The 144,179-nt window shown below is 40.0% G+C and overlaps 1 protein-coding gene and 1 pseudogene across 4 annotated transcripts; both read left to right on the top strand.

Moving 5' to 3' along the window:
- Positions 1-5,491: 5,491 nt before the first annotated feature.
- Positions 5,492-6,592, top strand: LOC123852347 (protein SGT1 homolog; annotated as a pseudogene). The gene has a single exon (XR_010412874.1). The product of XR_010412874.1 is annotated as a protein SGT1 homolog (transcript).
- A 54,927-nt stretch (positions 6,593-61,519) lies between these two features.
- Positions 61,520-125,657, top strand: CEP120 (centrosomal protein 120). 3 transcript variants are annotated; one of them, XM_045891713.3, is made up of 21 exons: positions 61,520-61,669; positions 61,933-62,010; positions 65,535-65,691; positions 67,036-67,150; positions 69,518-69,659; positions 73,705-73,853; positions 78,391-78,588; positions 81,021-81,248; positions 82,466-82,682; positions 83,986-84,163; positions 86,748-86,897; positions 87,625-87,807; positions 89,797-89,893; positions 89,993-90,145; positions 90,672-90,761; positions 98,931-99,023; positions 100,322-100,483; positions 102,517-102,639; positions 108,599-108,697; positions 121,481-121,626; positions 124,188-125,657. In XM_045891713.3, exons 2-21 carry the CDS (start codon positions 61,962-61,964, stop codon positions 124,420-124,422), a joined length of 2,964 nt encoding a protein of 987 aa, XP_045747669.1. In that variant the 5' UTR covers positions 61,520-61,669; positions 61,933-61,961; the 3' UTR covers positions 124,423-125,657. The 3 variants fall into 3 exon arrangements, with proteins under 3 accessions (XP_045747669.1, XP_045747661.1, XP_045747679.1); XM_045891705.3 differs by lacking the exon at positions 61,520-61,669 and having other exon boundaries at positions 61,688-62,010; XM_045891723.3 differs by lacking the exon at positions 61,520-61,669 and having other exon boundaries at positions 61,689-62,010; positions 73,708-73,853.
- The last annotated feature ends 18,522 nt before the right edge of the window (positions 125,658-144,179 follow it).

Raw genomic sequence — 144,179 nt, 5'->3', positions numbered from 1 at the left:
AGACACTCACTGAGCACTCAGATAAAAGAACATTTCTGTCTATGAGTGCTAACTATGCTGTCATCCACTTTAAATGAAGGAGGCTTAAATTAAGGCTCAGAGAAGTGCAGTAACCTAAGATCACACTGGCAATATTAGAGCTGAGGGTCTCACACAGTTTCTGTGACCTCAGAGGTGGGGTGGGCCCGTTCTAACCAGTCAGGCACAGAGTTACTTTAAGAGAGAATGACATTTTTGTTGATCGTTTCCTTCACTGTGCAGAGGGTCTTTATTCTGATGTCATCCCAATGGTTTATTTGTGCTTTTGTTTCCCTTGCCTGAGGAGACACCTAGAAAGAAGTCGCTATGGCCGATGTCAAAGAGGTTACTGCCTGTGTTCTTTTCCAGGATTTGTATGATTTCAGGTCTCACATTTAGGCCTTTAATCCATTTTGAATTTATTTTTGTGTATGACGTAAGAAAGTAGTCCATTTTCATTCTTTGGCATGTTGCTGTCCAGTTATTCCAACACCATTTGTTGGGGAGACATTCTTTTTCCCATTGGATATTCTTCCCTGCTTTGATGAATGGACAAAGAAGATGTGGTACACATACATGCGATGGAATATTACTCAGCTGTAAAAAAAAAAAAGTATGAAATCTTGCCATTTGGAATGACATGGATGGAGCTAGAGAGTATAATGCTATGCAAAATAACTCAGTCAGAGAAAGACAAATACCATATGATTTCACTCATATGTGGAATTTAAGGAACAAAGTGAATGAGCAAAGGGGAAAAAAGAGAGAGAGAAGGAAACAAACAAAGATACTCTTAACCATAGAGAACAAACTGATGGGGAGGTGGGTGGGGGATGGGGGAAATAGGTCATGGGGATTAAGAAGCACACTTGTTGTGATGAGCCCCAGGTGTTAGAAGTGCAGAATCACTATATTGTACACCTGAACCTAATCTTACACTGTATGTTTACTAACTGGAATTTAAATAAAAACTTAAAAAAAATATATTTATTTAAAAATAATAAATAAAACACCAATATCTAATGAGGAAAAAAGAGAGAAGAACATTGCTGGGTGGCAGGTACATTGGAGGTCATTATTTGATATTTCTTTAAACTTCACATACATTATCCTTAGGATTTTATATCTATTCAATATTTACTAACGCGGATTTAAAAGGTAGAATTAAGTGGGAACACTGGATGAGCCAGAACTGTATAAAGAGGTGTTTCTGTATTTTTTTAAAAAAAGAGAGAAAATTTGTCAGACAGTTGGCATCAGCAGGATCCCACCAGGAATATCAGAAGTGTTCTGATGGAAGAAGCACCAGAAGCATGGTGCTGGAAAATCTAGAAGGAATCAGACAGAGAGCTCCAGGGAGTTTTCTGGTAGAGAACAGGGCACTAGGCAGAAGGAAAGCACCCAAGCCTAGCAAAAGGCACATCACGGTTTTATTCCTACTCAGAGCCAAGAAATAAGATAAGGTCGTAGTCGCTAGAACTGGAATCTCAGAAACAAGATGACAGGAGCTCAGGAGCGAGGCAGAGCCCATGCTAGACTAAACGACCAGGCGTAGCCTGACCAAAGTAAGAACTCAATGCACAGTCCTCTCAGAGCTGGAGTAGAGTTTTAAAATCCTTTCTGTGGGTGAGCCTGTAGTGGACAGGGTGGGGAAGAGTTGGGGTCAGTGTCAAGAGTATAAGGCTATGAGATATAGGGACAGACAAAAGATTATGACAAGTCCTAAAATGTGAGGGGGAGAAAAATACTGCCCATAGGGATCTGTTGTTTTTTTCCTGCCCTTCTGGTAATAGTTTCCTGTTTCCTTTTGAGACCCCTCCCCCGTTCCCCATGAATAAAGTCACAGCAGTACGTCCATCAGAGATCCTTGCCCACCCTAGGTCCAGCTAGGCAAATTGTCCTCTCTCTGTCTCTCTCTCTTAGCATTTGAATCTCAAGGGCAAGACAGAAGGGATGACAAATAAGTTGACACTGTTTCAGGCCTGCGTCTGGACTTCAGTGGACACCCAGATCACCAACAGTGTTCTGATTCCAGGCCTTACTGAGGTCTGTGTCTTCAGCATTTCCTGGATTTTGGAAATATCTATATCTCTCTAGTGAATTGCTTCTCATTTACATTAGCTAAGGTCATTTCTGTTGCCTGCAACCGAAGTAGTGTAAGTGATTCAGCATTGAAGATGACAGCAAGATTCCGGTTCTTTTCCAAATCAGCTTTCCCAAAGGTAAGTCCAGATCAATGTCCCTGCAGCTTAAAGAGCCCCCAAAAGCCGCCCTCTATCTGCAGAATGATATTTCTCTAGGAGCCTACCAAGGCCGGCAGATTCCTCCATCCCCGCCTCCCTCCCCAATTTCTGCCAGTTAAAGATTACATTCTCCTAAGTCCAAAAATGCTTAAGGCTTGACCTAGTTCTCTAAGATTTCTTTAAAATTTAAAACATTTCTAAGTTCATAGGTTTGCTAAACATTATTTTCTCATGCTCAAAGTTTGGAAGGAATGCTAGATCTAAAATAAATGCATTATCATGCAATACATTTTTTCTAGTACTAAAATGGAGTGAAAATTATTGTGAACAGATAAATATTTTTACCTTAATTTAGATCAGGCTAAACATGGCCATTTTATTATAAATGTGACCAGGAAAATGACACTTCTCTTATGAAAAAACTGAAGAGAAAAATAATTCTTTTTATATCCATAATGAAAGATTGTTTTTTTTTTAAAGCACACCATTTAAGAATTTATAGACTTGTACAGACAAAATAATTTTCTTCCACGTCTTTGATTCAATCACAACATTTTCATTATGAAAACTCGGAGAGCCATAAATGGGGAAGATAGAACAATGAACCTAAAACTACAAAGAGGAAACTGAAGTTATTCATAATCATTCTCACAGGCAATCAATATGGTATTGATTTTCTATTCTTGCTACTCTTGCAGTAATGTCCTTGGCTTGAAACTCAACCTAAGCTAGGAAATATCAGCAAATAAAGCAACTCTAACCTAAGGAAATGGAAAGAGAAAACAAGACAGCAAAAGCCTGGATCTACTTCAAAGACGAAAATAACTGTCTGCTGTCAGTTAATTCTACTGGTCAGAAAACAGTGCCAAGGTGACCCAGGCTAAGAGTAAGACCAGTGTGAACTTCCAGGTTTCGCTCTGATCTACAGCTAAAGACTACACCAGTACCCTAACGGGAACACGTTTAGTCCCAAGAAGAAGTGACTAAGAGTGCCCAGGTCTGGATGGATTCTCGTCACCACTGCTACAAAATCTACTCCAAGTGCATGCCCCCTGACTGTGAGTCAATAGTGTTATCTGAGGACAGGAAGAAAAGCAGAATCTCATTCAAATTTAAAAGGAATTGATCAAATTTGAAAAAATTTACACTATCATGCATTAAAGCACAAACCATTTAAGAAGCCCTGGGGAAATTCATTCCAGAAGTAGAGCACAGAAACTTCTTACAAAATGGAACATGTTGAGGCCTACGTTGAGCAAGTCACAGATAAAGATCAAAGCCCACATTTTCAATGGGAAACCTGGATTCAAAATAAAAGAACATCAAATCATAGAGTTTCGCTTGGTAAGTGTAAGTTCAGCAGGTTTTGAGCCATTCAATAAGAATGACTTTCCAAGGGCAAATCTATGTTTGTTTTCTTATAATACTGTTTTTCATCATCGTTAATCAAATCCAAGAGTTCACACACACACACACACACACACACACACACACAGCCAACATGGTAGAAGATGAACTGTGTCTGCCCCTAAATCACCAAAGCAGTTGTAAGACATCTGCTTTTAAATACTTCTTTTCTTTAGTTTCTTTTGTAAAACATCGTTTCTGGGAAACATGTACTGTGTATCAAGGCTTCCATCCAAAAGAGGCCACAATTATTTGACTTCAAAGGTACTAAGATGGGCCATTTAAATCATTGTCAAAGAACTTTTCAAAATAGAAACATGAAAAGATCATTCGATTTTCTGGAGTGCAACATTTGGAACATGAGTCATGGTTCATTTTCCCAAAGCAAAGTTTCTTAGAACCACATAGGAAATGTATATCTTGTGGCAAATGGTAAAATCCCATCCTAGGAAAGACTTGAGATCCAAGTTGGCATGGAAAGGGTGTGATCCATGTCAAAAAGGAAAAAGCCAAAAGCACCACACCCAAACTGAAATCTGTAGTGTCCATATGGGTGGTTCCCTCTATTCTAGCATGCTCACCCTCTTGTCAAGCACCTCTTTTCAGAACCTTCCAGACTGGTGACAGAGTGATTTCCTGAACTACGCCTACATCGACTTCCTTCTGCCAAAGCACGGAATAAGCCTGACAGCTCTTCTCCCTCCAGCCCACCTCTCCTGCATGCATGAAAAACAAAAACAAAAAACACCCTACGCTTTGTAGGCACATACATTTTAATTAATTATAATAATTCTCCTTTTCTGACATTGAATGATAGCTAGTTATTCATTCATTTTCCATGCTGGAGTTTTATAAATTCATAGAATTAATGGAGCTGGAAGTTACTTAATAATTCACCGAATCCAATTCTCCACTTATTGATGAGGAAATCCTGTCCTAGAGCCAGAGGAATGGTTTCGATTCCCTTGTCCTCCAAAGCATGAAAATAATTCCTTTTTGCCCCATTTGTGATTCCATTGACATTGTTCTTCATTCTCTTATTGTACACATTGGAGTCACTCTTTTTTTCTCTAGGTAATGAAAACAAAAAACAAAAAAACAAAAGCTTTAGCTCTAAACCATACAATTGAGCCTGCAAATTACACAGATATATTGCCTTGGCCAAAACGCATTTATAAGACTTAGGAGTATGCCCTCTTTAATGTACAAAGCAAATGCTTTGTGTAAGTTTTTTGAATTAGGCTATGTTCCATTAAAACACGGCGCCTGGGGGGGCGCCTGGGTGGCTCAGTTGGTTAAGCGACTGCCTTCGGCTCAGGTCATGATCCTGGAGTCCCGGGATCGAGTCCCGCATCGGGCTCCCTGCTCGGCAGGGAGCCTGCTTCTCCCTCTGACCCTCCTCCCTCTCATGTGCTCTCTCTCATTCTCTCTCTCAAATAAATAAATAAAATCTTTGAAAAAAAAACACATGATAGTAATTAGATGTCAAAAATACAACTGAATGAGAGCTGTTCTGCCATTTTTGTGGTAGATCTGATGTTGGTATCAGATGCCACCAAAGTAGATGACCCTACCTCACATCTTCTAGGCACTCCAGAATATACCATCCTTTGAAGTTAAAGAGTTCCTTAATGGGATTCCAGGCAGTCCAACACCCTCTGTTAGGTATCATTTGATACTAATACTGTAACTGATAAGAAATTGGTAAGATGAGTGAATATAGGGAAATGTCTAGCAATAGATCCTGATGGGAGTAAAGGGGATCTAGGACTGATTATCTGGTATGCTTGGACTTAAAATAAAAGTAAGCAAGTATATTCCCCGTTGGGCGGCGGCGGTGTAGCTCATAACCTCGGAGGAAGCTGCTCTAACAGCAACAGCGATTTGTAGGGATGGCGGCAGCTGCAGCGGAACCTGCAAGAGCCCAGAAGTTTTTCCGGAGCTTCTCAGATGCTCTGATCCAGGAGGACCCCCAGGCGGCGTGAGAGGAGCTGATTAAGGCTTTGGAACAGAAACCAGATGATGCTCAATATTATTGTCAAAGAGCTTGTTGTCACATTCTTCTTGGGAATTACTGCGATGCTGTTGCTGATGCAAAGAAATCTCTTGGACTTAATCCAAATAATTCCACTGCTATGGTGAGAAAAGGGATATGTGAATACCATGAAAAAAACTATGCTCCTGCTTTAGAAACTTTTATAGGAGGACAGAAATTAGATAGTACAGATCCTGATTTCACTGTCTGGATTAAAAGGTGTCAAGAGGCCCAGAATGGATCACAATCTGAGGTGTGTGCATCCCAGAGGACTCATCAGTCAAAAATCAAGTATGACTGGTATCAAACACAATCTCAAGTAATCATTACACTTATGATCAAGAATGTTCAGAAGAATAATGTAAATGTGGAATTTTCAGAAAAAGAGTTGTCTGCTTTGGTGAAACTTCCTTCTGGAGAGGATTACAATTTGCAACTGAGACTTCTTCATCCTATAATCCCAGAACAGAGCACATTTAAAGTACTTTCAACCAAGATTGAAATTAAAATGAAAAAGACAGAGGCTGTGAGATGGGAAAAGCTAGAGGGGCAAGGAGATGTGCCTAAACCAAAAAAGTTCATAGCAGATGTAAAGAAGTTATATCCATCATCATCTCATTATACAAGAAATTGGGATAAATTGGTTGGTGAGATCAAAGAAGAAGAAAAAAAGAAGTTGGAGGGAGATGCAGCTTTAAACAAATTATTTCAGCAGATCTATTCAGATGGTTTTGATGAAGTGAAACGTGCTATGAACAAATCATTTATGGAGTCTGGTGGTACAGTTTTGAGTACCAACTGGTCTGATGTAGGTAAAAGGAAAGTTGAAATCAATCCTCCTGATGATATGGAATGGAAAAAGTACTAAATAAATAAATTTGCTATCACAAAAAAATATAAAAGTAAGCAAGTATTAAGGCATGCTGCTCTGGCAACCTTTTCATTCAGATTGAATCAAATTATCATCTGGAATGAAATATCCACTGAAGATAAGACTTTGGGCAACCACATGGCTAACGCCACAAGACAATACACAGGGCATGAGTTGAAGGGTTACATGTCCAGTATCTCCTGGATATTTTATGCTTCTTATCCCGGCATAATTTTCTTTAGCATACCCATTTTACTCTCCAAAGTGTCCCGGTGTAGACAATGGATCTCAGGCTCAACCTAGGATTAGGAGATTGAGGAAAATTGGATGAAAGAGTTGTTTCAGTTGGTTCCCAAAAGCTTGAAGTTAGTGAATGACAAGAAACTCCTATAGCAGCGCTTACCAAAAAAAAGGGGGGGGGCAAATAAACACACAAAACCTTTTATCTTTTTAAGTTGCTGGGCAAAATAAAATACAGAATTTGATCCAGTGGGTTGTTGAGTAATATCACCTGAATCCACAGCTCTTCTCAGTCTCTTGTGTGAAAATTGGAGTAGTGATTGAAAAAGACTGGATCTGTAAGGATAGGAATAAAGAAATTGGGAAGGAACAGAATGTCTCAAAGGGTTGTCTCTTTCCTCTTTGGAGAAGTCTGCAGTTGCCTTGCTTTCAGCGCCTGTAAGAGCCTCACCTGAGGAAGTTATCAAGCCAGGGAAATCTGAGTCTGTGTGCTGACCTCCACCAACCCTGATAGTCTCCAGGCCTATAATTAGAGTCCCTGGAGAAGAGCCCATGGAGGTTCTATTTGATTTCTATAACAACAGCAACACCCCTCTGGGCTTGGACAGGCCTGTTTTCAGCTCCCACAATGATCACAGCTTTTCACCTAACTCTCGGACCTGAGACTGTACACATGCATCCCTAGCACAATGGGATGAGGCAGGATGTACCTAGGAAAGCACCCTGTAATATGCTAGTGTGTTCTGTGATTTTCTTTCCAGCTTTCCACAAGGGAAAGCATTCATTTACCAGATTGACAGTGCAGTGGGGAAAGGCAAATACCCAGACTTCTCAGGGATTGTTGAACATTGGCTCTGAGCTTAACACTGATTTCTGGGAATGCAGAGAGACCATCGGTGTGGTTCACTGGTTAGGGTGGAGGCTGAAAGAGAGTCATGAACCCAGTCCAGCTTGTGGAGGCTCAGTGGGTTCCTGATCATATCTGATGATGACTTTCCTGGTTCCTGAGTGCATTACCAGTACAGATAACCTCAGCAAATACCAAATCCCCACACTGGATTCTTGACCCCATAAAGCACCAGCTTGTATCTGTCTTTCCAGCATAATTATTAACAGTCCTTTTTCACTATCAAAAATGTACTGGTTTTAGGGGCACCTGGGTGGCAGAGTCGGTTAAGCATCTGCCTCTGGCTCAGGTCATGATCTCAGGGTCTTGGGATTGAGTCCCGAGTCAGGCTCCCTGCACAGCAGAGAGTCTGTTTTTCCCTCTCCCTCTGACCCTCAGCACTGCTTGAGCTCTCTCTTTCTCGCTCTACTCTCTCTCAAACAAATAAATAAAATCTTTTTTTAAAAAAATGTACTGGTTTTAATGATAAATTATATGGTTATCCTAGCTATTATGGTAAGAAGGACCAAGGAAAACTCTTATAACTCCCTCTCCCCATCAGAAAGTAAATCAAAAGCCATATCACATTCTCAGGAGGAGGCTGGGAAAGGTGAGGTGGAAATACAAAGTTAAATATTACCTCCCAAGACCTAGAAGATGCAGAGGTAGCTGGTTTGACCCATGCAGAAATCACCAGAGTCTCCCAAACGTTTCATAAACATCCTTATCCAGTTGATGATCATTAGCTGAATCCGTTTTCCAAATTCTAGTCGCCAATCCAGATATAATTACTGGAGCAAATAAGAACAGTTTTCAGTTTACATCTGTTGACCTCACAAATGCTAAATAATCTCAGAAGGTTCTTTTCACTTGGCATTAGCACAGGTTTACTTATCTGGTCTCAGGAATACAGCAGCTCTTGAACTGTGTGCCACAATTTGGCCAAAGGGTACCTGACAGTCTCATCATTTCATGGGGCATCATGCTAATCTAATCCATTATTGTTTCCTGCTGAAAATACCCAATTATAGAAAGTGGAGATGACTTTAGAGGGGCCTCGCACCTGTCTGAAGTCCATGGGGATATCCTTGTCAATATGAAGGACAAGTTAACATACCTTGCATCTGACAGCAATAGAGAAAAAGGCATAGTGCTCGATCAGCCTCACTGAATTTTGGAAGTAACATATACTATAGGTGTGCTTCTTTGATTCACTCACAGGGTGGCCCGGATGGCTGCAAACTTTGAGTGAGACCCGGGATCCGAGAAGGCTGGGAAATGTAAGCTTCAAGGCAGGCAGCTCTACTCTTTGACCTTTATGACCTAGTGAATCCAACAGGACTCAAAAGTCCCACAGCAGATTGGAACACTATCTAAACCCAATGAAAATGCCAATAAACGGGGGGCACCTGGGTGGCTCAGTCGGTAAATGTCTGCCTTCCTTTCAGGTCATGATCTCATGGTCCTGGGACGGAGCCCCACATCAGGTTCCCTGCTTGATGGGAAGTTTGCTTCTCCCTCTCCCTCTGCCCCTCCCCACCCCTCAGCTTGTGCTCTCTCTCTGTTAGTCTCTCTCTCTCAAATAAATAAATTCTTGAAAGAAAGAAAGAAAACAGAAAGGAAGGAAGGAAGGAACGAAGGAACGAAGGAAGGAAGAAAGAAAGTTCCAATAAATGAATCACAGTAGAGGCCCATAGGATGTTTGAGCATAAGCACATCCTCTTTGACAAGTAATATTTCTCCTTTTGAGAAACAGCTTTGGGCTTGTGATCAGTTCCTGGTAGGGGTTGAACACCGGTCCTGAGAACTCCATTCATGAACCTCCCATCGTAAATGAGATGTTTTTAATAAAACTGGACATTCCTTGAGATACTCTCTGGCTGCGATGAGCTCATAAACCAAGTGGTGACCCTGAGACTAAATAGAAACTATGTATGGGCTCAGCTATTCAGACTTCCCCCTCACCAAGGCGGGCCTGCCTGCCGTCACTGCTGAATGTCCAACTTGACATTTGCAGGAAGCAGACAGGAGCCTCCAGCGTGGGACCCAACTCTCGTGAGACCAGAAAGGTGCTTGGCATCAAACTGATCACATTTCTTCCTGGAATAGGCACTTATTTGGGATTTGGATTTGCTTTTCCTGACAGCCATACACCAGCAAGCAGCATGGTCAATAGATGTACGGAACACGACTCATTCACAACTCTTTCAAAACATTGTTTTTAACATTTTACTTTTTTAGTGAGATAAGGCAATATACTGATGCCTGTGGGATCAAAGCAGTTTGCCTTAGAGACTAGCAGAATGTCTATTGAATGTTCAGTTATGTAGCTCAGGGAACAACATCGTGCCAATCTGGGGAGGTAATGTGTAGATGCGGTATGTGCTCTGAACCAGGGAGAAATAGTAATACAATATATGGGCCTGAGAACAAATGTGTGGAACCTCTCACTCTTAAACCCAATGGTACGTCTCACTATTAAACCTAATGATCCACTTATCCTTCCTTCATGGGGTTCTGCTGATTTTGAATTCTTAGTACTCCAAGATTTCTTCTGCCAGGAAGATAATTACAGTTCCACTAAACTGGAAGCAATTACCTCCACTTAGCTGCTTGGGACTCCTCATGCCATCAGGAGGCAAACGCAAAAGGCGGTTATAGTCATGTCTGCCACACGGAAGGTATGCTCTTTTCATTACGGAATCATATACGTGTTATGGTCAAATATTTTGGGGCTTAAGGTAGTCAAGTGTCTTGTTCTAATAAAATCAGTATATTTAACAATTTTCTGACAGATGTCCATAAAACATCTTGAAGAAGGATCATCTTTTCCTAATTTACACATAGACTAGGCAGCCCTGCTTACCATGATGGTTAGGGGAATCGAATCTAGCAAAAGTACGTGTAGTTGCCACCAGGCAAGAGGGTAAAGAGGTGTCAAGATGCAATAACACAGAAGATAGCAGGGATGTGTTCCAGTCACTCGGATCTTTTGTTGTGTTGGACTTTTCCTGATAATCCCCCCAAAGCATGGTGAAACGGGATTCTTTTTACGAGTCTGAAGAAATTGGTATTGATGAGGATGGAGCATGAGGACAACTGCCTTTCTCGTTTAAGATAAATTCCTCAGGGCGCCGGGGTGCTGCAGTCAATTAGCGTCCAACTCTTGGTTTTGGCTCAGATCCTGATCTCAGAGTCATGAGATCAAGCCCCATGTTGGGCTCTGTGCTCAGCGGAGGTTCTGCTTGAGATTCTTTCTCTCTCCTCTGCCCTTCCCACCTCAAATAAATAAATAAATAAATATTTAAAAATATATAAGATAAATTCCTCAGATAAATCACAATGAATGATTTTCAGATGACCCCCATTTCTCAAGAGAATTTCCAAAGAGAGTCTTGGTCTCTTGCCTGGATGGAAACCTCCAGGAAGAGGAAGATGGTTTACTTGACTAATGTGACTTCTGTACCAGAGGGGATTGCACAGTGGGGGATTCTGTCCAAATAATAAGGGGACTGAGGTGCTGGAAACCCTTCTTTAAGCCCACAAAAAGGCAATAAAAAATCAACTATCTAACATGTGTATAAAAAAGTTAAATCAACCTATAAGTAAAATAGACAGAAAAGTTGTTTTAAACAAATCTATGGTGCTGGGAAAGCAATTTATATTTAAAACAACTTTGTTTCAAGACAACACAATTCCTGCAGTGCAAAAGAATTTTGACAACTTCTTATAATTGACTGAAATGAGATTTAACTTCTGGGGGGTCAGAATATCATGGAATGCTAACAAATGCAGTGACAAGTTGACTGTCATATTTCCTTATGATCCTGGAGGTGACCAATTATGTGAATTGTTCTTGAATATAGATAGTCTCTGGAAATCTCCTGTTTATTTCTCTAGATTCCATTGGGGGACTCAGGGTACACGGCAAGGTCTTGCCTGCAGAAGCCTGAGAAGACGAGGAGGCTGAGCAAGGCAAGGTAAGGTGCTTCCCTTAAGCTGCCAGAAGCAGCATAATCAAGGGGATGGCTAAAAATCATGATGGAGGAGAGATGCCAAAAACAAGGAAAAGGTTATGAATGAGGTCAGCTGTTGGGAAAGTGGAAATAAATCTGAAAGCAAGTTTAGGGGGAAAGCTTTCTGCCTGGAGTTCATACAAGATGCCAACATTGCTGTGTGATATGGGAACAGCCCAGAAAATGTTGAGGCCATGCAGGACCAGGCACTAGTCAGAAATCTTCTGGGCCAGAGCAGGGAGGCTGAATTTCAGGCTGAAGCTTAGCATGGTAAAGCCTCTTGATCTCAGCCTGGGCATCGGTAATTAACAAACCAAATGGACTGGAGAGTCAGGTACACTTTCACCTGCTCCGGGGCCCATAGCGTAGTCGCTGGGAGGCAGAGTTCTGCCACTGGGGGATGCCTCCCATATCCCTTTCTGGGTCACTGGGCTACCTGCCCCTGTGAAGAAGAAAGGTGACCCCCCGCCCCCCACCCCCCGCCGCCGCCTCAAGTAACACGAGAACTCTCAGCACTCCTTCCACTTTTATTTGGAGAAAGAGCTGGGCTGCTTACACGTAAAGGGTTTCCCTCCACACCAAGCAATTTGTCTTCCTCTTACATATTTGACAGATTAGAAATTGGTCTATGACATAGGACACTGTTGGCTTCACATGGTTGAAATAGTTTCAAAATTCACAAGAGAAAGGACAGTAATTCTGATGGGCAATGCTACTTACAGTGTATCTATGCAAAATTCCAACAATTCACAGAAGAATAAGGATCCCACATTCAGACCAGGTAGGCAAAATATGTAGTAACTTGAAACAAATGAGTGCTATTTTTTGGAAGGTTCCAAACAAAAGCATTTATTTATTATTATTTTTTTAAAAAATTATTTAATTTGAGAGAGAGTGAGTGGAGGGGAGAGGCAGAGAGAATGGGAGAGAGAAAATCTCAAGCAGACTCTTCGTTGAGCATGGAGCCCTATGGGGGGCTTGATCTCACAACCCTGAGATCATGACCTGAGCTGAAATCAAGAGTCAGTTGTTTAACTCACTGAGCCACCCAGATGCTCCTACAAAACTGTTTAAACAAAATTCAAGAATAGGGGCGCCTGGCTGGCTCAGTCGGTAGAGCATGCAACTCTTGATCTCAAGGTTGTGGGTTCAAGCCCCATGTTGGGTGTAGAGATTACTTAAAAATAAAATTTAAAAAAATTCAGGAATAGCTTTATACAAGTGATATCATACCTTAAAGCCGATGTTATTTTCTGTAAAGTGATTTCTGAATTCTAAAACAGCTTATATTTTTCTAGTTTGCCATAGATTCATAAAGACCTTTTTTAAGAAGATTTTATTTATTTATTTGACAGAACGGGAGAGAGACAGAGAGAGAACAAGCAGGAGGTGCAGAGGGAAAAGGAGAGAGAATCTCAAGCAGACTCTGCACTGAGCTCGGAATCTGACACCAGGGCTCGATCTCACAACCCTGATATCATGACCTGAGCCGAAACCAAGAGTCACTTAACCAAATGAGCCACCCAGGCACTCCAATTCATAAAGACCTTTAAGTCCCAACCATTTAATGTTTGGTAAACTCAAAAGCATTATGTTTAATTCTATATTTCCGTGGTGTGGTTTTATATTTTGTTAACATGTTCTCATTAAATAGTTACCTGCACTTGAAGGTAACAAGTAGGCCAAATTAAAAATAAAGGAACCCTTTATTGAAATTTCATTACATGAAAAAGGAAAGACATTACCAATTTCTAAACATAATGTAAATGGCAAGAGACAAAAACATTTTTTTCAACATAACAATAATTGATACCTTATATAGTCAGTCAATCCATATGTACTGTCAATGAACAAAAGAGACTACAATTCTTGCCCTCATGGAACTTATATTATGGTTACCTCTGATTTCTTCCTTCCCTGCATTCCTAATATTTACAAGCTCTCAAACTGTGTCATACTGATTACTGCATGATTTCTCAAATTTCTTATTTTTTTTCTCTTCCCCTAACCACTGGATTGATTTAGACTTTCATAACTGCTTTTAATGTTTATTTATCTATGGCCAGGTAACCCATACACATTCATTATTTTAAAATATTATTAAAAACTGGGGGGCCTGGGCTCAGTCATTAAGCGTTTGCCTTCAGCTCAGGTCATGATCCAGGGTCCTGGAATTGAGATGCGCATCGGGCTCCCTGCCCAGCAGGAAGCCTGTTTCTCCCTCTCCCTTTCCCCTGCTTGTGTTCCCTCTCTAGCTGTTTCTTTCTCTGTGTCAAATAAATAAATAAAATCTTTTTAAAAATATATTATTAAATACCAAATGTTATAAAGTATCAAGCAGCAAAAAATGTCTCTCCCACACCCTGTCTGTCCTCCCTTCCTTTTCCCAGAGGAAACCTCTCTTACCAGTTTTTTTGTATATCTGGACAGATCTTCAATACATATGTTAGTGTTTAGTTGTATTTTATACAAACAGTAACAATATAAACTCAATTCTATATGTTGGTTTTTAAAGTTAATATATTTGGAGGATCTTTCTATATTAACCATTCTACCCTCCTTTTTTTTATTGCATGGTTTTTGTTTTTTGTGTTTTTTTTTAAGATTTTATTTATTTATTTGTCAGAGAGAGAGACAGAACACAAGCAGGGGGAGAGGCAGGCAGAGGGAGAAGCAGGCTCCCCGCTGAGCAAGGAGCCCGATGCGGGACTCAATCCCAGGACCCTGGGATCATGCCCTGAGCCGAAGGCAGCCGCCCAACCAACTGAGCCACCCAGGTGTCCCTATTGCATGGTTAATGGACAGATAGCCACTCACAATTTGCTTAAATGGTCCACTATTGTATTAGTCAGGATAGACTAGGTTGTATTACAGAAACAAGCAAGCCCACAAATCTCAGTGGTCTATTTCTTGTTTACAAAATGTCTGTTGAGTTTCTGGGCGACTGTCCAGGGCAAATGCCTTTCCATATGGCTACTCAGTGATCGTTTGTTAGCAGTTCCACCGTCCTATAGCTGTACCATCTGCAGCAAGTGGCCTCCTTAGTTGATGCAGCAGGCAGAAGAGAGAGTTTGGGCCCAGAAGTAAACCTACATTGCTTCGGCCTGAAAGAGATGCACGCACTCTTCATGCAACCGATTCTCCAGAATTTATCTCATGGCCTCTCATCACTGCGATGACAGCAGGGAAGTAAAAATGTCCCCTGTGTCTGGAAGGAAAGGAGAGCTGTCCATGCAATTAACTACAGGTCCTTTGAAAAACTATATTTGACGACGATGTTATTGGTCTGAACCCTTTTAAGGAAGTACCTCACGTACCCTTCATGTTTAATAAATAAATTTTAGCTAACCAGCTTTTTTATTTTTTTATTTTTTAAAGATTTTTATTTATTTATTTGACAGACAGAGACAGCGAGAAAGGGAACACAAGCAGGAGGAGTGGGGGAGGGAGAAGCAGGCTTCCCGCGGAGCCAGAGAGCCCGATGCAGGGCTCGATCCCAGGACCCCGGGATCATGACCTGAGCCGAAGGCAGTCGCCCAATGACTGAGCCACCCAGGCACCCCTAGCTAGCCAGCTTTAATAGAGAACTCATATCCATTGATAGCAGAGCCAATCAATGAACAGCATTTTGCAAGTACAGAATGGCTTAGTCAAATGGCACCATCACAATCATCACTACATTATCACTACATTTTCAGAAAAGGCAAAGGGAGAAGATAAATGGCAAATGTTTGAGGAATTATTTTAATACTGGTTTGGTTCATAAATGAGTAAATTACAAAGCCTTTCAGAGATTGACAGCAATAAGAAAGATACATGAGTATACCCGTATTTATAATAGTTTCATTCACACTAGGCAAAGGGTGGAAGCAACCTAAGTGTCCACCAACAAATGAATGGGTAAACAAGGCATGGTCTATCCATACAATAGGGTATTATTCAGCCTTAAAAAGGCAGGAAATTCTGACACGTGCTACAACATGGATGAACCTCTCATGAACTCATGGGTGACCGTGGATGAGGACATTACGCTAAGTGAAATAAGCCAGTCCCCAAAAGGCAACTACTGTATGACATATGAAGTGCCTAGAATAGTCAAATTCAAAGAGACAGGGAGTAGACAGGTGGCTGCCAGGGGCTGGGGTTAGGTAGAGGGAACTGAGACTTAGGATTTAATAGGTACAGAGGTTCAGTTTTGTAAGATGAAAAGAGTTCTGGAGGTGGATGGTTGCACAACAGTGAGAATGTACCTAAATGCCACCAAAATGTATGCTGTAAAATGATCATGATGGTAACTTTTATGTTGTGCTATTTTATCCCAGTGTAAAAAAAAAAAGAAAGAAAGCTAATGAGAAAATATCTTTAGAAAATGGCCACAAAAATTTGGGAGAAAACTCTGAATGGCTCTGATTCCTTAAAGGAACTTAGGAAGCAGTTGACATGACAGCAGTGAGCTAGCAAGCTAGAAAGCAGTTGTGGTCGGAGAACAAGAAATAGGAGTTAATGATTTGGAATATAAAAGAGTTTCAGGTGGTGGTGAGGTGGTCTGGAATCTGGCCTTGGGAGCAAGCAGGTGGATGAGGCGGAGTGAGGGAAAAACTAATGGGAACATTTGCATGTCAAAGAACCAAGAAGCCAGATGTTGGAAGGGCCAGCCATCTGGGTTTTTAAACCACCCATGAGGATGGCAGAGTGTGAAACAAAGAGGAAGACGGTGAGCAAGGGGTCAAAATCTATGAGTGAGCAAATAGTTAAGAGATGTTATCTTACTTGATCGGCATTCCTAGACCATGTTTAATCTCTAGATATCCAGCATACACCAAGTGAGCTCATAGAAGGGGGCTTGTATAAATGAGAATGACAGTTAGCTAGCTGAGAGGAGAAATGTGGGCATGCCATGGACTTGGCAAGTCTGCAAAAGCAGCACATTCCTTCCCTGTGCAAAATCTGTACAGGAAAGTACATTACAATCAGAAGCTATTTAGTGAACATGGAATGAGAGACAGAGAGCCATGGTGGTTGAGAGGGGAGGAGAGACAATTGTAATGTCTAAATGCTTAATGACATCACCCTATAATAACCTGATTTTTCAGCCTCTGTGCTGTGGTCCCTTGCCACGGGGGATTGGGAAGAGTAGTTGTAGGGCTAGATTATCTCCCTGTCCACTGGACATGCTGAATGGGTTGTGCCAAGTTTTTTCTCTGACGTCTCCTTTTTTCTAGGCACTCATGCTGACTCCCCAACTTTCGTTGACTCCTTTCTTCCTGTAGAAAAACCATAGCACTGATTGATGGATAAGTGGCAACAATAGGATGCCTCTGGAAATTAAGTTGGCTTACTTCATAGCAGCATAATTATAATTTTGTCACTTTCAAAAGCTTCTTAAAATTTCTGATGCTCAGGCTGGCCTGTTGGCCAGTAATTACTTATCTAATTATTCTTTCATTAATTCATTCATTTCAGTGAGCCATCCAGGTGAAAGGGACTTTCATAGTTACTTTATGCGTTAAGATCCCAAGAATCTTAAACTAAGCTGTGTCCATCATGGAGAGACCTGAATTCCTAAAAGAATGTTCTCTGATCTGGAGCAGGGACCACTCTAAGGAAAATGGGTTTTTAGTCTCAGCTCTGGAGGAGTTGGATTTTACTCAGGCATTTGTCCAATTTTGAAAGGCCATTTTTATTTACTGCATCTTACTTTTTGTTGAATACTTAGAGAGGTGATGTAACACTTTCAAGTCTCTAGAGACTCATTCAGGATAATATCACATTAAGCAGAAAATAGTCTGTGGTATCCTAAGTATGAAAAGGCTTTTCACTTATTTATCTTAGCTCCAAAATTTCAATTCATTTTCCCTTTCATAGTGGATAGCCCATTAAGCATGTAGATGGATAAGAATGTTGGTATGTATGTATCATGCCAAATTATTTAGATTTGGATTTTTAAGCTTAAAAACCACATTTTCCTTATAAGAACAATCTGTATCAATCACTGAATCATTAGAAAATACAAGAGATCAAAGTGAAGAAATTCAACGAAGCGCAGGTAAATGGCGGCAGTAACTATGACTCTCTTAAGGTAGCCAAATGCCTCATCATCTAATTGGCGACCCGCATGAATGGATGAACGAAACCACAGCCAAAGGAACGGGCTTAGAGGAATAGGAGGGAAAGCGGACCCTGTTGAGCTTGACTCTAGTTTGGCACAGTGAGGAGACATGAGAGGTGTAGAATAAGTGGGGGGCCCAGACACCCCTCCATCCCCGCGAAGGAGCAGGGAGGGGTCTGCTGGCCTTGTGGGTCGCAGGTGAAATACCACTACTCTTATCGTTTAAATAAAAATAAAAAATTGAAAAAAAATAAACAAGAAAATACAAGAGAATATTAACAAACAAAAATAAACCAGGTAGCAGCCATAATTCCATTCTCATGCACGTTTAACATTTGGTTACATGTCTTTCCAAAGTGATTTTTTTCTCTGTTTGTGTCTCTTTTCAGACATTTATTATGGGTCAGTAAATAGTTTTCTTCATAGAGGCAAACATACATACCATATTTGGTCACTTGTTATTTTTTTCTGGATTGTGAAACACTTTCTATGTTGATACATATAGATCCATATCTCTGGGTAACAACTTCATGGTATTTCCTTGAACACATATACAATACTTTAATTATTACTCAAAAAATGGACATGTTGGGTTTTTTTCCCAAATTTTTCACTCTTTTTGAATAACTCTGCCGTGAACATCCTCATACCTATACTTTTTGCAATTCATTCTTTGAACTAAATATCTAGACATGGAATTTTCCCCTCAAGGATATAGTTTCTCTACTTATTGCTAGACTGTACAGAGTTTGTTCTGTTTCAGTCTCTGACTCCAAGTACATAAGAGCGCGTATTTTCCCGTAGCCTCATCAATGTGAGGCATTATAACTCTCTTTTTTTTTCCTGCCAACTGACAGACAAAAATGGATAATAATGTTGAACTTATGCTTGGATGTGTGTGGATTTGCCGTTCTGGGAGACTCGGAGAGAAAATAAGCCACAAAATAGAGACTGAGTTTAGTATTTTCTGGATATTGGTCAATTTCTCCAATTATTCCTTACCCTACATTTCCCTATTTTTGTTCTGTGCTTCATTAGGGGAAGAAAAAAAAAATTCATATCTGAGACCAAAAGAGAGAAGCAGCCCTTTTATTTCCCAAATTAGTACCACCGGCTCACACACATCTTGGTTTGAAACCTTGGACTTTCCCTCAGTCCTACCATCTATACTGACATAATCAAAAAGTAAAATAGACTCTTGAAATGTCTCGTGAATCTAAACTTCCATCATCATAGTTGCTGACATCTTTATTTTACCCAGTTTCCAAGGCTCAGTTCATATACCACATCCTTCCTAACTATCCCCACCATCTTTTCCTCATGCTAAACTATATAACTTATTGTATGCGCCATATTGTGACATGTGTTCTTCCTGGTATAAGGAAGGACCTTTTCAAGTGCAAGTATACCTAGTTATAGTGTCAGCTCCCTGAAAGAAATCTGATTTCTTAGGTTTCTCCGAATCTTTGCAAGTACAACATCCTTCTTAGCTTCACTGTTGCCCTCTCTACAACAACAGTACTCAAATGTGTTCCATGTGAAAGCAAACCACCCTATAATTTCATAGCCCCCTGCAGTGACCATCTTTTTCTTTGTAACCAAATTAGAAAGTGGAATAGGCTCTTCCTGATCCATGTCCTGTTCTCACTCACTCCTCAGTACAATCAAATCAGGCTTCTGTTCTACCTACCTCCACGCAATTTTGAACAATCTCTTTTAAATGCCAGAATTAGGTGTTTTTCAAAACAAAACAAGAAGAAATTCCAATTTATACTCCCCAGCTCAAAATGTCCCTCTGTTGTTAGAAAAATGGCCAAAATCTTTAGCATGATTAACCAGGACCTATCTGTCTTCAATCTCACCTTATATTTCTCTGTATTCCTGATACATCAACCGTTTCTTATTTCCTTGAACATGACATTTCTTATCCATTCTCTTGATTGAAACTCCTACATATATGTACCTTCGCCTGAACAACGCCTACTTACCTTTAAGTCTTACTTTAAATATAGGTCAGGTCCTCCTGCTATATGATCTTACAGCATCCCGTTTTCATAACAAGACCTATCGCCAATGAAAAGAATTCATTATTAGGATAGTTATTTAATAGATCTCTTCTCCACCAAACTGTAAGGTCCAGGAGGTAAGAGATTATGTCTATCTTAATCTTCTTTATATTTCCAGCACCTAGCACAGGGACTGGCCCAAAGAAGACCTTCAATAAATGTCTGTTAAATGGATTATAGTAAGATGGAAGGAAGGAAGAGTGAATGCAGATGTAAGTAAGTCTGTAGGTCTTCAAATGACAAGTTGAGGAGATTGCTTTTGTGATTATGCTCTTCTCCGTGAAGTAGAAACTGAGAAAATCTGTGGGTGACTAAGCATTTGAAAGTGGAAGAGAGAGTATCAGAATTTTGAGGATAATGGGAAATATACTGGAATAATATATGAAGAATTAGAGAGTTGGCTAAGTAACATAAATATCTTTATAGGCCTTGTGAGAATTAAGGTTAACAGTCACGACTATATGGCAACATTAACCTGTCTAGTGTAAGAACCCTGGAGTGTAGGAGTGCACCATAGTGTTGCAGCCTGAATGGGCTTGGTGAGGAGGCAAGACAGAAGAACTATCGAGTGAAGGCAGTTTAGGATATTGGGAAGAGAATGTTGGAAGTGTTGGATTATAGTAACTAAGCTGTATAGGAAAAGAAGTAAAGGCAAAGGGTTGATTGTCAGGGAAGGATAAAAGCTCAAAAGACTAGAGATCTAATGAGGCTTTAGAAAAATTGTGGTGAGAATATAGTTCAAGAAGAAACTGGAAAAAGAGGAAGCTTTGGTCACAGCACAGAATATTTAAATTAGTCATTCTGATGGCGGAGTGTTTTCAGTTCATTAAAAGTTGCAAGGAATGACCACAGGAGTGTTTGGCTAAGGTGGTGTGGGTAGGTCTTGGAAGATGTGGGAGGCAGGTAATGGGCCATCCGGAATACTGAACCACCTCCGATGGAAACCTAGCTTGCCATGGAGAGGAAGAGTGAGAGCAGTGCCCAAAATTTAAGAGAATGGAGGGGAAATTACCAGGCTGTTGGAAATAGGGTTCTGGAGGGTCCTATAGTTGAATCTATGAAAATATAGGAAATTGCCTGAGGAGAGTTCAGAGGACAAGAAAATGAAAAGTCAATATTTACAGAGCAAGGAAAGGAAGCCCGGTGGTACATTAACAGGATGGGAAATCATGGCCAGATAGGGAAGAGGAAAACCAATACAAAATATTGAAGGTAAAGAAAGTGACAGCAATCAGGATGTGCCTTGCACAGATTAAAAATGAAGAAAGAAAAAGAGGTCAATGAAATCAGAGGGGTAGACGAACCATGAGAGACGATGGACTCTGAAAAACAAACAGGGTTCTAGAGGGGAGGGGGCTGGGAGGATGGGTTAGCCTGGTGGTGGGTATTGAGGAGGGCACATTCTGCATGGAGCACTGGGTGTTATGCACAAACAATGAATCATGGAACACTTCATCTAAAACTAATGATGTAATGTATGGGGATTAACATAAGAATAAAATTTAAAAAAAAAAAAGAAAAAAAAGAAAAGAGATAATGATCATATTTGGTGATTAATGAGTTCTTGGTACCCATGGGGGGTTGTACAGTGAGTATCAGCAACAAATCCAATTTTTTAATTTTAGATCTTGTTTCAGGTCTTCTGAGAAATATAGTTTTGAGGCATCAGATGAGAGGTTCTATCATTTTTTTTTTCCACATTGAAGCACCTGTCGCCATTGTAATTATACACTGGTTTTAAAATTTCTTGGAAAGCTCCATCTCCTTTGCATAGGCTAGTGATTTGTTCTGTCCCAGTCCCCCACCTACCTTTTTGTCAAAGCTTAGGCTATTCTCACGAGAGCTCTGAAGTGCAACAGCTTTCCTATTGAGAAATTGTCACAAATTAAAAAGACGTGGTACTATAAATTTGGAAAAGCCATTATAGCATTATTCATATTTAGATAAATGTCTTTTGCTGGGTATCTATGCTTGGCTCTACTGATTTTTTTGCTGTGTGAGTATGATCTGGCTTGGAACAGGTACTATGCTGTGAAGTATTTACTCGAAGATTTATTACGTATATATATTTTTCATACTAGAAGTAGAGTAAGGCATCAACCATGGTATCGCCTGAGATAATCTTTTAAATTGTGTATTAAAAGGCTTTTTACTTGAAAACGCATGCTATCTGGGGCGCCTGGGTGGCTCATTCGGTTCAGAGTCTGCCTTCATCTCAGATCACGATCTGAGGGTCCTGGGATCCAGCCAGCGTTGGGCTCCCTGCTCAGCGGGGAGTCTGCTTGTCCCATCTCCCTCTGCCTCTCCCCCCACTCATTCTCTCTCTCAAATAAATTTTAAAAATCTTAAAAAGAAAAAAAGAAACACGCTACCTGGACTATATAGTACTAATTTTTGGAAGCAAAAATTATATGTATAGGGGCGCCTGGGTGGCTCAGTCAGTTAAGCGTCTGCCTTCGGCTCGGGTCATGATTCCAGGGTCCTGGGATCGAGCTCTGCATTGGGCTCCCTGCTCGGCGGAGAGCCTGCTTCTCCTTCTCCCACTCCCCCTGCTTGTGTTCCCTCTCTCGCTGTGTCTCTTTCTGTCAAATAAATAAAATATTTTTAAAAAATTATATGTATAAAAATGCATAGAGAACAGTCCTCTTTCCACAGCCGATACCTGTTGAGTGCCTGTTACGAGACATGCACCACACTAGGCACTCTGGATATGACAGGGCCTAGGGCAGAAATAATTCTGCTTCCAGAAAATTGCAGCCTTTAGGGAAAAGCAAACATTAAACTAATATAAGCATGATGACTATTATAAAAGGGGCAATAGCTGGTGCTCTGGGGATGTGTCACAGGGGATGGACACAAGCCACCATGTAATAGAGGTTCTTTCTGGAAATCAAGAAAGATTACACATGATTTTCTATTTGTTCCCATTTTTTTTTTCAAACTTTGAATTTAGAACAAGACTTGTGTTACCAGAAAAGACACAAAGTTCATTGAGTGAAAAAAATTCAAACAAAGCATTTTGGGTCTGCTTCATCTCTTTTAATCAACAACTTCAGAAATTTAAAGCTCATTTTAAAACACATTAAAATTTAAACTAGGACACATCGCATGTTTTTTTCCTGGATTAGTCAATGACAGATGCTGATTTTTTTTTTCTAATCCTGAATATTCTAAGAGCACTTGGATTAAAGAAAGGATTCATGGCTGGCCTACCAAAATAAGCATGAATTAAGAAACCTGAAGATTTGGGGCGCCTGGGTGGCTCAGTCGTTGGGCGTCTGCCTTCGGCTCAGGTCATGATCTCAGGGTCCTGGGATCGAGCCCCGCATCGGGCTCCCTGCTCAGCGGGAAGCCTGCTTCTCCCTCTCCCACTCCCCCTGCTTGTGTTCCCTCTCTCGCTGTGTCTCTCTCTGTCAAATAAATAAAATATTAAAAAAAAAAGAAAGAAAGAAAGAAAGAAACCCGAAGATTCAAGGCCAAGTTTCATGCTCTGCTTATATAGAATTCTGAACACTTTGTACCTCGGTTTCTCCAAAGGAAGAAAGCAGAGACTGGGATGGACCACAGAACCATATACAGGTAGGTTAGGAATCTGTTTAAAATTATTGCAAGCAATGCTCACATTTATTGCCATTAAACCACACAGTTAAAGGAGAGTTGGTAGAAAATTCAATGTCAGACTCTTGGTGATAACTGCAGAGAGATAACTTTCATAACTCTGTATTATAACTTTTCCTTTCTGAATTCTGAAATGACCCACTTAATATTCACATACAGAGGGCGCCTGGGTGGCTCAGATGGTTAAGCGTCTGCCTTCGGCTCAGGTCATGATCCCAGGGTCATGGGATCGAGTCCCACATTGGGCTCCCGGCTCGGCGGGGAGCCTGCTTCTCCCTCTGACCCTTTCCCCTCTCATGCTGTTTCTCTCTCGCTCGCTCTCTAAAAAATAAATAAAATCTTTAAAAAAAAAAATTCACATACAGAAAAAAAAGCATGTAGATGAGAACCAAAAAAAAAAAATACCTGGAGTGTTTAACAACAATTTTGTGCACACAAGGGCACTCTATTAAGGAAAAGAGACTAATGAGAGTTAGCAGTTAAAAATATACACCCGCTTAGGTTACCATACAACCCCTGCATTACATTTCAAAAGGGATTAAAGATTAAACGCACTCAACACTAAAAATACACCAAACATAATTGAATGTTCCTGACTCATAGGCTTTTCAAGTTCATCAGGATGAGCATCATTTACTGTAGACATGTTAAATTGTCAGATGATAGAAAGCTGGGTAGATATGCTTTTGTGATACATATAAATCAGGGTGATTCCTCATTTTTCAAAAGAGGCTGAGTTATCACTTCGGTCTAGTGACTGGTATACTATGTGAATTAGTTGGTTTTTAAAGCTGTAAAGGGAATACTTAAAGATACTTGCATGATAATATGCCAAGTTGTATTTGAGCTTCCTTTAAGCCAACTTTCAAAATTAAAATATGCTTAATCAAAGCATTACTAAAAATAAAGCTGAGTAGACAGCATTCTATTTGTTTGTTAGAAAGGAATCAGTGATGAATGAAGTTTGGGCAAAACAGCAAGTGTTTCAGTGGAAAACAGCGCAACAGGGATTATGGCAGGGTTAAGACCTTGGCATCTCGCTAATGTCAACGATGCGCTTAAGGAACACTGTGCAAGAAGGCTAATAAATCACAGCCGGCCATCCTTAATAATCCAGGACAGAAGGGGAAAGGGAAAGAAAAGAAAGAGAAGGAAAGGTAGGAGTGAGCGCTCAGTAACAAGATATTCAGCAAAGCATGAAGTGTGCTATAATTAGAATTATTTACATTACCAGAGGACTCAGGAAAGGCTTTCTAGTGACGAGTTCAACAAATAACTAGGGGAATTGATAAGCATATTGTCAGTTTGTGAGTTTTTCATTTATTCCATTCCATTTTAAGTGTATGTGCACATGTGTGCCATTTAAAGGCATGTGGTACTATACTGGGCATGTACAATGTGGTCAAGTTCTGATCTCCTTTAGGTTCCTAAAGATATTATTAATAATTCCAAACAAAAGGCAGCTAATATATTGCCATCTGGTCTGTATTTATCCACAGACCATTTGTCCCTGGTGATATATGATAATAACTGTTACTTTCAGGTCACCCATATACAAAGAGCTGAAAACTCTTCCAATATACCTTTGATTTCCAGTCAATGTTATTATCCTTATCAATGATGCAAGAATTCATAGTGAGAAGCATACCATCCTAATTTTTAAGCACTGAACGGGTTTTTCAACTGACTGTCACAACATGGTGTGCTAAGTGGAACGATAGGGAAAGTAGATGGTGGTATTGTCAAGGTGATGATTTTGGAGGTCAAGGAGAGCTTCCTGCAGGAAGCAACATGTAATATGAGACCTAAAGGATAAGAGGTAGACAGGCCAAGATAGAGGAGGAATGGAGTAGAGAATATGATTCAAGGAGAGGGAATGTCATGTGCACACCCTTAAAGTAAGAGGTAGCTCAGTAATCTGGAAAATGGAAAGCAATTTGAGAGTACATATTGAGGTATGAAGAGATGCTAGATAAGCCTGGAGACCCAATTAATCATAGACGTATGAGGTCCAAGGAGAGGCAGGAGCTTTAGCAGGGGAACAGCATGACCAAGTCCGTAGTAATTGTAGTGACCCAAGTGAGAGTTGATGAAGATGCTCAGCAGTGGTTGTACCTGCATTAGATGATGGTTGAATCAAGGTCTTGAAGGGGATGCAAAGCTATAAGAGGTAAAATTAACAATATTTACTGTTGATTTTCTCTATTGAATTACAAGTTCCTGAAGGAATTTCTGATTATCACTTTATCCCATATTATGCAGCACACAGTAAATATGCAATAAAAATTTGTTAAATAGATGAATGAATGAAACAAATTCGAATTTATTTTCCTTTGCAACCTAACTGGGGAGAGGAATTCTTATCTCTATTTTATTTTAACCATTGCCCCTGCCTGGAATGTTGGATCCATTAAGCTATCCCAACTTGTGAAAGAGAAATTATTATTCCTCAATTTTTAATGTGAAAATTTTCAAAAATGTGGAAAAGTAAAAAAAGAATGGTACAATGAATAATCAAATACCACCTTGTTAATAATTTCATTATTTAGTGTGTGTGTGTGCGCGCGCACACGCGCGTGCATGGGTGTTGTATTTGAAAGTTGCAGACATCATACTTCACACCTAAATATTTCAGTTGTAACTTCTAAAAGTAAGGGTATTTTCATGTAAAACTATAGTAGCATATTGTGCTTAAGAAAATTAACAGTAATTCCCTAATATAATCATATTCAAATTTCTCCACTTACCCTACAGATATCTTTTATACATTTTTTTCAAATCAGGATCCAATCCAAGTTCACAGATGTACTTGGTTGTCAGGTGTCTGGAAATGAGAGCTTTCTGATTAAAGAATAAAAGTGATTGAGTTATTTAACTTGAGGCAAAAGTGCTGAGGATAATTTAATATTCAGTAGAAAACATTGGGCAACCAGGTTGGTTTCGTAACTTGAAATACTTTCTTTTTCTGTAACCAGCAAGTTCACTTGGCAAGCGCATTGTAATTATGAGTCCCAGGTCAAGGGCTCACTATATGGCTCTCCTCTCACTCCATGGAGAATGATCTCTGTATGTGATCGATCATATGTTGTACTGCATGCCCAAGGTAATCACTTGATAAAAGACTGGACTTTGCCACCAGCAGGAGCTGAGTGAGTGTATACAGATGGTTAGGTGAAAATCTATTACTCCTTTAGGGGAAAAAGAAACCACTCAATAAATAAGAAATTATTCATTTGGAGGGACAGCTTCATAGACAAAATAGCCCATTGGTTTAAGGTGCTTCCATCGTGGAGCACTTTGCATGGTGCTTCCAGCTGACTCTGGGTCTGGGTACAGAGGATAAGATGAGATAAATGCCAGACAACGTTGGATATTAGTCTCTACCACTGCACCTGCCAAATCATTAGTAGAATATATTAAGCGCAAATATGTGAGCCGACTTTCAAGGGCTAAGATTTTTTTTTTCCCTTTCACATCCCTTTTCCTCTCCCCTTCTTCCCTCTTTAATGGAAATACCAATAGAAATTTGATGGTGATGGACAGTCTAGTGGCGCCATAACAAAATTTGCAGGTCTGGTGCGGTGTCTCTGTCTCTAACTGCCCAAGATTGGAAGAGATGATCATTTGTATCCACTTGCACATATTCAGATGCACTATGGTGTCCAAGGGTGGTGGCCGCCTCTTCTAAAATTGTGAAACTTTAAACTGTTAGCTCAGTCATCTGGAAGCGTCTAAGTGAATGTTGGCTTATGTGCTGTAGTTCCTAGCCACAGAAAGACCGCCAGAAGTTTCCAGTCGTCCCCGGGAGCTGAATTAGAGAGGATGGAGAACCAAAAGAGGAACGTTAGTGATCTCTGAATGACTGGGGTAGTTCCTTATGGGCTTTCTTCTTCCTTTTACAGCTTATACAGAATATATCCTTTACTATATCATAAAATCTCATTTTATGTTAAATCAAGCATCCTGCTTTTTCTGTGCACAGCTGTTCGCCATAGTACTGGAAGTCCTAGCCTCAGCAATCAGACAACAAAAAGAAATAAAAGGCATCCCGAATCGGCAAAGAAGAAGTCAAACTCTGCAGGTCGTTTATAAACTAGAAATGTTTGCAAAGTCGTGTTAGTGCCTCAGTGATGGGGCAGTCCTCGTGGTTTTGAAAAGCTTGCGTGGGAATGATAGTCCTTTTCATTTGTACATGTCGATTTTTGGTGTCAGGCTTGCAGTGCTTGCTTTTACAGCCTGGCCTTGATGGTAAGCAGGTGTCGCTCATCTTAATATCTTGCCCTAGCCTTCATTTCCCGCAAGCTTCCTTGTTTCCAATTGCTCAATGCCAGGCTAACCCCTTATCTGACAATACACTTGAATGGCACAAAGTTAGAGGCTTAGGGAACCTCTATGTGGATATTAGGGAAACACTATACAAAGCATTCTTTCAACACCCCCAGATCACTGGAGTTAAAGGGGGAAATGTACATTATTGAAATACGGCAGTAAATAGAGTTCCGGACCTGGGTTATTAGGAATGCTTCGGGACATTGCCATTTTCTATTACAGCTGATTCGGAGATAAAACTCACAAAACTGGAAACACCACCAGATGGGACAGCAACTGAAGGTTAGCTATTCTTCGGGATATATGAGCAACTGCAACCATAAATTGTATGGCAGTATGTTCATGGTGAAAGGATTAATGGTGGGAGCCGGAATTCCTAATCACCAGTGTGTGGCAGATTAGTGGGGGGTGGGGTGAAGAGAGGGGCTTACAGCTTAGCCTCCCGAGTACCACGTACAGCCTGCAGCCAAGTGTACCTCTGCTAAGCTTGTAGAAACAGTGGGTCTATATATTTGTGCATATAAACATTATCTGTCAGGAAAAAAGAAAGAAACAGTTTACTACTCCCCACTACCATGAAAGCCTTCATATTTTTCCCAGAGCTTTATGCATGTTAAATTCCCTTTCTTTTTTTTAATTTAAATTCAATTAGCCAACATATAGAACTTCATCAGTTTCAGATGTAGATTTCAGTAATTCATCAATTGCATATAAATTGCCTTTCTGTTTGCCATTTTGAATCTCAAAGAAAAAGGCTTCCAGGTAACATTAAATCAGTTGATTGCCTCAACTGATAAAACATTGAACTGAAAACATTGTTACTAGTTGATATTATGCAGACATTTAGTACTTTTGATGGAAAGTTGTTTAAGGAAGTAGACACATATGGGACTTTCTTACCAGCAATGCACACATTTCAGACTTTTACTGTCCTCATTCAGCAGCATGCTAAAATCACAAAAGCATATGGAAAACTTCTCTTTGTTTAGAAAATGTAGTTACTGAAAATAGTGCAGGAATTGCAGAAAAGGGAGCATTAAAAGGAAATTCTCTCTACTGGTTGCTCAAAGAGGGTGTCAGGATTTCATGAGCATCTTTGTGTAATCATGTAGGGGGGAATTCAGAGTCCTGGATGGAGCCTGAGGGAAGATTTGAGCCCACCAAGCTCATGTGAGGAACTGCTGGATGGCACTTCCGTGCTTCCATTTGCAGGAGAGTTTCTCATGGAAGACGAAGGAGGATGTAGGAACACAAGGGAATTTGGGTCTCAGTTATCACTATCCCCACCCCCCCAGCCAGGGCCCCAGGTGTGAAGCTTATGGAGAAAGAGGCAGAAGGCATGAGGCATAAAAGCAAATTCCCTGAAGCATACCCTCCAGAGGGCAGAACATGACATTAGGAGGCCGGAGAGGTATTCCTTTCCAGGTGGAACAGACCACAGCTTTGGTGCAGTGAGAATCCGAGATTGGATGTGTCTAGAGATGGCACCCTTGGTAAGGCTAATCAGGCTACCGCAGGGCCAAAAGCACACGAGTCAAATGATGCCCTTGGTTGGCTTAGGCCAAAGTGGAAGAATATGAGTTTTTTGTGAGCTCATGAGAACCGTTATTGGAAAGTTCCAGAAATAAACTAGTGAGACTTTAAGTGATGCCAGAATTCCTGCAACCACAGGCAGGGGAATAAGCCAGTGTATTCACGTGAATATTAGCTCATGTGCAGTCATGACCAAAGACAACATTTCATCAATCTTAAGAGATAGATATTATTGTTATCCATGATTTCTTTTAGATAAGCAAACTGAGGCACAGAGAAGGTGAATGACTTGCCTAAGATCACACAGTGAATAAGTGGGAGAGTCCCAGATCAGACCCACCGAGGCCGTTAGACCCCAAATCCCACTCTTAAACCCTTTATCCCACAGTCTTACCATATTAGCCCACAGTCCAAGAACATTCAGGTTACATATGTGATTTTCTATTTTATTTTAGAAACATCCCCAAAGCCCTTATAAATCTAAGTAAAAGTTTTAATTTTTAAAAATTAAAAAAATTCTCTCATTTTTAGAGACTGCTTCTATTACTATAAATTACTTAGGGTTGAGGGCGCCTGGGTGGCTCAGTTGGTTAAGCGACTGCCTTCGGCTCAGGTCATGAATCCTGGAGTCCCCGGATTGAGTCCCGCATCGGGCTCCCTGCTCAGCAGGGAGTCTGCTTCTCCCTCTGACCCTCCCCACTCTCATGCTCTATCTCATTCTCTCTCTCAAATAAATAAATAAAATCTTTTAAAAAAATTACTTAGGGTTGAAAGATTTCTAAATATAGTTTGATTTGAAAGATAATTGATTCTTTAACTCGGGTGGCTAATCAGTATATGAAAACACTGGTCTTACTTATTCCTTAATTTGAGCAGTTTATCTAAATACTCACGAACAACCCTCAAATCACTGAAGCAAAATTTAAAATATAAAGAGGTTCAGTGAGGAAGCTTGTTGTATGGAATGAACCTGAAGTGAGACAAAACAAGTCCCATATTGATTCTTTGGCCACACTTTTTACCATTTCCACTTGAATTTCCTCTCTCAGAGGTCCTAGTAGACGATAAGAAAGGAAAGAAGTCAAAAAAAAAAAAATCACCAGAAACACATAAGCAGTGTTGATAGTAGTAAGCTAGGACATGATGGAGAGAACGTAGAATAAGGCCAAACTCTGGGGACTAGGAAGGCCAACCTTCTTCCCTTTGAATCATTCTGCCTTCGGAAAGAAGGATTACAACTTGAAGATGGGATGTGCATCTGATGAGAGAAAATTCTGCCTGATTATCAGGAATGCTGGAGAGGTCTTTTAGACATAGTTTTTGTTGTTGTGCTTTGTTTTTTGTTTTTGCTTTTGTTTTTGTGAGTTCTGGTCTTTGAGAATTTAGCCTGTTGCGTGAAGACCATCATCTTCAACCTTCTCATTGAGGCTACATTTTGTGTGTGTGTGTGTGTGTGTGTGTGTGTTAAGGACACAACATGAGATCAATTCCCTTCACAAACCTTGAAGTCCCCAATACCATATTGCCAGTTATCGGTGCTGTGTTGCATGGCAGATCGCTGGAACTTACTCATTTAGTGTAACGGAAACTTTGTATCCTTTGAATATCAGCTCCTCATTTCCCCTACCCTCCAGCCTCTCACAACCACTACTGTACTTTTTGCTTCTCTGAGTTTGACTATTTTAGATACCTCCTGTACGTGGAATCAGGCCTTATTTCAGCTAACAGAATGTCCTCCAGGTTCGTCTGCATTGTCACAAATTGCAGGATTTCCTCCTTTTTTTTTTTTTAAGGCTGGATAATATTCCACTGTATGTATATGTCACATTTCTTTGTCCATTCAACTGTCAAAAACAGTGTGGTACTGGCATAAAAACTGTCCGGTGGAACAGAGAGAGAGCCCAGAAATAAGCCCACACATACACAGTCAACTGATCTTCGGCAAGGGTGCCAAGAACATACAATGGGCTACTTTCTGTTTAAGTTTGACCGCAGGCTTAAATGACAGAGGCCAAAGTGAGTTTACGTTGCTTTCTGGATTCCCGTGATAGGCAAAGGATTCAGGGGCCGAAAACCTGGTCTGGGACTAAAATCTGCATTAAGTTTGAGCCTCCGCTCAGAGGACCTTGAACAGGGGCAGAGATCAGAAGGGAGATAAGTACCAGTAAGTTCACAGTGTATTAATCCATTGCAATATGCTCGGTGCCAGATTTCTGAGTTCTCAGTGCCTCACCTACAAAATGATGACAGCATTATATATCCTACTTCCCAGAGTTGTTTTGAAGATTAAACGAGACGATGTACATGTAAGTTCTAAGAAAACCATAAAAACCTTTTGTTTTTAAAAGCAGTTATTGAAATACATGACTTTATTATTAATTAATAATCTTGATTTTCTTTTTTAAAAAGATTTTATTTATTTATTTGAGAGAGAGAGAGCATGAGCAGGGGGCAGGGCAGAGGGAGAGGGAGAAGCAGACTCCCCGCTGAGCAGGGAGCCCGATGCGGGGCTCGATCCCAAGACTCTGGGATCATGACGTGAGCCAAAGGCAGACACTTAAAGGACTGAGCCACCCAAGCCCCTCCCAATCTTGGATTATCTTAATATAATAAGATTCTACATTAGTAGCAAGAGCAGGGATTTTCAAATATATTTTAGAAAGTAAAGTTCTTAAAACATTACAGCTCTCTGCACTCCTAGTCAAGCCAGGTGACTTTTTACTTATGGATTTTTTATTCTTTCCGAGATTTTGAGAGTCTTGAGTTCAGGGAGTATCGGATTTATCTTTATTCTCAAGTCGTGTCACTCAGTAGAAGTATGTGACACAGACGAATGACGATGCAGTCAATCAGTGATTCATTAATAGACACCAAAGTGAGTATGAGACGCAAATATGATAGAATTTTCATCAAATGTTCTTAAATAGTTTACAAGAGGACAGAAGTTTTGGATTATTTGTCAAAGTACTAAAGTAAATTAAATTATTCAATTCTGGTTTAATATACTTTGAGGAACATAAATTCTTTCAAGCTACTAGGACGCCTTTAGTTAAACTAAAACTCTAATTTGCTAATGGCACCCTAATGACCTTTAAGCATTAATGAAAACGGCCTTATTTATGCCTGAGGCTAACTCACTCGTCAGATGATTCTGCCCAGACTACAGGCATGAAGGGAAGAGTCGATCGATCACTGAAGGAGCAACTGAGCATCTGCCCAGTGCCCCAGGAGGGAATACACTGACAAACACCTCTGAGAGGGAAGAGAAGTGGGTCACAGACCTGACTCCGCCACCAGCCAGCTGTATGACCTTGGCCCATCGAGGCTTATTCCCTAATCTTGAAACTAACAGTGGCTCTCAGCCAAGAAAAACAAAGACATAGTAGAGGGGGCGAGCCTGCGTCTTCTGAACACATTCTAAGACCTTATCATACTGACAGAAAGTACAAAACCTGCCCCAAGAAAATTTTGTGTTTTGCTTTTGTTTCTGTCGTTCTTGTTACGGTGGAGCCCTGGAGCTTGTGAATTTATTCCATGTAAAATGTTGAGAACGACCGGAACTCCCTAATGCATCTTCCACATTACAGTTCTGGGATCCAAGTCAACGGCTACATGTTTGTGTGGAAGGAGACAAAGCTGACCATGAGCCAGAATTGGTTCTAGTTATCAAGCCAAAGCCTGCCTCTCAAAATAATGAGCTTCTGAAGAGGCTAAAACTGTTTTTATTCTTACAGTGAGCAGCCTGCTTAGAATGAAAGAATAATTGGCTTCAAGGGACGAGTCTAAGCTAATATCCACATCAGATGAATCTGCCGTAGACAATTACAGTTGCAAAAATTAGAAATGATTGTCACAATTTTTCCCTTAGAGTTTAACCGTTTGTGACAGGGTATTTCTTCAAGGTTACCCACTGTATTTGAAAGGATTACACTTACTCTGTATAAAATGCTAAATGCTTTTTTTTTTTTTGGAAAAGAAATTAAACAAGATAAAATTCTCCTTTTCTGCATCTCATTGAGAAAAAGAGAACAAGAACATATGTTCCAATTAACATAAAGAGACAATAGAGATTTTCTTTTCAGCTGCCCTCTCAGATCTCTGATAGGAGACATTATGTCTGGAACAAGTTATCAAGGGAGCATCAGAAGTATTTTGTAGCAGGACATAAACAAAAGCTCAGCAAGCAGAAGGGAGAAGAAAACTGTAACCACAACAGTGATAATGAAACAACGTAACATTTTACTAACCTTTCAAAATGTCCAAGATTCAGGAGTGGCCCTAAGCTAGTGAGTCATTTTGCTGGGTAAAATCAGAATCAGAATATTTCCTAACAATCCTAAAGGCAAGAAAAACAGAAATTATAAAAACTTGCAATGATAGAAATATTAGAAATATCGAGGGGAAAAGAGCTGGTATTTGAAAGGGCACGACCTGAAAATATACATATAGCTTCTGCCATTTTATATTACATATTATAACAAATCTGCCTTTATCTTGAAGTAGACTAGCCTGGGTAACAAGTTTTACCTAGCTCTAATTTATATGAACAGCATTTTGGAAGGACAAGATTTCTAGCAAAAAAACCATTTATCTATGAGCTAATGTTTTCAGGACGGGAAATTTTGTTATACATACTTGTTGGGAGACAATCCTCTGTGGGTCTTTCACATTTCTGCATGTATCATAAGCGAGGTACTGACTGTCTTTTGTTCTGGTCAATATCAAAGATATTTGTAGAGAGAACACACTTGGAAGATAGAGGAAGTGTTGCCCTTTCGAGCAAAGGGCGGGTTTCCTTATAGCCCAGAAGAGAGGGATCGTATCAGCTGCTGGAGAAATGGACAGGCTTGCGTCATATCCAGTATAACGAAGATAACCCCTCCCTCTAGAGCGAAGGCCAGGCATGCTTACTGCCCATTATAAAAGACCCTCTAGGCGCAGGGTCTTTCTCCTGCAGTGCAGTCACCTGCGCGTTACCATTGTCACCTGGCCCTCTTCATGTTGTCCTGTAGGAGGTGGGGCTCGGAGAACTCGCCCAGAAACGCTTATACCCTAGCTATTGCTATTGCTGTCCTTAAGCTCTGATCTGGGACTCTAGTCTTTTCCACCAGCATCCATGACAGTGCGGCGGCTATCTTGTGAGCTAGCAAGTAGAGTACAAATCTCAGAACCTTCACGATTCTTGACAGTACTCACCTCGGCAGTTACCTTGGAAACATAGTGGTCTCTTCTCTGGAGTTTTGGTAGGTAATGAAAGATTTCATGTGTTTAAAACGGATGGTTTTTCAGGATGTGTAGTATAAAGACTAGATACAGTTGTCTGTATAAAATCGGACTGACCAAGCCAATAGGCTCTTGCAGATTCAGAAATTCTATGCTATCTGGGTCTGTAGAGTCGATGCAGCTTAGGGACTAAGAAAACTCCTTTGAGTCTGAGATATAGTCCAGAAGGCTGATGTGTTCATTTATATAAAAAATATTTCCAAGCAGATCAAAAGTTTGCTGGAAAAGAAAAGCGCCATGTCCCTTCTATATGCACAGCAGGTGTAATAATTGCAGAGATAATGAAGTGTTCTCAAGGGTCAGTGTGGTCAAGTCTGATACATGCATGAGCACTTTAGGTTTGATTCCAGGTGACCATTAATAAGCATTAGTCAAGGTCACTCTTTTCCGGATAATGCTGAATCATTACAAATGTTACTCTGAAGGATTGTCTTTTTCCAGAATCTATCCAGACCGCTTCTTCTCTGTGGATGACTGTTTTTTTCTTCAGATGCATTGCAATTCAGCTAATCAGGTTTCAACTTTCTATGTCACTATCACTTTCTAGTAATTCCATTTCATTGAAAAGAACAACCTTTGCACATTGGCCAGACTTGGTTGTCTCCCGATCTTCTCTGTCACACATTGACAGATAATAAAACAACCAGTTTCACCGGTTGTGTTTTCTCTCTCAGAGAGCTCAGGGTTGCTCCACTTACTTTCTAAACATGTGGGATTAGCTGTAGTCTCCATGGTTTTCATCCTTCGGTTCTCAGAGAGAGGTTCCTGGGACGCCATCACCACCATCCGGCATCTGCTGGAAATTTATTACAACTGCAACTTCTAGGAGTCTGACCCAAACCTAGTGAATTCAAAATTTTAGAGAAGCCCAATAATCTCTGTTTAAACGTGTTCTCCAGGTGATTCTGGTGCACGTTATAGAGGCACCCCATTAGCCAAATCCCATTGGGTAGTTAGACTGAATTCCAGTGGGTTGTTAAAATTATTGAAAAATATCCATTTTGCTTCATGAAAAATAAATTGGCCATTGCACTAGAGCTTGAAATTATTTTATTGTGTATAAAAGTTGATGTTAAACTTGATTATTGGAGGAAGCTGAATGTAGTATGGTATCTCTCTGTGCTACTTTTTTTACAACTTGCTTTGAGTCTATAATTAATTCAAAATAGAGTTTTTAAAAAAAAAATTGGAAATGTATGTCTTTTAAAATGAAGAGAATCTTGCCTTTATATGAAAAGAGTAATAGGGAGCCTGGGAGGCTCAGTTGTTGAGCATCTGCTTTCGGCTCAGGTCATGATCCTGGGGTCCTGGGATCGAGTCCCGCAGCATTGTGCTCCCTGCTCAGCGGAGAGTCTACTTCTCCCTCTCCCTCTGCAGCTCCCCCTGCTTGTGCTCTCTCTCCTTCTGTCAAATAAATAAATAAAACCTTTAAAAGAAAAGAGTAAGATGGCACGTAAGTAAGAAAGCAATGATGCTCACTAAGCAAACTGAGTTATATTAAAATCTCTCTTTTCCTCTTGTTCTTCATACCCATGAGAGAAAGAGAGAAATACATGAGTTCCCAAGACACAATGTCTACTTGGGAACTGTGTGACAAACCATATACAATTAAATTGATAGTCCTCTGATTTAAAAATTACATGGAATATGTGATTTTACTCACAGTTTTGTAATTTCTGGATAGCAGAGTTTAATTCATAAATGTGGACACGCAAGCTTTAGAGATTTTCACTGACGTATTATGCTTCAAAAGATAAAAATGACCATGTGTTAGAGACTGGCCTTTGTATTCGTTCAGGTCCTCTGAGAAGCAGATGCCAAGATGGGATGAGACACGCAAGAAATGTATTCATGCAGGATAAAGGGGAGGAAGAAGGAGTAAGGCGAGGGAGATAGCAGACGGCAATGTAGGTCTAACCCCTGTGAAAGGTGAAGGCAAGGAAAGAGGATTGAGAAGAAGTCTCAGGCGGAAGGGGTCTAAGTGAGTTTTGGCCATCCCAAGGGTGAGTCCTGCAGTGAAGTTGCCTTCTGGATGAGTCCCGTGTCTGGCAGCAGTATGTGTGCTCTACCAAGCCCTCTGTGCTTAGTCACTGGCTGGGGACAGCCCAGGGCACGCGTGTCCTCAGCTCATACACTGAGGTGCTTCCAGAATGCTGGGCTGTCCATCAACTATGCACCCAGCAGCAGGACATCTGACTGGTGCATTTCCATGGCTACCGGAGTTTTCAGCCAAGTTGTCTTGAAAGCACAAATTGCGTAACTACAAAACCAGTATATTCTCTCCCTTTTCAAACTTCGTAGGTATCTAGACATAGTGGCGTCACACCACAGATCTTCAAAGTCATCTTTTTCATCCTTGCAAATCTCTGAGATGAATACAAAAAATGGTACCTATGATATTTTTAAAGTAATTCAGGGCTGAAGTTTTTGAAAATAGGGGTCGAGACCAGAATATTGTAATATATCACGAGAAACAATGGGCGTAAGAGCTTGCACATACACAGTGCACGATGCACCCATGGTAATTCTCATTCTACCATTCAGACGGTATACTGTACGCTATAGGACACAAAGGACAGGCCAGGACAGGCAGTGCCTTTCAGAGCAAAGCTACAGATATTTTGCAGAGCTCTATGATGGATCCAGAAGTTCACATGAAAGTCGTTAATGACTTTTTAATTTTTATTTATTTTTTTAAGATTTTATTTATTTATTTGACATAGAGACACAGAGAGAGAGGGAACACAAGCAGGGGGAGTGGGAGAGGGAGAAGCAGGCTTCCCGCCAAGCAGCGAGACAGATGCGGGGCTCCATCCCAGGACCCTGGGATCATGACCCGAACTGAAGGCAGACGCTTAACCACTGAGCCACCCAGGTGCCCCTGTTAATGACTTAAAAAAAAAAAAATTAATAGACTTTATGTTTTAGAGAAGTTACTGGTTTGTGGGAAATTTGAGTGGAAAGTACAGAGAATTCACAAATACCACTTCTCCTTGTTTCCCACCCCCGTGGTTTCTCCCATTATTAGTATCTGGCGTTAGTGTGGTACAGATGATGAGCCAGTCCTGACACATTATTATTATTAACTAAAGTCCATAGTTCACATTTGGGCTCACTTCTCTGTGTTGTGCGTTCTATGAGTTTTGACAAATGTTTAATGACATGTATCCACCATCATAGTAACATACGGAAGAGCTTCACTGCTATGAAATTCCCCTGTGCTCCATCCACTTCTTCGTCCCTTCTTCTGTTCTTTCCCAACAAACCCCCAGCAACCACTAACTTTTTTTCGATCTCCATTATTTTCATTTTTCCGGAAAATTCTCATGTAGTGGGAATTATATAGTGGGTAGTCTTTTCACATTGGCTTCTTCCACTTAGCAATGTGCATTTAAGATTCTTCATATCATGAAAGCTCATTTATTTTTGTCATTGTGTGGACGTACCACAGTCTCTATATCCATTCATATAAATACCAAGGAGTATGTTTGCAGGGTCACATGGCAAAAGTATGTTTAGTTTTGTATGAAATTGCCCATCTGTCTTCCAAAATGGTTGTACACATTAATGACTTTTTTTTCCCAAATAAGAGAGCTATTGTCTGACCCCTTTAAAGAACAAAAATAATCCCTCTGTGAATTACCTGCTGTGATTTTCTCCTGTGGCAGTGGAAGGAAATGATAAAGCAGGGAGGACAAAAAGAGATTTTCTCTGCTCAACTCAAGAGACCCCCAAACCTTTCTAGTACAAAACAAACCTTTAATCACAAGTGGGACTTTCTGGAAAGAACTTAGTCATTTGTGGCTGTTTTCACCTTACCCTACGCTATTAATTAACATCTTTTTGGCAAGTAAACTTTGACACTCTGGCCTGAATCAAAGCCTGCATTTGCAAAACTTCACGAACAGCATTGTTGGTTGTTTCTAAATACACGTTCCCTGAAAAAAGCAACAGAAGGTAATGCTGGATTGTAGGAAAGGTATTAATTTTCTTTCTCTAGCTTTTCAGTCAATGAGGATATATTTTAAATCCTTTTCCATCTCTGAAAAAAAATCTCTAAGAGGAGAAACAGATGGTCTACCCCACCTAGCACACCTGTTTTACTGGTTACTCTTAGTCAGACAAAGCTTCAAACATAAAAGACTCACACTGATTTACTAAGAATAACTCCATAATTATAAAATGCATGTACCTCTACAGAGTGTGAAGGAACTGAGGTGTTTTCCATTTTTTTAAAAGTACCATTGTCATTAATAAAAAAATTTTTCCTGAAAGTGAGGAAAGATCGTCTGCTTTTTTGTTTAAACTCTAAAAGTAAAGCATGTTCAGTGTCATAATTTTAAGAATGCAGAAAAAGGGCGCCTGGGTGGCTCAGTTGGTTAAGCGACTGCCTTCGGCTCAGGTCATGATCCTGGAGTCCCCAGATCGAGTCCCGCATCGGGCTCCCCGCTTGGCAGGGAGTCTGCTTCTCCCTCTGACCCTCCTCCCTCTCATGCTCTCTGTCTCTCATTCTCTCTCGCAAATAAATAAATAAAATCTTTAAAAAAAAAAGAATGCAGGAAAAAATATTAAGAATATGACAAAAACCATGCCAGGTTTCAGCACCTAGAGATAATCGCTATTTGTATTTTGAATAGCATACTTCCAAGGGTCTCTCGATATAGAGGATTATAGAATTAGGATAATATTGTATAGGTTGTACTGTAATCTGTTTTTTAAAATCTGCGTTGTGTTTTGTACATCTTTCCATGTTAAATACACATATAGTTAATCATCATTTTTTTGTTATGCCTGTATGGCATTCTGATGTGTGACTATAACCTAATTTATTTATAAACCTCTTATTGATGAACCATTAGACTATTCTAAGAATTTAGTGTGATATTCCTATAAAATATTCTTGAGGATTTATTTTATTATCTTCCCGAGATGTATTACTAGTAATGTAATTATCAAGTTAAAGTTTATGTAGTTTTTCGAGGTTGTTGTGTTTTGCCAGACTGCCTTCCGAGAGGTTTGTACCTATCTAAATCCTATCAACATTACAAAAGAGTTGGCATTTTCTCTCCAGCTCGCCAACCATGGGCATTTGAAAGATATTTAAAAAGTTCTTGTAGGTGAAAAACTATATGTCAGTGTTGTATCTACTTACATTTTTTTAAGTTTGAACTAAAGGCTATTTTCATTTGCCTGCTGGCCATTTGTATTAATTTTATCCTTTACCCATATTTCTATTAGAGAATATTTTTCTTACTGACTAAGGATCTCACTATATATTAGATTAAGCAAAATGAATTTATTGAATTTCTAAAGGAGCTGCTTTTTCTACATTTACGTTTGGAAGCTTCAGATGTAAAATGTTATCCTTACATGTACAGGCAAACCACTAGAATTCTGCTAAGAGTAAAAAAAAAAAGAAAAGAAAAGAACATTGCTAGGACAAAATGCTTTAAAAGGCTTTATTTTCTCCATTCAGGAGAGAGTTCAAACGACAGTTGTAAAAAATAATTTCTAATAGTCGTTATGTAAGGAACTCGGTTAGTCAGGAGCAGTGAAAATCAAGGCAAGCCAAAGAACGTAAAACCAATCTAGGTCTGCATCCGCATGCTTTTAGGCTACGGTCCCCATGAATTCTTGTCTAGCTCTCTAAAATGGTAGGATGCAGTATCTACTCTCTGTCTCACTTACACAAAAGAACCTGAAACTCAAGAAGTAAATGAGGGCAACGGGATGCTGCCTTTGTGAAAATCATGTAGCCACCTGTGTCCCCACTTAGGCTTTAATTAGGGGGATCACATCACATCATGTTGGGAGAGCAAGCCACCCTAAATGAATGCTTCTCCACTATTCCTGAGGAACACGGTGAATTCAGACATCTGCTTAGCTAAGTCTCACTTGAGGTTCTGCGTTTTGCCAGGGGCTCTAAAGAAGGCGATGTAGAGGCAGACAAAAGGTTTTCTTACTCTCTCCGAGCCTTAGAAACCACCCTTCCAAGCTTTCAGATGAGAGTCAAAAAAATAGAAGAATAAGATATGTAGGATGTAATACAATGTATGCAGATTTCTTACGTAGAAACAGTGAGTAGAGACTTAGGTTTAAATTCTAGGTCATCGAGAAACAGATCTACAAGAAAATTTCTTAGACCATATCTCGAGGACAGAGGAAGCATCTTACTTAATTTGACTCTGTTTTCACCCCTTTCAGTGGAAAGAATGAGCTCTTTACTCAATGATATGGTTTTGACACAAAACACGTTCAAAGAAGGATCCTTGAAAGGCATGGGATCATTCACGTGGTCAAGCCACAAGTAAGGCAAGATGAAAAATGAGAGTGCGATTTTCTTCTTCCTTGAACTCTGTCTTTTAGAGAAAAGTTGGGGAGGGGGACCAAACATTTGTATAAAATCAGAATAAGGGCGCCTGGGTGGCTCAGATGGTTAAGCGTCTGCCTTCGGCTCAGGTCATGATCTCAGGGTCCTGGGATCGAGTCCCTCATCCGGCTCCCTGCTCCTTGGGAGCCTGCTTCTCCCTCTGCCTCTCTCTCTCTGTCTCTAATGAATAAATAAATAAAATCTTTTAAAAAAATAAATAAAATCAGAATAAAATGCAAAATATGTGTGTGTACAAAATCCTGTCTTGTTCACAAGGTCACTGCTGGTTTTATAAGGATATCTTATTTCCTAACTAGATTGACAACTCCTTTTAGGTGGGGATTTATCTCACAATTTTCTCGTATTCCCACACAACATATAAAACAAGTATTTATTAATAGATTGCTTTGCAAGGCTTTGGGCAAATGAGCTAAAAGCATCTACAGTTGTGTGACACAGTTTGCTTATAATTATGCCTTGAAGAATATATTATAAACTCCATCAAAGAATTCTGCAAGACAGAGTTGATTTCAAAAGAATTGAATAAAGCCACATTTAATAATTTTCAGAGAGTATAGTGAATCTCCTAAAAACAGGCCATTATGTATTTTGTATGTATCGTGTGTGTGTGTGTGTGTGTGCACGCGCACGTCTGTCTGCTTTCCCTACCACGGTGGAAAAGCAATTTTGGTCTGAGACATGATAAATAATCAACAATATAAACACAGCATTTTGTAACACTTTGATTCCCAGGTAAGAACACATGATGAAGAACCTTTATGTTTTCTGCAAAAACAACAATCAAAATGGCCAGTTGACCGTCAGCAATTTGTTCTTGCATGAAAGGCTGTCATTAGACATATCTCTAAAGCTAAACTGGAACTTCTAGTTTTGTTAGCCTCCCTTTATAAGTACAACCCTTTATATTCAGAGGACCCAAGAGTGTCTTATGTTCCTGAAATATACACCCACACGCCCACACTTGCTTCTAGATAACAGGCGATTACAAGACAGTTACTGCATGCATTTCTTTTTGTTACAGAAGGTTTCGTTTAGACACTTATATAAATCAGTTATAATCTGAAGTTATTGTGATGATTTGCTTTAACATCATTATCCTTTATGGACATTTCATAATGGATAAAGAAGTGGAATGCTCCATTAAATACAAAATAATCTTTAAAATTTTGAAATACATTGTAGGCTATAATAGAATGTCTTCAACAAATGCGTGCAATAGTCTATATGTTGAATTATGCAGTAACTATAAACAAAATATGTTGACTAGATTTGAACAGCAAAATTCTAAAATAAAAAAAAAATAGGTTGATTCTTATAACTACTACAGTATAATATTGTGAGAATTTCCAAACATGTTTGGCTGTCAGGATTTCAGGATTTTTTAAAAAGATTTTTATGATTTATTTGAGAAAGAGAGAGAGAAAGTGATCATGAGTAGGGAGGAAAGGCAGAGGAAGAGGGAGAAGCAGACTTCCCGCTGAGCAGGGAGCCAGATTTGGGGCTCCATCCCAGGTCCTGGAGGTTGTGACCTGAGCCGAAGGCAGATGCTTAACCAACTGAGCCACCCAGGAGCCCCAGGAATTCAGGATTTTTTAAAATAAAAATCTACAGGGCACACATAAAAAAAAAAGTAGTGAAACCAATGAGTAGTATGATCTACTTTTGCCCAAACACTCCATTCTCTGTCAATTAAACAGATTCGGTTTTTATGTTATCTCACAATAATTATAATGATATTAATATTTATTAGGCATTTATGTGCCAGGTGCTGTGCTATACTGATTCCTTAAATTAGCACTGTGAAGTAAGTATTACCCCAGCTATTTTACAGATAAAAAACTGTGGCTGAAGAAGAGTCAGTAACTTGCCCAGAGTCACGGAGCGACTCGAAGGACCTGGCTGAGATTTCCATCTCGCTTGGCAGTCTATGCCTTTGGCTCTTATCATTGCTTCAAAAAAGTACTAATTGAGCATAAACTATGTGTCATGCACCCTGCTAGATGCTGAAGATAAAGTAGTCAACTAAAAAATTCTCGATCTCAATGGGGATTGGCAGGAGGGACAAAAACAGCAAGTGAAAAAAACAAATGGCGAAAGTAATCCCCTCTGTATGAAGTGCTGTAGCCCAGGCATGTATACGTCCTGGGGAGGTGGCATTGCTGAGTCCGATGTTTCTCCCTAGTAACACCAGGTGATTGAAATCAGCATCTCATTGATATTCTACTATCCCTCACCCTTGCAGGTTGAAGTAACAGAATACAGAAAAATCTTTGATTTCTATTATTGGCCAGTCTATCATCTGGCTCGTCCCTTCCACCGTAAAGGAAGCTAGAGGGAAACATGCCTGGAGGGAGGATCCACACCCCATAGCAGAGGCTTGCTCCCTGCCTCAGGAGTTAAGCTTCCCCTCAAAGTGGCCGGACTGGGTCTCTGATCCACCTGGTGGACACTCAGAGTTTCAAAATTTGTACACTGGAACAGATGGTTATCAGTTGATAGAGACAGTGCCTATCTCATTTATGGATTATTTTATGATTTTATGGTGGCCATATTTTGGAATAAGTTCCAATGACCTCTTGTGGCAAGGGCCACACCTCTGAGAACACTATCAGTCAGACTCATGGCTCCATTTTAACCTAAGACTGTTTCCTCCCTTCAAGTACATGCCTCATGACATCAACAATATTCAGGATTGCTTTTTTTTTTTTTTAAGATTTTATTTATTTGAGAGAGAGTGCGCACATAAGCAGGGAGGAGGGGCAGAGGGAGAGGGAGAAGCAGACTCCCCGCTGAGCAGGGAGCCCAACGCGGGGCTCGATCCTAGGACTCCAGGATCATGACCTGAGCCGAAGGCAGCCGCTTAACCAACTGAGCCACCCAGGCGCCCCAGAATTGCTTTTAATCACTTGACTTGAACAGGTACCCTGTACATGCATCCCTGGATGGCCCCCAATACATAATTCGCATTAGTAGCCTTCAAAATACCCATTACCACCCGGAGAACCGAACCCAAATGGTCTCCACATGTGCTCTAGACATCACTACCTTCATTAATATTCCAGGAAACAAGCCACAGCGGTTGTACGAAGTCTCTTTTAAACTTCGTCCCACTTGGAAGACGCCTTAGCGTGCTAGGGCTCCCGTAACAAACACAGACTAGGTGGCTTGAACAGCTGAAGTTTATTTTCTCATGATCCTGGAGGCTAGAAGTCCAAGATCAAGGTGTCGACATGGTTGGTTTCTTCTGAAGCCTCTTTCCTGGCTGGTAAGTGCCTATTGTCTCTCTGTGTGTCCGGCTCTGTGTGGGTCCTAATTCTGTCTTCTTGTAAGGACACCACTTATATTGGAGTAGGGCCCACCGTAATGACCTCATATTAACTTAATTACCTCTTTATAAGCCCTATCTCCAAATACTGAAACACATTCTGAAATACTGAGGGTTAGGGCTTCCAGCATATGAGTTTGGGGGTGGCTGGGGTGAGGGCAAATGACAGGGAATAACAGGAACATTTACAAGATACGAGAGCATTCCCTAGCCAATCTATCTTTCAGTTACAGAGTATATAGGATTTTACGGTGAGTCCTCAACTCCTAATAGCTCCTAAGGTGGGCCTCCAGGTGGCATGGGGATATACTCCCCACCCCTCTACAGAGGAGGGCGGCTTCCTCCAGCACAGTGTTTGCTAGAGAGGTGTCTACGCCACTGGACAGGAAGCTGGGGGGTATAAATAACGTTGAATCACATAGTGAAAGTGACTGAATTCCCTTACAGTTCTGAGGAAGTCATCTGGCAGTCTGAGTTTGTTGGTAATGTTTTTAACACTTGCTAATTCCTCCCTACCCATTGCTCCTCCCCGCCCTCCCCCCTTTTCCTAAACAAACAGAAATCAGACCTCAAGCTCAAGAGCCTAACTGAATAGCCATCCCTAACTAAATACTATTTTTGTTACATGTTAGTTTTCATTGAATTCATGAGGTCACCCACCATTCCATTTGTGGCGATTCTGTTTTCCTGTTAAATTCATGATTTTTTTTTTTTACATAACATGAAGTCTTTAAGTTAAAAGAAAAAAGTGACTCAGTTGAAAGAAATTTTTTTTTTTTAAAGATTTTATTTATTTATTTGAGACAGAGAGAATGAGAGAGAGAGAGCACATGAGACGGGGGAGGGTCAAAGGCAGAAGCAAGCTCCCTGCTTAGCAGGGAGCCCGATGCGGGACTCGATCCAGGGACTCCAGGATCATGACCTGAGCCGAAGGCAGCCGCTCAACCGACTGAGCCACCCAGGCACCCGAAAGAAAAATATTAATGATCGTGCTCGCGATAGGTGCAAATGGAAAGATCTGGAAGGCAGTTTACAAAGGATCGAAAGTCTTAATGCTCTCCCATGTAAGATGAGCAGAAATAGTGGTCTTCCGGTGTTTGAGTTGTCCACGAGGGGACACTCCCTTAGAGCAAAGGCACTTCTGGATCCAACCTGAGCGATCGCTGTCAGTATCATGGTCAACGCTGGTTTCCAGGGTTCTGCTCCCCTCCCCAGAGTGATGGAGACAGTAGGGGCATAGCTGTCTTCCCCAGCTGTTCTCCTGAAAACTCCCATACCCAGGATCTAAACGAATAGCTACCTGCAGGGCAGGGGCTCTGCCTCTGGATCCTCTCCCTTTTGCTTCAGTTTCCAGCGTTGACATCAGCAAGGCCCTCGCCTTGGTAAAGGAGCAGCTGGTAACAGAAGCTGAGTGCAGACGCGTGTAGACAAAGCAAGATTTCTGACTTGGATCTGAAAACTTCCAGGAAATCCCAGCCTGTATTCGATTCATCGTTCTTTTCCAAGCTTGTTCTGTCTCTTTGCCACACTTTCGTTTTACAGTTTGTGGTTTTTGTTCCTTGCTTTCCTACCGGATTTCCGATTTAACACTAATTTTAGGACTCAGGTAGCTCAAAAAGGAGCTTGGTATATGTTGTGTTTGAGACCTGGCTTTGTAAACGGTTTTATCTGCAAGAGTAAGATATTTTCTTATTTGGTTAAATAGTCTTGTTTATATGATGGTTTTAGAAGAATTATTAATCCTTGGGGGAAATGTATTTTAAACAAAGAGAACAGTTTACAAAATAGCATTTCCGGTGAAGTACTACTTTTTAAAAAGCACTCTATGTATACACATATTATATATAACAATTAATTCATATGTAATTGGAAAACTACGCGATAATGTTATTAATGGTTCTTTAGCTGAAGAGATTCTAAGGGTTTTTAATCTTATTCTTTATACCTTTCTACATGTTCTCAATTTTCTACGTTTCATTTTTATTTTGTTTAAAATTATCAAAATATTATTAAATTTAAAACAGACCTCATGTGGGGAAATAAACAAACAAACTGGTCTATTCAAATGTTTCCAGGATGAAGCTTCTAAGGGTGACTAGCCACTGCTGTCCAGGCCCTTTGAGAAATTTCTTTTGCCCTCTGCTGAGAAAGGGATGGAAATGCTATAGCTAGTCCTGAACCATTTTCTACCAAGAGACACGGTCTTCGGTGAGATACAGGGTCCAGGCCCTTTGAGAAATTTCTTTTGCCCTCTGCTGAGAAAGGGATGGAAATGCTATAGCTAGTCCTGAACCATTTTCTACCAAGAGACACGGTCTTCGGTGAGATACAGGGTCAACAAAACAAAACAAGTTTGGCTGACTTTCTTAGCACTAGGTTAGGTGAAATCTTTCTTTTTTCCTCAAAGAGATGAAAAAAACAGTCACAGCTTTTGTTACAGGATTTGTGAAAGCAAAAGACAAGTGAAAAGAGGCAGGCAGCAAGAAAGAATATCAATCACCAGATACATTATTTTATTTCTTTATGGACCATTTCTTTCACACACACACACACACACACACACACACACACACCCCATCATAAAGCTTTTTCCGTGGCCACGGTTCTCAATCTTTTGAACCCCTATCATCCAGCAGATCCAACATGGTTCCAAAGGGTAGCTAATTTTCCATGAGGCAAGCAAGAGAGCCTCATACAGATGCAAATCAGAAAGGGGAGTGATTTTACTTAGATAAAATTATTTCTAGTTGCTTCTGATACCCCCACTTTGAGAATTACTGCTGTATAGTATTTTGTTGACTTTTATTGAATATTTATTAGATCAACATCACCTATAAAAAAAAAAAAAGCTTTGCTATCTTCTGCTAAACATTGTTAGCATTCTCCCTTCACCCTTCCTCACTGTGCCCTAATTTTTTGTCATGTCTCCAAAACCCACGTGCTTCAGCGAAAGGTGACTTCATCTCCAGCCTGGGAGCTAGGCCTGGTTGATTTAAAGGTAACCTCAGGCTGTGATCATGAAGACAGCATGGTACTGGCGCAAAAACAGACACATAGATCAGTGGAACAGAATAGAGAGCCCAGAAATGGACCCTCAACTCTATGGTCAACTAATCTTTGACAAAGCAGGAAAGAATGTCTAATGGAACAAAGACAGTCTCTTCAACAAATGGTGTTGGGAAAATTGGACAGCCACATGCAGAAGAATGAAACTGGACCATTTCCTTACACCACACACAAAAATAGACTCCAAATGGTTGAAAGACCTCAATGTGAGACAGGAGTCCATCAACATCCTAAAGGAGAATACAGGCAGCAACCTCTTCGACCTCAGCTGCAGCAACTTCTTCCTAGAAACATCGCCAAAGGCAAGGGAAGCAAGGGCAAAAATGAACTATTGGGACTTCATCAAGATAAAAAGCGTTTGCACAGCAAAGGAAACAGTCAACAAAACCAAAAGACAACTGACAGAATGGGAGAAGATACTTGCAAATGACATCTCAGATAAAGGGCTAGATCCAAAATCTATAAAGAACTCATCAAACTCAACACCCAAAGAACAAATAATCCAATCAAGAAATGGGCGGAAGACATGAACAGACATTTCTGCAAAGAAGACATCCAAATGGCCAACAGACACATGAAAAAGTGCTCAACATCGCTCGGCATCAGGGAAATCCAAATCCAGACCTCAATGAGATACCACCTCACACCAGTCAGAATGGGTAAAATTAACAAGTCAGGAAACGACAGATGTTGGCGAGGATGTGGAGAAAGGGGAACCCTCCTACACTGTTGGTGGGAATGCAAGCTGGTGCAGCCACTCTGGAAAACAGTATGGAGGTTCCTCAAAAAGTTGAAAATAGAGCTACCATAGGATCCAGCAATTGCACTACTGGGTATTTACCCCAAAGATACAAAAGTAGGGATCCGAAGGGGCACATGCACCCCAATGTTTATAGCAGCAACGTCCACAATAGCCAAACTGTGGAAAGAGCTGAGATGCCCTTCAACAGATGAATGGATAAAGATGTGCTATCTTCTTTATGAATGGATAAAGAAGATTGTATATATATATATATATATACACACAGTGGAAATATCCATTGTATATATATATTCCATATATATGGAATATATATATGGAATGGAATATTATGCAGCCATCAAAAAGAATGAAATCTTGCCATTTGCAACAACGTGGATGGAACTAGAGGGTATTATGCTAAGCGAAATAAGTCAATCAGAGAAGGACAAGTATCATATGATCTCGCTGATATGAGGATCATAGGGGAAGGGAGGGGAAAACGAAACAAGATGAAACCAGAGAGGGAGACAAACCATAAGAGACTCTTAATCTCAGGAAACAAACTGAGGGTTGCTGGAGTAGAGAGGGGTGGGAGGGATGGGGTAGCTGGGTGATGGACATTGGGGAAGGTATGTGCTATGGTGAGCACTGTGAATCGTGTAAGACTGTTGAATCACAGACCTGTACCCCTGAAACAAATAATACGTTATATGTTAATTTAAAAAAATTAAAAAATAAAGGTAACCTCAAATCCTTGCAACAGTGACTGGTTTAGGAATAGGCCCTGGGCAAGTCAGCCGTGGCGTTCCCCCAGCCATGAGATTGTTCAGGAATGAGCAACGGCCAAGGTGAGCCAATGGACTTCGGCTGGTTGGAAAGAAATGTCCTTTCTGTTAGGAGAAAGCCCCCAGAAGAGACAAATTCTTGCTCTGAAAAGCATTTTGTGGAGCCTTGATGCACAGGACTGTTTCCCACCACGGAAAATGAAACCATTCTAATTGCAGAGCACAGATGAGAAACTCACAGGGACTACACCCACCCTGATACCCCTCCTGCTGCTAAAGCCCCAGTTGCAACCATTCCCTTAGTCTGTAACCAGTGTGGGTAAACCTTTCCATTCCTTGTCCCTGAAAGCATACTAATACTGATACAATGTACATAATATTGAAGAATTCCTCAAAATGTGGGTTCATGATTCTAGTGTGAACTGAGTTTCACTTTATAGATTGGAATGAATAGGCTGCTTTAGTCTCTAACTATCGATTTAAGTTAATCCCCTTAAATAGCATCTTAAATATTAATACTAAGAGTTTCCATTAAATACAGCATAATAATACGGTCGGTTATGAGATGAGGGCTTTTAGCAATCACAAAATGCCAATGATCGTGAAGCAAATCTCAATAATAGGATTTGTGCTTAAACTATGTTTTACCTATAATGTCCTTGAGATCTAATCTTAAAATATCGGTGCTGATAAGTGATTAAGATACATTTCTTTGTGAATAATTCATGTATCAGATCATCAAGTTGAAGAATTACATTGAAGAGAGATTTCAATAACCATTTATAGTATCACAAAAATAATCCTTGTTTTTTAAAGGGATGTCTTTCAGATCATTCATTCATTCCGTTAAGTTTATTGAAATATTTTAAAACAACAAAGCTATAAAAATAAAAGCAGGTCAACTTAAAAAAACTCACCTTTTTCCCTCTTTAGTGAAATCACGTCATATTTTGTTCCATAAATTGTGCGTCTAAGAAATCAGTACCTTTAAGTATGTGGGAAGGACAGGTGATAAACAAAAAAAAACCAAAAACCCAAACCCAGATGCCAGGTAATCTACACGAGTCTTTGCTAGAAAAAACTGCATTGACAGTGTAAGTTTTTGAAGATTACTTAGGTGCCAAAATAGTTGTGGAAATGCTATGCTCCATTTCGATAGGGAATCTTCTGCCCTTCAAAGATGCTTATTTTGAGGTTTCCACTTTTTTTTTTCCTTCATTAAACTGAGCAGTATCTATGTTGCAAACTACAGATGCATAGGCACTTTGGCATCGAATCTCCATTATTTACTTATATTTAATTTGCTAGATTCTTACATTCCCACACATCATAATAGCATGTGGCCACAGAGGAAATAAAGTATTCAGGCTGGCTGAATATTGACCATCTAGACTTAAATTGATTTCTACTTTGCTGACATGAAAAAGTAGGAAAAAGAAAAAGCAACGCTGAAAGAGAAAGCTCTTAAATTAAGGGGAAATGTATTAAATTAACTCTATTTTTTTTTTTGTTTGTGGGTGGAGGTTCATGTTGGAGACTTTAAAATGGAAAGCTGTATCTGATAGAGTCCAAACAGCGAACCTGAGCTTATTTGGGGGTTCTATTTCCAAAAATTGAAAACATTTTCATACAAAAAGACTTTCTTTTAGGGGTAGGACCTGTAAAGAAAATATCCCAATGAGCGAAATTTTAACCAAAGTGAATAACATGTCTGGATAGGTTATTATCTTTGGATGGAGCCAATGTTGATCTGAGAGGACTGGGAGACAAAAATATGTAGAATAATTTTGTCTCACTCCCGGTATCAGATTGAAGTACGTTGCTTGTTTTAAACGGATTTGAAGTTAATGCATCCGAGGAACTGCTATGAAGTTCTACCTTTTCAAAATGATAACATGAGGCACCCATACTCATGAGAACCAGGCTGGGTCGGGAGAAAGCTAATTGATCTAGGCAGAAAAGCTTTAGGGAAAGGACAAGAAGAAAAGAAACCCCAGCATGTGTGTAAGATGAGCCCTCCCTAGGCTCTCGTCTCAGAAGTGGTTAACTATTTGGATAGGATGATAATTGGGTCCATTGCAATGCATTTGTTATACCATTTAATGCTGTTTAAATGGAAGGAAAGTGGAATATCCGATCACTTTTCCTAAAACTTAAAAGCTCACTTTAATTAAAAAAAATCGCCCGTGAATTTGACGGAACGTAGATGTAGGATAAATTTATTCAAGCCTTCTGATTAAGTTCAGTGGGAAATTTTCCAAGATAGACAGTGATGTGAATTTGGATATTTGAAATTTAAAGACACCCCTGGGACTTCTGATGGTGCCTATGGTTCTGTTGTAGTCCCATTACGAAATAGGAGAAAGTCCTTGAAAACTTTTGATGTCTACATTTAAAAAAATTGAAGCTTAGGAGTTTGACAAAGGTAGAAAGCTGCCGGCCAGATATAAAAAAATAGTACAACATTTTATTTTGAAGAAATGAATATGCCAAGAAAATGGTTAATATTCTTATATTTTTACTTTACGATAGAGGATATTAGTCAACTATATCATGTGAAGCCAGGTTTAAAGTCCATCTACTGGCTAAAACCCCTCATAGTTTTGGCCACTTGTGCAACAAATATTTATTGAATGTCTATTGTGTTGCCATCGACTATTCTAGACCCTGGGGATAGAGAGTTGAACCAACAACGTCCTTGTCTCGTGGAACTTAATTAACAGATTATACTTTGTTGGCATTTGTGCTCTGAACTTAATGAGTTGTTAATTTAAACAAGGATATGGGATGCAATGTACCAAAATAGTGTTACAATTCCCAATAAGAAAAAAATAATGAACAAGTAATACAACGTCTTTTTATCTTTATCCTGCTCAATAGATATCATGTTGGTGTGTTCATATTCCTTGATGGAGATAACAGAAACTGGTTTATTAGTAAACACTGTCTGGATAGTGGACAAAGCTATAACATCCCATATCTCGGTATGATGCAAATGTTATCTAAGTAAGAATTATTAGAAACGGCTGACGAGGGGCGCCTGGGTGGCTCGGTCATTAAGCATCTGCCTTCGGCTCAGGTCGTGGTCCCAGGGTCCTGGGATCGAGCCCTGCATTGGGCTCCCTGCTCAGTGGGGCGGGGGGGGGGGGGGTTTCTGCGTCTACCTCTCCCCCTCCCCCTGCTTGTGTTCCCTCTCTTGCTCTCTCTCTCTTTCTCTGTCAAAATATAAATAAAATATGTTTTAAAAAATGGCTGACGAATACATACTTGTGCAAACATACTTGGAAGATACTTCTCACTGTATTTCTGAGCACTGGCTGAAGTTCTGCAAAAGTCTAGATTTTTAAAATATTTTTCTTTGTCATGTAAGTATCCTTCTCACTCCCTCATGAAGTAATCCTCTTTGTTTATCAGATTTCTGTGGCGCTGCCAATGAGAATCCTAATGAAATATACAAGTTTCACATTTTATTTCTTTTTTTCCTTTTCTTTCCGTCAATTTTTCCCCTTTCTCTTCTTGAGACTTGTACAATAATCATATTTTTCAAGGTTAACCTACTCACTCTCGTGCCTGATATCCCTGTAAAATCATCTCCTTGTAGCACATCTTAACCTTCAAGTTTTTCCCAAAGTATCACCATAAATCTTTCTTTTCTCCTCTAGTCCAATTAATCACTTCTTCTCATTTTGTTAGCACCTTTCTGAAATCAAGTAGACTGCGAAGGGTTCCCTAATGCATCAGAGAATGGCTGGCAGAATCTGAGCCAACAGTCTCATAGCTACATTGCTTAATCTGCACCGAATGACATATCCACCTTTGTCCTCTATACACGTAAGTCATGTATCTCTTACTATCCATCACTGGTGCAGATCCAATTCTAACATTGTTGTAAACTTGGCTAAATTTATTTAATGAGAATTTCTTGAGCCTCTGCTACAAATTTACTCAAGACGCTCTTCTAGGCACTAGGAGTACGGTAATGCACAAAATAGACATGTTCTCTAATTTACTGGAATTTGCTATTCCTGATTTTTGGGAGATTACATATTTCTGGCTAATGTTAGGATAATCCAGTCAATGTTGACCTTGCAGATTTTTAGCTAAAAGTTAAAAAATAATCACTGCTTCTTACCTTGTAATCAACTCTTGTCTGGAACATTCATCATTTTATGATAAAAATTTGTAACAATTTATAGAGTACACTAACATTCTGGTATCACAGTAGGGGACCCCTCACCGCTGACATCCAACCATTTTCATCTGAAGTAATTAGAATATTCAAGTCAGGTTTCCTGGGAACTTCCTTCACCTTATTGAAATAACAACAACTTCAACGTATGATTAGGGAAATAAATTTAATCTTCTCCAAACCCCTGGAGCACTATGTGGTAGTAGGACATTCCTTCCCCTTAGATATTGTCTTTCTCCCTTCCGTTACCACGAATAGTAAAGCGAATCTGGTTCAAGAATGTCAGTGATGAGCTTTTCAGCAAGTCCACCAAACGACCCCTTAGCTGAAGAAGAGGCTTGACATTGATGCAGTTTGGGTGGGGAAAAGGCTGAAGGTGTAGTCCAAAACAAATTTCTTTGAAGTATTAAGTTTTTTCTTTTTAGGTCACACAAAAATGTCTACTGTATCCATATAGCTTCATGTTTTAATTTCTTACCATCAACTAACATCGTTGTTCTCCTGATAGGATATAGGAATTTCTATTCCAGTTTTCTGGCACAGCTCCATGGGCTCAGGTCATATGTTCACCCCAGTTTGAAATCACTAGGGTAGCTTCACACAAGCTGTCAGATGACCTGGCCTCTCATTATTATCCAATTGTTCCAGTTATTCAACTTCACATTTTCTCATGTGTTAAAAAGTAATGAAAGCCCTGCTTTTCTTTCCACAGTGTTACTGGGAAGATCGGAACACTTGATAGGATATTATTATTATTTTTAATTATTTTTAATTTTTGTAATTTTTAAAAAGATTTTGTTTATTTATTTGAGAGAGAGAGAGAGAGAGAGAGAGCACAGGCAGGGGAAGGGGGAGAGGGAGAAGCAGGCTCCCCACTTAGCAAGGACTCCGGGATCATGACCTGAGCCAAAGGCAGATGCTTAACTGACTAAGCCACCCAGGTGCCCTAAAGATTTTTATTTATTTGAGAGAGAGAGAGAGAGAGAGAGAGAGAGAGAGTGCATGAGCTGGGGGGAGGGGCAGAGGGAGAGGGAGAAGCAGACTCCCTGCTGAGCAGGGAGCCCAATGTGGGACTCGATCCCAGGACTCTGGGATCATGACCTGAGCCGAAGGCAGATGCTTACCCAACTGAGCCACCCAGGCTCCCCTATTATTTTTTTATTATTATTATTAAATAACTGGTTTGTTTAACATTCTACACTTGGGTCTGGGTCAAGTACAGATGTAAAATGGTTCCATTTTTCTCTAGTTACTGCTTCTAACTGTGCTCCACTCAGTCTTCTCCCATCCCTTAATGACAGCTTGATCATAACTTTCTGATCACTTCCAGATATTAATATATCAGTTCAGTCCAATTTAACCCATTTTAAAAGGTCTCCTTGTATCTGTTGGAAATCTCGTCTCTTCCCATTTTCCCTGTTCAGAAAAGTTTCCACCTACAGGATTTGAATGGGGAAAGAAATGGGATCCACTTTTTCACCCTCTCTCCTCCCTTTCTTTTGAGACCCTTATTCCCCCAAAGAATTGGGATCCAAGATGGAGAACGGCTGCAAATACCCCTAACTTCGCAGATGCAGGTGTGGTCCTGTCTCGTCTGTTGCTCTTTCTCTGTTCAAGATCTGTCCCGTCTCTGATGCCCTGCGAGTAGCTCCCAGATAAATGCTGTTTCTCCTGGGACACACATGGGAGTTACAGCTAGAGACAGTGTTGGTGGGGTTGGCATGGGGAGCTTCCCAGTGCATTGTGTTGTGTTCTGAAAGACCTGCCCTCACTCAGTCATTTTTGATTCCTCCTCCTCAACTGCTTCTGGAACCAGATCAGATCCCATCTTGGAGTCTACCCCATAGTTTCTCCAGGCTGCAGCCTCCTCTCCTGGTGACCTGGCTTCTTGGACACCAGAATGGCTCAATGGATGTGACCTACCACAATATTCTTTTCATCCATGGGAATCTCACACATTTTTGACACAACAAAATATGATGTAGGCTGCTAATCTCTCTCTCTCTCACACACACACACACATATACACACACAGCCTCTTTTTTTCTCTCTCTCTCCTTCCTATTTAGGTATCTATAGTGACCTGCTGATGAGCAAGCCCATCCACCTCTGTGAGAGATTCCTGTTGACTCACTCCTTTTTACTTGGCCTGGGCTGAGGAGGGGGAGCACTTTCCCCCTTTACAATGGAAGGCCCTCAGGCTTATCACTAACCACTCCTCAGTCCATCAGATTTGAACATAGTGTTAGGTGGCCGCTCAGCTGATGGTCGTGCTGAACCATGTGGTCACCTCCTCAAAGCCCAGGACAGGCATCTGGGCCTTAATTGTCTTGGGCACTCTTCAGAATGAAGGAGACAAGATACCTCTTTGTCATCCTTTGAATCACGGGGGAAAACTCCAAGGCAACAAAGTCCCCATCCAACATCCTGTTCCCTGTTACGCTAGCTAGACTCTGCCTGGAAGTGGACACGTTTTTGCAAATGAAAAATTCTATGTTGGCAGCAAAAACACAGACAATAATTTAGGAAGGACAGTTTACTGATTTATGCAACTGCCAAGAGATATTGGCTTTGCTATCCCACTTGGGAAATGGGGTGACTAAGCGTGCTAGCTGCTGGCTGTGGGGGCTGCTTGTGTTATTGCTCAGGGATGTGGGTGAGAATTTGAGGGAGCCTTCTGTCTTCTCTGAATCCAGGCCATATGTTTAGAGCCTTTCTCTGAGTTCATTTGGTGGGGGACGGGGGCGGGGGGTAATGGGTAATGATGGTCTGTTGTCATTTCTGGGTGTTCATGGTGGCCATAACACAGACAGGCAGGAAATAGTTTTCTACCCTTCGGGTGTACTTGTTATACCATCATGAACCAAAACCCCTGCGCCAGAGATATCTTACAGTGCGGAAGACTGTTTTCCCGTTTGGTGGGGTCAGACTTCTGTGGGCCAAAACCCCCAGAAGCCTGGGGAATGTCTCCTCCAGACAGCTGATAGGCGGACCCCAGCTCTTCCTCTACTATTGGCTTCCATGTTTCAAAAGGCAGCTTTTTAGAAGGGGAAAGAAATGGACACACGTGAGACATTACGTAATAGGTGAATGAAAGTCCCATAATGTCACAGAGTGTCTCTCAATGACACCGTGTCCCAGTGGCAGGGCTTTCATCCCAGCATGGAACATCTGTTGCATCCTTGAACCCCTAAAATTAAGTCCTCTCAGGGTGCCTGGGGGGCTCAGTCGGGTAAGGGTCCAAATCTCGACCTCAGCTCAGATCCTGATCTCAGGGTTGCGAGTTCAAGCCCCGTGTTGGGCTCCATGGTGGGCCTGGAGCTTACCTTAAAAAATAAATAAATAAAATGAAGTCCTCTCAAAAATCTGCTGCCTCTAGGAGGCAGTCGCTCTACTAATGACCTTGTCCTTCCAAAGCGAACCTGAGCAGCACTTTCTGTTGGCCTGCAGCCCTTACCCACAGCTGCAGAAGTATCTCTAGCTCTGTCTGTTCTCTGTGGAGTAGGAAGTGTTCTCTCACCCTCTGCTCTGTGCCTTGCCTCAGAGAGACAGCCACTGGGACATACACCACAATTCAGTGCCTCAAAGCCTGTCCCCACTTAAAGGAACCCCAGGAAGCTTACTGCACAAAGAAGGGAGAGCAAGAAATGTTGCTTTTCTTCAGACTCTTACATTCGACAGCAAGCTTCTCCTGTCAGGCAGAAATTCAGTCTCAGTCATCCCCGGGGTTCCCCACTGCACATACAAAATGTTGTGCAAAGGTGTTTGGGTTCTTACATGAAGCCAATATTTGGGGAGGGCTTGCGAGGTTTTGCCCTTCCTGGTCATTCATAAGTTGTCCATCACCCAAGCCTCAGGGGTCTCTGGACTTCTAGTGAGTTCGCTGATTCTGTGTCAAATTAGGGGCATAAAAACTTGTGCCAAGGGTGATAAATGGGGGCCTATGGTCTTCCTTTCCTGGGGATCCCACAGAGCTAGTCCCTGCTTCTGCCCTTCCTGAAGGTTCTGCCAAGGAGTGGAACGGGGTTCCACAGCACACTGTCCTTCAGTCCTCTCCTTCCCACTTGGAGATGATCTCTTCTCCTTTCTGGACTCCCGTCCTTTCTCTGCCCTTCAGGAATACCCATTAGAAGCACCTTTCTGAATTTAGGCCAGAGGTAAATCCAGTGGAGTTGGAAGAAGCTTTGGTTGGCTCCTGTAGTGTTGTTGCTTTTGTTGTTTGCTTTTTAGCTGAAATTAATAACAAGCATTTATTTTTTTTAAGATTTTATTGATTGATTGATTGATTTGAGAGAGAGAGCAAGAGAACAAGCAATGGGAAGGGGCAGAGGGAGAAGCAGACTACCCGCTGAGCAGCAAGTCAGAGGACCCTGGGATCATGACCTGAACCAAAGGCAGCTGCTTCCCCAAAGGAGCCACCCAGGTGCCCCAGTAACCAGCATTTAAAAATCAAATGGGTGAGGCACCTGGGTGGCTCTGTCGGTTAAGTGTCTGACTCTTGATTTAGGCTCAGGTCATGATCTCAGGGTCGTGAGATTGAGGCCTGCGTTGGGCTACGTACTGAACCAACTCCCTCTGCCCTTCCTCTTGCTCTCTTTCTCTCTCTCAAAATAAATAAATAATGAAAATCAAAGGAGTTCACATTAAAACCTATAATTCTAGCTTCTTATGGAAATCTAGAAAGCCTGGCTTTTCCTAGCTGGCCATAAGCAGCCGGGCAGAGAAGGGCTGTCCTTTGGGCAAGAGCCAGGGAGAGACACTGTTTTGGGAGGATATCACCCCTAGAACATAAATATAGGCCAAGGTGAGGGAATATGAAAAAACTGGTTTTCTTTGCAGAACCAAAAAAGAAACAAATGACAAAATGATACATCTGTCCACATCAACTATCAAAATGGCTCCCGCATTCAGAGATTTCGTCATGGCACGAGCTTCTCACTGAAGTAATGCCAATGAGTCTTCACAAACACCTATTAACCCTGTTTCACAGATGGGAAAACTGAGGTTCAGAGAAAAGCGATGGGGCCAAATCACAAAGTGGAACTTGGAACATAGGTCGGTATGGCTCTTCACTACTGGGCTAGCCTGCCTCTCTTGCCATGGACATTAGTGACCCTTCTTCGGGTGAGTAAGGGCACCCAAATTCAGTGCCAGGTTTAATGATATCAGATTCCGGGTTGAAAGTCCAATCATGTTGACGCTGAGTGAGTAGGACTCCACACTCTCCCTCCCTCTGCCAGAAGGAGGGAGGTCAGGGTCTGGAAGGTCAGGGTCTGGACCATGCTCTTAGACATTGCAGCTATTCAGTAAATGTGTTCATGTTGTTACTTCTGATAGCTTATCTGAAATTGTACTAAATGCATGTTTGTGTGAGTGTATATGTGTGTGTGTGTGTGTGTGTTTAGTGAGAAGGGGAAAGAAGAGGGAAAGGACAGAGGCAGGAGAACATAGCTGCTGATCCTTCCTGTCTTGGGCCATAAATGTTGCTGGAAAGATAAGAAACTAGAGACTTACTATAACTAAAGTGTTTTTCAAAATGTAACATAGCTTCAGAAAAAGAAAGACTTAACATGAGTCAAAATCCTTTTTTTGTTCTGGGTTTTTTGTTTTTCTGTGGGTTTTTTTTTTTTGGTAGAAATCCATAGAAACAAAAAGTTACCTGATAGGATAAGCTTTTAGGTGGACAATTTGAATCTGCATGTTTATAATGAAACTCACCTTGTCTATTAGACAAAATTTGTATATCTTATTAGCATTTACATCAGTAAATTTAGGCTAAAATATGATGATTTATGCTAGAACTGAAGTTACTACTGTTTAATATCACACATGAAAAAATTAGATTATAGAATAACAGATAAAGAGGATATAGATGCTGGTGGACTTATAATTCAATGTCTAGGTGGGATATATGGGAAATTTTATGACATTAACTTTGTACAGTATGTAAAAAAAAGAACCAACTAAGTTGATGACTTCAGAAGCTGTGATATGATGTTGAGAGTAATAGTGTTGTTCAGGGGAGTCAAGATAAAAGGAACTGTATGAAAATTTTACTATGTGAAAAAGTTTCTTAGTTAATTTTAATGGTTTGTCAGATTTTCTTCTCTGATTTGAAATTATTTTCTGACATTCAGTGATGGTTTACAATCCAGCTTTTCAGCCTGAAATGTCGTAAAACAAAACAATGAGGCGTCTTGATGGCAATTTCTTAATTTTTGTACAGCTACTAACTTAAGGTCTGTTACTGTTCATATAAAAAGATAATAACTAAATGGCATTTACTACGTTTAAGTCCTGAACTAAGAAATTATGTATACTACTACTATAGAGCTGAAATTGAGGCTCAGAGAGGTAAAGTGATTTGTCGATGGTCACCTACCATGTAAATAAATGGTAGAATTAGGTCCCAAACTCTGACTTCCAGGGTTTTTTTTTTTTTTGCTTTGGAGATCCTTGGTCTCATTGCTTTAGCCTCCTTTTTTTTTTTTTTTTTTTTTAATTTTTATTTGCGAGAGAGAGAATGAGAGAGAGCACGAGAGGGAGGAGGGTCAGAGGGAGAAGCAGACTCCCCGCCGAGCAGGGAGCCCGATGTGGGACTCGATCCCGGGACTCCAGGATCATGACCTGAGCCGAAGGCAGTCGCTTAACCAACTGAGCCACCCAGGCGCCCGCTTTAGCCTCCTTTTGTCTAGGGTTTAAACTAGTGTTTTACACCATAAGAAGCTTGTATTTGGCTTGCTGTTGTTGATCTGTTTGCTGATCTCAAGTATTGTCAATCTGGACATCTTCATTAGACTGCTCAACAGGTGATATGTTAAATAATGACATTGGTCTTGTATGAACAAAATTTAGACTGTGGTAAACTCCACAGGATACATGACCAATTTCTTTAAGAAAGAGTTTCAAGGGAAAAAAAAAGAAGTGAGTACCTCTACATGAAAAGACACAAAAGGCAGATCAACCAAACACACTGTGTTTTGGAACCTCTTTGGATCCTGATTTGCACGAAACAATGGAAAAATAATTATTAGACAATCAGGGAAATTTGAACAGTGCACAGTTAAGGGTTTTAAAGAATTATTTTTAATTTTTTAGGTAAAATACTGCAATTGAGATTAAGTAATATATTGAGATATTCTGTTTTAGAGGTACATATTGAAAGAGATGAGTTGATACGATGTTAGGGACTTCCTCCAAATTAACGGAGCAGAGGAAGACTGGTCTTTAATGGGTAATTGTTGAAGCCGTGTTTTGGGTACTTGCTGGTTCACGGTATTATTCTATATCTACTTCTGAGTCTGTTTGACATCTTACACAAAAGAATGCATTGTTCAACGATGAACCCAAAGTAGATCATTACTTTGGTTTTATATTGCATAATGCTCATCTCAGGCAGCTCTGAAGGGGATGGAAAGGGTCTTACAAGTCGTGTAACCCAATGTGCACATCCTTCTCCTTCCCTTTTGGGCACAAACGGGGGTGGGGGAGGATTGTTTTTTCCTCCTTACTCACCCCCTCCACCCCGCCCGAGGTCCAGTTTCAAGCTCCATAACCTCCAAAGGATTTCTAATCTCCCCTAAAACAAAGCCTGAAGGTTTGGGGGGCGGGGGAATGCCTGGTTTAATTCGGGTCTTGATTGTGCTCATTACTTACCCTGTAGTCGGGGGGCCGTAGAACCTATACTTTTAATGTCCCTGGCCACGTGACAATGTTTTTGTTTCAGGGTAATTTCTAAAGTACAGGAAATTCTCGGAGAGTTTACGTCACCGCCAGCAGTTACGGTAATTACCGTAGTGACGCCACTTGTTTTCCAAAACGCGAACGATTGCGGGGCGGCGCGAGTCTCAGGGATTTTTCAGTTCAGACTGAAGTCGTTATGAAATCACTCTGTGATTTAGTTTGTGAGCAGTCGTGACGCTGGGGATCTGAACAAGTGTGTGTGTGTGTGTGTGTGTGTGTGTGTGTGTTCTCCATCTCCATTGCTGTATTTCCCAGGTTGTGTCTGGGGGGAGGAGAAGCAGAGAATACACCACATAAGCAGTCGTGACGCTGGGGATCTGAACGGAGCAAGTGTGTGTTCTCCATTTCCTGTGTGTGTGTGTGTGTGTGTGTGTTCTCCCATCTCCATTCCTGTATTTCCCAGGTTGTGTCTGGGGGGAGGAGAAGCAGAGAACACACCACATTCACCCTCCTACGGGCCCTGCCGGAAGCGTCTGCGGCAGTAGTGCGCCTGCGCAGTCGGGCCCCGCCAACGCGCCCGCCTTCCCCCGTCCGGCTAGCAGGGGGCGCTGTGAGGCAATGGACTCGTCTTCTCCCTAGGGCTCTGGAACATAGCATAAAAGGGCAGGAGGCGAAGCGGGCGGAGGGGCGTTCTATCCGCGACTGCCCTGGTCTCTATCACCCTTTGTCCTCCAGCTTTCCCCCGGCGCTGGGCCTGCGGGCCTGGTTGCTAGGCGGAAGCGGGGCGCGGCGGCTGCCCGGGCGTTTGAAAAGCGGCAACTCAGGCGGCAAAAGGTCCTCCGGAGGCGGGCTCGCCTCTCCCTGCGGACGGGCCGGGCGGCCGAGCAGGCGCGCGGCCTTTGCCTTTGCCTTGAGTCGGGGCAGGGCTAGGGCTGGGCTGGCGGCCCGGGGCCGGGGAGTGCGGCGCGGTGCAGGCGGCCGCAGGCCCGGGCCGCGCAGCGGGGTCCCGGCGTCGGGGGCCGTGGGCGGGCGGGGGGAGCCCCGCTGGTGGGCGCGGGCCTGCCGCATCTCACCCGGGCCCCTCTTCCCCCAAGCAGACCCCGCCTGCGGGCCGCCCACCGCGACCATGGTCTCCAAGTCCGACCAGCTACTCATCGTCGTGTCCATCCTGGAAGGTGAGCGGCCCGGGGCTTGCTTTTGCAACTGCTGCTTGCCGAGTTGTACCCAGTGGCGTGCGACCGAGGCTTGGTTAGTCTGAAGAACCTTTGTCATCTCTGCTTTTGCGCTCCCCCCGGGCCTGTTCGCAGTTGCAGTTAGTGAGGTCTGTTAGGCGATTGATTTAAAAACCTCTCGAGGGAGCGTGAGAGCTCTTAGGGATAGGTGGTATTTAGCGTGCGGAGCCGGAGCCCCAGGGAATGTGGGAGAAACGATTTCCATCAGAAGCAGCATGTCGATGGCTTTTATATGTGAGCCGAGTGTGCCTGCAAAGCACGTTCTGTTCAGCGGCCTCCCGGTGATCCCATTCGTGAGAACTTTGCTTCGAGTCGAATACAGATTTCCTGCAGTCGGAAGTGTTGCGGAGGCCATTCCCTTTACAAGCTTTGATAGGGGCCTTGAAGGGCTGGAGTCGTCAAGACGGTCTCTTGTACGGGCCTTGAGGTTCCGTTGGTTGAATAAGTGACATTTGTTGATTGGAGGCTCTTGGAGTGTCAGGCACTGTGCTGGGAAAGGAAGGAGACAAGAGCCCTAGTCCTGAAAGCTCAGGGTATAGCGTGAAGAATGTGTATAATTCATCAGGGTGTGGAGGAAGGAAAGACAAGCTCTGGGGACGATTTCCCAGCGGAGGGGACATTGATTTGGGTCCTAAGGGATGATGAGGTCTGTGTCAAGGGAAAAAAGGAAGGGAGGGCTTTCCAGGTAAAGGGAAGAGCAAGGAGCACTTAAGGTATGGAAAAGCAAGGCATACATAGTCTGCAATTGCTTAAATTCACTGGGGTTGGAGAGTAGGTGGCAGAAAGTGGGGGCATAGGAATTGGTAGGTAGAGTGAGGATGGGTTATGAGTAAGGTGACAACAGTCATCTTGAGTGGGCCAGAGGAATGGCTGGCTTTTTTTTTTTTTTTAAACCACCTAGTGGAGGTATTTTGTGGAGGCCTGGCACTATTTGGGGGATGAGAGGGAATGAGCTGTAATGAGTTTTGGAACAGAAAACTGACCAGAAGCTGTAAAATGTTGGGGTATTTTTAACTGTTATTTTACTGATGGTTTAAAGACAGAGGATTGAAATCCCCTTGTAATTTGGTTAATAAAAGCTTTTGGGCTTGGTACTTGCTCCCTGTAGAATAGCAGCAAACCGAAATACAAGGCACTCCTTTTCCCCTCAGGCTTGTTATTAGGCTTCTGTCTTCTTGGGGAGATCAGATTCATCTGCGGGACACACTATGTTGGAATGCTTTCTAATATTAAAAATACTGGATGTGGGCCGTAAATATAGGTTTTGGGGGTGAGTGGGGATTATGGCTTAAGGGCTGTGAGTGGTAAGTAAGGATGGAAGAAAGTCCTTGCTGGCACTTAGATAACCCAAGCCAGTGAGGGAGGATTAAGCATGGTGGATAGAATGGCGAAGAGGCCTGCAAGATGCCCAGGGTCAAGGGAGGTAACACTGAGGAATAATCTGGTAAGATAAGCTTGTGTAGCTGCACTGAACAGACCTCGGAGGATTTTGAAAGCCAAGGAGTTTAAATTTAATGTTCTAAAAAAGAGGGAGGCAGCCAGTATTCCTAAGCAGGAGAGCATCATTTGCAGGTTTAGTAGAGGTGTGCAGGGAAGGGAATCTGGATTCAGGGATGTCAGTTAGGTGTTGCCACAACGTGACTAACCCTGGAGTGTGGACCTCCCTGCAAACCGTCTCCTTTTGTTTGTGTTTCCATTCATCGTAACCATGTTGTTGCCTCAAGCCCAGAACCTGAGAGTCCTCATCTTCCTGGGTTCCTTCTCCATCCCAACCTTCCAGATGGTCACCGAGTATTGTTGGTTTTATTTTTAAAATAATACGAGGGGCTTCATGTAAACTTATGAATGAAAATTTTTCCACTGTGAGCGTGCTGCTTTGAGGCCCTCTAATCTATTGTTATCTTTTCAGTAGTCTGTTTGGTGAATGGTTTATTTTTTTCCTTTTCAGAGAATATCTACTGCTCACATTATTCTCTAGGGTAATCTTTGGAAATGCAAATCTAATTGTCTTAAAATCCTTCAGTGTCCTAAAGGATAAGGTCTATACTTTTTAGAACAGGATTCATGGCCCTTTATGACAGACTGCTTGCCTACCTTTTCAGCTTGGTCTCTCCTGCCCTATGTTCCTATGTTACCAGCTCTTTAGTTATATTGAGCTGTTTGCGGTTTCTTGCCTGCACCTCTAGAAATGCCCTTTATTCAAAAGAAAATGAGATTTCTACCCTGAGCAAAACTGGGGCTATGTGCCGGATTCTAAGGATGAAAAAGACAAGGTTTCTTTTTTCTAAGTATTGTCTTTGGAATGAGGTAGGCACCTGTTGGTTCCAGTACATATTCTCTCTTCTCGGGCCAATTGGAGCTTATAGTTTAGGGTAGTGGGACTGAATATAAAGGGGTTTTTTTGACATCGATGAAATTCATTTGGGGAAGCCGGTGATCTTTCAGAGCAGCTCAAAACGATGTCCAGAGAGAGGCCTTTGTGATTGCTAGTTGGGAGAGCCGTGCGCTATGTAGTAGGACTACTAAGTGGGGAATTTCAAATGGGTGCTTCAGGTTGAAAGTCACAGGATGGCAATCGAGATCTCTCCGAGCCCCTCCTTACGAAGTGGCTGTGTCAGGGTGAGTGGCAGCTGGGATGTATTTATTTACCAGGGGTGAACGCTCGTCTCACCAAAATGCCCCTCACCTGACCTGTAAACAGGTGGATGATAAGATTCTTGTTCTTTAGTTCTTGAGCTTCCTGTACCCTGTGTCTTCAGTTTGTCTTTCCACTAGACCCTCAGTTCCTTCAGGGCAAGTACTCTGTTTTACTCTTTTTGCATCCCATTGTTTGACATGATTAATACCTGACTGCTGTACCTTCAGGAACCAGTGAAGGAATGGAGTCAGGCAGTACCAAATTTGATAACTTACAAAATTGTCCTTGAGATTTGAATGAATGAATGAATACATATGTCTGCTTTTCTCTGGCTAATTTGCTGAGTATTCTTGATTGTGTTGACAGGAAAATTAAGATGCAGATTGATGGGTTTTTGCTAATTTGATTATTTCCCGACTCTCTGGATGACTTCCCTGTTCTATATTAGTAGCCGCTATAGTAAGATCTAAAATTGGTGGAATCACGCTTTTAATTGTTTAATTCTAAATGTCACTGAGATCATTGCTGCTCAAAGGGTGACTCAAGGACAACAGCATTGACATCACGTGGGCAATGCAGCCTCTCAGGCCCACCCTAGACCTAATGAACTAGAATCCACATTTTAACAGGATCCCCAGATGATTCTTGCACGTTAACCTTTGAGCAGCACTAATTTACAACTTGTATTTGTATGTGTGAGTACGTGTTAGTAGGTAGTTAGTGGAATATATGAGTCAACCAGATGCAGATCAGTTTTTAAACCACGTGCTAAAAGATCGTGTTTGATTTTTATATACTTCTGATTAACCTGTATAGTCTTTTATTCCAGGTCGCCATTTTCCCAAGCGTCCAAAGCATATGCTTGTAGTAGAAGCAAAGTTTGATGGAGAACAGTTGGCTACTGACCCTGTGGACCATACCGACCAGCCAGAATTTGCTACCGAGTTAGCCTGGGAGATCGACAGGAAAGCCCTCCATCAGCACAGGTAATTGTTATTTTCAGTTCCTTCTGCTCTGTTTTTTAGGTTCCTAGAGACGAATAAATTTATGTCTTACTACATTAGAGTAACAATGATAATATTTGTTGAGCGGTTTTGTAATGTGTCAGGAGATTTTCAAAATACTTGGCAGTAATAATTCACTTGAGCATCAGAACAACCCTGTGAAGTGGGTGTTAGGATGTCCCCCCAGGTACAGGTGAGGAAACTGAGGCCTAAGAAGGGAAGTAACTTGTCATAAGACGGTCAGCTGGATATGGTCGAGCCCAGCCACTTGAGCTCTAGAGCCTCAGTTTCTAACCACTGCACCTACCTTTTTTTTTTTTCCCCCGTGATGTCTGAGAGACTAGATAGTCTAGAAGGGAATAGATATCCTAGAAGGGCTGTAATGATGCTTACAATATTAAGTAAGGGCTGGAATTCATTGTAATTTCTATTACTTCGTTTATTATATACTTAACCTGGCTTGCCAAGGATATATAGAGACATGTATATAGTAATTACATAAGAGACTCTTTCTAATTAATTTTATACTTGATTTTGGACATAAAAACACTTGGTGTCAGTACATAAAACAAGCTTAAAGTTAGAACATCTTATTTCATGAATTCAGATGATTAGAAACAGGCAAGAGCATGGATACTTGTATTTTAAAAAGCATTGAAAATATTCTTTTTCTGGGAAACACAAAATCACTTCATTCATTGCTGTGACTTAGGACTAGAGCAAATAAAATTACAAAGTTAAAAAATGAGTGTCAGGGGAAAATTATTTTTTTCTATGGCTAAATCAGTCCATGGATTTGTCTGGGGACTTGAAAGTGTAATAAATTCTTAGAGTAGATCAGAATTTTGTTTTCAGTGACTTCTGGAATAGTTTGTGATTTTTATGGTAATTCTTAAGTTTATTTCATTATGTTAGTGACAAAAAGAGCTTTAAGCATATATGTGTATTTGTGGTTTTATGTGTGTGTGACAGTATAAGGAAAGCATTTTGAAATCAGTCTTGAGGATTCATGGTAGTTTTTTACTTTAAAAGAGTTCTGTATATTATAGAAGCTTGAAAAACACTGCCCTGGAGCATCGCTTCTCAGATGGGAGAGACCAAGATTTTTGACGTGGTTTGAATATTACTTGGTATAAAGATAAATAGGCATAATTAATAGTTGATGTCAACTGAAGAATTTTTCAGAAAATACAGAATAGTTTTCGGTTATCCAACAAGATTATAATTGTCCTGATAGTAGTGCACAGCTTTTTCAAAGCGAACAGAACATCCGTTCAATATTAAGCAGGAGCTACTTTATCTCTAATGTAAATTGTTGCCTTGCAGGTTGCAACGTACTCCAATCAAACTGCAGTGTTTTGCCTTGGATCCTGTGTCTTCAGCCAAGGAAACTATAGGTTACATTGTTCTAGACTTAAGAACTGCTCAAGAAACAAAGCAGGTACTAGCCTTTTGAGTTTTAATACTGATTCTGTTAGTTGATGATTTTTAGCAGATACCAGATTGCTGGAAAGGAGGTGGAATACTGGACCTGAAAGGTCGGGGGACGGGGGGTTGGTTTGAGCCAGTATGGCAGTTCTTATGTTTCAGTCCCTTCTTTGACCTGGAACTGTCTTTCTCAAAGAAAATTCTCTCTGAGCTCAAACATCCGGTCACGTTGCTGTTACCTGGAACTTGGCATGTTCACCTGCCGAGCTTTGTTTTAGCGATAAGCAGTAAGCTTCCTGCAGTGTTGCTCACTTCGGTGCATGGTCCCCATTCCTCTTCCAGGCGTGCAGGCTAGAAGTCCAGGAGTCCTTCTCCACCCCTCCCTCTTCAGCCTCCACAGCCACCCTTTTCTAGGTGGTTTCGGGCCTCCAGCCGCCCCTTCCTGATCCAGCTACTCTTCTACGTTCTCACCGTCCTTTCTTAACTTGGCTGTGGTAGTAGTCTTCTGATCACTTTCTCTGCATCCTGCTCCTTGTGCTCCTCGTGTAGCCGTCAGAGCAAGTGAACTTACTGCAACGTGCTCAGATGACCGAAGCAGTAGGCACCCCCCTCCACCCCCCACGGACACACACGCACACAAAGAAGGAAAAAGAATTCAGGGTCTTGATTCCTAGGTTAGTGCTTTCTGTCACTGAAAAAGTCTCTTCCATCCTTTTAAAATCTCTTCTAACCTTTTTTTATGTTACTGGCTTTGGAAATGCTTCAGTTCAATTTTTGTTAATAACTTTCTTTTGTCACCACTCTCTTAAGAGAAGAAAGTAAACACACACACACACACACACACACACACATCTTTTGAAGTCCTTTATTCTTGATTGGAATCCTAAATTAGGTTTCTGTGAAGAAAATGGATCTGTTACCAACATTTTTGCTGCTGGTAGCCATGATATTTACAAATGAGCCAGTTAGCTTAGCCTGAATTTGGAATCCTTCGAAAGAAACTGAAATTTTAAAATGTTTTAAAAGAGGATCTGTTTCTCCTCCCTCCTTGGGTGTGCCTCAGCTCTCTGCACTCAGGTTCTGAAAAAGGTTTTATTTCTTGAGCCTTAGCCCCGCAACCATGATTGTGGCCCTGATGTTTCACGTAACTAGCTTTACTACAACTTGAGCAAGACACTTCTGCAGTGGCTTTAGTTACAGAGAAGGTAAATTCTCTTAGGGAGAGGATACCTGAGAGGAGGTCATGCCTGTAAATGCTCTTGACATTCCCTCCCCCGCCCCCACCCTGGTCCCACCCCCGGTCCTGTATGACGCTTTGTCATCATAGTTGTTCTTTATCTGTATCGGAGTTAAGAAGAAATGTTTCAGAATCAAGAGTTTTAGGAAAGCCAGATGTTGTCTTGCTTATTCACTCCTGTTTACTAGCAGAAATATTTGAATTGGTGAGTAGAATACATGAAGTTCAAAATAAATTGATTCTCCGTAAATGACCATAAACACGGAAAAACCCAGATTTGTTTTTCTAAGTTATGTAACGGAAAAATAGATAATAAATTTTCTGAGTTGCTGAAACTCATTCTCAGGCTCCTACTTAAAGTGACGAAATATCTATGATAAAAAATACAGCAAGAGACTCTTGAGTTTTTGCTTTTTAAAAAAAACCTTGGGTGTGGATTTTGTTAAAGGCTGTGGCCTAGTTCGTCCTGTTTTACTTATCCCACGTAACTTGATACAAAACGGCAGCTTTTGGTTTTGATCTGTATAGGCACTGGTTTCTATGGCTTTAGGTAATAGTGGGCAGAGTAAGAACGCTCTCTCCATGAATTACAGTGGTGCCCCTGCAGGAATGAAACCTGTGGCCCTGGGCCATCATAGTGCAGGCTGGCTTGAGTAGTAGAATTTCTCAGAATTACTGTGGTGAGGATGTTGAGGTCATTTAGGATGCTTGATGCTGTGAGAAAGTCTTTATATTTCAGGCAGGTGTGGGTTCATAACCCAGAACTCGACCTCAGGTCTCTGCTTTAGTGTTTTGTTTTGTTTTTTTTTTTTGTTAACACTAGCTTTCCTTTACCCTCATTTGATACATGCAGAACAAAGCAGAAATGGGGGCAGGCAGCAAAGGTATGCCAGAAGAAGTGAAAAATGAAGGGTAGGGAAAAGGAAGATTGATAGTCTAAACTTCTTGTTTTTTTCAAGAGGAAGTTCAGTTAGCTTCCTAAGCAGGATTAAATTCTTTGGAGGAAAACGTGAAAAATATTTCAAAAGAGGAGAAAGTACTGAGGAACTACAGGAGATATATTTGGAACCTTATAGGACATTGCCCACTCTCGTTGATTTCCTATTAATTATTAAGGTGGTTTTGTTTTGTTTTACTCTTCAGGCTCCAAAATGGTACCAGCTGTTGAGTAATAAATACACCAAGTTCAAGGCTGAGATACTGATAAGCATTGCTTTGGAAACAGATACAAAGGCCCCAGTGGATAGTTTTAAAGCCAAAGGAGCCCCGCCTCGAGATGGAAAAGGTTTGTGCATCGTCTCAAAGGACATTCTCTGAAAAGTTGTAACTCTGGACTGGGACTTGAGGAACGGTGAGCGGTATGATAGGGAAACACACACAGAAGTGTGAACTGATTTTACTCGAGTGCATCAGACACACATTGTGAGATTGTTACACATGAAACACCTGCTGCTCTAAGCTCTTGTTTACAAAACCGAGAAATAGAACAAGATACTCTTTCCTTTGGTGTATAACGGAAGAAAGCAGAAGTTTGTTTTCTTAAAAATGGATATTTAGGAAAATTTTCTTCCTAGGATGAGTGCACTGTTCTCTCTTCCCTCACCACTGAACAGCACCTTCATATTTTTTATGCTCTGCTCACAAGCGTAGGTAGATACCCTCTGTCGCCATACAAGGCTATTCTAATACCATTGCTCTATTCCCTGCGCTGTGCCTTTCATCCCTGTGACTGACTGGTTCTGTAACTGGAAGCCTCTACCTCCCACTCTCCTTCATTCAGTTTGCCCTCCCCCCCCTTCCCCCCCCCCCCGCCCCCGGCAACCATCAGTTTGTTCTCTCTGTATTTATAGTTATGATTCTGCTAGGAATATATTTGGCATCATCTGCCAACAAAGACAGCTTTATGTCTTTATTCCCGCTCGGCATGCCTTTGTTTCCTTTGTTTATCTTACCTCATTAGCCAGGACTTGCAGTATGATACTGAAGAACACTGATGAACGGGGATATCCTTGCCTTGTTCCTGTAGGTTTTTTGTGGACGTTCTTCGTCAAGTTGAGGAAGTTATTCTCTGTTTGTAGTTTGCTTAGGGTGTTTTATCATTACTGAGTGTTGGATTTTATCACATGCTTTTTCTGCATCTTTTGATGCCATCGTGTGGTTTTTCTTTAGCCTGTTGTGATGTGATGGATCATAGTAACAGATTTTCCAGTGTTGAACTAGCCTTGCATACCTGAACAAAATTGCATTTGATTGTGGTATATAGTTCTTTTTATACATAGTCGGATTCAGTCGACTAATATTTTGTTGAGAATCTGTGCATGTATGTTAATAAGAGGTAGTGGTCTGTTGTTTTCTTTTTGTGTAATGTCTTGGTCTGGTTTTGACATTGGGGTAATGCTGGCCTCATAGAGTGAGTTAGGGATTATTGCCTCTGCTTCTATTGTCTGAGAAAGGTGACAGAGAATTGGTGTATCTTCCTTGAATGTTTGCTAGAATTCACCAGTGAAGTCATCAGGGTCTGGTGCTTTCTGTTTTGTAAAGTTATTGATTCAATTTCATTAAAAGACACAGGCCTATTCAGATTGTGTGAGTTTTGGCAGACTTTGTCTTTCAAGGGAATTGGTCCATTTCATAGAGGTTATCAAATTTGTGTGTATAAAGTTGTTCTCATAGTATTCCTTTAGTATCCTTTTAATGTTGGTGGAATCTGTAGTGATGTCCCTTCTTTTATTTCTGAAAATAATTTGCGTTTTCTCTCCTTTTCTCTTAGTAACATTGGCTAAATGCTTAATGGTTTGATTGATGTTTTTGGAGAGCCAGCTTTTCGTTTCTTTGATTTTTTTCATTGATTTCCTGTTTCAGTTTCATTGATTTAAGCTCCAGTTTTTATTGTTTCTCTCCCTCTGCTGGCTTTGAACTTAATTTGCAAAAATTTGCTGCTCTTTTTCTATTTTCCTGAGATAGAAGCTTTGATTTTTGTGTTGTTTGTTTTGCTTTTTAGTATGCCTTGTAATTTTTTGTTGAAAGGTGGAGACGATACACTGGGTAAAAAGAAAATAGGCCTTTAGTAACCTAGAGGTAAAGTGTCAGTCCTGTGACCGAGTCTGTCTTTGGGTGAGCCTGTGTGCCGGTACCGTTCCAGTTTGTCCGATTGCAGATGTGGGGTGTACGTCTTCGGCGTGAATATCACAGAAGCAGTGCTCTGTTGTTCTCATTTTCTCATTTCATCTTTGCAGGTGGCATACAGTTTGGACTTGTTCCATTACTGATGATACGATGATACTCATTTTGGTTACTTGATTAAGGTGTAGTGTGTATCTGTTCTCAACTGTAAATTCTTTTTTCCTTATTTGAATATTTTGTGACTCATTATTAAAAAATTGTGAAAATACTCATTCCTTATCAAACCTTCAATTTACTTATATTGTATAAGTTTGGACTTAAGAGTGTTCTCTTTTTTGGGCACCTGGGTGGCTCAGTTGGTTTAAGCAACTGCCTTCGGCTCAGGTCATGATCCTGGAGTCCCAGGATCGAGTCCCGCGTCGGGCTCCCTGCTCAGCGGGGAGTCTGCTTCTCCCTCTGACCCTCCTCCCTCTCATGCTCTCTCTCTCTCTCATTCTCTCTCTCAAATAAATAAAATCTTAAAAAAAAAAAAAAAAAGAGTGTTCTCTTTTTGTTCAATGGGTTAAAATATTTATCATTGTTTGTCCCAGATTTGTGTGAGGAGAGCCCCTTCAGGCTGCTTCTGTTTCCTTTAGCCTGTCTCTATAGTTCTTGGAGCTTTTTCTTGGTTTCTGGCATAGGAAGATGGTACAGGCTGGTGGTGTTCTTTCCTATCTCAGCCCTGGATTCAGCTGTTTGTTTAGGGAGCCCTGCTTCCTTTTAGCCAAGAAAGATGCTTAGGAGTCAAGGTCCAGGTGCAAGGTATGCCAGTTGCTATTGGGGTGTTCTGCTCCCGTGGCCTTCCAGTGAAAATAATGAGGGAATTGGTGCATGTATATACACACACACACACATGAACATGGATATATATACACACACCGGCCACCATTACATATATACCTTTATATCTGTGTCTGTCCATACATTTAGTGGACAGTGCACGTTTACGCTGACACCTTCAGTCTTTCCAGTCTTACACAAGGTTTATCCTGGTTGGTGTCCATTTCCAAGCCTGTAACTCCCTGACACCAGGAGACCTGTCAGAGTCACTCTTTTCCCTTCTAAGCTCTGCTGACCTTACTATTTTGTGGCTGTCTTTATTAAGGTGATTGTCAGATGTTATGTAAGGGCTTTACTTTCATTGTTTAATTTGATCTTCTAAACAACGTTATAAAAGCTTTGCAGAACAAAAAATGGAAACAGAAATCATATTTCAAAAACCAGTTTCCGCCCTAAAACTGGTAAATGGTCCCCCCCCCCCCCCAAAAAAAAAACAAAACAAAACTGGTAAATGGCAGAATTGAGATTGGAATCTTGGTCTGTGTTACTGGAGCATCTGTGCGCTTAACTGTTATGCTATATTTAGCCAGGGCTGCAGGAAGTTCATTTCTTCAGGGTTAGCCCTGCGTGCTGCCCCTCTCCCCCAGCCCTCCTTCAGAGTCCGAGCTGTCCTTTCAGTAGCCTGACTGCTTAGGGAAACATTTGGTTTTACACTCCTTTTCAAGCCAAAGGTACAGTTTCCCAGGCTGCAAAATAGGAATCTGGAGAGGATTGCTTATTGATGGGGGATGCATGTATCTGAGGTGTGCGTTATATCCCTTCTCTTCTCTAAATTGTTTCATGCTTTCCTCTTAATCTTGGACAACTACCCCAGCGTTTGATCGTGGCATGCAGGAAGGCTGTGTGATCAGGCCTCTGCCCCACGTCTTCCTGCGTGTCAGTTCTCACCCAGTGATCCAGCACACCACGCCCCCCTCACCTCTCCCACCATGTACTTTCTCTTCCCAGGCTTTGTAGTTCAGTTCCTTCTGCCTGGAACACTGTTTTCTACTCCCTTATTCTCTGTTCATTCACCTTTCTCTTCTTAGCCACACTGGGCTGGTGTTTCAGTTCCCAGTTTAGATTCACTTCCTTCGGGAAACCTATGGTGCCTCTTCTCTGCGGTTTATTCAATTTTAAAATGTTACCGTATTTCAAAATAGAAAGAAAATGGTGGTTAAATAAGATTTCTTGGCAGAGTGTGTTAAAAAAAAAAGGAAACCTTACTGAGGTACTAACTATATCCATGAAAACTGCCAAGCAAAATACAAAGCATAACCAGCTTTCAAAGTCTTACAGTGGTTTATGGCAAACTGTAATGTAGTTTAATTGTGGTTTTCCCCGTAAAGTAGCTGCCAGCCTATCTGGACTTGAGCCCAAGGACATCGTGGCGGTCCTGAATGAGGAAGGAGGCTACCATCAGATCGGACCAGCAGAGCATTGCACTGACCCCTTTGTTATGTCGGTGACCATAGCGTTTGCCACCCAGCTGGAGCAGGTGAGACTTTCCCTCTGATTAGTGATGCACAGAGAACTGCAAGCATTGATTTTTATATTAAAATTTGCCTTTTAGGTATTAAAAAGATTTGCAGGTGGACTTTTTTTACTTTAAAAAAAATGGAGAAAAATGTTTTCCCTGCAGAAAGTATTTCTGCTTTAAGAAAAATAGTAAATTGGTATGATTTTAGTAGTAAGAGGAATAAAAATTAAAATCTCTTAGGATTTAGAAGAAAGACTGTCCTTAAACACTGTTTCCCACTGTGTGGCATTGCTAAGGACTGGTCTGAAAGGATTTTTTTCAAAGCATTGAAAAAGCGACTTTTTGGAGAATTGTCCAATGTTGGGAACACTTGGTGTCAGTCCTACTTCAATAGGTATCATCTGAGATTAGATTTTACCTTCTTTATAAACTAACACATTTGCCAATCACTGCTTCTGGGATGGTGCCGGGAGACAGAAGCTTCTTGGGTCAGAGACAAAGGACTGTACTACTCTCAGCACAGCACACAGCATCCACGTCTGCATACCGCCTGCCGTCGCCCTTACCTCGTGTTCCAAGGGTGGCACAGGGGGGCCAGTGGCCGCCCCACACGGAGTGGGTTTGTATCGCAGCTGAGGGACTAGACCACTTGCACTGTAAACAGTCCTGGTCTCTCTCCAGGAAGACGCTCAATCCTTAAGTTACCAGCTGCACAAGCAACCCGGGGAGGTAGCCTGGCGGAGAGTGGTAGCCTTGTGATCTCAGTGCCCTCAGCAAGAGGTGCAGGGACACTCCGGGCCCATGCCAGCATTAATGAGCTGTTACTCCGTCGTCTTTCTCAGGACCGAGCCCAGTTTTCTCGACATTATGGTGGCCTATAGCAGCTGAAATAAATTAATAATTTCAAAAATAGAGAATATGGCTTATGACTTAAATTTTATCGTACGATTACCTTTCTTAGAGCTACAAAGCTCCCACACAGTCTACATTTATAAGTGAAGTACCTGTTAGTGACCATGCAGTGGTCACTTCCAAGTGACTTGAAAGAGTATCAGGTAATGATTTTTCTCAGGAAATATTTATAATTTTGTCATACCAATTTCATGCTTTTGCCTTTCCCCATCAGTTTCTCTCTTTTTCTTCAGAAAGCCCTGCTTATGGATTGCCCTGCCCTAGTATGCCATTCTGGCTGGGGGAAGGTCAGATGTCCACTGTCGTCATTAACCACATCAGGGTACTTGTTAGATAATGAGGCTACTATATTTTTACTGTGTTATTAAGTCGATGTGAGGCATTTTACATTACCACTTTATTTGTAATTTTTTTCAACTCTAGGGAGGTATAATTGTTCCTCATCTTTACTGTGTGTCCTGTTCTGTGAAATAGGCATTATGCTAACTAATGTGTTTAGTCCTCTCACAACTTTAGGGGATTATTATTTTCATTTTCAAGATCAGGAAACCATTTCTTAGGAAGGTTTTACAGCTAAGTAAATGGCCTACGTATTTCTGGACATAGAGTCACTTCCCTTACTTTCTTGTTCCAGTTTTATGCTCTCTTCCCTCTTACCCAGTTTTGGAGTAAGATGGATGTGCGTGGGGCTCACTTTCTCACTGCTTACTCACTGCTTACTAGCTGACTCCTTCAACTTAGGCAGCGTAACCTTTCTGAGGCTTGAGTTTTCTCAGTAGTAGAGTGGTGATAATACCACCTTTCCATATAAGGATGAGGGATGAGATAATATAACCAAAATGTCTACCATGTAGTTTGTATGAGTGAAGCTACATTTGTACATTAAAAGCTTGTTGGGAGTAATTGACCTATTGAATCCACAACTAAAACTAAAACAGTTCTTAGTAATACAAGGTGACTTACTGGGACCAGTCACTCAGTTTAGTTTTTAAAAACTCAAAAACCAGATTGATAACTGGCTGTTGGCTCTCTCTGCTAAAAAGGAAGCCAATAGGTCTCTCTAAAGAGTAAACCGAATTACCATGGAACCCAGCAATGTCAATGCTAGGTGTGAATCAAAAGAACTGAAAACAAGTGTTCAAGTAAAAACGTGGACAGGAATGTACATAGCAGTATTCAGTCTCCAAACGGTGGCAACCCAGATGTCCATCAGTGGATGAATGGAGAAACCAAACGCATAGCTGTACAAGGGAATATTATGTGACTGTAACGGAAAGGGGTACTCACAGGTGTGTAGTGTGGGCAGACATTGAATGCATGCCAAGTGAAAGAAGCCAGACACATAAGGTCACATGATGTGTGATTGCATTTATATGAAATATGCTAGCATAGGTGAATCCATAGAGAGCCAGAGCAGATTTGTGGTTTCCTGGGGCTGGAGGAAGCGGGGAATGGAGACTGCTTCATGGTTGCGGTGCTAGTCCTGGGCATGATGAGAGTGTCCTGGAGCCAGATGTGGAGACCAGCGCTTGCACGGCCTTGTGAATGTATTCAGTGTTCCTGAGGCGCTCACACTTTTAAATGGTTAAAATGGTACATTTTCTGTTAGGTGTATTTTACAGTAACTAAAAAACACAAAAAATTGAGCCAATAGTCTATTCATCTTTTGATATTGTTTAATATTTATTGTTTGCTTTTTTCATTATTTATAGACAAGCCAAGGGTTTTGTAAATTAGCCATTTCGTTTTTTCCTCAAGCTAGTGAAAGGTAGTGTGAGAAAGAATCAAGCAACAAATAAAGCTAAGAAAAAATACCTTTTCAGATGCACATCAGTGACTTAGGTCGACTTAGGTCAACATGATGCTATCATGTTGTAGAATGGAGGAATGAGTTAGGAGAAGGAAGACTGGATGGTGATAATCTTGCATTACTCCTTTTCTTAAATACTGACTGTTGAGGGTTAAAAAAAAAAGAAAAAAACCTTCCAAATACAAAGATGTTAAAGGATTTTGAAAAGAATCTTTTCTTGGTGGGAATTAAAATTAAATATACTATGAGATACTTAAGGGCCATCTTAATTCTTAAAATTTTTATTGCTTTCTGATTATGGAAGAAACCAAAGGAAAAAGGTCTTATCTAATTAAACTCAGAAATAATCCCTGGTAAGGATACTATATTTTTGCCTCAGGCAGAAATTTTCCCATGCATGTAACAGCTGACTGTGCTGGGTGGTGGAGTTGTACAATTAAACATGTATTCTCTCTTTCAATCCTTCCAAGAACCCTAAAAGAAATGGAGGTACAGAGTGATAGAATAATTTGTCCAAAGCTTCATAGTAAGCCATTGATGGAACCAGGATTGGGGGCTTAATCCAGAGTCTGCTCTTAACAACTGTAGGTGTATAAATGCTGGCTCTCTCTAGATAAATTACTTGATTAAGACCTACTGAAGCACAGCTTAACGTATGGGGTTAAAGTAAACATTTACTTCACATACAAAAATATACTTTATATGAAACACTAGCTATTGAGTATCTACTGTATTACTTTACACAAAATAAATGACTATTGGATATTTACTGTATACTGAATATGGGGCTGTTTTATTCTAAGTGGTTAATTCTTTTATTTTCACGAACTCTACAAGCTGTACTGAAATTCTGCTTGGCCTAACACTATGTCTTAGATAACTGTCATGTCAGGATATCGTTATTAAGCAGCCCTGTTGTATGATAACTAGAATATATTTAGACCATCTTATATTGATGAATACAACAACTGTTTTTTTAACACGTGCTAGTGAACGCTTAGAGTCTATTAGATATTTTATGGGCCATAGGTGGCCATGAAACTATGAGCTTTGAGAAATGACACTCCTATTAAAGGAAATATCCTTTTGCAACTGTTAGTTTATAGGTTTCCCGGTTTTGACAGAGTGGCTAGAAAGCGCTTTTCTCAAAGGCCTGGACTAAGGTGTTACATTTAATAGCTTGGATTACGGTTGTTTAAAACCCTCCTCTTATGGGGGCGCCTGGGTGGCTCAGTTGGTTAAGCGACTGCCTTCAGCTCAGGTCATGATCCTGGAGTCCCTGGATCAAGTCCCACATCAGGCTCCCTGCTCAGCAGGGAGTCTGCTTCTCCCTCTGACCCTCCTCCCTCTCATGCTCTCTGTCTCTCATTGTCTCTCTCGCAAATAAATAAAATCTTAAAAAAAAAAATAAATTAAAAAAAAATAAATAAAAAAAAATAAAACCCTCCTCTTATGAAGAGGGTGGCAGAGTAAGAATAAGATGGAATAAGGTATATGGAAATAAAGCTCAGTTTAAAATACTTAACCAGTGTCTTCTAAAAGAACTTTCCTGTACTTGTTCAGGGATCAGTTGAATGAAAAGTAAACTTGAAAACAACAGAAATCTCTAAAAATAATGGTAGTCTCTGGGCTTTTCTAAGGTAAACCTTGAAAAATTAAACCAGTCATTTGGTTGTAATTTTTCAGAGATTTAGAAATTTTGAGTGAATAATTTTAAGACTTAGAAATAAAAAAATCAGCATTTTAGCAAATATCTTGCAATTCGTCAGACATGCATAAGTATGTATAGTAGTTCACACATTAATACTCTTTTCTTTTTCCTTAAATGTTTAGTTAATTCCGTGTACCATGAAACTTCCAGAAAGACAGGCTGAGTTTTTCTTTTACTATTCTTTGCTGGGAAACGATGTTACAAATGAACCCTTCAATGATTTAATCAACCCAAACTTTGAGCCAGAGAGAGCGTCTGTTCGAATACGTAGCAGCATAGAAATTCTTCGTGTTTACCTGGCTCTTCAGTCTAAACTACAGGTAAGTATTGCAGAAAAAAAAAAGTTTTTTTTAATTAGAGATGATTTTTTTTTTAAGCTTCAGAGAGGTACGTAAACTTTTATTTCAGTGGTGAAGATCATCTTTCTGTCACATCTTTTAATTTTTTAGGAATTATCCTGACTTGTAAAGGCCTAGCATAACTGTTACTTCAGACTTTTAGGAGATCTTCTTTACCTAGTTATTATGAAAAGAGGTGTATCACTTGTCAGGCTTTATAATAAAAAAATTGACCTGAAGTCTAAAGCTGTGGGCTCAGGGAAAATTTCGTCATTAATTAGTGGGCATAGTAGCTGTACACACAGATCACATGATGGATTTCAGAATTTATACATGTTATTGCTATTAAAAGCAAAGAAATAACACAACTTCCTAAAGCCTGCCCTTGAATTGAGTACTTTTGTAAAGTAATTTTTTATTGGACTCTCCTTCAAAGTACCTTACCTGGTGAGAATGACTGTTTTATTTTTTATTACAATTGCTTTTAATCAGACTGAGATGGGATAGTGAAATAAAGGATTAGGTCGTCATTTGTTTAACGTGATCAGTCATGAGATTTTGCTTGCAAAGTTGGGTGGGAGGTGGGCAGGGGCATCAAGAAATTATAGTAGAAGTAGGGGGTACCTGGGTGGCTCAGTTGGTTAAGCATTTGCCTCTTGATTTCAGCTCAGGGCATGATCGCGGGGTCGTGGATCGAGCCCTGCGTGGGACTCCACACTCAGCGGGGAGTCTGCTTGATGTTCTCTCTCTTCTCCTTCTGCTCCTCTTCCCCTACCCCGTGCCCTGTACACACACACTCTCTCTCTCTCTCTCTCAAATAAATAAATTTTAAAAAAGAAATTATAGTAGAACTAAATTTTGGAGGTGGTTTTGTTAAACCCAAGAGACTAAATAGCGAAATACTGTATAAAACGATGAACTGCTTTTTTTTTTTTTTTTTGCTGCATTTCATCTTTTCACATAGTTTTTAGCTTTCTAAACCTCTTGAATTTTTTTCTATTTCTAACATACCAGTCTTTACTGAAGTAATGATTTCTTTCTTAGTTTAATTCTCGTGGACATTTAAGTCCTAAAAATCCTTTCTCTTCAGCACACCAACAACATCATACTTAATAACATTAAAACTAAGTGATAGGTCATTGCCGACATTAGAACTAAAATAGTTTCATGTTGTGATTGCGTATCGTGAATGTGAATGCCATGTTTGCCCGTACAGTAAGGTAAAATCCTAGAGTAAGGTAAAAAAAAAAAAAAAAAAAAAAAGTTTATAGCACATACCTGAACAGCCATTTTTTTCCTGTGGTTTTCTTTCTTTTTTTTCTCTTGATTTTATTTATTTGACAGAGAGAGAGCACAAGCAGGGGGAGTGGCAAGCAGAGGGAGAAGGAGAGGGAGCCCTCCAACAGGGCTTGATCCCCGGATCCTGGGATGATGAACTGAACCAAGGGCAGATACTTAACTGTGACTGAGCCACCCAGGTGCCCCCCCGCTTTTTTTGTAGTTTCAAAAGGGGGTAATGTTGAAGTTTTGATTAGATATCCGTGATAAACAGTACAGTCCACCTGAGAGGTATTCTATTTTACCTTGTACTGGTAAACGCTGTTTCATATATAAAATCTGAAAAGCAAGAAGAGAGAAAGAAACACTAAAGATGGTTTATGGGTGAATAAAAATTATTTCAGGGTCTTTAGAGGCTGGATCCACTAACTTTTTTTTTTTGTTTTAGAATTGTGTTTAAATTGGGGTGCCTGGGTGGCTCAGTCAGTTGAGCGTCTGCCTTCAGCTCAGGTCATGGTCCCAGGGTCCTGGGATCGAGCCTCACATCCGGCTCCCTGCTCAGCAGGAAGCCTGCTTCTCCCTCTCCCACTCCCCCTGCTTGTGTTCCCTCTCTTGCTGTGTCTCTCTCTGTCAAATAAATAAATAAAATCTTAAAAAAAAAAAAAAAAACTGTTCAAATTAATGTTGAAATGGAAATAGAAAAAAATGCTTGAAGTATTAGTTTTCTGTTTACATTCATGTATTCATGATACAATTGGTGAAATAGCATAGTAAAATATTAAAGTAAACATAGTTCCTGAAAGAGAGAAGGGTGATAATGTATGAGTATACAGTATTGAGAGAAAAAATGAAAGAGAATGGCTTTATTATTGAGTTCTTAGTAAATTTTGTGCCTTATCAACAATTTTAACCATCAAGTATAAGAACCTGTTACTCACAGACTCCGTGCTGAGCGTGAGTGTGGAACCCGATGCGGGGCTTGATCCCACAGCCCTGAGATCATGACCTGAGCCAAAACTAAGAGTCGGATGCTCAACTACTGAGGCATCCAGGCGCCCCTAACTTTCTGTTAAGTTCATGTGTTTAGGAGACAGGAGAGAATATTAAGCCTATTTGGATTTTCTCTTTCACGTTAGATCCATCTTTGCTGTGGAGACCAGTCACTTGGAAGTACAGAAGTACCCTTAACTGGACTACTGAAAAAGGGGAGTACAGAAATCAACCAGCACCCCGTCACAGTCGAGGGTGCTTTTATTCTCGACCCTCCAAACCGAGCCAAACAAAAGCTTGCACCTCTTCCTGTGGAGCTGGCGCCCACGGTCGGTGTGTCTGTGGCTCTGCAGAGAGAAGGCGTAGACGCCCAGGCAAGTAGTGACCCTCTGTCCCCTCCTCCAGCTTCCGCGGCGTCGCTCGGGCCTCCTCGTAAAAGTTGAACTTCACAAGTGTTACCTTGCGTAAGAAATATTAATTAGTGGCCTGCATCACATTGTACTTCCTTTCTGAAAAGTACTGTGGCTCCCCAGCTATACTTTATTAAGTCTTTATATAGGGCCTTTGCATACAGTCTTGTCTTTTTTTTTTTTTAAGATTTTATTTATTTGAGAGGGAGAGAAGAGAGAGAGCACGAGCAGGGGGAGGGGCAGAGGGAGAGCGAAATGCAGACTCCCCACTGAGCAGGGAGATCATGACCTGAGCTGAAGGTAGACACTTAACCAACCGAGCCACCCTGGCGCCCCCTACCCTTTTATTAAAGATGCATTTATTTTTAGAGAGGAGGGGGCAGAAGGAGAGAATCTCAAGCAGACTCCCAGGTGCCCCCATATAGTCTTCTCCTCTTCCCTCCCCCCCCCCCCCCGCCCCACTCATGGTCAGTCACCGCCAGACAAGGAACTCCTGGGAATGAGAATGTTGTTGGACCTAGTTCCTGGGAATCTGCATTAATGGTAATCGTTTCAGTTGACCCTGCTTGAGCTAAGACGAAAGTTCTTGGTTCACTGGTGCTTTGTGGTCCTTATACTCTCTTTAGGCAACAGAGATGGGTATTTGTTTGGATGTATATACGTTTTTTGATTGTACATAGCCCCAGAATCAACTTTAATGTACTGTTGTTTTGAAGAACTGATCTTTATGTAGGTTATGGATTAAAGCTGGAAAAATCAAAGTGAGTTTAAGTATATGCATATACATATATATTTTTAGAAGAAAGTTGAACAAAGGAGAGGAAGAAAATCATATTAGATATGTTTTTGTTTTAGTAACAGGCCTCCATTGTGTTTATTGCCTTGGTAATAACCATTCCCAAGGACACCTGGCCTGACTTGTTATATCAAATATCCCTTCTTACAAGTTAGGATGCATTTTGGTACTCAGCTCTGGATATCATATTTCCTTCCTGTTCATCTTCCTTTTTCTGGTCCTAGATGCTATAAGAAAATTTGCAAATTATGAAGAAAAATAGACTAGGAATATCCAAACTGGGAAAGGAAGCTTTTATTTTTTTAAAAAAACAACATCACGTTTTTTGCTTAATTATGAAGGAAAGTGCTTTGCAAATTATACTTTATTTAAAAATTGTTTTTAGTCTTTAATTGAATTAAAGACCCAGAATGAACATGAGCTACGGCATTCAAAGAAGCGAGTTTTAACTCCTATAGAAGAGAAGACACTCACTGGGCCAAAGTCACCAAGTGTGTCCCCTGTTCCACCTCAAAACCCATCACCTCCCACAAAAGATGATGTAACAGGAAGTGAAGTGGAAAGCTTGCAATATGATAAGGACCCAAAACCAAATCCAAAGGGTAAGATGTTCTTTTTACAGATTTTTTAGGTGTACATTTTGTAGCCATCTAATTAATGATTAAGAGAGTTTTCACAGTTTATAAGTAAATTGTGAGCCTTTTTAAGAGCCAAAATGTATAGTGATATAAAAAAATTCAGTTTAAATTGAATTAAATTTAAATCGAGTCTATAACTTCATCATAGAACTAGCTAAAAGGTGAGAGAATTTTTCAGTTACTTTTACTTTAGAAACAATAGCTTATTGAGAAGAAATTACAGCAAATCAGTCTCGAGCATATTTTTAGCTAGTAAACACTTAAATATTATGAATTCATTGGAATTTTAGAAGAGCTGCTGCCTATTGTAATAATCATTAGACTCATTTTTGATCTTACAGTTAAGGGAGAGACTGAGAATGGTTTTATCTGGTTTTACAAACTTTTTTCATCTGCTGCATGAGGATCTGCAGTTACATTTCCTAGTGTAAGTAATTAGAGTAGTGGTCGATTAGGAGTCAGAAGTTAAGGTGCAAGTGATCACTCGGTCACTGAGTAGCTGGAGGACTTGGACTGCTTGCTAAACATCTCTGGTCTGTAATAGGATTGGACTAGATAGCTCTTTTTTTTTTTTTTTTAAACATTTATTTGAGAGAGGGAGAATGAGAGAGAGAGAGAGAGTACATGAGCGGGGGGAGGGTTAGAGGGAGAAGCAGGCTCCCCGCTGAGACAGGAGCCCGATGCGGGGCTCGATCCCAGGACCCTGGGATCATGACCTGAGCCGAAGGCAGACGCTTAACGACTGAGCCACCCAGGCGCCCCTAGATAGCTCTTTTTGTTAGCCTTTGTCATATGTGCCTAAAATAGCCAAAACTACTTCTTAAAAAGTGATGTAATTCTTATCTGCCATAAGTCTCAAGTATAACCCTTCAAATACTCAGTTCCGTGTAGCTGCCTCTTGGAAAGAAGTCGGTGCCGGCCAGGCTGATGGCACACATCACAGCAACACTAGTGTATGCTGTTATGTTTTGCAGTCTGTGTGCCGAGTAAGCTCTTTTTCACACAGCTCTAAAGTGGGAATGAAAGCCTACATCATTTTGGGTAAGTCACTTGAAGAGGTTGATGGCTCAGTTCATATGTTTATGAAAGCAAGTGATCACTCACTGTTCCTTGCTTGAAGGTAAATGAGAGATCTTTTTTTTTTTTTTTTTTTTTAAGGAAAGTGCCATGCTGGATGTAAATGAGATGTCTGTAAGTGATGTAAATAACTTAAGAGAAACTGTTACCAAGTGGCATTTTTCCTTTGGAATTTTTATGTTCATTCTAGCCGTCAGTTCTCCTGCACCTGCCTCGGTGGTCCAGCCAGTGCCCGCATTGCACGCTTCAGAAGCTGCCTCCGGACAGAAGATTGCTGTACCAGCCACATCACACCATTTTTGCTTCTCAGTAGACTTAAGGAGTATCCATGATTTGGAAGTTGGTTTTCCAATCAACTGTATATTAAGGTGTGGTCCGATTTTGTCTCCAAGTACTATTTTCTGAAGAGCACATGCCTTTCCTCTTTGGAAATTGCAGAGGGAGAACTATCACCAAAGAGGTTCAAACAGTTGTTAAACCCCTGAATGGAAAAGGGGGCCAGACTCTATCCTAATGACTTTGAATTTAAACCAGGGCGGCATTGGTGGTAGGAGAGCTAATACTAACTGTAGGTATTGATGACAATTTATTCGTGCTCCTTTGTAAAAAAAACAAAACAAAACAGTGACTCTTGAACTGAAAAGGTGTTGTTTCTAGAAAAGGTATCATAGGTCAAAATAAGGGAGGTGTAGTATCTGACTTTTCTCTAAAACTTCATTACAATGGGGGGGGTTACCCTCGGTAACTGAGACCATAAGAACCATACTTAATGAACTGCAAGGGGAATGTGTTCACCCTATTCCATATAAAAAATTGAAATACATATATATTTCAGCCAGTTAAATGGCTTTACTCACTAGCTTGTTTTTAACAGTAATATATTTTCATCAACTTTTGGCTGAAATGTATATTAAATGTAATAAAGTAATGTGTTTTAGTTTGGAGTATTTAGTTTTTTCTTATAAATTTCTTTGGAGCAAGCATTAGCATTTCTAATAAAGTTGTTGCTCCTTATGTGGTTAAAATACAAAAACCTTTCTGTCGTTTGGGATTGCCATTGGCAGGAACGTCAGCCGCTGCACGGTGCTCCTTGCTGGTATTTAAGGCATACCTGCTTTAGATGCATAAATTAACTCTTCCTTGTATCTCATTTTTCAGTTAGATTCTTATCAAGCTATTGCCAAATCCTCTGGGCTTTGATGTGAATAATGGACAGAATCAAAGGGACCCAACCCTGAGTCTGTGAATTCGCAGAACAGGAGTGTTTCTGTCACAGCTTAAGTTTTGCTTTTTACCTCTTGTTGGAGGCTGAGAATCATTATGAAAATGTTAGTTGAAAATTGAGGGCCAAAAAAGGCTTTTTTCTCACAAAGCTTTTCTCAAAGAGTTTCTAGAACATCTTGTAAAATGGTTTTTAGAAATAGAATTATTACTTACTTTCTACTTTACCTTTTTGTCTTTCTCCCTCAAGTTTTTTAACTGAGATCTCTTTACCACTGCTAGTAGAGAATGTGATCTTGGGGTACTTAGAGATGCTGTTAGCCAGAGCGTAGAAATACTGGGATGATCTAAAATTAGAAGCTGTGAGGGGGAAGCCTTGTACCAGCCCACTTAGCAGGCATTCCTCATAGTTTTTGTGGTTCATTCTTGTCCTATGGGCCATTGGTTGACTCATGAAGTGCCTACATTATCCAGCAGTGTGCCTGGTATTAGAGGTTTATGGGCCACGTAAACAAAGAGCTCAACCTTGTGAAGAAGACAGATTGAGGAAGAAGTCAACATGTGAGGGAGGCCAGAAGTCCAGCTGGCAAAGAAAAGGGGGAGAGTGTTGTAAACCGAGGGTACAGTTATGATTCACTTACACACTCTGCATAGAATTCACTTGATGATAAGAGCCATTGTTTCTGTCTTGGAGTCATTTTATGGCATTTTTAAAAACACTGTTTGAGTTTGATCAATTTTATGGTGTCAGGCTCCCATGAACTGTCATGAAACTGTAGTTGGCAACTGCATAATGGGATTTGTGAGATGACCTGATTTCAGTGGATGTGTAATTATATAGGAATTGAGTGAATGCACAGGATTCTTGTTGTAGGAAAAGCAGTTTTCACTAGTAGGCTTTAAGCTCCAGTTTTTCTAATGAATAACAGGATACAAAATGAAATTTAAGTGAGCATTACGTTGTCTTTATATTGGGCTTTAAATACAAAGTGAAGTTCTGCAGTAGTCAGGCATCCTCCCATTGAATCCGGTGTGGTTTCTGTGATGACAGGAAGAGCGCTGTTACTCATTGATTCATCTGCTTTCATCCTTGATTCTCAAAGACAGAATACCATGAGTACACCCTTTTGGCGCTGACTAGGAGTTTTTTTAGCCCATTAACATCAAGACATTATTGAATAAAGAAAATAAGTTTTGAAATTAAACTCAGCAGGTATTTCTTGAAAGTTTACTATGTACCCCAAACTGCTTATTTGTTGCTGGGAGGGCATGGATGCAAAAGATGGGACTGGTGCCCTCGAGGAAATCCTAAACCAGTGGCGGCTTGATCTTTGTTTAGCGGCCTCATTATCATTCCTAAGTCTTATTCTTACTTAGAACGTATCAAAATGATGATCTCTTCCTTATTTGGTGTCATTGCCTTCAAAATACCAGAATTCTTCTTCCCCAGAAGGTCATTCTAGGATCACTTGTAAAGCAGCTTTGGGAACCAGTGCTAAACCCATCATGCATTTTCTCTAGAATTGCTATCATTTTTATATCAACACTGACTGTGTTTGCAGTGTTTTAAAGTTGGTGTTAGGACTAAAGCCATCAGGTATTTGTACCATTTACCAATTTTAAAAATTGTATTTGTTCATTATATTCATATTATGTTTTTAAAAAAACAACACAGACTAGAAGTCTTATCTGTCAGCTGTATCATAGGACTTTGTTTTCCTTAAATTCTAGGTACTCCTATCCATTCTTTGGGAGTGCGGCTCCTATTATGACTAATCCTCCTGTAGAAGTTCGCAAAAACATGGAAGTTTTTCTTCCGCAGTCTTACTGTGCATTTGATTTTGCAACTCTGCCTCATCAGCTGCAGGATACCTTCTTAAGGTAATACATGTACGGTGTGTATGATATTAAGTCACTCTTGAAAATTTATATCTTGTTAACGAAGGGAATTCCTGGAGTTGTAGATTCATAGCAGTCAGTGCATTTGAAGACCTAGAAACAAATGCAGTAAGAATGTCTGTGATGTTTGTCCTTCTGCTATCAAGTTTTATATAGTAATGGAGGCTCTTTGTAGATTTTCGTATCTTATTTGTCTTGCTTTGGATGTTAGACCTGTGTTAGTACAATCTATGAGTAAAGAAGAAACTTTGAAAAGTAGTCTTGTTTTTTCATAATATGTGAAGGTAAATACGAGCAAGCTGTTTAGTTTTTATTCTTGATTCACCAGTTGACTGTAGTGTATTACTTGCTTTTTCTGATTTGTCATCTATATAAAATAGAGGTGTTAATCCAGCTGTCTGAATTGGATTTGTGAAGGAAACTGAAATCTGAAATGTCTTTTTACTTTCTCAGGGTATCACAATTCAAATTTGTATATTAATTTAAAGGGAAGGAAGAAAGAATAAAAAAGAACAGTATTTGAAGGGTTTTCTTTATTGCACAGAAGGAGGTGTAGAAAATGTAATAGTATTTTCTGTTTGTTACCTGTGGAATTGAGCCTTTCTGATCCAGGTAACAAATCATCTTTGAATACATTTAGGGACCTCAAAGATGTTAGTGACTTAGTTCAGAACTGATAGATATGAACACTGGTTTCTCTCTTCCTCAGGATTCCATTGCTGGTTGAATTATGGCACAAGGATAAAATGAGTAAAGATTTACTTCTGGGAATCGCCAGAATCCAGCTTTCTAACGTCTTGTCTTCGGAAAAAACTCGCTTTTTAGGTTCCAACGGTGAACAGTGTTGGCGTCAAACTTACAGTGAATGTGTGTCTTTCATAACAGCACAGGGGTAATGCATTGCCCAGAACTGGTCTTCACTTGCTTTTTATTCTCATTAGCTGCTTACAGCCTTATCCTCTCCTGTCGTTTTTGTTCTCATCTTTCTTCTTTGACCGATGGGGGCTACATTCTCACTTGCTCTTTAGCCTTCTTTAGCTTTCAGGTACCACTGTACCCCATGATACTGTAAACACTTAGGCTCTTAAGTATTTCCCTCCCCCTCTTAAGCCTGACAATTGTAAATTCTGGCTTTTTTTTTTTTTTAAGTAAGTCAAGGTCAAATTTCTAAGGTATCGTTACATTGTCTTGCATTGGGAATGACTGTTGTTCTACTTGACAAATATTTTAACTTTTGCTTCAAATCTGATTTCTGAGAATGTTACAAATGTTTGGCACTTTAAAAAGAGTATTGTTTTTCTGCCCTGGGATTTATCAATGCCACAGTGAAAAACTGAAGTTCATATGTCTTACACAAAAGACCTCTTTTGAGTGATCTTTTTAAATTTAACAACAGAAGTTTAAATAAACTATAACATTATAAATCACATGCCTTGATTTTTGAAGCATGATTAAAATGTAGAGAGAAATCCAGCTCGTAAAAAGCTGAGATCTAAAAGTAGTACTGAAATCCCTTCCCTTGCTCTTGCCCACCTCTAACCACTTGCAGACAGTGAGGAGGTGAGTAAAACTTTGACTCACTTGGAGGATCTGGAAACAGGTGTTTTACAGTATCAGATACCCTGCTGAGCTGAAAATTCTTTTAAAATACCATTCTTGGGGCCCCTGGGTGGCTCCGTCAGTTAAGCGTCTGCCTTCGGCTCAGGTCATGGCCTCGGGGTCCTGGGATGGTGCCCCGCATCGGGCTCCCTGCTCAGCGGGGAGCCTGCTTCTCCCTCTGCCTGTGCCCTTCCCCTCTGCTTGTGCTCTCTCTCTCTCTCTTTCTCTCTCGTTCTGTCAAATAAGTAAAATCTTAAAAAAAAAAACATACCATTGTTTGGTCACATAAGTAGAATATCATGAAAATAATCAGATCATTACTAGTTATTTTAAATCTGTGGGTTATGAATATTAACTTTTATTGCCCTGCTCTGTAGACAGAAGAGTTTTAGGAGACTTAGGTAAGATAGTGTTTCATTTTGCTTCATTCATGTCTTCTAAAGCTGTGAGATTAGAAGAAAAATGTGAAAATTGATTATTAAGGGTTTGCTTGTGTGGGTTTCGTTCACCGAAGTTGTGTTTTTCCAAGGATTTATGGAATAGATTTGATTTAGACAAAGCTACGTTTCTTGTAGCCAAGATTGTATTTTCCTCTAACAGTTTAGTAAATGCTCCTTGTAGTTCTCTGATAGAGAAATCCTCGTTATAATAAAAATTATATATAATTAACCAATTTTCAGGAATTATCCTGAAGCATCACTCACATCCCGTAAAAGATTTATATACAAGTGCTTCGCCCAGGAAAAAAGTGGAATAAGAATTCAGAATAATCTATATATAATCAAGAGTAGGGAAATTTGTTTTTTTCTTAATTTTACTATATAAATTCATTAGGATATTTTATAGGCATTAAAACACACGTTCTGAGTTAAAGCTGACTACATCAGAAAAATGCCCCAGATGGAAATGGAGAAAAAGGGACAAAATGGTTTGATCTTAACATGCATGAGTGCATGTCCCTCTGCACGTACATAAAACAGAGGAAGGAAATGAAAGTTCAGCAGTAATTACCTATGGGCATTAAGATTTTACATTTCTCCACCAGTGTTAGAGGTCATTTTTTAGTAAATGTGGGTATGGACTAATTAGATTGTTTATGCTCAAGTAAGATCCTGTATGTGGAAGGTCTTGAAGCCTATAGAATTTAACTGCAGTTGGAGTAGCAAGAGTGTCAGGTACAAGAAATGTGACCTAGTCACTGCTAGAGCTTTGGGGAAATAAAAGGAAAAATAATAGAAAAGGGTTTCCATGAACTTTAAGATACTTCTGATTTCACCTGCAGGTCAAACAACAGGATAATGGATCTTTCTTATACAGTAACTCTAGAAGATTATGGACTAGTAAAAATGCGTGAGATTCTTGTCTCTGATTCATCTCAGGTCAGTATCACTGAGAGTGAAATCTGACTCTTCCCAGTGGATCTCATGCGCTACATGTGTGAGCGTACTGGTTTCAATTCATTTTCATTCATGTCTCAGGGTTTATCTGCTGTGCAACAGAAGCCATCTTCCGTTCCTCCAGCACCTTGTCCTTCAGAAGTCCAGACAGAGCCTCGAGAAACCTTAGAATACAAAGCAGCCCTGGAGCTAGAAATGTGGAAAGAGATGCAAGAAGACATTTTTGAAAATCAGGTTACTTTGTCTACTGACTACATTTCTTTCTTCTCTGTAAGGCTTTTCTCTCTCTCTTCCATGGGTACCCTACCCAGTCCCTCTGAATATCAAGAATGCTTTACTCTTATATAAAAACAGAATAAAAAAATACTCGTTAAATGACAGCTGGGCAGAAGCCATGCAAGAAGGATTCCCCTAAACTTTCTCCATGACTCTGGGGCAGAATTAGGACTTGAAGGTTAGAAGTCAGAGACTGAAAACTTGAACATTTCTTTTAATTTCAGGCCCTCACGTAGCATACCCTCCTGGAGCCTGAAATCATCTGTCTGGAAAAGAGAGAGTTAGAGAACAGGTCTTATGTTAGCTTTATTCTCATATGGGCGTTCCTTGCCTCAGGCCTTCTCTTTGTTTGGTTTAGGAATAAAAGGGAATTCCTGAAAGAAACCTATCGGTGAACAGTATTAATTCTTTACCACCGAACAACTGATTGGTGTGTTGGAAATACTGATGTGTTTTCTGTGACTGTTTTGTCTTCCTCTTGTAGCTAAAGCAGAAGGAATTGGCTCATATGCAGGCTCTTGCCGAGGAATGGAAGAAAAGAGACCGAGAGAGAGAATCGCTTGTAAAGAAAAAGGTAATAACTTCTATAGAAATCAAAGGTGGAAAGGAAAAATATTAATGATAGTATCTTGTACTTGCATTAAAGAAAATCTGTGGAATATCAAAGTATAGTGGTTGTATATTGGCTTGGATAAAGTGGATGAATGGGTCAGGAGTAGGAGGAAGGCCTTTCTCTTAAGGTGTTTGGTGCTTTTTCGATTTTGAACCCTGCAATAGTAGTATTCTTTCGAAAACTGAATATTCTAGAAAAAAAGCCTACTTCTGTATGAAAAAAGAAAATAAGACATCTAAGTATATATAAATGTTATAATTTGTTAGTTAATAAAAAAGCATCAAAAACTTATAAGCTCTTTTTAAGAATTTAATTCTGGAATAAATGACATCTTTAAAAACAAAATGAGACCATCTGATCTTACTCCAGAAAGCAAAAGTTCAATACTTACCTATTTACATTCAAGTTATTGAGTAAAACAAAAACCCTGAAAATTAGACTTGTTTTAAATATTGAAATTTAACTTTCATTTTAGTGGTTAATGATGTATCTATAAATGGGAGGAGACAACCAATGGCAAGATGGTTTGCTACACTCGACCAAGCCAGGAGCAGGGTGCGGACTAGAATATTCTTGAAAGTTACTTTATTTTCTTCTCTGATTTCAACCATTTACATTTAATGGGTGATTATTGACATGGTTGGGGTTTTTTTGTTCTTGTTTTTTGTTTTTTTTGTTTTGTTTGTTTTATATATTTGGGTTTAAATCTACTCGGTTTTCCATTTGTTCCATCTTAGTTTTTTCTTTTTTTTGTCGGCTGCTTTTTCCATTTTTTGGATTTATTGACTTTTTTTATGATCCCATTTTTTTTTTACTATTACCTTATTAGCTGTATCTCTGTTTTACTGCCTTTTTTTTTTTTTTTTGGATGGTTGCTTTAAGGTTTAAAATATGTAGCTTTAATTTATCACAATATGCTTCCAAGTGCTATTCTACCACTTCATTTGTAGTGTAAGAAGTTTACAGCAGTACGTGTCCAGCATATGTCTTTTGTGTTGGTACCATCATAGATTTTGCTTTTACATGTATTACCCTAAAATATATTTTTGCTTTACAGAGTTAGTTTTTAAAGAAGTAAAACTCTGAGGCAGTAGTCCTTTTTTATTACCCAAATACATAACATTTCTTTTAGTATGGGTTCGATGGCAATAAATGCTGTCAGCTTTTATGTGAAGAAGTGTTTATCTCTCCCTCATTTTGAAATAAATATATTTTCACTGGGTATAGAATTCTCGGTTGACAGTTTTTTGTTTCAGTCTTGAAAGTTGTTTCATTTGCATTTCGATTTGTGTTGTTTCTGATAGAAAATTTGCTGGCCCTTTTACCTTGGCCCTCTATCTGTAATGTCTCTTTCTCTGAACTGCTTTTAAGATTTTTTTCTTTACCACTAGTTTTCAGCATTATGATTTTGATGGGCCTTGTGCTTGTGTGTCTTTGTATGTCTGTGTGCGTGTGTTCACCCTGCTTGGAGACTTTGAGCTTCTTGATTATAGGGTTTTATCAAGATTGAAACAGTTTGGGTTTTTATTGCTTAAAATTTTTTCCTGTGTCTCTCTCTCCTCTTGTGCTTGGATTGCAATGTACATGTATCTTAGACTGCTTGATATTGTCCCAGTAAGAAGTGAATTATTTTTTTAAGTTTTTTTTTTTTTCCTTCTCAGTGTTTCGTTTTGGGTATTTTTTATTGCTGTGACTTCAGGTTCACCTGTCTTGTCTTCTGAAGGGTCTAATTTGCCATGAATCCATTTGAACATAATTTTTCATTTCATATACTGCACTTTTCATCTTTGAAAGGTCCATCTGGGCCTTTTCCCTTTTTTTAAACATACTCCACTTTTCCTCATGTTCATGTTTTCCTTTTCAGTATCTGCAATATATTTATAATATGTTACCTACTAGTTCCAACATCTGTATCATTTTGAGGTCTCTTTCTATTGTTTTTTCACCTGGTTATAGGTTACATTTTTCTCCTTCTTAGCATGATGGGTAATTTTTTGTTAGATACCAGAAATTGTGAAGCTTACATTGTCAGTTGCTGGATCTCATTATGATGTGAGGTTACTTGGGATGAGTTTGATCCTTTAAAGTTTGGCTAGGATGAGTTGACAACATCCCATAGCCTTGGGCTCCGTAACAGTATGTAGATGCCTGGTGTGTCACAGGGTCTCTTCCCTCGGACGGGTAGGAATGCACACTCCTCTCAGACCTGTATGAGCTCTGGGAATGCTTCATCTTAGAGCTTTCCAGTGGTAAAGTCCCCAGCCTTTGGGGTTTCACCTCAGATTGGAGCAGACTACTCTGCAGGTCTCAGGTGCTCACTCTCTCCACGTCTCCCTCCTCTCCTCACCAGCTTGACTTGCCTCATCCTCTTTGGTCTGTCTGTTGCCTCAACTCGGCCAGATGGCGAGGGTCTGCTGGGTCCCCCCTTCTCTGAGCTAGAGTCTGGAAAGTGCCTCCAGGAAGTCCACGAGAGTTCCTGGTAGGGCCTCATTTGTTTCTGCTCTGTCAGGAATGATGGTCCTGGGCTGCCCATTCTCCAGTGTGTGAAAGCACTTGTTTCGTGTGGTTGTTCCATTTGTGTTTTGGTGGGGGGGGAGGCAGTTAGTCTTCTATGGGTAGACCGAACAGAAGGCCCCCAAGCCTTTGACTTTAAAGTAACTGTTTCAACTTTATCTCCCTCAATTCTCAACCATTAAAAATTTGAAAAACCGGTGAATTAAAAGAAAAAGATAACAGGACCACTCTAAAGCATCTGTTCTTAAATACTCAAATAACTGAAATTTAAAAATTTAGAGGCCCTCACACATACTTAAACTTTATAGTAGTTGTACTAAGTGTGACTTTTATATTAAGTAGCATTTATAGTTCTCCAGTATCCTTTATGAATTGAATCTGAGCCAACAAATATTGAAAGTTTTTTAATTTTTCATTTACCTTTTAAGGCAAGACGAGTTTATTGTTGAACCATTTTTTAAAGTGCTGTTGAAGAGTTTTTCAGCGTTGAGGTTTGCAAAAGTCAAATCTTGAAACATTTTTTAGTTAATAATTTTGACAAATCCACCTTGTGCCCTAATTGAACTTTCTGTTGCCAAAAAAAAAAAAAAAGAGAGAGAGAGAGAAAAAACAGTTTTTGTGTAAGGAGTTGGAAAAAAAAAGTCAAAGTGATTTCTGGTTGGTTGTCATTTTGCTGTTATCTTTTCAATTGGCTTCCAGTATATACAGTTTCTCCTACCATTTCAGCTTGAATCGACAAGCTCCTGATTAGTTAATAAGAACTCTGCTCAGAAAATGGAATATGATATCTGTCTAGTAAGTGGCTCAGGTATTTATTTGAATTAGTCATGTCAAAAAGTAGATTGGATGTTGCCATTTTATTTCAATCTAAATACATTTGGGAGTTACAACTCATCCAGTGTAACATGTGCTCTGTCTTGTAAGAGTATGGTCAACTAGGATGAGATCTGTTTTTCTAAAACTTGGTAAGTTACTGTAAAATTGAGTCCGTGGGGAGAAAAAAGCAATTTTTTCTTCAATAGGATGAGACCTTTTCAAGCTAAATTCTCTGAGAATCTCACCATACTATTTTTAGGTCTAAAATGTATGAGCCTTTTCTGTTCATTTATTTTCACTTTATTTACCTGTTTTCTTCAAAACAATATGTAACTTCTTCAATAGTTAGACAGTTTACCTGAAGGAGTCTGGGTAATACTGATGGAACATTATGCAGTCATTTAAATTTCATTTTATTTCTGCTATTCGGCACAAAATAATTAATTAATAGTAAAATGGAACTCATCTGTTTATTATGAGGAACTTCTATCTTGCCTTACCAAAAAGATGCTAACTAGCTAATAGCCCACCAATTCAGGATGTAGTGGTGAAGGAGTGTATGTAGTAAAATAAAACTATATATAATCAGACCTCAAAGATACTAGTATTTCATAATAATAAATTACTATTTTAAGCTTATGATAGGCACCTAATGATACATATCCTTATGGGTGACTGGGTTTATTAATCAATTAATGTTTTTTGGTCATCTTTTGGGACCATTTGGAGGCATTATTTTGTTACCTGAAAAGGAGATTGTTTTTGTGGAAATTTCTCTGTTTGAAAAAATAATTTATTCTCTGGAGTTATACATAAACTTTTCCTCCAAATAAATGAAGCCTGAGTTAACCTTGAAACAGATAATATAATGATCTACCACCCACGTGGGGCCTTTGGGGTGAAGTGAAATATACTAAACCTTTATTTCCAGAAACCAGTGTATTGCTAATAACCTGGTTGTACAGACGGATATGCTAAACCCAGTGATTGTTAACTAATGAATGTGTCTTAAAGTAATTTATGAGTAGGATACTCTGGTCCTGTTCTGCCTTCTTCATAGCTGAGATCATGTTTATTCTGTCTTCTACATGACTTCCCATCAGATAGCTAAAGATCGCTATCATGTACCCACAAAGAAGGAAGAACTCAGTTCTACATAAGGGAATAGTATGAGGAAATGTTTCATGGATAAGATTATGCTTTTACTTTGGTAAAGATTAGTAGATACTACCAGGTGGACTCAAGGGACATTCCAAAGAAGTTTGAAATAGGCTTGGCATTAAGAAAATTGTATGTAGGTTGATGTGGGAAGAAGAGAGGAGAGGGTATGCCTCAAGAAATAAGGCATAGAGAGGTTTATGGAATGTAAATGCTCCTCTGTTCCATTTTGAGGGGGTTAGACTTGATCCTACAGACTTTCTCAGCCAGGGTTTCTTGAGAGAATTAAGCCCTAATGCTTGCCAGCATCTACTATCGCTAATGGATTAACTTGATCCTATGCTTCTACATTAGTAGAGAAGACAGAGAAAAAAATTACTTGAATTATTTTTTTATGTTCTGTGGTTCAGCTGATAACCCAGCTTGGGAAAGGTAGAAATTTGAGAAACATTTTTTTAATGAAGACTTTTATGTAAGAGAACAAGGAAATGAGATTTTCGTTTTCAAACAGTCATTCTGGTGGAAGTATAATGGACAGAATGGAAGAGGGTGAAGCTAAAGTCAGGAAGACCAGGGAGGCAATAATATATGTAAAAGAAGATGAAGGCTCAAAAGTCAGAGCAGTGATAAGGTGGTAGAGAAAAGGGGAACGGGAGTTAAAGGGAGTGAAGGAGGTTTAAGATCTGAAGCCTTAAGGGATACTCATTGCTACCCAATGCTCCTCCTCCTTTCCCTAAGCAGTTCATTCCCTCTCCAGAACAGTTCTCAACCAAGCCTCCCTCATCCTTACCCAATTTGATCTTTCCCTTTCTAAAACACTTCCTTTGCTTGACCTCTCCTCCTATAACCTTCCTACTGTTCTACTGAATTCACTGGTCTCCCCTTCCCAGTTTTCGTGCTGGATCATTTTTTTCCCCTCAGCCTCTGCTGGGTTTATTGGCTTGCCCCAAGGCCCAGTCCTTGAATCTCTTTTCTGTTTTTACATTTCTTCTGGTGTTGTCCTCCACTTTCTTATTGTCCTATACAAGTATGCATATTATACATAATATATGTGTATTATATATAACATGTATCCACTTGCATCCCCTGCCTCTTCTCTGGACTCTGCACTTTGCTGTTGACATTGCCCACTGACTGTCTCATAAGCAACTCAAATGTGACCTAAGAACAAGCTCTGTATCTCCCTCCTGTATAAATTTGTTCGTGTTGATTCCCCATCTTAATAAATGGTGATGCCTTTTACTCAGTTTCTCAGGTTACAAGGCAAGTTATCTCTTGACTCTGATTCTGATTCCACATCTAGTTTATTAGCAAATCCTCGTGGCTCCACACTGCATATGTATCCTGGAAACGAACCACTTTGAGCCACCTCCTTCACAACTTTATGTCTCGCCTAGGTGACTTCTCTCCTAGTTACTACTTAACTCAGCATCCCTTCCTCTTTCCTGACCCCGGTAGCTGGTTATATCCATATCATCCAAGAGGGAGGCTTTTAAACCAAAAGTCAGACAGTGCACGCCTCTGCTAAAACCTGTCATGCTCTTCATGGCACGTAGAATAAAACTCACATTTTGTACCAGGTCCCACAAGGCCTTAGGTGACCTGTCTCCTAGCTTCCTCTGTGACCTCACTTCTGTCAAGCCTCCTGCTACAGTCTGTTCTTACCAACCTGGCCTCCTTGCAGTTCACCAGATGTGCTAAGCCACACGTCCCCCACCTCAGGATCTATGGAATGTCCTTTTCTTAGAAGTACTTTCTGGTCTTTGTTCAGGATAATCCGAGTGAGGCCTTCTCTGATCATTATGTCCAAAATACGCCTTCTTCCTTTGCTCCCCGCCACTAGCTAGACACTCATTCTGCTTATTTTCATCCTGGCATTTACTTAGGATTACATTAAATATCCACTTCCTTGTTCATAGTTGGTCCTCCCTCAGAATATAGGTATCACAGGACTTTCTTTTACCCACACCTGCTAGGTTTTCAATAGATATTTGTTATTTAAATGATGATGATTTCCCGTTTTTATACATTTTTGAGTTTGAGATACCTAGGGAGTATTGGCATATGCAGCAGATCCTTGGGCTTAGAGGTCCTAACCTCTGGAGGGGGTTTTGACTTGGCAGGCTGGATTTGGGAGTGCTCCGTATACGTGATGGTAGGTGGTTTGGGTCATCTGCGGAGGTCATGTAGCAGGAAAGGAGACCTCCTGAGACAGGGCTCTGGGAACGCACACATTTGCCTTGCCAGAGGCAGAACATTGGAATTCTGACTCACCATCCTGTTTCCCTATCCCTGTAAGACTTTATAAGGAGGTGTAGGGCACACTTAGTTGTTTTTTGTTTTGTTTTTTAGGTAAACCAAAAGTAGGTGGTAGAGTTAACAGAATTCTTACGTAAGTGATCATGATTGGTTGGTATGTCGGGCCTAAATCACTGAAATAAAGTTTAACAAGGACAAATGTCAAATTCCGTAGTCACAACAGTCTTTTGGACAATAGTTATGTGGGTATAGTTATCCCAGGTTTAAAAACAAAAGTCTTGGGGGAATTTCTTTGACACAACAGATGGCGTGATCAGGATCCTGAAATAGCACATGCGATTTTAGATGAAGTTAATGGACTTGCTGTTCTTGTCTCAGGCAGGGGACATTCTTTGGCTTCGGAAGTAGTGAGATCACATCGGGCTACCACATTTTTTAAAAGACTTAGTCTAGAATCTAATCTCTAGATTAAATCTAAGATATTAGATGATGTGAAAATCAAAATATGTGAATAATAGCTAAAACTTGTGTTTATCTTGGAGAAGAAAAAAGACTAAGAGGATATATGATGGCTATCACCAGATTCAAATATGTGAAGATATTTTTTTTTTCTTCTGTCTAAGGGGTACAGGTAAGGTTCAGGAGGATCAAACCAAGGTCCTATTGACTACAGGAAAAAGAAGATTAAGATGTTGCCTGGGATCTGGAGACTAGTTGGTGAGGATAGAAAAACTGGTTCAGAAAGTCCTAGTAAAAATGATCAGTTACAAATGAAAGATAGCAAACTGTCAGATTCCTACATGCTGTGTAGGCTGAGCTAGCAGACCTCTTATTCTGAATGGGACTCATAGGGTCAAAGAGCAGAGCAGGACTGCAAGCCCATGGCAACCGGGGTACTAGGCTTGGGGCCCAAGCAGGGAATGTGGCTTCAGAAGCGATCATGGAACTGCAGGAAAGGATGAGATCTGAACCAGGAGGAGGACAGACTTGAAACTGACTAGCTGATCTAGCAACAGAATTCGTTCTAGGGAAGGAGCGTAAGCGATGAAGGGGGGCATCAGAGAAATACCGGAGTGTTGACCAAGGCAGATTTTAAGGAGCTAGATGTTGCCTGAACATAGGATTTTACTAGCAGTCTGATTGTCCAGTGGGAGAAAGAGCTTCCTCGGGAAACTGAATGTCACTAGAGAGAGCCAAGCAGAAGCGAGATGGGCTTCCTTCCTTAGGGTACTGGAAAGAATTTCTGCTTTGAATTGGTGGATGTAATTCATGATTTTCCTATTCCCACGTCTTGTGTTTCAGTAAGTTAAAATGTATGCATCGTTGAATTTGTTCATGTTTTGAATTTGGGGAAAAGGTAATTTTTCTTTTATCGTACTTTAGGTGGCTGAATATACTGTTCTAGAAGGAAAACTTCAAAAAACCCTAATTGACCTAGAGAAGCGAGAGCAGCAGCTTGTCCTTGCAGAGTCAGAGGTAACTGTATTCCTCTATCGTACATCTTCATTTCCCAGAATCTGTGTTCTAGGTCCATACTATTATTTTTCCTTTATGCTCATATAAACTCCATTTCATGGAAGCTGTCTTGTAGGCATGATGGAGAAAACTGCTGTTCAATAATAGGTCAGAACGTGAGGAATAGATAGCCAAATATTTGTTACTAGAAATGTTAATTGTTAGCCAGCTTTGGCTGATGTCTGCAGTTGTAGAGACTTCTGGTTAAGTTTCCCATTATGGGGAAGGAAGGGAGAGTGGTACTACGTAGAGAAGAGAGAAAATGCAGCACAGGCTTAGTGGCCTAGCCTTCTGACCTTGCTCTCGGTAAGAAAGGAACACCCTTGTTGCCCATTAAAGGTTAAATCCGAAGGATGGATGAAAACTTTTGTTAGTGCTACGCCTAGTTAGCAATTTTGTTAGGTCGTACTAAATTTTACCCTAAATATTTATTTAAATTACTACAAAAGTCACTTCAAAATACTTAGAATTTACCCCATGTTAAATTTATATGCCCCTTCCCTAACCACACGTGTTTCTCAGAATTTTTCTCAGCATCTCTCTCTTAACTTTGTCCTCACATTTTCTGGAATTTCTAAGTTGATTTGGAAACAAATATATTTAAGGTCAAACATCTAATATAAAGGCTCAGTCACCTTCTGTGATACAGGCAGAATGTAAGAAATTTTGTGGTTTATTTTTAGTAGGCTCCATGTTTTAGTAGGCTACACCCTGAAATCAAGACCGGAGTTGAGATCAAGAGTTGGCTGCTTAACCAGCTGAGCCACCCAGGCGCCCCCATTTTTTTTTTTTTTGAAGGTTTATCTATTTGAGAAAGAGAGTGTGCATGAGCAGGGGGAGGGGTAGAGGAAGAGGAAGAAAGAATCTTAGATGGTGTCAGACGCTTAACCGACTGAGCCACCCAGGCACCCTCAAAATATAAGAAATGTCTAAAGAAGAAAAGAAACTTGGGCATATTTGCTTAGATAATACAATGGGTTTTATTCAAATAAGAATTTTAAGTTATTAGGGCCTTTTCAATTGAATTTATGTGAGTCATATATGGAGTTTTGGATATACTTTTTATATTAGAATTAAGTGATGATGGATTAAAATGTAGAATTTCAGTATGTTTAAACATTAACTCTAATAACGGAAAAGGATATGGAGATAAATTTGTAAATATTCCAAACATTGACTGTATATAAGGATAATAGACTACTGAACAGTGTCACATAGCCAAGAGCAAGCCCACCTCTTACAGATGCACCTGTTGTCAGGTTCAAAGAGAGAGAAAGGAACTGAAATTAGAACGTGAACGGAACCTGCAAGAACTTCAGGACTCTATACGGAGGGCCAAAGAGGATTGTGTTCATCAGGTGGAACTAGAAAGGTTGAAGATGAGACAGCTGGACGAGGACAAACTCCGACTGCAGCAGCAGGTGGGAGCTCGAGCTTCTATTCACTGAAAAGTGAGAAAAGTGAGAAAACTACACAGTAAATTGAACTATTGATCATATTGATTGCACCGAGATTCAGATTGACTTTAAGTCTTGTTTGCCTAAGTCAAAGCTAAAGACGACGTTGGGATAATGTTCCTTCCCTTATCATTATTCACATGACAAAGAACTAAATTTGACTCCACAAATTTTTTTTCTGACAAATTTCGTTGTGGCCAATACTTTGTTCATGGACTGTTATATAGAAGTCTCATGTAAAAGATGAAAGATCGAGTGGTAAAAGTGGGCAGTCGGGATGGGCTTCACCGGTAGTGCTTCCCTTCTTCCACTTCTTAGGGAGATCGAGCCTTCTAGAATAGAGGCTTCTAACATGCATTAGATTCACCAGGGGATCTTTCTGAAAAACCCATTTCTACCTTGTCCCAGACTGATGTAATTAGCTTGCATCTTTGTGGGAAGCACCTTTGTGGCACAAACTGGTATTTTGGAGAAATTAAGCCCAGGCACTCCTCTAGAACATAGTCTGAGACCTGGGGGAAACCTGGCAGGGGAGTGGGGAGGGAGCTGTGGGGCAGCCCACGTGTCTGGGAGCTGAAATTGCTCAGCCCTTCACTGGGAACATTTCACAGCTTATATAAAAGAAAACATTCTAGGCCCTGAGTCAGAACTAGGTTCCATATACTCAGCACACAGTTCTAACTAGACAGGTAGAAAGGACAAAAAGACACCCTGTGATCAAGTATCTGTGTTCCGGTATATAAAAGCGGGTCACACACTCAATCCATGTTGTTTATGGACCACTTAGCCAAAGAAAAAGAGCCCCTTACGCCTCATAGCTTACTTCTGTACAACCTGATTGGGGCCACAGTAATTATGATGATGTCTCTGAATGGTGGAAAAAATAACAAATACGAAGTCTGGTAGCTTTTGTTTAAAACAGAAATAAATGTGACAGAGATGCTTTAGAAAGGTTTTAATTCAAATTTAAAAATAAAAGTTCAGATATTCAGAGAGATAAACTTCAGTCATTTGAAGAATTTTCAGGTAATGGAATACCTCATTACCTTAAGATGCTAGATAAATCCTAATTGGAATTATTTGTATTTACTGGCATGAAATACGAATTTATTATTGATAATTTAAGTTCCATTTCTGTCACAGATTTTCTCAGTATTTCAAATTCAGTTAAGTCTTACGTCTTACAAGATAAATGGGTTTATCTATGATTGGTAGTTATAGTGTTACATGTTTTTGGAAGGCATTTTTAACAGTGCTTGTTTTCATTTGATTAAAAAAAATCCCAGATCAAATAAAAAATTTTTATATCCTGTTTTTTGGGTTGGGGGGTTTGGTAGTTCTGAAACTGTTAGAAGGGGAGTTATATATAGACTTGAGTCAAGGCGGTCTCTCTCTTTTTTTAATTTAACGAAGTATTTGCCTGCTCTCATCAGAGCATTATCCTGGGGGATGAAGAGATCTGGATGCTACTTATGTCTCTGCTACATCCTGGCTCTTAGGCACTGCCCCCATTATTGAGCTTCTGCAACCTTTAAATTTCTCAGCCACAGAAATGAAGGGATTGGGCCAAATCATCTTGAAATGACTTTAACTTGTAATATTATTTGAATTATGGAGTTCTTACAGCTTCAAATAATAAGAAAAAGAAATACAGCACTAAAAGTTTTTGTTTTCTCCGTAATTAGCTGGTATATCTATAATGCACAATATTTTCTTACATGTGACATCCTAAGTACGTAGTATCTGTATTTTTATAAGGTGAATTTCATTTGCCATGTAAAATTTACCAAAAAGGTTCTGGTGATACTGGTTTTATAACAAATTCCATACTCTTAAAAAGTTTTTGTATGTTGTTAATTTTCCTCATTATACCTCGGGGATTTTCTAAATTTTCTACTATAAACATGTTTTAGCATAAGGAAAATATGACACTGTTGAATCAAATTCTATAGTATTGAACTTAGCATACCGGTGTTTTTTTTCTTTTTTAAATACAGCTTACTGATGCTGAAAATAAGTATAAGATTTTGGAAAAAGAGTTTGTTCAGTTCAAGGATCAGCAAAGCAACAAACCAGAAATCCGTCTACAGTCTGAAATAAATCTCCTCACCTTAGAAAAGGTACCCATGTCAGATTATGGCAATTTAACTAATTCTAATAATTTATAAAGTCAGTAAGTATTACGTGAATATAAAATGCAATAACATTTCACTGTAGTGTTCTGATGTCAGCTAAGGACAGAATTCTAGACACATGACCTCGTCAGTACTTGAATTTCTTGGCTTTTATCCATTTTCTCTGATCAGAGTCGTTGGTTGCAAACCACATCAGTAACTAACTGTAGGAATAAAGGAATCCCCAAAACTTTCAGGAAGGCTACAGAACAAGTTTCAAAGTAGGAGCAAGAACCAGGGGCAGCACAGCATGGCCTGTCCCCAAACCATCTTCTCTTGCTGCTGTTGGTGCTGTCATGGTCGTGTCCTTGGATTTCTGTAACCCCCACTTCTGGTGCCAGCCTTGCCGTCGGGAATGCTCTCTGTGTATTACTATCCTTATCAGATTCAGCATCCCGGACAGGAGCATTCATTACAAGCCTGCACTCTCCTCTTAGCCTGGAAGGGGGGATGTCCATCCTTTTCTGTTTCCTGTCCTTGGAAGCCAGGTCCTCCCTCTATTTATCTGGGGATTCACCACCAACAGGAAGTATGTTCTGGTTCCTACTACATAGGAAAATGACACAGGTTATAAATAAGAAAATAATCTGTGGAAGTTAAAGGCCACTAGGGGGCACCCTCAGAAGATTGGCGGACGGAAGTTGGGAAGACGCCAGGGTAGTTCTTCCTTCTCTGTCTTTGTCGCTGTGCTTCTCTTACTTCCTCGGGTAGGAGGTGTACTTTATGGTCCCCTGTCCTACCAGACAGCCCTTCTCTCAGCTTGCCTTGGGCCATCCCCACTGGGGCTCTAGCTCACTGGACAACCCCTGGCTCTGGGTTCTGGGGATGTAAGAACTGCTCCTCCCGCTACTTCCTCCTGGAGCCCCTCCTACCCCGGAGAGGTAGAGACTGGCTGATCCTGCTCACCCTGGGGGACCCCTCACCCGATCCCCTCCAGCATTTCTGCTTTTCTGTTGCCTGCATTAAGTTAATCTCTTTTGAAGACCTAGAGTGATGTCTGGTTTCCAGGCAGGATGCTGATGGACAGAACTGATCTTTCATTATCCAGCAAAGATGTATGTTCTCTGACACTGTGCTAAATGCTATTCCGAATGATTACAAAACGTTCAGGATAGAGTCAACTAAATGACAAGTCATGCAGAGAGGCAGGGAACTTACCTAGATAAAGTGAAAGGAAGATGATGGCTGGTACCATCTAGCTAACTTTGTGTTACTAAGAGCCATGAATGTAAAGGGGAGACAAAGCTCCTTCTAGTGAAATCGTGATGAGACTGGATATGGAACCTAAAGGACACATGACCTCTTAATGGGTGAATGTGTAGGGGAGGATATTCCAGAAAGAGGTATTCAGGCAAAGTAGGAAGGTTAGGAAGTCTATTACATATTTCGGTAATAGCTTGACTAGAACCTAATCATTATTGTCCTAGTTTCAAAATAAAAATTGGACTGCCGAGAGAATGCTGGGGATGCAATTTTTGGTCCTATAAGGGGGAAGACCTTAGATGGTAAGTTAAAGAACTTGTATTTCATCTGGTAAGAAAAGTCAGAGATTGCTGTCAAGTTAATGGAAGTGAAGAACTTCCAGGAAGAACTTTCTGAGGAGGTGGAAGTTGTAGAGAATTCTGGTTCTAGACGTATTACACTTGAGATGCTAGCCGAACAGCGGAAGTGGAGCAGCTGACTGAGTGGTTAAAAATGGGAAGTACGGTAGGAAGAGAGAAAAGGGAGTCAGCCTTAGATGCAGATGCAATGGCTTGAGGTGCGCCAAGGAAGGACCCCCGACCACTTCGGGGGAGGCACAGCCTCAGGGATGAGAGAAGGAGGCTAAAGAGATTCAGAGGAGTAATAAAAACAGTCTAGTACCCAGAAGAGGAGGATTTTTGAGAATAAGTAGTAGAGGTCATGTCTCACGAAGGGCAGGTCAAGAACGGTGGACGAAGGGCCATGGGTTTGGCAGGTTCACTAACTTTGAAAAAGCCAAATTGCAGGGGCTTATTGAAAAGTTTGGCACTGGAAAAAACTGAAACAAAATATAACCCAAGGGCTTCACACTGTTGAAAAAAATCTTACATACTGGTAGAAAAATGTACAGATATTTTCTTGTGAAAACAAGAAGAAATTCAGCTTTAAGAGAGGAGGGGATGAGTGGACCATGAAAGAGTTTTTCTTGGGAAGTAGAGACACTATTTAAGAGGCAGAAAGGGTGAGTACATAGAAAAGTTGGGAGACAAGAATTAGACTGTGGTTAAAAAAAATTTTTTTTTTTAGTTGAAGCAGATATTAATTAACCAGTTCGTTTCTGTGGCCTGTCCATGGCTGTGCTGTCTTTGGTTCCTTTTCTTCCCCAACGTGGGCTTGACTGCCCAGCGTGGTTGATGCTGCTGCTTGCATATCGGGGCAGTCTTTGCATTTTTCCATTTCATTTGGTGGGCTGTTCATTTGTCTACCAGTGAACTTGAATTCAGCTGGACATGCTCAGCCCCTCTTTGGATAAAAACAGGTGTTCCGCTATTCCCATGTTGACAGCTACAAGGCTTCCAAGGACAGGAAACAGAAGAGGATGGACACAGAGCCTCAGCCCATCTCTCAGGTCCTGCTGCGCAGGTCTCAGGATTTTCGTTTTACCATTTTACCTTCGGAGACTACCGATCTCAAAATCAGAACAGAAGCACTATCTTTTCTGAATATAAACTTGACACTTGCCAGCTTAGACATACATTTTAAGTGATTTTCAGAATCCCTTTTTCCAGCTATACTTCTAGCAACAGGATGAAAATCACTCAACATATTGCAAGTGAAAACAGGGCCATGAAGTTAAGCGCAAGAGGGAAAAATGACTAGGTCAGTTGCCCCTGCAGCAGCCCTAAAGAATGCATCCAGCATGTGTGAGTGTTCAATAAAACAAGCCCTCTGTGCTCGGACAGAAAATTCTTGGTAAGTTTTTTTTGGAGCCAGAAGAGGGCAGAATCTTATTTCTTATTTCTACATAATAACAAAGACCTAGAAGCCCAGAAAGGAAGACATAAGTGCGAAAGTAGCTGATTCCATATTTAATCTTCTCGTTATGTCTGCCTGAGGGCTTTTCCTTTCTGATGACCCATTCTCTTCAGTGTAAAAGAAGTATTTCCATTTTCACGAAATGGTGTATAGATAAGACACAGTTTTACCAAATATAATTCCTGATTCCTTTTGTTATGTAAGAAGTCAGTAATAGTTTATGATTTGCTTTTCGGTACGAGTCTCTTAGATGGCTTAAAAATAATTAGGTTTTTAAATAAATGACATATGGAAAATAATTTAGTAGGACAGACTGAAGATGAAGATAAACGCTGAAATTTTCGTACTTAAGATCATTTGGTAGCTACTGCTCATCCACCCCTGTCTTAAGGCAAAGGGAAAGATGAGAGGAAAAAGAGAAGAGAAAAAGCACATTATCCTTTGGGACCTCACTTTTAAAGAGTTTGTAATGAAATTAGGGAGATGACTCAGCCTTAAGTGATTGTGTGTGAATCAAATACCAAGGAATGTGATAGAAACTCTTTGCAATCTAGAAAATTTAAGACCGCTTCATGGAAGGGTAGCTGAGCCTGAAGCTTCAAGTTTTAAGTTAGAGTAGAAAAAGAAGTAACTGGCTCAGGAAGTTAATGGGCCAGGGGGGCTGGTGTACAGGACACGGACCTGGGGGCTGGAGGAGAGGGTCTTCTGTTGAGGAAAACGCAGGAAATAGGTTCCGCAAGTAGGACAGAAATGAGATTTTGGAACACCGTGAAACCTAGACAGAGGAGTATAGGCTCAAGACTGCAGGTAAGTAGCAGCGATGGTAGATTTTTTTTTTAGCAGAGAGGAAAGTGGGATGTGTAGATAGAAAAAATTTGAGGCTGAAGAGACCAGAGAAGAGGAAAAGAACTTGGGCTAAGGAAATGGCAGTAGGAAAGGAAAAGAAGAAAACCACCAAGTTTTTCCAGGGAGAAATCAATATAGTTGCCTGTGACAGACTCAAACTAGGGAGTAGGGCATCAGAGACAAAGCCAGTGCCCTCCGTCTCGTAGCGAATGACAGCTGTGGGCATAGAAATAGGGAGATGGGAGCAGCAGTGAGCACGGATCTCTCAACTGACTCTAGGTCCTGATGTGAGTTTTCACACCAGAAGTCTGTAACTGGGCTCATGATCTAAGGGTACTACAGGCTAGCTCAAGCCTCAGATCTGCTCACAGTGAGATGTCTTAACGCGAGGTCTGTGAATGCCCTGGAATTATATCAAATCTTCAGTCATGTGCATGTTTCTGGGAATTGGGTCCATGTGCTTCTTTAGAATCACAGAGGCACCTATATTCTTAAAAAAATAAAGGTAGGAATCATCGATTGGGCCAAAGGAATGAATTAGAAAAGTGAGGTTTGTATCTGAAATTTTCTAACTACAGTTTATTTAAGTGTGAATAACTATGCAAATGGGAATTATTTTGATAATCATGGCAAAACTGATAAAACCTTATCCCACTTTTTCTGTGGAGTCAGTCCCCTGGGTAGATGTGATCCCTCTGGTTTCATCTCTGTCCTAACCCTCATCCCTTGGGCCCATCCAGACTACTACACCTTCTCCAAGACCCATGGACATGATCGCTTTTATAATTAAGTAGCACCCTTTTATCTCAGAGCTATAAAAAGATTTTTGCTATTCCTCTGACTGATGCCCTATTGTTAAGTAATATGGATAAATTTGGGGGGCATAAGCAGAAGAGTTCATCTTTGATAATCTCACAGTTATTCAGCTTAAGGCGTGTAAGTCTCGTTGTGAAATGTCAACACCTTTAAATCCAAGCACCAGGGATTTGTAAAGCAGAAAAGAACTTGACTCCATGAAGTCATATATTACTGCAGAGAATGTTCTGGTCTTTTGTGAAGGGAATTTGGCAGTCAGCTTTTCCTTACATGAAAATAAGATGAAAGTTTTCTGGCGTTTGAATTTTGGGAGAGTGCCTTTGGTTTTGTTTTCCTGCAAAACACGAGGAGTTGTGTATATGGGAAAAACTGGACTTGATATAAAAAAAACTTAGACCTGTTTAGAGTCACAGTATTTTACTGTAATTCAGGCATATTATTACATTATCACTTAAATAGTAAAACTGTCTGTTGGCTTCATGAATTTGTTTGGTACTTGGTTTGAAACACTGAGAGAGTACATTCCAGAACATAGCCAAGTTGGCTTCAGTTCATGCACAACAGATTGCCTGCTGCAAGTATAAATAACCATTTTTTTATGGAATCACTTTCATGTTTTTCTTTATATATTTGAGGAAAAATAGAAAATAAGAGTTAGATGAATGTTATTAGGAGCATTATTTTTCCTACTCTCAGGTTTATTTTAACATTCTTAAAATATTTTTCACTTTGTACTCTTTCTTAGTAAACTGTTTTCTGATAAAACGTTTCACTGTTTTCAGCATTTTATGATTTTTGCCAAAATATGAAAGTATCTCTACTAGCTCTTTTTGTTGTAAGACCAAGTTCCATGTCGATAGGCCTCCAAAAGGAATAACTTGGTTTCTCAGATTTAGAGTGCCTGCTGAATTGGAATGCTAACAGTAAGAACTGCTTTTTGTAAAAAATTAATGTGTTTTGCACTCTCTACACGTTTTAATACATTTATAGTAACTGTCTGGAGGTTAAGACTAATTCAGTTCCTTTTAGCATAGGCTGTTAGGCAGTAAAAATACGACTATATTTTAAACAAGAAAATGTTCATGTGCCATAATATTTATAGTAAATTATATAACAGTTTTAGATGATGTCGTATGTTACACTATATAAACTCTTTTCTTAAGCCAGACTCTTTGTATATATTATCTTTCAGTGATTGTACACAGTGGTATAGTGTTTCACTTGATACGATTTTAATCACTGTTAGGTTGAACTTGAAAGGAAGTTGGAATCTGCAACTAAGTCTAAACTGCATTACAAGCAGCAGTGGGGACGAGCTTTGAAAGAACTTGCCAGACTTAAACAGGTATGTAGTTTATAGCTGATGATGGATTGTTCGTTTTATGTCTTTTTGTCCCTTGATTCTTTACAAGTATGCGTATTTGGCAATATGTCTTATGTTCAGATGTGTCCATTTCAATTTCCAGGGCTATTTCTGACATTAGGAGGTTAGGGGCTTTTTTAAAGATCTTTTAATCTTAATTAAAAAAAAAAGCTTTTAGGTCTCTCTTTTTTTTTAAATAGCCAACTATCCTCCCCAGAAGAAAGTGGGAATAATTTATTTTACTTTCACTTATAAAATGCCCATTTTTTTCCCTCTTAGTATAAATTCCTTCCATTGAAAGTACTGTTCAGGAGAGAACTTTAAGAATAACTTAAAAAATTTAACATGTCCTCCAACTGAAGAGCTTATTTTAAATATTATTCCTAGAAGACATAGGCATTTATTCAGCGAAGAAAAGGAGAGACAATTTTTGCATAATTTTACAAGAATTTAAAAAGTGATAGTGGTTTCCTGAGTTCTTCTTACGTTACTTTTCTTCCCCCTCCTCCTTCCTACTTGATAACAAATGCCGTAAGCCTCAGGAGAAATTAATCTTATTTTGGGGTGCAATTTCCTCAGATGATTACGATCAAGTAAAATGTGAGCAAGGTTTTTTAGACTCCAACCTACTTGATCTCACACTTTTAAGGACCAGTAATGGTTAGCTTTATTCTAACTTCTGCTTTTTTAACAGTTTTATTCTGAATGAAATTTGGCACATAGGGCCTTTCAAATTTGTATTCTTTATATCTGTCTCCATGACCATTAATTGCTATTAAACATCTTTGTGGAATCGTATTAATCGCTTCCTGCCCTCATAGAGAATTATGTCCAAGACTACAGGAGAATTAATAGTACAATTTGCCTTACCATAGCTCCTACAAGAGTTGAGATGACACAGAATGACCATGAAAGTTCACAGGACTAAGGATAGATGAGTGTAACTGGGGGCCTCCTGTATTCAAGCTACTGCCTGCCCTAGATTTATTGATGTAGGTAAAAAGTCTTTCCCTCAGGGAGCTTACAATTTAGTAGTAGGGAAGAAAAGTACAAGTATAACATTTATATTTAAAAGAGCCTGAGAAGAACCATCCAGAGCAGTCAGGAGAGGAAAGTACATCTATTTTATAGCACTTAAGAAAGGTGTTGTGGAAGAGGAGGTATTTGAGATAGACCTCTGGTGAGTGGGTTGTGATTGAGGAAAGTAGTGAGGGAAATGCTGGAAATAAAATCACTGAAATGATTATGGCAAACAGGCTAAAATCACTGAAATGATTATGGCAAACAGGCACGGAGTTGGAAAGCATAGACTACTTGGACCCCAGAGAAGGACCCCTTGTAGTGGTCATTTTGGGCGATAAGGACTGGAACTTCTGTGGGAACGGGACATACAGATTCTTGTTGAAAAAAAAAAAAAGAAAAAAAAATAGTTTTGGTAGATGGTGTGTAGCACCATCTACCTGATTTTAATGCAGAGTAGAAAGTCAAAGTTGATGCCCAAGGCTAAAGCCTTACCATCTGGAGATAGTTTTCCAGTACGGAAATGCAGTATGAAGATGAGAAGGAGATAGGACTTGCAAAGTTGGACATTTTAACTTCTGCAGAGAGAAATTCAGCAAGCAGTCAGAAATATGGATCCGGTGTAGGGAGGCTGATGGGGCTTAAGAACAGAGCAAGGACTCCCTTGCAGAGGCGAGAACTGAAGCCATGGCAGACACAACTGAGTATCCTTAGGTTTGCAGAGGACAGAGGAGAGCTGATGCTGGAGGCAGCAGCTAGAAAGAGGGTGATCATGACAAGGATTTCCAGCCGCTCACTTCTTGTCATTTCATCCTAACCAAGATCCCTCTGCAGCAGGTAATTTTATTTCCCTCTTCCAGATGAAAGACACTGAGACTGAGAGAAGTTAAGTCAGGTGCACCTGCTCACACAGATCATGAGCGAGCAGGCGAGGCCTGGAGTCCAGGCTCTTTCCCCTTTTTTCATGTTATCTTTTTATTCCCTAGAAGCCAAATAATGCAAGAATTTCAAGAGAAACAAAGGGAGCCAGGGAAGGCTTTAGGGATTTCTGACAAAGTACTGAGGCACAAGTCACTGTTTGGCACATCCCAGCCAGGAAAGTGGCATCCCTGACTTAGATAGGCAAGCTCTGATGGTGAGAACTGAGTGACTTCGAGCGGGAAGAAGCTGAAGCCATGATGCCAAGGGCCTTAGGCTACATACGGTACAAGGTGGAGAAGCCTGAGGAATTGGGAACAAGGAAATAATGTGTTGGGAGTAGCTGTTAAAAGTGACAGGATTCAAATTCTCTCAGAGGTGGTTTAGAACATGTCCTGAGAGGTGAGGTGAATCTTGGCTCTACCTCTTGATTTTTCACCATACAAATGAGGAGACTAATTTCTCCTCACAGGTGGTTCTGAGAATTGAATGAGTGGTTTATACAGCGTTTAATACAGGTTTGGTACTAGGATGTGCTCAGTACATTGTTAACCGTTAAAAGGAACTGAGCCCTAAAACTGTTGTGGAGTGTTCTTGGTTTTAGTCAGCGGGGACCTAATTGGTTGGTAGCTTTGGATATTTCTAGGGACAGAAAAATATTGGAGGGATTTGGTACTACGGTGTTCTAGTCAACAATTTCAGATTTTTAAGTCTACAGAAGCGGCAGATGTGGTTATATAGTAATAGCAACAGGGAAGTGGGTAGGATATAGTTTGAGTATTAACAGTACTTTGTATTTACATGGTAGTTTTATAGATGTTCTTTAGAAAACTGTATAGAAGGAAAAAAAAAATCCTAAACGTGCAGATACACCAGAGAATCTGTAGAACGTCCTAAAGATTGGGTATAAAGAGATGAGAGAGCATGGAGTCTGTAGTTCTCACTTTCCCTCTTTCTGTCAGCCTGTCCTTACTGGGAGCCTGTGGTGCCCCTTGCACACGAGTGGATGCTCCCCACAGAGCGGCGCTGTCTCATGGGGAATCCTGCGTCCAGCTGGGAGGACTGATAGTTCTCCAGGGTCTAGCAGGGTGGTGAGATATCCAAATGAAGTTAGCCAAAATAGAAAAATAAGAGGACAGTGGGCTTACCATTATATACCCAGCTCCCTCAAAGCTAAGGGGACAGTGTTTGAAAGAGTGTTTGAAATACCACGATCAGATTTGCTATCATTTCCTGTCTTAAAACCAAGAGTAGATGGGGAAGACGGGGAAGACGGTGCCTGCAGCTGAAGAAAAGTTACATAGTGAAGGCTCAGAGACTCAGAGAATGGTAATTCATTAGAAGCCATTACCAGAATCAGTACTGAAAAGGTAGAAAAGTATTAGCTGTTGATTAGTGATGACTCTCTTCTCCAAAGGAAGTACCCTAATTACTGAAACAGAATTTCATTAGAATTGTCTCGAAAAGGCTGCCACCCACCTGCCCTTCCTATCACAGGCATCCTTGTACACTTTTGCTATTTCTTGCTCTTCTCATTTAATCCCTTCTTTTCTGTTTACCCTTTCTTCCTATGTCTTTTCTACCCTCTTGCCTAAAAACCACGGGCAAAGTAATTTTGGTGTTTGTTCCTCTGAACAGAGAGGTTATCATCACAAAAGTCAGATGCTTCCCTTGGAGTTAGTGTCTGTATTAAGAAGAAAACAGCCCTACATTATTGGCTCACCTCTGAACTATTTGCTCAAGAAAAGAGTCTTATTCTTTGAGTGCAGTGATCTTCCCTGCAGAGTAATTCTGTTCCTTATCCCACAAACTTTCTGCTTTGGAAACAACACTGTAAACAAACTTTGAGGTCACTAGGCATCACTGATGGTCTACAGACGACTTTTGAGGTTCGGCACTTAGGAAGAAATGCAAGAGCCAGTAACGATTTTTTGCAGGTTTAAAAATGAATAACTTCATCAAATAGGCACAATTCATATGTGTGAAAATACAATTTTTTTAGAACTTTTTATTAAAAACACATTTATTGTGTTTGAATATAAAATTGGAATCCTCTATCTGCTTTTGTGCAGAGGACTGTTTGTGCAACTTCTTGTTTAAATTGGATTAGTACCATGTTAATTTTACATTGCCTCTGGTGAATAGCCACGGGGCTATAATCTCTGCCAGTAATTTGTCACAGCAAAATCCTCTGGAGGGCCATACAAAACATTTGTGTAGTACGGATTAGACGGGGAAAGCCATATCTTAGATTGTTAATAAATGTTAATGACAAAACCCAGCTGGTAAAGCTTGGAAATAAGATCTAATGCTTGGTGCCTATTGCCAAAAGAATGTTTAAACAGATTTCCATTACTCAAAGGTGACCCAGTATAGTCAATTTGTGAATTAAAAAATCATACTCTTCTAATGATTTAGAAAAAAAAAAAATCTTTTCTTCTGCCTCACAACCATAAAAATCTGTGTTTCCAAGCTGTAATTTTGTGTTGTTATTGTTGGTCTTTGCGAACGGGGAAGATGGCTGTAAAATAGAACATTAAATGGGTCCGAACTTAGAAAACAAGGAAATGAGCCCCAGACATTCTGGATTTGATATCTTTGCTACAGTGTGTAGCACAGATCTTTAAAGAATTCTGATTGTTAGACAGTTAAGGGGAAATTTAGTTTCTTTTCCCCCCACGTCCACAAAGATACAGTGTAGAAATATTTTTAAACCCAAACACTTGAGTTTCCTTGTTCTACAGTTACTCAAGGTTGTCACTTTAACTTTTGTTTTCTAAATAATATGTTTAAAAACATTTCTTTTTTTTTTTTTTTTAATTCATGAGAGACAGAGCGAGAGAGAAAGGCAGAGGGAGAAACAGGCTCCCAAGGAGCAGGGAGCCCGATGCGGGACTCGATCCCAGGACCCTGAGATCATGACCTGAGCCGAAGGCAGATGCTTAACCATCTGAGCCACCCAGGCGCCCTAAAAACATTTCTTGTCACCCTAGAAAATAATTAGGTAGAATAAAAGCCACTACTTCTAAAAAAATAATAATAATCAGTCATTAAGAGGTATGAATTTGTTGGTGGAGAAAATTTAACATTTTCATTATGTCAGATCCATTAAAACTAGGCACATTTGTTCCCAGGACAGGAAACAGAAGGAAGAGTTGGGGTAGGATGTGGGTCCCTTACCATATTTGTGCACAGTAGATCTGTGTAAAACGAAGCTCTGGTGTATTTAGTTAAAACAACACAGACTTCATTGGCTGACATCAGCACTATCTTGTCCAGCCTCCTGCTTATCCACTCGGGGTAATTAATTTGATTAATTTATAAGTAATTTAGCCAAGGAGGGGATGTAAATCTTTGTTTAAGAAAACAGTTGGAGGTCCAAGCCTTGGTTAAAAACTGTGTCTTGAAACCATCCAGGCCCTCCTACTGACTTGTCAGCTCTGGGTTATTTTCAGAAAACTTGACTTGAGTTCCTTAGTTTCGTTGCAAGTTTTTCCCACAGACTTACATGGTATGTGTGAGTGGGGGAGTCAGTAGTGGTCACTTTTTAGCCGCTGTTTAGTCTAGTGTATGCATGTTTACATCTCCTCTCTGGATTTATAGGCAGCTAAGGCAAAATAAAGATTATACTCACTTGATGGAGGAGCCTTTAACCCAGAGCACCTGGCAACAGAGAGGATTTCTTTCTCTAACCTCTAATTTTTGTGCATGCATGTGTGATGATTATTAATGCCATATACTTGAGGAAAAATGCGAGGCATTTAAAGGCTTTTCTTCAATATTTTAGAACTAGAATGTTTCCAGTTTCATAAAGTGACAATTTTATAGAGTAAGCTAACATCATATAATTGGCTTTCAGTATTTTTTTTCCTGCTTGTAATTATGCTTGCTTAATTGTAAACAAATGCAAATTTTGCAACACTGCATAACACAGAAAATAGTAATCACCAGTAATCTTATCCCCTCCTCAGCTAGAGGTAACAATTTGATATATTTTTGTTGAGCTTTCTTGTCCTTTCTTTTTTAATAATTAGCTTTTTAAAAGAAATCTACCCTAACAGTCCAAAGAGGAGGGGAAAAAAAAAGATTCTTATACATCCCAACCACCACCTTCTATTTTAAGAAACAGAGCATTATCAGTGCTTTAGAAGCCCTCCGTGTGCCTTTTCTCAACTGCAGCCCCTCCAGAGGTGACGGACTACTTGCCTAAATTTGGTATTTATTCTTGCTTTGCTTTTCTTTTGTGTGTTTTTGAACTTTATATATAGGTGGAATCATTCTGTTGTCTACATTATATGAGTTAAAATTGCTTTTAAGATTTAGCTATAGTTCATTTTTAATGCTTTATAAAACAAATATATGAACATAGCACAATTTATCCAGTCCTTTTTCAGTGATTTTTTTTTTTTAACTTAGAATAAGACAACACTGAACATTTTTGCATGTGTCCCAAGTTTCTCTAGAGTTTATATCAAAAAGTAGAGTTTCTGGTAAAAGCGTTCACTGGTTTCTTCTGCTTTGCTAAATATGGCGAAATTACTTTCCAAAGTGGTTGTACAACTTTTCAGTTCCCAAGAGTGCTGTGTAATTGTTATTCTCCATACCATGTCCAACACTTGGCTATTATAACATGTATTAATTTTTTCCAGTTTGGTGGGTCTGAAATAGGATCACTTTGTGGCTTCAGTTTTCAAAGCCTTGATTACTTCTTTGGAGCATCTTTTCATTTCTTTATTAACCACTGGTGTGGTTTCACTGGGGAATGCCTTTTTATGTCTTGGGCTCAGTAGGAGTAAGTCAAAGGTAATCCAGATTTTCAAATTCCAGAAGCCAAATTTGAAATAACTACTATCACTCTGTTCTAGAAAATAGGTGATACGATGGAGAATTGTAGTAAAGAATTGGAATCTTTTGAATGATATAGAAATTCTAGAACTGAGAAGTATTTTAAATGCAGTGTAAGAATTCAGTAGATGAATTAACAGCATATTCGATATAGCAGACCCAAGGATGTCTCAGGCGAAGTCAATAAAAAGCATCCAAACTGAAAGGGGCGGGGGGAAGATGGAAAATTTAGCCAAGAACTTGAGCGTCACGTGGGATAGACTATACAAGACTGACTCCCTTTTGTGTGTAACTGAGACCCTGTCTTAGTCTGTTTGGGCGGCCATAACAAAAGACCACAGACTTAACAAACAACAGATTGGTTTCTCAAAGTTGTGGGGGCTGGAAGGCCAAGATCATAGTGCTGGTGTGGTCAGGTTCTATGTTTAGTGAGGGCCTGCTTCCCAGTTCATAAATGGCCACCTTTTTTCTGCGTCCTCATGTGGTGGAGGCACCAGGGAGCTCTGTTGGACCTCTTTGATAGGAGCAGTAATCCCATTTATGAGGGCTCACCTTCATGACCTAATCACCTCCCAAAGGCCCCATCCCCTAACAGCTCAAAATGGGGATTAGGTTTCATTACACACATTTCCCCAGCTATCAGAAAGTAGAGGGTTCCTGTAAAACTTCTTGGAAGTCAAAATGGTGCAAAGCAGAGAGTATCCCCAACTTTCCCCCAGTTGGTGTTTCGCCACTTTGCTTTTACAAAAGACCTACATTAGTATGATGATGGCTTTTTTGTAGTAGGGGAACTCCTCTTTAGATTTGTTTAGCAAAAAACCGTACTAATGTAGGTTTTTCATAACAACGAAGCAGTGTAATACCAACTTTCAAAAAGGTGGGAAACCTGTATGCATTTGGGGGAGACACAAATACTAAGCCTCTGGCAAGCCTTCAGAAGACAACAGAATGGAAGAGAAAGCCGTATTTGAACTAGGTGAGAATTCTCTGAAAGTGCAAAAGGTATCAATTTACAGATTGAAGAATATTTGTGAACTCTAAACAGAATAAATACAAAGTAAAACATACCTAGATTCATAATAGTAAAATTGACAAAAAAGCAATGAAAACCGTAAGGGATGGAGGTACAGGAAGACATGGCCTTCATGGGAGCAACAATCCAGACAGATGACTTTACAACAGCAGCGAAGGAATTCATAAGATAATAGAGTAACATCCGTGAAGTACTGAAAGAAAATAACTGCCAACCTCAAGTTCTGTATGCAGTAAAATGTTCTTCGTAAGTAACAGTGACGTAAGACTTTGCAGACTAACAAAAATTGGGAGACTTTGTCATGGCAAACCTAGAGTAAAAATATAAGGTGTTCTTCAGGCAGAAGGAAGATAAGCCCAGACAAAAACAGGAGAATAAACAGCAATGGAAATAAATATCTGACTACATATTGATTGTAGAAAACAACGCTCACAGCATTTGTTGAGTTTGATATACGTAGAATTAAAATTCATGACAAAAACCTAGAAGGACAAAGTAGAAGAGAGATGGAGGAACAAATAGAGTTAAAATGTTTAAAGTATGTTCCATTATTTGTGAAGTTGTCAAAGTCCTGATCTGTATTAGTCATTTTTACTCTTTTTTAAGAAATAATAAGAAGCTGAAAAGGGGAGGCAGCGGGGGCATGGGTGAAAAGACAAAGGATTAATCTAAAAAAGACCAGAGGAGAGAATAACATCAAAAAGATGGAACAAGTACAGTGTCCTAACATGTAAAGATTTAAACCAGTTATATGACCAATTGCTTTAAATAAAATGGACCAAATACTGTCATTAGAGACAAATATTACATGAAAAACTAAAAACAACAGCAGTATGCTACTTAGAAAGGACACAGCTTAAAGGTAAGGGTACAGAATGGATAAATTTGAAAGAGGGAAAAGTATGTACCACATTAATACTAATCACAAGAAAGCCAATCTAGCACTACTTTTGTCAGGCAAAGTAGACTTCAGGGCAACACCTGTAGATAGTGTTCATCATCATAAAAGGGTCAATTCACCTGGAAGATGACAACAGTTCTACCTGTGTATGCACTTGGCAACAGCCACAAATTTATATGAAGCAAAAAAATCAAGAGAACTAAAAGGAGGCAACCCTCTCGGGTCCCCCCTCTCTCTTCTGAAGCTTTCTATTGCTCAATAAACTTTAGTATTAAAGGAAAAATAGACATTAATAACGGTACATTTTACTGTAACTCTCCAAGGAAGTGATAGAGCAAACAAGAAAAGCAGTAACGATTTAGAAGATTTAAACAACACAACCATTGGTATATATAGAATATTTTATATCTAAAATACACATATTCTAGTACACATGGAACATTTAGCCACATTGCTCACATGCAAGATCACACTATTCTCAACAAATTTCATAAGGTTGTAATTGAGAGTATCTTCTGTCCACAGTGAGATTAATCTAAAAATTAATAACGAAAAGCTCATATCCCCAAATGATTGAAAATTAAGTACTTCACTTCTAATTACCCATAGCTAAACTGAAAACCACAAGTGAAATTAGAAAATGTTTTGAACCAAAAAGTAATACAGCATATCAAGACAGGAGATTTAATGCAAACTGTGCTTAGCGGGAAATTTTATAACCTTGAGGGCACTTAAAAAATAAAAGCAAAAAAATTATTCTTTAAATATTCCTTTCAGATGGTCGGTAAGAATAAGAAATTAAGGCAGTTAGAAGAAAGGGATGAATAAAAATTAAGGAAATGGGAAAGTATACAACAAAATCAACAAAGCAAAATGTTCTTTCTTGAAAAGATGTCCTTCATGGCAGTGTTCAAGGACAAAAAGAATATGCCCTAACTTCCAACATCAAGAATAAAATGGGGACACAGGGCTATTGATCTCATAGTCATTGAAAGAGATAAGAGAATGGTAATAAAAATTTTCTGTAAACTTGAGAAACAGAACTTACAAAACTGACACAAGAAGAAATAGAAAATATTCATTGGATAGCTGTTAAGGAAATTGAATCTGTAATGAAAAACTTTCATATAAAGGCTCTAGGCCTAGATGGCTACACATTTGAATTTTAGTAAAAATTTTAGAAATACCACTAATTGTAGACAAACTGTTTCAGAAAGTAGGAAGACTGAACACTCTTCTTTTCTTTTTTTTTTTTTTTAAAGATTTATTTATTTGCGAGAGAGAGAATGAGAGACAGAGAGCACGAGAGGGAGGAGGGTCAGAGGGAGAAGCAGACTCTCTGCCGAGCAGGGAGCCCGATGCGGGACTCGATCCCGGGACTCCAGGATCATGACCTGAGCCAAAGGCAGTCGCTTAACCGACTGAGCCACCCAGGCGCCAACACTCTTTTCTAAATGAGACTAGCATAATCTTGATTCCCAAATCTGACAAGGACATTACAAGAACAAAATAAATTGGACAGTCCCAGGAACATTGATAAACCACTTACAACAATCACAACAGGGTTTATTAAACAAAAGCAAACATGGTGGTTTACCACCTTAAGAAAACAAAGGAGAAAAAAATCAAAAGGGTTTATTAGTTGGAAAGGAGAAAATAAAACTGCTATTATTTGTAGATGACACACTTAGAAAACCAAAAAGTATCTACAGAAGATCTAGAATTAGTGAGTTTAGCAAGTTTGCTGGAAACCAAATGTCAATGTTAATTCTCTATACTAGAGCCAATTAGAAAACGAGAATTTAAAAACTCTGCCATTTACAATAACATCTCAAAAGAAGAAATACTTCGGAGCATATTCTAAGAAAATTGTTACCCTTAGTATATAGAAAAGTATAAAACATTCCGTGAAATTAAGTAAGACCTACATAATTGAAGAAGTAAACAGTGTTCACTGATGACAGATTTAGTATTGTAAAGATAATGGTTTTGGTCAAGGTGATCTGAAGATTAGGCATAATCATAAATCCCAGGGGCCTTTTTTTCCCAGCCACAGAAACAGATTTATATGAAAATAGACTATCACTTATCAAGATCGATTATTTTAAAAGTTACAGTATTAAGGCAGTATGATTTAATGCAAAGGTAGAGAAATAGATCAGGTTAGAGAGTCGTGGGTGGTGTTACTGCCAAGCAGTAGGAGAGGATATTTTTTTAGTAAATGTTGCCATGTCAGTTGAAGCTCTATAGGGGGGAAAAAAGAAACGATCTCACACATACTCAAAACCCATTGCATATGAATTATTGATCTAAATGAAGCTTCAAGATGATATAAAAGAGCATCGTCATACAAGAGTCTCTTCAAGACTGAGGCAGGCAAAAAATTCCTTAAATTGGACATAGAAGGCACTAGCTAGAAAAGAATAAATTTGGACTATGTTAAAATTAAGTAAGAAACACCATTACAGAAATGAAAAGGCAAGACAAAACTAGTGGAAAATATTTGCAATTTAAATAGCCAACAAAAGACTTATCCCTGTCTATATAAGGTACATAATAAATATATCAGTAAGGAAAAATGCATAACCAAGTAGAGCAAAGTGCCACATGGTTGAACAGGAACTTTACAAAAGAAGAATGCCGTTTAAATACTAAAACGTGTTCAACCTCATTAGTCTTGGAAAAAAAATGCAAAATAAATTTACAGCGAGATACCGCCACATAAACCTATCAAAATGGTTTAAATGCAGAAAGAATTATATTACCAAGTACTGGTAAGAATATGGAGCACTGGAATGCTCATAGGGAAGTATAAATTAGTACTGCTACTTTGAAAACAGTGCTTATTAATACTGAATTTCTCCTACCGTATGGCCCTTCTGTTTGAATCCTAGGTATATACCCAATAGAAAGGCATACAAACATGAGCCCGTAGACATGTACAGTAATATTTACATCAGCGTTAGAGAACACAACTTCAAACTAACCCCGAGTTCCCTCCGCAGCGGAATGAAAAGATTGTATGTTCATCCAGTGTAATACTATGTAGTAACAGCAATCATCAGCTCTACCGAATACAAATCAGTCTGCAAGACAATGTTAAAGAAGCCACACGTGAAGTAATACCTAGAATTCCATTTCTGTGAAGTTCAAGCAGTCACGTCTTATTTGTGGCGTAAAAAATTAGGCAGTAGTTATCTTGAGGAAAGGAGGGGTGGTTAGTGGGTCGGAGGAAGCACAGGGGGCTTCTGTTTCATGATCTGCATGGAGTAGTTTGCTCTATAAAACCTTACCACTCTGTACACTTATCATGTGTAAGAACTCTGTTTACCCGTTATTCAAAAGTTTATGTTGAAAAACAGAGGATGACATATACCTACTGATAGAGCTCTCCCCTTTGGGGCTTCGGTCCTAACGAAAGCAGAGCACCTGTCCCTACAGAAATCTGTGCAAAGAACCACGAGCTGACTCTGTTCGATGATGGGGTGTTTGCAGCCCCACCTGTGGTACCAGACGCATCCGTGACTGAGAGAGGGGTTGACTCAATCGTGGATATCCACTCTGGGGACGGTTGCACATTTATTTTAAAGACAGTTTGTCCTATGTGCAGGTTCTTGTGTGAATGTAAAGAGTAGAAAGGTGTATGATGACCTGAGGTGGACGAGGAATTAGTGACCAGTGCAGAGACCGTTTATTCGGTTTTTCGCGGTGTATCTTTGTATAAGTAACCGTTTCTTAGATGCTTTTGCCACTGGTCCTTGTGGCAACTCATTGTGTTGCCAGCAGACTCTTCCTGCCTGCACCTCGGGTTCTCTTACGGTCTTTCGCTAACTTTAGTCACGGACTGTGCCCTGGATGGCTGTGGCTGGCCGCGAGAAGACGGGACTGTTCGAGAGAACCTGGCCCTTTCCAGACAGTGTGCGTCTCGGAATGAGAGCGCAGGGCTGTGTCATGGGTCCTGTCTAGCGGGATTATGATCACAAGTCAAGGTTGTACAAAATATATTTACTCCTCACATTCGAGTTCTGGCTTGTTTCTTTCTTTCCAGCGGGAGCAAGAAAGTCAAATGGCTCGACTTAAAAAACAGCAAGAAGAACTGGAACAGATGAGGCTCCGTTACCTGGCTGCTGAGGAAAAAGATACGGTGAAGACCGAGAGACAAGAATTGTTGGATATCAGAAATGAATTAAACAGGTATAATAACCAAAAAATTCCCTTTTTCTCCCCCATACAGAAATGGGAGTTCCAGAAGGAGAACCTACCACTGTGTTATAGACATGGAAGATGTTATAAATAACATGACCCTTGCCTTCTAAAATTTTGCTGTCATAGACATACAGTATTTTTTTCTTTTTTGTGGTTTTAGTTTAGTTTAGTATATAGGTATTAAGCTTCTGCTGTTTGCTAAGCACGGTTTTCGTGGCTTAAATGCAGATAGCCATTTGGCTATCAGATTTGCAGATTGTGCAAAATTGAGTCTTATCGTTAATATCTTAATAAATTAGGATTTAGCAAGGACTTAAACCACTGAGTACATTAGAACCAAGAGTCCCCTGTATGAATTATAAGGCAGACCTCATAAGTGATGGGAAAGACAGGAGCAGACCATTGATGTGAGGAAGGCTGGGAGGACGCACGGGGCCGCTAGCAACAGTGTGACGGGGCTCTCACAGGGCCATTGGTAGAAGTGTTCACAACTCCGCATTGGTTCCACCACTCCTGGGTGTTCGTACCGATGTGCAGCACGTTTTCAGGTCAGTCAGCTTCCTAGAGAGCTTCCAGGGGAATGTGACCAAAAAGGTGGTCAGGAGAGAGGGAAGTTGAACGTGAGAACTCTAGGACAAAGCATTAGATAGCTATCTTCAGGTATCTGGAGGGCTCCCAAGTTAAAGAGAAGTAGGTGCCCCTCTTGAACAGAATCGTAGCCAGCGGATGGAAAGGATAAGGCGACATACCAAGCTCAGTATAAGAAGGAACGTTCTACAGAACACTTCCACAAAGTCGCAGGTTCCTAGTGACAAGAGTGTGCAGGTGAAGTCCAGACATAGTGTCAGTCAGGGCTGTCAAGTTTCCCTTGTTAACTTTGTGGGTTTCTTCAGCTACAAGGTTCTAAAATTCTACTGTGAGCCTGATTGGTGATTTGCATTTTAGTAAAGATGCAGTAGGAACCGTCTATCACTGGTGTAAAAATTCTGTGTATCCTTCATGCATCAACAGATGAACAAGAAAATGGCTGGGCTTTCTCATACATAGTTTGAGGTTGTATGTTACTAGTTTGCATACAGGACCTATTTGTCCAAGAAAGTTCTAAGAATTAAAGTAGAGGGACCATCCACAGGGATTGCTCTAATTTGTACCCCTGTCCCATTAACCACTTGATTGCCACCCGAGTCCCAAAGCACAGTGCTTTGACTACTTAGGTTTTTTTCTCTGAGAACAGATGGAGATGTTTGATGTCCATCTTGGACTGGATAGTTCAGTTTCATGTTCTTTTGTGGGGAATCTTAAGGGATCATATGAACAAACCAAAGTATATACATACCATCAACAGTCCTACACTCTTTCTGGGGCCAAGTCCTCCCTGTCTGTGAGTGCAGGACTCTCCTCACTGGCTCTTCTGCCTCTTCCCCACTCTGCATAAATTCAGAAGTGGATTTGGTCCTCATGGGCATACTTATCCTGAAGACCATTCAGAAGCAGGGGCTTAGACTCAACTGCTTCACCCTTCCCATTTATAAAGATAAAATTTAGGAGTAGTTGCAAATTAAAACATTTTTGTAGCCACTTGCATAAAGGAGTATGAAGTTATCTCTTAATTGTACATACCCAATTAAAACATAGGCCGCTGTCCAAAGTTGGTGTTACAATCACTGGGGGAAAGTATAGTAAGTATACTTAACATTCGCAAGGCCACGTGATTAACAGTATTCCACTGGAAACACCCAGGTCCCAGTCTGATACCTGCTGTCCCTTCTCTGACTACTAGATGAGGCGTCACAAACATACAAAATCTTAAAAGGTACATGCCGTCTGAACCAGGCATTCACATGGAAACAATGTCACTTTCTACGAACACTTGGTGATAAAAGCTCTGTAATAGTAAAGAGTTTTCCTCTTGAGTCACTGCAGTATCCCCAACACCTAGCACCGTTGGGTACATACAGATATTTGTTGAGTGACTTAAGGAAATTTTATTCAAAACAAAAACAAAGATTTATCAACAACCTAAAGACCAGCAATAAAGGGTGATTAAAGAAGGGTACCTCCAAGTGAAGGAATGTGGTGAAGCCCTTTAGAAGACACTGAAAGATGTAGGAAAACATTTTATAAGTGGGAAAAAAGTAGTTTACAGCCTTGCCTCTATACTAAGAAATTGATGAATTTTTTAGAAAAATATTTAAGGTACATACACATTTTTAATTGAAAAGAAATACAGAAAATTATTATTTAGATTGGTTATCTCTGGATAAGATCATCACGATTTTGTGTGTGTATATTTCTGGAACTGCTACAGTTTGTGTCTATTTTATAATTAGAAAAACAAATATTGTTTTCAAAACTGTCTTTTATGAGCATGAGGACTCTGGCTAGCCAAGCGGAATACTGGTTTTTGTTATCTTCCTGAAAATAATGCTACAGACATAATTTCCCATCAAATCATTTTTTGAAACGGTGTTTTGTTAACTAAAAAAAAATCAAAAACCAAAACAGCACTTGTTGCCTGCTTAGAGTGGCATTTGTTCTTGACTTTTCAGGTTAAGGCAACAAGAACAGAAACAGTACCAGGATTCCAGAGAGATTGCGAGTGGAAAAATGGACAGCCCACGTGGCAGTACCCTGGAAGAAGGTTTGGATGATTATTTGACTCGACTCATAGAAGAAAGGGATACTTTGATGAGGACGGGTGTGTATAATCACGAGGATCGAATAATAAGTGAACTAGACCGACAGATCAGAGAGGTTTTGGCAAAAAACAATGCCAGTAATTAATAACATTTGGAAAATCTTTACAGAGACTCCAGGCCTAAATTTTAATTTCATTGTAAACCCCTCGAAAGAAGGGAAAATGGATGTTTTAAAACCAGTTTTCAATTTTTTATAAGCAAAATTTTGTATGTTACTGTACAGTATTTATTTGATTTTATTTACTTTATGCTACCTCTCCCACTCTGGTTTTATTTGTAATTGCATTTTATATACTCATTTTAAATGACTTTTCAGTGTTTCTCATAATTTATAATTTCATAACTAACTTTCACAACAGCTTTTCACGAGATGTGCCCTTAGAGAAATGACTGCAGTAATTTCCAGTTGTATAATTTTTCATGTTGAGCCAAAAGAGTATGTGTTGCACTTTAAAAATGCTGCGTCCTATTCATTTGAATACAGCTATCTCGAAAGTTGAGGCCAACTGTAAACAGTTTTATTTAACTTACTTTAGACAGCTTGTGCTTTTAACTTGTAACATTTGCAAGTGACAAGTTTGAAAACAGAAAGCAAGATCAATGCAAAGAAGCGCTAGGCTCTCCTGAATGACAAACTGGGCATTTATTTAAATAAAGTTAACACAGAATAAACTTGTTTCAACACCCACTGAACTTCCAAATTTTCACTGTGCTCCTAACTTTCAGGAAGATGAAAGTCGCAAGTTTAAAGAGGTGTTCGCCTGCCCACTCTTGCCCAAGATTGTATTGTTTTGTTTTCTTGAAAAAGAAGGATTTTTTAATTTTCCCCTTAACAGTAATGCTTGTTCTTAACCCAAAACCTCTGTAATGTAACAGGCAGAGAGACACAAAGGCTTCTGCTGAGAAAGAAGAGTGAAAAACGACTATTTTTTAACTCCCCCTAATTTTAATCAGTTGGTTTTTAAAGTATTCGAGATGAAGTCATTGGATTTATGTAGTGCCCTTCCCTGCGAACTTCGAGAATTCCTGTACATCGTCTTCTTCGTAGCCAGCGTTTGCCCTCAGGGCAACACTTCCCACCTCCTTCTCCAGAGTTTGTTAGCAAATTCACAGATTAGGTGAGTCTTAAGGTATAGGTAGTTTAAAATTTCTGATTCCCAAATATAATAAATTTAAGGATATTTTAGGAAATATATAGTGTTTACCGAGAACTTCCCTAAAAGCAGAATAGGCAGTTTGGAAACATGAAAATAATTTTCTGTTGTTTTCAAGGAGGTGTATTTTTTTGGGAAAGTAAATAAAGCCCCTACGCGCATTCTATGTTTTGTTTTGTTTCCTTAAAAACAACCCAGCAGTAAATGACAGAGAAGGAAAGTACTGCACGAGAGGCTAACAACTCTGTGAATCACAGCAGGAATGTGAAATATTAATTATGGTTAGACACTTCTCTCATTGATTCTCCTGCCACACGCGTGGGCCGGAGGTATTTTCGTTTGGGGAGGCCCCTGGGGAAATGGGGTGCGCTGTGTCTTCGCTTGCTTTGCGTGCTGCGCGTGACTCCCTCCCAACACTAGAGGGGGCCTCAGATTTGGAGAAACAGAAAGGACCTTTCCCATCGGGTGTGTGGTTCACTTCGCCTCCTGTAAGGCCGTCTTCTGGCTCTGGAACTTCACCAGTACGGTCCGAGTCCTCTGCCACGGTGAGCTCCTGAGCGGTCGCTTACGGATGCTTCTCCACGGGGCAGGCCGGTGGCCGGCGCCCCGCGTCGCTTTGTGCGTTGGGTTGTGAGGGGCATACGTTGCCCGTTACCTTCGTAGGTCTGAAAATTGGGAACCTGTGAGATTTTACCACCTTTTTGTGGTCCTTCGGCAGCGGCCCTCTCGTGCGAATGAGAAGTGCCTCTCGGGGTCGGGAAGTTGAGCGTCCGCGCAGGTGAATGAAGGCGGGGCGCCGCTCGGTGAGGTGGCTTCCTCGTTCCTACACCTAACGCAGACCTTTCGCCGGGTATTTTCAGGTGAAGTAAAGTTTACCTCTAAGATGTCTATGCCTCTTTTTTTTTTTTAAAGATTTGATTTATTTATTTGAGAGAGAGAGAATGAGAGACAGAGAGCATGAGAGGGGGGAGGGCAGAGGGAGAAGCAGACCCCCCGCCGAGCAGGGAGCCCGATGCGGGGCTCGATCCCGGGACTCCAGGATCATGACCTGAGCCGAAGGCAGTCGCTTAACCAGCTGAGCCACCCAGGCGCCCCAAACTTGGTCTAATTTTTTTATTCACGATTTAAATAATCAGTTGCCCCAACATCGTTTATAGGACAGTCTTTCCCCACTGATCTGTAATACCACTTCTTTTTTTTTTTTTTTTTATTTGAGAGAGAGAGAATGAGAGAGAGCACACGAGAGGGGGGAGGGTCAGAGGGAGAAGCAGACTCCCCGCCGAGCAGGGAGCCCGATGCGGGACTCGATCCCGGGACTCCAGGATCATGACCTGAGCCGAAGGCAGTCGCTCAACCGACTGAGCCACCCAGGCGCCCTGTCTATGCCTCCTTGACACGGAGGAAGCCGAGTCTGCACGTCTGAGGCTGGTGCCTGCTGCGTGCGAAGGGTGTAGCAGGTCGACCAGGTCAAGGTGGTGCCCCGTCAGGAAACCTGGCGAGTTCCTTCACCGCTGCAGCCCAGGAATTTCGAGCAGACCTGGGTTCCTGTTTGCCGACGGGGGAGTCTGAGTCTGATTTAAGGACATACGGGGGCACCGCACAAACATCCGGGGAAGAGAACGGGCTAGTCTGACCACGTGACTTTCTTGCCCACTCGCTGCTCTGACCGGATGCTGCCCAGCCTGAATGCCAGTTCTCAGTTCCCAGAACATACTGCCTGTTCTTCCAGTCTGAAGAATGGACCTCTGCTAGCCACGTGTAGAATTGTAAAATCTGGCCTCTCGCTACCACTGTGTCCACCTTCACGGAATAGCTGACTTGATTCTTTTTTTTAAGATTTTACTTATTTATTTATAAGAGACAGAGATAGAGAAGCAGAGGGAGAAGCAGGCTCCCCGCCGAGCAGGGAGCCTGATGTGGGACTCGATCCCGGGACCCCGGGATCATGACCCGAGCCGAAGGCAGTCGCCCAACCAACTGAGCCACCCAGGTGCCCTGACTTGATTCTTTTTATTGATACAATTCGCAACCGTAAAACTCACCTTTTTATAGGATACAATTCAGGGGTTTTTAGTACATTCTCACGGTCGTACAGCCATCATCACTATTGATTCTAGAACATTTTCATCATCCCCAGAGGAAATCCCATAGGGATTAGCAAGTCACTCCCCATTCTCCCCTCTGCCCAGCCCCTGGCGACCACTAACCTACTTTCTATCTCTGTGGCTTTGGCGATTCTGGACATTTCATATAAATGAAATCCCAAAGTCTCTATTTAAAACCAGAAATAAGAGAAAATCTGAAGTAATTTTCTATAAGCAGTTCCTATGGTAGACAACGTCTTATCACATGTTGAATGAAGGGACAGAGAGATGCAGAAGGCCAAAATAACGGTGTTAACGTGTGTCGGTCTAGTAAGAAGATAGCTCCACTCTTCCTATCAATTACCTACCAAAGGAGGGATGAGCACTAATAGTGAAAGGTGAAAAATGTTCTGCTGTAACATCTCTGAGCATTCCCGTGGTGCTGGCGATGCTTACTGGTACAAGGCCCCTGGCATCTTACCAGAATTGCACACCGTCCCCATGTTCTGCCAAGGTTGGCAATAAGGAGAAGCGTGGTTAACCACAGAGTAAGGTCAGGGAGGACGGAGAACAGGTCCAGCTAACTTTCTGCCACATGCCAGGACTAAAATAGCGCCTGCCACATGCAGGCACTCAATGGTTGTTGTATCCATAAAGAAATAGAAAAGATTGTGTATGGTCTCCCAGTCAAAAGCCATAAAAAGTTAGCTACGATGGAGATGCTAAAGAAAACAGGCTCTCCCGACCTTAACACCCAGGTCCTGCTGCAGTCGACTTCTTTGTTGCACTGTCATGCTTTTAAAAAGATTGTGCCCTGGGGCGCCTGGGTGGCTCAGTCGGTGAAGCGTCTGCCTTCGGCTCAGGTCATGATCCCGGGTTTCTAGGATCGAGCCCCACATCAGGCTCCCTGCTCAGCAGGAAGCCTGCTGCTCTCTCTACTCTTACCCTCCATGCTCTCTCCTCTTTCTCTGACAGATAAGGAAATAAAAAACAAAATAAAAATTGTGCTTCAAATGCTTGGAGAAAGAATGAGTACAAATCACCAGGGGTTGGGGCGGGGAGTGAGAAGGAGTGCTGAGTGGGGACAGAATTTGTTCAGGATGATGAAAAAGTTCTGGATCAGGGATAGTGGAAATGGTTGCACAGCCCTGTGAATATATTTAATGCCAGTGAATTATGCACTTAAAAATGGTGACAGTTTCATGTACATGTATTTTGCCACAATTTAAAAAAAAAGCTTGCTTCCTACATGAGTGGCCTGTCAGGCCATTCTGGAAGATCCTATCTTCTCATTCCCTGACAGTGGGACTGGATCAGACGCTTCATTAAATGTTGTACCTTTGTTAACAAAATCCAGTGTTACTGAAAATTAATGGCTACTTTTTCACTCTGACTTCTAACGGTGAATTGCAGGATCCTCGAAACTTGCTGTAACACACCCGTGTTTTATAAAATTAAGGTCTTGTTGTCGAACAGCAAAAACCAAGACCAGAAAAACCCCACAGCAAACGATGCTCCATTGAGCAGACAGTCCAGACCGTGGACATAAACTGGATAGAGAGTTTTTCACAATGGATTTCAAGTTGCCGAAAGTAGGCTTTGTAGTCTTACTGTTGGTTGGTGGTCTTACCAAGCAATGAAGTGATTTGTGCGGGAGCGCTAGATAAAGTCTGCTTGACTTTATCTGGATTGTTCATAGGGTGCGACGTGAAAATGTAAACCCATCTTTGATACTTGGGTTTGGGTAACTGTAACACAGTCCCTGGAGCCCAGACTTTCCAGCTTTCCCTTTTCTGCTACCTGCTCTGGAGCAATTCTTATGCTTGCTTCTTCCTCCCCTCTTCCCTTGGCTTCCGTGACTCAGGGAAACCAAGATATAACTCATCTATCTTCGTGCACGTGGGAAATTCAGACAGAATTGTATAAGCACCTGCATTTTTCACGAACACCGAAAGAACGAGAGTGTTCACTGATTGTATTCTGTAACCTTAATTTGGCATCAAGTTCGAATCCACTCTTGTTAGGAATGTAACTATAGAAAGGCTGCTATATGCTTACATCTCATTCTGTTTGCTTCTCTGGGGGTTGTCTTCATGTTTTCATTAGAAATGTTTTTACAGATGGAGGCTCTTCAGATATGAAGTTGCTGAAGTGGAGACTCAGAAGTTTAGTTTTCAAATTAAAGGGCAGTGGAAATCTGTTTAGAAAGATTAATTTTATAGATAAATAATTTACTGACTGATACATTTATGTACAAGGATCCCTAGAGGCTTTTAAAGATGTAGTCATTATAGTCTTAAGGTTTCTAAGAATGTTAAACCTGTCATTCAGAACCGGAGAGAACTAAAATAAAGGCCCATTTATAATTTCTTCTTGGAAACACTTCATCCACAAATTCATAGACAAATATTTTTTCTTTTCCAAATAACCTAATAGTTGGACAGCACAATCCTTTTCTTGATTAACATGTTAACTAGTCAAAAGCACGCAGATGCATTGGATGAATGCTGAGTTTTCCTCAATATTTTCTATTAAAACTTGGCTAGAGAAAAAGAAATATTACTGCAAAATCTTACTTTGACATTATTGTAAATTTTAGTGAATGCCAACCCAATACTGAGGAAGTCTGTGCTTGGTAGGTTTGCAATATTTTAAGCTCTTCTTCAGCAAATTCTCCTCTTAGTAAATAGACTGAACAGGATTAAAGCATCAAAGAACTAGTTCCCTTGCTATGACTTCTTCCTGTAACCTGAAAAGGCAACATTTGGTTGCTAACATTTCCATCTGTTTGCTTGAGAGAAATTCTGGATTGTCAGGCAAGACTGGTACTGTATTCCTTGAGTTCAGTTCAGATTTTGTGCAAAATCTGACGCCCTGAACAAAGTATGGCAAATCAAGAACTTGAGGCATAAATATTGAGCACCTATCTTTAGTCACGCTGTTTAGATTGGGTGAGCTAGTGTAGCCGACTGGTGTGTTCACCTGATCGTGGCCTCGAGGAATGAGATTTCAAGTCCTGACTTAGCTTCATTGTCGGCAGATGAGATTAATGGTCTTGTCTTGGTTTCTGACAGATGTTTATTTAGGTAACTAACTGAAATTCGTAAAATTTCCACGCAGAAAACAAAGGTACCAAATAGGAAATAGTTTTATAGTCTTCAGAAGTAATTTAGCCCACAGACTCTTTTTGCCAGTAAAAATTGTATTGGCCAGCCCACGTGTGGCCTTCCATCAGTCGCTCTGTTGTCAACCCACACTTCTCTTCTCTCTCTGTGCGTGTGTGTTTACCAGGAACAAATGACACGCAGAATGTATCTTTTAAAAGATTCTTTTAAAAACCCACAAAAAACTAAAGAAAAGGAGAAAGAGAAAAAGCAGAAAGAAGAGCTCACACCCCAGTTTTGTCCTTTGGTCCACCTTCTCCCTTTCTAAAGGCTGTAAGGTACCAGCTGGCTCTGCTCTTCTTTGCCTCTTACATTATGGTTTGGACCACATTGTCACTGTCCAGATCCACAAGATACCTGTGAATCCAGCAGCGCACATACGCAGGAGTAGCAGACCTCAGCCTCGTCTGTTGCTGCCTGAAGCCCCCGTTGAAACTTGGCTGCATTCACGCAGCCTCATACCTCCGGTACGTGCACTTCCTGGGCACGTCCCTCGGGCGTGTCCTCCTAACAAATGAGAGAGAATAATCTGCCCATTCTTCTGAGATCAGATGAACTGAGGTGTTCATCGTGACTATATATATTTTTTATATTTATGTATTAGGTTTACACATATATATAAACTGTGGAACGCCTTTGTTTAGTATGAAATTCTGTTTAGTTACATATTAATGACTCATGCTGTTCTCCCTCTTATGGTATCTTAGAGATTATACCCATTGCCGTTATTAGTAAACAGCAGTAGGTGACAGTGGGCCTCTTCCCTTTACAAATCAACAGCAAAGAATGGACAAAAGACCATTTCTGCATTTTTTCTTCTCCTCATCTCTTGTCTCTACTCAACTACTGTACCTTTGCTGTGATGACTGCATCCTAGCCATCTAAGGTAACAAAAAAGTTTCCTATCACAGCCTTATTAATAAAAGCTCTAATAATGCTTGTTTAGGTCAAAAGAGACTCTTCTCAGATTGAGTCAGAGTATTTTGATACTAAGAGTAATATCAAACCTGTTGGAAACACATGCTCAGCTTAGTCATAAACTCCATCCACTTAGCTACTAGTCACGTGGAAAGTGCAGAGTTAACTATGGGAGAAGAATGGAAAAAACACAACCTGTTTGTAAGCCTGTGCTCCGAAAAGCTGGTGGTGGGGGAGGGGAACGTGGCAAACTCAGAATCTAACGTGGCCTTCAAGTCCACGGGGTCCAAAGCTTTGTACAGAACATGGTGATAGGCAGTTTGGGGTGCAAGTGAAAATAGTCATCAAGTGAGAAAAAACATCTATCAGAATCCAACATTTCATTCCTGATAAAGAAGCCCCGGAAACTGAGAAGGGAACTTCTTGATAAAGAACATCTATAAAAACCCTGTGGGTAACATACTTCATGGTAAAAGGTGAGGAATTTCCCTAACATCAAGAACATAACAGTATCTGTTCTCAGTATCTCCATTCAATATTGTATGGAAGGTTCATAACCAGTTAGATAAGGCAGAAAAGAAGATGGCAGAGTAGGAGACAATAGTCTTCATCCCCCTACAAAAAAACAGGTAAACAACTGTCCATGAATGAAAATAGCCCTGGCAGGACTCAGGATCCAATTACAAACCTCCTTTGGTAATAGCAACACCGTAGAGCCAACAAGGAGAATAACCACGCACAAAGAATCTCTAGGAAGATCGGCATAGCCGAGGCGTCTAGAGACAGCCAGGAACAAAATATTTTGATATTGTAGCAGTGGTGCATAAAGAATTTAGTATAAAGGTTAAAAGACAAAAGTATTAAAAATAATTACAGGTACAATAATTGATGAATGGATGCACAGTGCAAAAAAATGTAAATTGTGACTTCAGAAACAACATATGGGGGGAGAAAAAGGATAGGGTTTTTGTATGATCAAAGTTGTTACCAGTTTAAAACAGACTGTTATATTCTGTGTAAGCTTTGTGTCGAAGCAAAAAATCTACAGTACTTACACACACGGAAAAAGAAATTAAGGCATATCACTACAGAAAATCATCAAATCACAAAGGAACAAGGAAACTATTAAAAAAAACAACTAACAAGACAGTTAATTGTCAGAGCTTACGTCTATAATTACTTCAAATGTAAATGGATTAAATTCTATCAAAAGACATAAAATGGCTGAATGGATTAAAAAAAAAAAAAAAAGACCCAACTATACAATGCCTTCAAGAGCCTCACTTCAGTTTTAAGGATACAAATAGGTTGAAAATGGAGGGATGGAAAAAGATAATTCATGCAAATGTAAACCCAAAGAGATCAGGGGGTAGTTATAGTGCTATCAGACAAAATAGGCTTTAAGTCAAATACTGTAATTAGAGAAAGAAGGTCATTATTTAATGAAAAAAGAGGTCAATTCATCAAGATGATATAGGAATAATAAGTATATATTTACCCAATATCGGAGCACCTAAATACGCTAAGCAAATATTAATAGAGCTGAAGGCATAAATAGACAGCAAAGCAGTAATAGTAAGGGACCTCAATACTGTCAACAATGAGTCTATCACCTGGACAGAGGATCAATACGGAAACATTGTACTTGAACTACACCACAGACCAAATGGAGCTAACAGACTTATTAACAACCTACCACTGAACAGGAGCAGGACACACAGAACACTCTCCAAGATAGATCATATGTTAGGTCAAAACAAGTCTTAAGAAGACTAAAATCATATCAAGTATCTTGTCCAACCACAACAGTATAAACTAGAAATCACTATCAGGAAGAAGGCTGGACAATTTGCAAATACGTAGAAATTAAACAACACAGTCCTGAACACCTAGTGGATCAAAGAAGAAGTCAAAAGGGAAATAAAGAAAAATGAGACAGACAAATATGGAAAAACAACACACCAAAATGTATGGGATGGAGCTAAAAAAGTTTTAAGAGGGCAATTTATAGCAGTAGAAGCCTGAATTAAATAAGGATCTCAAATAAATGAGCTAACTTTATACCTCAAGGAATCAGAAAAGAAAAAACTACCCCAAGGTTAGCAGAAGGCAGGAAATAACAGAGATCAGAACAGAAATAGAGAGTAAAAAGACAAGAAGGAAGATCAATGAAATTAAGAGCTGTTTTTTTAAAAAAGATAAAATCGACAAATGCTTAAACTATGAAAAATGAGAAAAGACCCAAATAAAATCAGAAAGCAAAGAATCAACATTACAACTGATACTGCACAAATACAAAGGATCACAACAGACTACTCAACAATTATATGCCAACAAATTGGATAACCTAGAAGTGGATAAATTTCTAAAAAAATAAAACCTATCAAGAGTGAACCATGAACAAATAGAAAATATGAACAGACCAATTACTTACTTGTAAGGATACTGAATCAGTAATCAAAACCTCCCAACAAACTAAAGTCTGGGACCAGATGGTTTCACTGGTGAATTCTACAGAACATTTAAAGAAGAATTAATACCAGTCTTTCTCAGACTTCCAAAAAATAGAACACTTCCAAATTCATTTTATAAAAGGCCAGCATGAACCCTGATAGCAGAAACAAAGATACCACAAGAAAACTGCAAGCGAGTATCTCTGATGACCCTAGATGCAAAAAAAGTCAACAAAAGACTAGTGAACCAAATTCAACACCACGTTAAAAGGATCATACACCCCAGTCAAGTGGGATTTATTCCTGGGATGCTAGGAGGGTTCAACAAATATAAATAAATGTGATATACCACATTAACAAAATGAAGGACACAAATTCTCTGATTGTCACAAGAGATACTAAAAATGTATCTACCCTATGATCTAGCAATCCCACTTCTGGGTGTTGATCAAAAGGAAAAAAAAAATAGTATCTTACAGAGATCTCTGCACTCCCATGTTCACTCATCACAATTCACAATATCCAACATGAAAACAACCTAAGTGCCTGTCAACGAATGAATGAATAAGGTAAATGGGATATGTATATGTGTATATACATACACACAATGAAGTATTATTCAGCCATAAAAAGTACAAACACTATGGTATCACTTACATGTGAAATCAGAAAAAAATTTGAACTCATAGAAACAATAGAATGTCAGTCAGCAGGGACTGAGGGTTAGGAGAAATGGAGAGATGTTCAAAGGAACAAACTTTTAATTTTAAGAGGAATAATTTCCTAGGATATAATGCACTGCATGGCAACTATAGTTAATAATACTGTACTGTATACTTGAAATTTGCTCAAATACTGTATCTTCAGCATTCTTACCACCCCCCCACACACACACACACACGGTAACTGTGAGGTGATGGATATGGTAACTGGATTATGGTAATCACTTCACAATGTATCTATCAAATCATTGCACTGTACTCTTTATATATAATTTTGTCAATTATAACTCAAACTGGGAAGAAAAAGTCATCCAAATTATAAAGATATGAATATCTGTTTACAGATGACCTAATCACCTAAAAATATCCAGTGGAATCTACAATAATACTATTAGGACTCATAAGTTCATTTAAGAAGGTTGAAAAACCCAACAAGATTAATATGTAAAATATACAAATATCAGTTGTATTTCTGTGTACTACCAATAATCAATCCCCAAAGCATAAAAACACGCAACATTTAGGAATAAATGGGACAAAAATGTCAAAAGACCTACACACATGAAACTCTGAAACACTGCTGAGACTATCTAAATAAGTGAAGAAACATGATATTCATAGGTTGAAGAGTCAATACTGTTAAGGTGTTACTTTTCCCCAAATTGATCTATAGGTTTAGTGTAATTCCTATCAAAATCCCATCATGTTTTTTGTTGTTGAAACTGAAAAACTGAATCTAAAATTTATATTGAAATGCAAAGGAACACCCTGAACTTACCTCCTTCACCAATGCACCAAATGTACACCATGTAGTATAGAGGAATTCCTCCCAAAGAAGAACAAAAGGCTCACTGAACAGCTTCAGAACAACAAAAGAGAGACCCCACAGAAAACAGCAAGAGAGATGGAGACACAGTAACGGGGAGAACACGCACCCCTGAGGCTGCCAAATGCAGTGGGGAGGGACAGTACAGAGAGATACTGAGCAGATTTCGCTGCACTGGGGCATAGCAAAAAACCCCATGGTCTAAAAGGGTAAAAGGAATATCAAAGAACCAGCATAAGACCCTGCCAAATGGCAGAGGAACTGTTGGAAATCTCTCTGGATCAGAGGAGCTGGTAAACACCACAGCTTGCTTGCCCCCTCCACCTTCATGGTGTGGATGGAAGTAGGGTCTGGGTGCCCAGGCTGGCCTGCCACCTGGGTGAGTCCCGAGTCCCTAGCCCACACCAGCCCAAGCCATCCCACCAAGGTCACCTCAGCATAGTACACACTGGAACACCCCTGGTCAGTGCTCACTATAGCTCTAGCTATCTTGCCAAGGTGACATAAGCACCAAGTACCCCAGAACACTCAGATAACTTACTGGGGCACCCCCAGCACACAGCACTCCAGGGTACCCCAGCCTGTCCCCACCTTGGCTCCAGTCCTGCTGCCAGGGTGCTCCCCGAACTGAGCATCCTGGGACACCCCAATTTGCACCCACTTCAGCTTCAGCTGTCCTGCCAGAGTGTCCTTTATGCAGAGAGCCCCAGGAAGGCCCTGGCCCATACCCATCACTGCTCCAATCATCCCACCAGAACAGCCCCAGCATGGACTGGACCCCCAGCTCACACCAGCCACAGCTCCAACCAGCCAGCCAAAGTCACCAGGCATACACAGTCAACACAGGGGACCACTATACACAGGATCACTCCTCCAAGTTTAGGAAAGTACCTGCTTTTCCTAATTTATAGAAACAAGCACAGAAAGTCAAGCAAAAGGAGATAAGAAGAAGGTGGGCCAAATAAATAAGCAAGACAAAAGCTCAGAAAAACAAAAGGAACAGAGACAACCAATCTACCTAGTACAGAGTTCAAAGTAATGGTTATAAAGATGCTCACCAGGCTGGAGAGAAGACTGGATGAACTGGAGAGAATGATTTCAAAAAAGAGATTTAAAAAATATTAAAAAGAACCAATAAAAGTTGAAGAATACAAGAACAAAATGAAAAATACACTAGAGGGACTCCACAGATTAGAGGATACACAAGAATGGATCAGCAATCTGGAAGATAGGGTAATGGAAAGCACCTAAACTTATAGCAAAGAGGGAAAAAAAAAATTAACAAGGATGGGTTAAGAATCTCCTGGACAATATCAAGTGATTCACATTATAGAAATTCCAGAATGAAAAGAGAGAGAGAAAGGGGCATAAAACTTATTTTAAGAAATAGTACCTTATCTAACTTGGGGAAGGAAATAGACATCCATGTTAAGGAAGCATGATAGTACCAAATAAGATGAACCCAAGGAGGTCCACATCATGATTCAGATTTAAAATGTCTAAGATTAAAGGGGCACCTGGGTGGCTCAGATGGTTAAGTGTCTGCCATCGGCTCAAGTCCTGATCTCCAGGTCCTGGGATCGAGCCCCAAGTTGGGATCTCTGCTCAGCAGGGACCCTGCTTCTCCCTCTCCCTTTGCCTCTCCCCCTGCTTGTGCTCTCTCCGTCTCTTTCTCTCTCTCTTTCAAATGAATAAATAAAATCTTAAAAAAAAATAAAATGTCAAGATAAAGAGAGAATTTAAAAAGCAACAAGAGAGAAGCTACTAGTGAAGTACAAGGGATGGGTGCTTGGGTGGCTCAGTCAGTTAAGTGTCCGACTCTTGATTTCAGCTCAGGTCATGATCTCAGTGTGGAAACTGCTTGATATTCTCTCTCTCTCCCTCTCCCTCTGCCCCTACCACCCCTGTCTCTGTCTCTCTCTCTATTTAAAAAAAAAAAAAAGTACAAGGGAAACTGCCAAAAGACAATCAGCTGATTTTTCAGCAGGAACTTTGCAGGTCAGAATGGAGTGGCATGATATATTCAAAGGGCTGAAAGGGAAAAATCAACACCAAGAATGGTTTTTCACCATTAAACTAGTCTTAAAAGAATTGTTAAAAGGACTTCTTTAACTGGAATAGAAAAAGCCCTAATTACAAGAAAATTACAAAAGGAAAAAATACACAATATACAATAAAAGTAGTGGAGCCATCTCTTATAAAGCAAGTATAAAGGTTAAAATACAAAAGTAGTAAAATCAATTATATCTAAAAAATTGGTTAAGGGTACTCACAAAATACAAAGTTGTAAAAAAAAAAAAAAGACAACATATACATAAAACATGGAGAGGGGAATAAAAATGAAGTTCTTTTAGAACACGTTCAAACTTAAGTGACAATCAACTTAATATAGACTGTTACATACTTAGGATGTTCTTGTGAACTTTGTGGTTACCACAAATCAAAAACCTGCAACAGATTCATAAAAATTAGAAAGTCAAGCCTAACACTAAAGAAAGCTGATAATCACAAAGAAGAACAAGAAAAGGAACAGAGAAGAACTACAAAAACAACCAGAAAACTACTAGCAAAATGGCAATGATTACTTTAAATGTAAATGGTCTAAATGTTCCAATCCAAAGACATATATGGGGTGACTAAATGGATTTAAAAAACAAGACCCATCTATATGCACATAAAAGAGACTCACTTCAGACCAAGGGCACATACACACTGAAAATGAAAGGATGGAAAAAGATATTCCATGCAAATGGATGCAAAAAAACAAGCCCTGGTAACAATACTTTGCACAAAATAGACTCAAACCCAAAGAAGTACATTACATAATAATAATGAGATCAATTAAACCAAAGGGTGTAACAATTGTAACTATCTGTGGACTCCAACAATGGAGTACCTAAATACATAAAGCAAATATTAAGCAGACATGAGAGGGAAAATTGACAGTAATACACTCACAGGAGAGGATGTGAACACCCCACTTATATCAATGGATAGGTTATCCAGACAGAAAATTGATAAACAGTATCCTTGAACAACACATTAGACCAGATGTACTTAAGAGATATCTACAAAACATTCCATCCAAAAACAACAGAATACACATTCTTTTCAAGTACACAAAGAACATTCTGCAGTATAGATCACATGTTAGACCACAAAGAGTCTTAATAAATTTAAGAAGAACAAAATATATCATGCATCTTTTCCAACCAAAACATTATGAAATTAGAAAGCAATTACAAGAAAAAAAGCTGGAAAAAATACAAACACATGGAGGCTAACCAACATTCTACTAAACCACCAATGGATCAACAAAAAAAGCCAAGAGGCAATTAAAAAATACATGGTGATAAATGAAAATAAAAGCACAAGGGTCCAAAATCTTTGGGATGCAGCAAAAGCTGTTCTAAGTGGGAAATTTATAGACACAGGCTTACCTCAAGAAACAAGAAAAGTCACAAGTAAACAATCTAACTTTACACCTGAAGAAACTAGAAAAGAACAAACAAAATCCAAAGTTGGAAGGAAATAATAAAGATCAGAGCACAAATAAATTAGAAACTTAAAAAACAGTAGAAAAGATGAATGAAAACAAGAACTGGTTCTTTGTAAAGATAAACATAATTGATAAACCTTTAGCCAGACTCATCAAGAAAAAAAAGGAGAGAGGATCTGAATAATAAGCAATTAAAGAGAATAACCAACACCACAAAACAAAACAAAAAACCCACAAAGGATTATGAGAGACTACTACAGAAAACTATATGCAAACAAACTGGACAACCTAGAAAAAGTGGATAAATTCCTAGAAACATACAATCTTCCAAAACTGAATCCGGAACAAATAGAAAATATGAACAGAGCAAATATAAGTAGTGAAACTGAGTCAGTAACCAAAAAAAGACCCAAGGAAAAAAAATCCCGGGCCAGACAGATTCACAGGAAAGTCCTACCAAACATTTAAAGGAAAGTGAGGGGCGCCTGGGTGGCTCAGTCGTTAAGCGTCTGCCTTCGGCTCAGGTCACGATCCCAGGGTCCTGGGATCGAGCCCCACGTCGGGCTCCCTGCTCCGTGGGAAGCCTGCTTCTCCCTCTCCCACTCCCCCTGCTTGCGTGCACTCTCTGGCTGTCTCTCTGTCAAATAAATAAAATCTTTAAAAAATAAATAAATAAATAAAGGAAAGTGAATACCCATTCTACTCAAACTATTCCAAAAAAACAGAAGAGGAAAGAAAGTTTATAAATACATTCTATCAAGCCAGCATTACCATTATACCAAAACCAGACAAAGACCCTACAAAAAAAGAAAACTACAGACCGATATCCCTGATAAACACAGATATAAAACTCTTCAACAAAATATTAGCAATCCACATTCAACAATACATTAAAGGGATCATTCACCCCGATCAAGTGGGATTTATTTCTGGGATGCAAGGATGGTTCAATATTCATAAATCAATCAATGTGATACACCACATTAACAAAGGGAAGCACAAAAATCACATGATCATGACAAATGATGTAAGAAATGCACTGAACTAAATTCAACAGTTTTTCAGACTGAAAACTCTCAACTGAGTTCAGAGAGAACATAGGTCAATATAATAAAGGTCATATATGAAAAACCCAGAGCTAACATGACCTTCAATGATGAAAAACAGAGAGCTTTTTCTCTGAGATGAGGAATAAGGCAGGGAGGTTTACTCCTGCCACTAAAACATTGTACTGGAACAAGAAATAAAAGGCACCCAAATTGGTAAGGAAGAAGTAAAACCGTCAGTATTTGTAGACGACACATACATAGAAAACCCTAAAGATTCCACCAAAAAACCACTGGAATAAATGAATTCAATAAAGGTGCAAGGTACAAAATTAATATACACAAATCTGTTCTGATTTTGTACCCAATAACAAAGTAGCAGAAAGAGAAATTAAGACAACAATCTCATTTGCAACTGCGCCAGAAATAATAAAATACTTAGGAACAAACTTAACTAAGGAGGTATAAGACCTGTGCTCTGAAAATGATAAAACATTGGTGAAAGAAACTGAACATGACTCAAGAAAATGGAAAAGACCTACTATGCTCATAGATTGGAAAACTTAATGTTGTTAAAATATCCATACTATCCAGAACAATTTACAGATTCAATGCAATCTTTACCAAAATAGCATTTTTCACAGAACTGGAACAAATAATAGTAAAATACGTATGGAGTCACACCAGATTCTGAAGAGCCAAACCAAACTTGAGAAAGAAGGAAACTGGAGTTATCAAAATCCTGTATTTCTAGATGCACCATAAAGCTACAATAATTAAGACAGTATGGTACTGACACCAAAATAGACACATAGATCAACAGAACAAAATAGAGAGCCCACAAATAAACCAATGATTTTATGTTCAATTATTCTAAAAAAAAAAAGCAATAATATGCAAACGGAAAAAGAGTATCTTCAATAAATGATGTTGTGAAAACTGGACAGCTACATGCACAAGAGTGAAACTGGATCACTTTCTTACACCATACACAAAATAAACTCAAAATGGACTTAAATAACTAAGTGTAAGACCTGAAACAAAATTCCTAGGGAAAAAAAACAATGCAGTAATCTGACATTTATCTTAGCAAATTTTTTTTAGGTATGTCTTTTAGGTATGTCTCCTTGGGCAAGGGAAACAAAATCAAAAATAAACCATTGGGACTACACCAAACTAAAAAGCTTCTGCACAGCAAAGGAAACCATCAACAAATCTTTTTTAGGTATGTCTTTTAGGTATGTCTCCTTGGGCAAGGGAAACAAAATCAAAAATAAACCATTGGGACTACACCAAACTAAAAAGCTTCTGCACAGCAAAGGAAACCATCAACAAAATGAAAAGGCAACCTACTAAATGGGAGAAGATATATGCAAGATAAAGGGGTAACATCCAAAATATATAAAGTACTTATACAGCTCAACAGGAAACAAATAAAAATAATCCAATTTAAAAGAAGTAGAAGACCTGAATAGACATTTTCAAAAAAAAAAAAAAAGTCATACAGGTGAAAAGATGCTTAACATCCCTAATCATTAGAGAAATGGAAATCAAAACCATAATGAGATACCACCTTACACCTCTGAGAATGGCTAGAATGAGAAAGACAAGAAATAATAAGTGTTGGTAAGGATGTGAAGAAAAAGGAACCCTCTTCAGTTGTTGGTGGGAATGTATATCAGTGTAGCCGCTGTGGAAAAAAACAGTATGAAGGTTTCTCAAAAAATTAAAATTAGAAATACCATAAGATCCAGTAATGCCACTACTGAGTATTTACCCAATGAAAACACTAAATTGAAAAGATATATGTACTCTTACTGCAGCATTATTCACAATGGCCAAGAAAAGGAAGCAATCCAAGTGTCCATCCACAGATGAATGGATAAAGATGTGGTGTATAAAACGTAGTGATCCGAAGGGGTACGTGCACCCCGATGTTTATAGCAGCAACGTCCACAATAGCCAAACTATGGAAAGAGCCCAGGTGTCCATTGACAGATGAATGGATAAAGATGTGGGGTGTGTATATACACACACACACACACACACATATGTATATATATATTCCATTGCTCATATATATGAACAATGGAATATTAGTCATCAAAAAAATGAAATCTTAACTTTGCAACATGGATGGAACTAGAGGGTATTATGCTAAGAGAAGTAAGTCAATCAGAGAGAGACAATTATCATATGATTTCACCCCTATGCAGAATTTAAGAGACAAAACAGAAGATCAAACAATGATCATAGGAGAAGGGAGGGAAAAATAAACTAAGACAAAATCAGAGAGGGAGACAAACCATAAGAGATTCTTAACTATAGGAAACAAACTGAGGGTTGCTGGAGGGGATGTGGGTGGGGAGATGGGGTAACTGGGTGATGGGCATTAAGGAGGGCACGTGATGTAATGAGCACTGGGTGTTATATGCAACTGAGGAATAACTGAACTCTACCTCTGAAACTAACGATACACTCTATGTTAATTAACTGAATTTAAATAAAATAAAAGATGTGGCGTATATACCTACTCTGGAATATTACTCAGCCATAAAGAAGAATGAGATTTTGCCATCTGCAACAACATGGATGGAAATAAATCCAACAAAGACCATGTGATTTTGCTTATGTCAAATCTAAAAAATAAATAAAAAACAGAAATAGACCCACAAATACAGGAACTGATTGTTGCCAGACAGGTGGGGGCAGCGGGATGGGCAAAATGTGTAGTAGGGAGTGGGTGGTACAGGCTTCCAGGTATGGAAGGACTAAGTCACAGGGCTGAAAGGTAAAGCACTGGGAATACAGTCAAAGGTACTGGAATAGCGTTGTATGGTGAGGGATGGTGGCAATACGTATGGTGAGCACAGCAGAAGGTTTGGAGTTGTTGAATCACTATGTTGTACACCTGAAATTAATGTCATATTGTGTGTCAACAACACTTTGATAAAATATATCCAAAATACGTAAGGAACACACACAATTCAACAGCAAAAATAACCCCAAATAATCCAATTTAAAACAAGCAAAGACCTGAATAGATACAGGTACGTGAAACAGGTGGCCAGCAGGTACATGGAAAGATGCTCGACGTCACTCATCATCAGGGCAATGCAAATCAAAACCACAATAACCTATCACCTCCCACCTGTCAGAATGGCTATTATAAAAAAGATGAGAGATAACAAGTGTCAACAAGGTAGTAGAGAAAAGGGAGCCCTTGTGCTCTGTGGGTGGGAATGGAAGTTGGTGCAGCCACTGTGGAAAACGTATGGTGGTTTCTCAAAGAATGAAAAACACAACTAACCATATGAGCCAGAAATTCCATTTCCAAAAGAAATGAACTCACCATCTTAAAGAAGTATCTGCACCCCCATGTTCACTGCAGGATCACAATAGCCAACACATGGAAACAACCTAAGGGTCCATCAATAGATGAATGGATAAAGGTATTATATACACAATGGGATATTATTTTGCCACGAAAGCAAGGGAATTCTGCCATATGCAACAACATGGGATGAAACTTGAGGTTATTATGCTAAGTAAAATAAGTCAGACAGGGAAGGACAAATATTGTATCATCTCACTTATATGTGGAATCTAAAAAAGTTGATGTCATATAAACAGAGAAGAGACTGGTTGTTGCCAGGGCTGGGGGAAATGGAGGAAGGTGGTCAGAGTACAAACTTTCTGTTACAAGATAAGTAAGTCCTGGGCATGTAAGGTACAGCATGGTGACTAGAGTTGATGACAATGTATATTTTAAAGTTTCAAAGAATGGATTTTAAATGTTTTCACCACCCACAAAAAGTCATGATGTGAGGTGATAGATATTAGCTGACCCTAGTGCAGTACTCATTTTGCAATATGTAGACATACATCAAATCATTACGTTACCTTAAACTTACAATGTCATATGTCAATTACATATCAATGAAGCGAAGGAGTTCAAAAATTTAACTCAAAACAG

The sequence above is a fragment of the Mirounga angustirostris genome, unplaced genomic scaffold, assembly GCF_029215605.1.
Source record: "Mirounga angustirostris isolate CCGP_5_RB_7025 unplaced genomic scaffold, mMirAng1.0.hap1 SCAF_7, whole genome shotgun sequence".
Classification (NCBI taxonomy): Eukaryota; Metazoa; Chordata; class Mammalia; order Carnivora; family Phocidae; genus Mirounga; species Mirounga angustirostris.
This window is presented reverse-complemented; position numbering and strand designations above follow the sequence as displayed.

What these genes read in the sequence shown, in the direction of transcription:
- CEP120 (XM_045891713.3), top strand. Translation starts at nt 61,962, where the DNA reads ATGGTCTCCAAGTCCGACCAGCTACTCATCGTCGTGTCCATCCTGGAA. An exon ending in CTGCTCAAGAAACAAAGCAG is followed by an intron (nt 67,151 to 69,517) that starts GTACTAGCCTTT and finishes TTTACTCTTCAG; the next exon opens with GCTCCAAAATGGTACCAGCT. An exon ending in CCCAAAACCAAATCCAAAGG is followed by an intron (nt 82,683 to 83,985) that starts GTAAGATGTTCT and finishes TGTTCATTCTAG; the next exon opens with CCGTCAGTTCTCCTGCACCT.